General features: G+C 44.3%; 1 protein-coding gene across 1 annotated transcript; it reads right to left on the reverse strand.

The window, feature by feature from the left end:
* Positions 1-8124: 8124 nt before the first annotated feature.
* On the reverse strand, positions 8125-115359 carry LOC144828425 (alanine aminotransferase 2-like). The gene is made up of 10 exons (XM_078686558.1): positions 115252-115359; positions 75875-75983; positions 52299-52432; positions 40875-41118; positions 34431-34510; positions 33385-33521; positions 15018-15189; positions 11603-11758; positions 9814-9926; positions 8125-8479 (listed from the first exon to the last, which is right to left on the reverse strand). The coding sequence occupies exons 3-10, from the start codon at positions 52407-52409 to the stop codon at positions 8389-8391; spliced, it is 1104 nt and encodes a 367-aa protein (XP_078542684.1). The 5' UTR covers positions 52410-52432; positions 75875-75983; positions 115252-115359; the 3' UTR covers positions 8125-8388.
* Between the last annotated feature and the right edge of the window lie 28820 nt (positions 115360-144179).

The raw sequence follows: 144179 nt of genomic DNA on the forward strand, positions 1-144179 counted from the left end.
TATTATTCTAAATCCTGTTGGAGAGGAGATGTTCTCTCCCCTGAACATCTCTCACCCCAACAGTTCAAAATGGTTCCCACAGGATCATGTTTCTAAATTTGTTACTCGCTGGTTGAGAAACCTTTTAGATAGAAACACCAGGAATACTATGAGATCTGAATCCCCCAGACCTATCATCGATGAGAGGGTCTGTCAAACCCCCAACCTGGATCCTAGTCTTATCAAATTCTTATTTAAACTAGGGCGAGCCCCCAGAAAAGGATTGGAGAGAGCCCTTAAAGGCTGCCAAGACCGCCTCTTGGACGTCTTGGGACCCCTTGTTAGGATCCTCGATATGGCCGAACAATCCCATCTCTCCTCCACACCCTTGAATATTGATCTCGTCCGAGGATGGAGCCAAAGGGCCATCGTTCTCCTTGGCAACGCTAACTCGAGCTTAAATATTGAACGGAGGAGATCCATTTTAAATAAGATCGACCCTAAATTAGGTGATATGGCGGAGAAAGAACCCTCCCAGAACCCCAAGGGCCTTCTCTTTGGAGAGGACATAATCAAAGAAATTGGCAAATACGTATCCACCTTTACTGCCCTTGATAGAGCCCAAAATAACCTGAGACGGGTATTCAACAACAACCTTTTTGGCCAGGCCGGTAGAAGGGGTCGCTCTTCCGGCCGAGGCAACCAACGACCCTATTCATCCTTCAGAGGAACAGCAAGGGGCTTCTACCCCCCGAGACAACCCTTCTTTCCCCATAGAGGAAGAGGTCCGAGAAACCGTGGTTCAAGAGGTCGAGGTACTCCCAACACCTCCAACTCCACAAGTAAGTACTACTCCTCCTTCTTCTTTCCCTCCCATAGTGGGGGGCAGATTAAAACAGTTCTATCATGTTTGGGACTCAATTACCCAAGACCCATGGGTTCTGGAAACCGTCTTGGGCTTCAGGATAGATTTCTTTCAGATTCCCTTCCAATCACATTTACCCAGACCCTTTGCCCTTCCGGAAGACCAACAAATGATCGTGGAGGAAGAAATCATCTCCATGCTCAAAAAAGACGCAATTGTGGAAGTCCCCTGGTCCGATGCAAGGTTCATGAGCACACTATTTCTTGTTCAGAAAAAGGACAAGGGTTGGAGACCCGTTATAAACCTCCGAGAAGTCAACAAATTTCTAGTTTACCGTCACTTCAAAATGGAGGGTATCCACCTCCTGAGGGATCTCCTTCTCGAAGGAGACTGGCTGGTCAAGTTAGACCTAAAAGACGCCTACTTCACCATCCCTATGTACAAGGAACATCAACCTTTCCTTCAATTTGCTTGGAAAGAACGTCTTTACCAGTTCCACGCTCTTCCCTTCGGCCTCTCTTCTGCCCATTGGTGTTTTACCAAGATCATGAAGTGTGTCGTTACAATCCTAAGAGAGAGGGGTATCCGCCTCATCATTTACCTGGACGATATTCTTATCATGTCCCAATCCCACTCAGACCTCCTAAGAGATCTAGAAACTTCCATGAACTTAATAGAGAGCCTGGGATTCATCATCAACAGAGAGAAATCCATTCTCTCTCCCTGCAAAATTATAGAGTTCCTCGGTTTCACCCTAGACACCCTGAAATGCCTTCTCTTTCTCCCTGCCAAGAAGATTGCCAAGATACGGAAGGAGATCAGATCCGTGTTGAAACAAGACTCCTTAACTCTCCGCGAACTAGCCAGACTTCTTGGGCTCCTTTCTCTTCCATCCAGGCTATTTTTCCTGGTCCCCTAAACTACCGCGCGCTTCAGAGAATAAAGAGGAAAGCCCTCAATTCGGGTCTGTGGTATGGGGACCTTGTATCTCTAGACCCAGATGCCAGGGCAGAGCTCTTTTGGTGGCTGGAGAACTTAGACGCCCGGAACGGCAAAGCTATCTTCGGCTCATCCCCGGATTTCGTCCTAGAATCAGATGCCAGCCTTCATGGCTGGGGTGCTCGCTTGGGAGACCAGAACACCGGTGGGGTTTGGACCCTGTCGGAATCCTCTCAACACATAAATTTTCTGGAATTGACGGCCGGTTTATACGCCCTTATGAGCTTCAAACATTCCATCCAAGGGAGATCCGTTGTTCTGAAAATGGACAACATTTCCGCCGTGGCCTATATCAATCGCCTTGGAGGGACAAGGTCCGCAGATCTCTCCGACCTTGCCAGGAAACTTTGGATGTTCTGTATGGAACACAAGATTTCCCTCAGGGCGGAGTATCTTCCCGGGAAATCGAATATTTCTGCAGACTGGAATTCAAGATTCCTCATAGACTTCTCGGACTGGAAACTCGATCTGAACGTATTCAATTCCCTCTTCCACTTTTGGGGCCCCATGGACGTGGACTTATTTGCCAGCAGACTTACCTTCCAACTTCCCAACTATTTCAGTTGGATGCCGGACCCGGGCGCTCTTGCCGTGAACGCGTTTCTCCAACCTTGGTCCCACTTCCTGGGTTATGCCTTCCCTCCTTTCGCCATGATTCAGAGGGTTCTTCAGAAGGTCAGATTGGAACAATGCCTTCTGATCCTAATAACTCCCTTTTGGCCGTCCCAGGCATGGTTCCCGACAGCCCTGGAACTAGCATGCGACATTCCCTTTCTGATCCCAGCCTCCCCAGGTCTGATCTCAAACGCAGACGGCGAAGATCATCACCTTATTCTCGAGGGGAATTTGAACCTTCTTGACTGGAAGGTGTCAGGCAATCTAACGAGCTGTCTGGACTTTCGTCGACAGCTCTCTCTCTCCTCGGAGAATCCTGGGCCCCTGGAACACACCTTAGATACAACAACATTTGGAAGAAATGGTTTCATTGGTGCCTGGAAAGGAGTTTGGATCCCGTGGAGACTCCTGTCGTGAATATCGTAAATTTCCTGGTCGAACAATTCGACAGAGGCCTCTCCTATCGCTCTATTAATTGCTTCAGATCCGCAATTTCTGCTGGTCATTCTCCTATCAACGGTAAGTCGGTAGGTAAAAATCCTATTATTTGCAGGGTCCTCAAGAGTATAAGACTAAGAAGACCCCCTAGACCGAAATACCAGACCCTTTGGGATGTCAAGTCTATTTTAGACCTTTTTTGTTCTTGGCCTGATAATTCTTCCCTTATAAGAAAGTTTCTCTCCTTTAAGCTCGCCACGCTCTTATGTTTAATCTCTTGTAGGAGAGTATCCGACATCAGAAGTTTAGACATCTCAAATAGGTGTTATGATATGTTTGGGGTCAAGTTTGAATTGCTAAGAAGAACTAAAACCATGTCAGATTTTATCTTTTATCCTCGTTTTGACAGTTTTCCTAAACTGTGTGTGGTTGCTTGTATGAAAGAATACGACGCTAGGATGTCTCCCCTACGCCCTCATGATGCAAATCAACTTTTAGTTTCTTTTGTGAAACCTTTCAAACCTGTTTCTTCCACCTCCATTGCTAGATGGGTTAAATCTACCATGAAACTCGCTGGTATAGACCTCTCCAGGTTCCAAGCACATTCTATCAGAGGAGCTATGGCCAGTAAGTCCTTTTGGTCAGGTGGTAAGTTGGATGATATCCTGAAAGCTGCTGACTGGTCAAATGCCAATACCTTTGCTCGTCATTACTGCAAGCCTATCGAGCATATGTCTGAAGTGGTCCTTCGGGGCTACGAACATGCATAATGTAGCCTCCGGTCTTGTAATGAAATTGCGATTCTCCTATTAACATGACCAGAGAATCTGGATTTCATTAAAGACACGGAGGCTGACATTATCCCTCCCTCCTCCCTTTTACAACCTTTGGGAGGTCCTTTATGATCTTATTACATCTTTGTTATATTGTTCATGATCTTATTGATTGCTGCTATTGTTTTTTATCTATTATTATGCCTATGTGACAAGATAGCTCTTTAGGCTCTTGGTTCTTATTCATTTCTTTTTTTCAGGCAATTCCGTTTGACCGGCTGACCTTGGACATGCTGAAATTTCTTCCATGATGTTCTTCAAGCTTCCTGTTCTCTCAACCTATGAAGTTCGCTCCTTTCCCGGATCTCTCAGTTTAAGAAGTTCTTCCTGCTGCGATTCTTTTAAAAGAGGCAGATCATCTCCTGGTTACATCCTTTGTTGTTAACTCTAGAACGTTATCCTTTATGATGTAGTGCAGCTGTGTGAGTTGCTATTAAAGGATAATGCATAATGTCAGCCTCCGTGTCTTTAATGAAATCCAGATTCTCTGGTCATGTTAATAGGAGAATCGCAATTCCCATTCACCTTCTTTTGAGCCAGAATTTCTCTATGTAGTAATTCACTCATATTTACAAACTTACCATTGTTGATTCAGCCAAGTGAACCCCAAATGCATAGTAAGTGATGATCCCTTTTATGTCCCGTTCCAGTTATTTCCCCCTTCCCGGCCTTGTCAAATCCTTATCCTTCTGCCCTTTCCTGCTAACTTCACAGTTACCCATCTTACTTCGGTACATGAAGGATGCACACCCAGTGCCCCAGTCAACCTTCAAGGCGTTTCGTAACAATTTGCTCTGCACAGTATATTTCTATCAGCATTCTGCTCTTAAATGTAAATGTAAATGTAGGTATACTTGTAAAGCGCACTGCCGCCCCATCTCGGGGCATCCTGGCACTGTATACCGCTGTGGGACCCTTCCTGGCTTTCCCTGTGAGATGCTCCCTACTGTGCACCCCCAAGGTGAAGCCAGGCATCCCAGCGCTATTGGGGCCGTTGCAGAGATTAAGCAAGCTATTGCCCAGAGTTGCAGCGTGGGGCCCATGATTAGAGTAGGCACTGAGGCGAGAATTATCGAGTGCGCAGACATTGAGCCCAAGACACTGCCGCGTCGGGAATTAAACCCTGGTCCCGGGCCAGACCTCGCATCAGGGTCTGCCGCTCTAAACATTGAGCCACACTTCTTCACTTCTTCTTACAAACCCACAGCCTCTGTTCTGACTGGCCTCGTCTCCCTCACAAGGCTCAACCACCTGCCCTAGCCTGCTTTCTGGAAGCAAAAACACCAATACTGCCACATCACTACCTGCTTCCCTTCTCGGTCTAGACCAATCTCCAACATTATCTGAAACGAAAGCTACTTCTGATCAGTGAAAATTGCAGTGAGCTACTGAACGCCAAGTAACGTCCGCATTGTTACCAGACAACCCTTCGCCCTGTTTATTGACTTTAAACGTTAAATCCATGGAGCCCAATACTGTGGTTTGAACAAAATAGTGTGACTTTGGGCACTACGATAGGGCTGCCCTGTGAGTCAGTGAGTGCATGATCTGTTGAGATGTATGAACGTGTGTGTAAATGAATGGGATATCTGTGTATGGGTGGCTGAGAGCCTGTGTCATATGTACTTGTGCCACAGGACAAGCCTTTCACCATATGTGGCACCAATACATGTACAACACAAACATACAACCACTTCTTTTTCACATGGGATAAATTTAAAGTGTAAACGAATATGCTGCGAAAATGCTCATAATAAGCAACATTTTTCTGGATTTGATGGAACATTTTTCTGCACTTTAAATTGCTCCCATTTTTAAAAAAAATGCCTATATTTTTCAGTTCAAATATGGCAGCATGTCAACCAGTCACAGGGAATAAGATACCTGCTGTGTGTAAATGCAACACTTTGAAATGGGAGAAAATTAAACTGAAGAGTTAACTTTATGTTTATATGCATTACATAAAAGTCATCATTTCATTTTCTCCCATGTCAAAGTGTCTTTACACACAGCAGGCATATTACCCACAGTGGCTTGCAGACACTCTGCCATATTTATGGCAGAAATATGCAGTCATTTGTTTAAATGTGAGGAATTTGAAGTGAAGGAACATGCTTCATAAAACATTAGGACTTAATTGACTTAATTAAAAGTAGAAAAAAACATTGACAATATTTGCTAGAAATTTTTTTCTTCACTTTCTCACATTTAAAAGAAAATTACTGCATTTTTCAGTTATAAATATGGCACTGTGTCTACCGGCCACTATGAGTGAGATGTCTGCTGTTTGTAAATGTTAAGGGAGAAAAATAAAATAAAGAGTTAACTTAGTCATTAAGTTAAGTCATCAAATTAACTTTCTCTCACTTAAAAGCATTCAGGAATATCATGTTGTTCTCCAGCTCCAATATTGAGAAGATAACGACTTTTTTAAAGAGTTAAATACCTCTGTGCTTGAGTTTTGAACCTCTGTGAGTCACATGGGTCATAAATCAGAGTGAAGCACTGCTCATCATCAGGCTTTACTACCTGCAGCCAGATAATAATGTAACATAAACATAGCCTTTCCTGAACTTCAAAAGGAAAATGCAAATATTGCAGTTTTTAGTGCAAAATGGACTCACGGCTGGGAGCTACTCTAAAGGTTTCTGTAAGCTCCTGGTAGCTCGGGATCGATTGGTTGGAGACACCTATGATAGAATGTCGGTGCTACATGAACAACACCGACTAAAATAAATACAATTCATTATCCACACATCACTCTTTGGTAAAGAATCAAACACAGTACATGGAATTCTTTATTAAACCCACAAGAAGTTGAACTAACCCATAAATAAGCACCAGCAGCCAATCATATGTGGGGTCTCTAACCAGAACCCTCACTTAAGAGTCCCTCACCAGAACTCTCAGTCGCGAGTTCCTCACCAGAACCCTCACTCGAGAGCCCCTCACCAGGACCCTCACTTGAGAGTCCCTCACCTGAACCCTCACTCGAGAGTCCCTCACCAGAACACTCACTCGAGAGTCCCTCACCAGAACACTCACTCGAGAGTCCCTCACCAGAACATTCACTTGAGGGCCCCTCACCAGGACCCTCACTCGAGAGCCCCTCACCAGGACCCTCACTTGAGAGTCCCTCACCAGAACCCTCACTCGAGAGTCCCTCACCAGAACACTCACTCGAGAGTCCCTCACCAGAACATTCACTCAAGGGCCCCTCACCAGGACCCTCACTCGAGAGCCCCTCACAGGACCCTCACTTGAGAGTCCCTCACCAGAACCCTCACTTGAGAGTCCCTCACCAGAACACTCACTCGAGAGTCCCTCACCAGAACCCTCACTCGAGAGTCCCTCAACAGAACCCTCACTCGAGAGTCCCTCACCAGAACCCTCACTCGAGTCCCTCACCAGAACCCTCACTTGAGAGTCCCTCACCAGAACCCTCACTTGAGAGTCCCTCACCAGAACCCTCACTCGAGAGTCCCTCACCAGGACCCTCACTTGAGAATCCCTCACCAGGACCCTCACTTGAGAGTCCCTCACCAGGACCCTCACTTGAGAGTCCCTCACCAGGACCCTCACTTGAGAGTCCCTCACCAGAACCCTCACTCGAGAGTCCCTCACTGGAACCCTCACTCAAGAGTCCCTCACCAGACCCTCACCGGAACCCTCACTCAAGAGTCCCTCACCAGAACCCTCACTCGAGTCCCTCACCAGAACCCTCACTCGAGTCTCTCACCGGAACCCTCACTCGAGTCCCTCACCAGAACCCTCACTCGAGTCTCTCACCGGAACCCTCACTTGAGAGTCCCTCACCAGAACCCTCACTTGAGAGTCCCTCACCAGAACACTCACTCGAGAGTCCCTCACCAGAACCCTCACTCGAGAGTCCCTCACCAGAACCCTCACTCGAGAGTCCCTCACCAGAACCCTCACTCGAGAGTCCCTCACCAGAACCCTCACTCGAGTCCCTCACCAGGACCCTCACTTGAGAATCCCTCACCAGGACCCTCACTTAAGAGTCCCTCACCAGGACCCTCACTTGAGAATCCCTCACCAGGACCCTCACTTGAGAGTCCCTCACCAGGACCCTCACTTGAGAGTCCCTCACCAGGACCCTCACTTGAGAGTCCCTCACCAGAACCCTCACTCGAGAGTCCCTCACTGGAACCCTCACTCAAGAGTCCCTCACCAGACCCTCACTTGAGAGTCTCTCACCGGAACCCTCACTCAAGAGTCCCTCACCAGAACCCTCACTCGAGTCCCTCACCAGAACCCTCACTCGAGTCTCTCACCGGAACCCTCACTCAAGAGTCCTTCACCAGACCCCTCACTCAAGTCGTTGGGTGATGGAAGAAGTAGAACTGTGAAGCACATATAGACACACATCACACAGACAGGGATCCTTGCTTTATTAGGCTACTGCAATATGATTGTTACAATCCTTCTGTGTCTTCTTTCGATTTCAAACATATGTGCTTATCCTCTACTAATGCCTTTTTCAATCTGGACCAATGCAAAGCCTTCAAAATCTACATGTATAGTTCAGTTCATGAGCTTGAAATACAGTGAGTTCTGATTTTCATTACAATAATGAATTGATGGACATCTGGGCGTGGAGTGGGGCATGACTGCAGTGGCATCCTGTGCACTGTGCGTTTAGGAATACTCCTGCAGGAACGTCTTGTGAAAGTCCTTGATGGCAGTCAGAACCGTCTTCAGCTTCTCCAGGGGCTCAAAGAGTGTTATCCTAGGAAGAGGGACAGAGGATATTATGATGTATGATTCACAATACCATTCTTGGTGCAGAGAGAAGGTAGGACTCTGGTGCTGTTAACCAGATTACTTTAATAATGTAAGTTTCAGGCAAATAACAACGAAAAGTAACCCCACAATGGTGCACGGATGTGTGCATGACACAAGCCAGACTAAAGAGCAGCAATGCGAGGGATGAGAGGCGCACCTCCATAACTTAGCAGGTACATTGCTGTCCTACTGCCACCTTTCACACAACACTGCACAGCAACTTTGGTTCTTGCTTTGCACTGGGTCACAACATAGTGCATTAGGCCCCTAGGCCAGAAATCCCACTGGATGAAAGAAAATATTATCTATTTGAATGAAGAAAAGCATGGAGTGGGGAAAACCAGGACATGCTTATTTTGAATGAATTAAAAGCCTGGGTCCCCTACTATCACCTCACTGAAAAAAAGGAGTTTGTTTGCTCTACAAATAATACCCTAGTCAGAAGTGTTAGCCTACAATTGTCTATGCGTCCGAAAAATGCCTGCCTCCTACAAACAATCCAGGTGAATCTGACAAGGTGATTAGTGAAAGACTACTGCAAAGTATTCAATTCTGGGCTCCTAAAAACCTCATTACAGCCCTGTTCACATCATGTGATTGCCCAACATGCACCTTATCAATGGAGCTTTAAACACTGTAAACATGGAAAGCAGACCTCTCATCCTCCTGGCCAAGACTCCATTGCCTTAAACCACAGTCTGAGAGCAGAATCTAGACTTTCTCTGGTTCAGAAAAACCCTAAATCCAGAACGGTTAGATTGGCTTTCTGCTGCCTTTTTATGTGCTTGTATTTTCCACTGTTTTTCGATTGATTTGATCTGTAATCGCCACAAGGTGACATGTTTCTACTCTAGAAGTATTCACTTAAGGACTGGGCATTATAGTGTTTCTTAAGAAATTGTTAAATTCTTAAGAAATTGTTACATTTTCTAAAGAATTGGCATCAAATCTGCCCTGTACCTGTGTCTGTTAAAGTGTCATAATAGCTACATTATTATGGCACAGAATATCCCACAAAATCCATCTCAATTTAATTATATAATATGTTACATAATTTGCCTTTTATTGCACATAATTCAGTGGAGTCTGACACATGATTTGGTCTTGCATTACCAAATAATTCCAGTCACCCAGCATGTGTTGCTGGGAGTGGGTGGCTGGTTGCTCCAATGGGGGTGTTTCAGAGTGAGCATCTATTTCATTTCAAAAATAGATTCTTGTAAGTATGAGCAGAATAGCAGGAAAGGATCACAGGGAATAGAGGCAAATCTTTCTTACCTGATGTGGTGCGTCCCCTCTGCCTGTCCAAAGTCACTTCCAGGCGCTACAATGATTCCTGTCTTGTCAAGCAGCTGCCTGCAGAAGAACACATCAGGCTCCAGGCCCTGAGTCTAGAGGAGAGGAGGAAGGTGAAAAAAGAGTAGCCTCGTGAATGGTGGTAAAGACACAGGAGAAACAATTCTAAAATAGAAGAGGTCCAATACCATTGCAGCACGATGTGGCCACCTTCCACCATCAATCATATGACACCATGACATGGTACTGTACAAACATATACATGCTTGGCAAAGCCTCACTATCAGATCAAAACAAAACATATTGCATCGCCTGTGCAGTATTGACTTATTTTCTTGGGTACTCCCCAGGACATCATTCCAGTTCTGACACAATGAAAAGCCCAAGTTCCTGTCCTGACTTGCAGCATTATTAGAAGTGTGTTCTCATGAACACCAAGATCTGTGTGCACGACTGGTTTATGTGTCTCATCAGTTTCTTGAACTGTGCGTCCACCTGATTCTTCGGGTCCAGGGACCCAACACTGGTTTCCATACCGTGCCCTAAATGAAGACAGCAGAAAGTGAGCCATACTGCTGTCTTTAGTCACAAATTGCAGAAAAGATCCCTGACACAGGCGGGGCTCATAAGCTATTTCATATGCTTTGTACTTTTTTGATATACCAATCATATCCCATATAGCAAATCCTCCTTGTCTGAACACCTTGCCAAGCCTCTCACAATCCCTCAGAGGAATCCCTTCTGTAAGGTTTCCTTCAACCATTTAGGATCCTTCCCCTGATTTCCTGGTCTAGTGTTCTCCTGCAGTGCCTCCTCTGCCTTTCCTCGGGCGAGGAAGTGTAGTTATCTTCTCTCGGGCAAAGCCTGTCATTTATCCTGAATTGAGGGTCCCACCACATGAGCAGTGTCCACTCGTTCACCGCTACCCATTGGTTTCCCCAATAGTAGCCCCATTAGTTGAGAAATGAGATGCTGCCTTTGTAAACAATACTACAGAGGGTCAACATCCCAGTCTATGCGGCACCCTCATCCCAAAGCTGATCTCCAAGAGTCAAATCAGCATTTGTCAAATAAGTAACAGGGATCCAATAGGCAATACATACACATGTTCCTATTCAATAGGGTGACCCAGCCCCAGATTAATAAAGGTAGTTTAGTTCAATGTTGTAGGTCATTTTTAAACATGTAAAGAGAATCATCAGCAGTAGTTTGATGCCTTTTACTAATGGGTTACAGAATAATACCCACAAGAAACAGAGTTTTTTTGTGTTCCCTCATACCTTTGAGCCCATCTATTGCTCCTTGTACAAAGTATGTGTTGCAATTCTACCTAAGAATATCTTTACTGAAAATCTGTAAATTATTTATCAAAAAGTAGTGGACCCTAAACTGCACCCTGTGGAATTCACATTAAATTAAACATTCATGTTACCTTTAATAGCTACCCTTTGGGTAGGTCTGCTGACTCATTGCTCATCCATTTCCACAATTATTAACAATTGCATTTAAAGTAACTTGAACATTAAGAGTTTGCATCACTCTGTCAAAAGCCTTTTCCCCCTCTGATGGACAAACACACCTGCTATTTCCTGAATTCACTCTTCTGTGAACATTTCAAGATGCTCAGGAGGTTAGCGTGGCAAGACACGTTAGCAATGCATGTATGTAGAACATTCCTTCGATGGCCTTTGCATCGTAATAAAAAGCATATCATATGTCACAAATGCCCTAAATGAACAGGATCAGTCTATCCACCATGCATTAAACCTACCTGTGCCATCTTCTCAGCTTTATCTGGGATCTCAATCCTGGGGAAAGCATGCATGGCACCTTGGATGGGGTTACAGTGGATGCCTGAACCTTGGTTTAATACCTCCTCTGCCAGCCGCGCTTGCATGGCCAGCTTGTGCAGCACCGCCTTCTTCTCCTGAAATCACAAATGGTCAAACAGTGAACTCATTAAGATATCCCCCCATCATCACATAAACTTGCTGAAATTGAAATATCTTCTCCCCATTACCCATTGCATGGAGAGTGGTACAGCGGAATGCCACCTTACTCGTGTGTAATCGCAGCTTCCCTTGTCCAACCCTACCTGACTTTGAAGCTTGTAGTGACAATTCAGCTTGCAATGCTTTCAGGGCTGGAGTCACTTTGGCCGAAAAACACTCTGGGGCAGATTTAATAGCCCCTTGCACCACCGGTTTTTGTGTTGTGCCAGTGGCGCATTTTACTGCTCCATATTTACAAGGACAGAAAAAGCCACTCTGCGTGACTTTTACCTGTCCTTGTAAATATGGCCCCTTTGCCCACAGTGCATTGTGTGAAAGGGGTGTTCCATGGGTGTTGCTGTGGGTGTTCCCATACAACACCCACAGCAACACCCATGGAACCCGACACATTTCCAGATTTACGAGGAATCGTAAATCTGAAAATGCGTGTGAATGCTACGCCTCCCCAGGGGAGGCGTAGGGAGGCGCAATTTCTGTGCATGCTGCTTTCTGCAGCACACATAGAAAGAGGGAATCGCCTCTAATGATTGTTCATGTACAGGAAGTGTTCCCTTCCTGCACATAAACAACCATTGAAACTTTGACGTTTTTCACCTTCTATGTGTGCTCATGCAGTACACATAGAAGTTGAAAAACGGCATTTCAGATTGTTTTTGTGCAGAAAGGGAACCCTTCCTGAAAAAAACAATGTCTTCAATATGCAGACATCCTTGCACCATGGTGCAAGGGTGCCTGCGCCAGGGCATGACAGCAGTTTGTGCGCCTGCGCAGGGGGAAGCACAGAGATGCAACATATTGTTGTAAATATGTCTCATCCCTGTGCTTTGAAAGTGACTCAGTGGGGCACAGCGAAATGGCTTGTTTTCCGCACTGAAGGGGATATGTACAATGAAGTGGGGGAGCGTGTTGTTAGCCCCCTGGGCTTAACGACATGCTCTGCCCCTTCTGAAACACAAGGCTGCACCATATTTACAAGAATGTGATGCAGCCTTGCGTTTCTCCCTGCGATGGCGCTAAGTTTAACAACTTAGCGCCATTGCAGGCACCCTTGCACCAGAGTGCAAGGGTATCTGTGTGCAGCGGAGTATTGGTTATGTGTAGATAGGTGTCCCTTCCTGCACATAAACTACCCTAAAATGCCATTTTGTAACTTTTATGTGTGATGCTTCTTGCAGAACACATGAAAGTTACAAATTGGCTTTTTTTTTAAAAAGGTTTGTTTATGTACAGGAAGAAACATCTTCCTGAACATAAACAAACCATGGCATTTTGCTTTTTCAATGTGTGCTGCACAAGGCAGCACGCATGGAAAAAGCAAAAATTTCTCGTTGTTTCCCCTGGTCTTAATTTTGGCTCTGCCTCCTATGTATGCCACCCTTGTGCATAGGCGGCAGCGTAGGGGGAACCCCCGCCGCAACACCCACTGCACGCCCCGTTCACGCTAAACATAGCGTGAAAGGGTGCCTTACGTACAAGGCAGCGTTAAGCCATGTTAAGTGGCTTAACACTGCCTTGTACATAAGGCAAGGCCCCTATAACCACGGGAAAGTCACAAAAAGTGACGTTCCCTTGGCGATAGGGGCTTGTAGATATGCCCCGTGTCACTTTCTTGTAAATCTGCACTTGAAGGTTTGCAAACTTTGGCTGTGCTGGATGGCTGCGAGTGTGTTGTCAGAGGCATTGTGTCTTCCACCACAGCCATAGAGCGGCAGCCCCTCAGATTTGTGAATCAAGCCCTGAGTCTACCAGTATCTGTTAACAGTGCAAAGACTCCTTCTATATTTACATCCAGTACATGGCTTTAATCTCTACAACAAACAGCAAAGTGATGCCAGGAATGCTTGAATTAATCCTAGTCACTGGCAATCTCTAGGGCCATATTCAAGTTGGTTGCATTTAGCCTACTGTGTCATTCTAGACAGAGACAGATGATATGAAAATCAGTCTTGATCCAGCTCAAATACGAACAATCTAGCCTAAACTGCCATGGTAGTACGCCTACAGAGTGGATCCCAAGCGACCCCTCCACCCTTTACCAATGAGCTTTGGTTCTATACTCCCCAGAAGCGTTTAATCCTCTTGGGAGAAGATTCCATGACACAGTGAGCAATTGAACATAATATATTATGCTTTCAATCCTTTATGCTGTACAGCCTTGTGAGTCTGGCTTTAGCCTGACTACTTTTTTAAATTGAAATTAGGGCTCAGTCAGCCCCAATTGACTCTTCATACTATGCAGGTATCATTTGCCTCTCCAAAGTAAAGCCATGAGTAGCAGCTGTCTGTGAGAGGCTGACCAAATGTTAAGTTTTCACTCTACTGCAGTCACTAAAAGTTGAGATTATCTGCCAGCCTAGGAAATTATTTCATGGTACAATCATGTCTAAAGTCTTCAATCGGGATCATTTGACACACAAACATTTACAAGCACCGCGAAGCAGCAATAAGGCAAAAAGCCCAAAGTCTTAAAATCACCTAATTGATAATAAAAAAATAAACATATTTATTATATAGACACCCGAGGAGAAAATATTGGAGCAGCTCACACTGCAGATTTTTTCATGTCTTTCTCTGTATCAGAACAAAGGGACTGTTTGCTGCTCAAAATCTATTGAGGTAGGTTGAAATTACTATGTTAAATAACTTGTCAATTTGTATTTGGTGACAAAGAAAGGCTGAGTACAAGCCTCACACTGGTCAGAAACATATACAGATATTACACCCATAGCATGGGCACCTCCTTATTTAATATTGCAACTACCTGGATACTTATCTTGCCATTTGTGCATATATAAAGCAACTAATTAATGCATATGTTGAACTCAGACCACCCCTCCATCGTATTGTACAGCACCCATTCTCTGCATAAAAATATACTGTTTATCAGAAGAAAAAAGAACAGCATAAAAATTGAGTTTTCATTTAGTTGGTTAGAGTCAGTGTCACTCTGAATAATTCATAGAGATAGTGACACATCTTTTTAGATATATAGACATTTATTGTCACTACTCTTGAAAATATCTCAGCTGATCTCCCCTAGACCTAGCAATTAACTTCAATTAACCTGTACCATGAGAACGTACAGAATGTCAACTCCATGCTCCTCACTGAGCACTGTACCTCATTCCCTGCATCCAGCCACCTCCCGCCATATTGGAGAAAGTAGCTACTTACTGCCACAAATGTGTCGTGAGATGGGTCTCCTGGCATCGGTGGGTGCAGCATCAAATCCAACAAAATCATGCCCAAGACTGGTGGATGCCCAAAAAAGACATTTACGTACATGCATTCCATCACATCTTCATCTATGTTTATAAATTCGAAATATGCACCGCGCAGGCCACCCCTTAAAGAAATAAAGCAATCAGAGTTCTGTTAGAAATCTAGAGCATAAACGAGCAGGCCATTATTTACCATAAACCCATGTTTCAAATATTACTTACTGTAAATCAGCACATGCCTGTTTTGTGTGACATCTCAGTTAGGACTGCTTCTAATGAGGATAGTGTGATGCCCTTGTCTCGACTGTGAGATATTGGAGAAGATCCTCCTGGAAAAGGATCATGTCTCAGCTCTTAATGAAAGCTTGAATGTTGTGTAGAAAACGTGAAATAATTTGCTTGGGATAAGCGACAGCCATTTTGGCTGTGGTGTCCATTTAGGTTTCCTTCATAATTCTTTGGTCTTTATACTCTCTTTCTCCTATCTATTTTAGTTGACTTCTTGACTCAGCTAAAAGCAATGTACATGCTGAGAGTTTGTAGGTGCCAGTACACCTGTTAACTGTCAATCGTTTACTGCTGCCATAAGCATTTCTGCTCCCCCTCCCACTTTGCTGACCATGTAGTTTTTATCTGACCTTGTTTGCTGATAACTATTTCTAAAATTGGTTCTTCCTATTTCTGTTCAGGTGCTTCACTGCACAAAACCTGTATAAAAAGCACACTGATTTGTGAAGCCAGTTTACTACCTCAGGCAGCACTTGAGAGTGCTGTGTGGATGTGGTCCCACTTATGAATGATTAATAAGCTTGTTATTTATTCCAAATCCAGTGCTGATCTCTATTTTGTTGATCTTTGAACCCGTGGACAAAAGAGTGACCCTGCACCAGTGTACCCCTAAAAAGGTAAATTTCCACAGTTTGGCGCCCGACTCGTGGGACCCCATTGAAGACGCGGCCGCCCGAAGGAGTGGTCTTGACGGAAGATCGAGATTTTGCTGAGGAAGGGCACTGCACAAGGAGACCTTTGTCTTTGCAGGCCGATGTGACTTTTCCGGTTTTCCCGATTTGACCCTCCAGGTGGCGGCCTGTCTCAACCGGGGTTTTCTTTGGCGCAATTTTGAAGTGACCATTAAGTCGACCAGAGATCGTCAGGTGGGAGTTGAAGACTTCTGTTTGGTATGGTCGCTAAAGCGGCACTCTTGATTTGTTAAGCCTGGGCTTTTTGTTTGAATTTGCTATTCATTCTTTGCAAAGTTTGAAGGCAGGTAATGTGGAAATGTTTCTCCTTTTGAAATATTTTGAAGTAGTAATATTTTACACATATTTTTGAAGCATGCCTGCTCTCAGCACACTCGGTAGGTGGTGTTGCTGTTCTGGTGGTACCAAACAAAGTTTAGAGAAAAGTCAGCCGGCTCCCCAGAGGGGGCACCTAATAGAGACATGTTTGTCATATATGGTATTTCTTCCATAATGTACGGTCCACCTTGGAACAAATACACATAAAAAGATTCTGATCTACAATGGCCAGTGAATGGGTCATTTGATTTTAAAAAGGTTCAATATGTAGAGCAGTGTTTATTTAAAAGAAAAAGTAGACAGGATATATTTGATTGTGTACGTATGTGGGAGAAAGAAGTGCGAGAGAGAGCGAAAAGAGCAGAAGCAATAGCAGAAAAAGAACAACGTAAAATGATATATCAAAAAGCGCTAGAATTAAAAAATAAAGAAGGGAAAAATAGAATAAGAAGATAGGGAACGTTGATTAGAGGTAAATGGCCAGTATCCTATTAGTCGCCCTATTTATCCCATACTTAATACACCACAGGATGATTGCATTCTATTAGAAGGACCCCCACCCTCGTATAAATATCCTATTCCAAGTGCCCCTGAGGATGAGGTTTCTGACGAGTAGCATTTGTCTTCAGACGACAAAGAACAAGATAAACAAGATGGGCAACAGATTTGCGCTACTTTGACTAGAGCAGAAAAAGGGAAATTAAAAACTGCTGCTAGGGAGGAGGCTCGTTGATCTCATGCGGCATTGCTCATTGTAACTATAGTTCAACAGTGGAATAGTGCATAGTAATTTTATATTGTAGGAAAATGTATTTGGGAGGTGATATTTGCATATAGACAAATTTCTCCGAAACTAGAGCCAGCTGATATAAATACTGATTACAAACGATTAACAGAGGGGACTTTTCCTTTTCAAACCTATCTGATATGATTAGACGAGTGGTTAAAATACGAGACGCAACATTGCGTTTACGAAAGGAGCAAGAATTAGCTAGACAACAGAGAGGTATGGAAGCAGTTTAATCTCAAGCACAGAATGTAGATGCTCTGGTGGGAGAGGCTACACCCAGTTGTACTACAGTTACTGTAAAACCTATGTGTGAAGCTGCACCCATGTATGTTCCTTCTAAGGGTGCTGGAACAAATAATGATAAAACTTCAAATGATGCAAAGGGATATTTTATATATAATTGGGTTTATACTCCTTGGAGTAGAGCTGATAGGATGGATCTTAAAGATGCTTTGCCTGACCCCTGGAAAAATCCTGCCGCCTTCTATGAGGAGGTGGAAGGAGCCATTAGCTCCTGCACTATGACCTTGTCAGATATTGATATATTCTTTGGGCTTATTTTGCCTCCTGATATATGGAGAACAATACGTAAAATAGATGACAATGTAGCATATGGTGATATCTGGGAACATTTAGAAGAAATATGTGCGGAATGGGAGCCTGCGCAGTAACCTCAATAAAAGGTATTAGATCTTCCTAAAGCTATTCTGACTAAGTTAAAGAATCTCATACCCCCTAAGAAAATAGATTGGTCTATATTAGCATCCTGTAAACAGGAAAAGGATGAGTCAGTGTCTGACTTCTTTTCAAGGTTTGGGGAAACATTCCATGATTTTAGTGGTCAGTCAGTAGCCGATGATATGGGTAAGCAGTTGTTTGTTGATAAATTTGTCGTTAATATGTTACCGGAAATAGCTAGTCTCACAAAAGGGCAGCGAGAGTTCTTGAACCACGTCTTCCCCAGTTTCCCTTTTGACTATGGTCAAATATTATGAGCAACAGGAAGCAAAAGGTAAGGAGGATAAGTAGGTTAAGGAGTTAAAGACAAAAGTTATGTTGGCTCAAATATATGGTCCAAGGTTTAGGGGAGGTGTAAGAGGCAGAAGTGCAATGTATACACCTGGAGCACCCCCTCTCCCTCGAGCAAATTTGTCCCCTGATCACTGTGCTTATTGTAAAAAGACTGGGCATTGGCGTTCTGAGTGCCCTCTTTTGCGAGGTCAGCAGTATCAGTGGGGAAGGGGTAGTATGAGAGGACGCCCAGGGAATTCCGGAAACAGGGGGGTATGGGAGCTCGTCCCAGGTTTGAGGCAGTTGAACAATGACCAAATTTCTCTAATACTTTTGATAGACGAAATCAATATCAAACGTCTGATTATTCTGATGAAGTCCTTGCAGATTCTGATTACGCATAGGGATGCTTAGGACAGGGTAAGGAACCGGTTAAGGTGCCAGTAGATCAAATGGGTCCTTGTATTGACGCAAATGTCTTGGGATCTACTGGTCAGTTTCTGGTTGATACAGGGGCTACTCGTAGTGCTCTGTCTAAAAAACTGGTCTGTAGGACATCCCTGTCTGGCACAATGATAATGTCGATAGGATTCGATTAGACACCTACACATAGCCCACTTTCACAGCCACTTGAATTCAGACTTGATAGATTTGCTGTAGCATGTCCATTTTTGCTTTCACCTACTACACCGGACAACATCGTGGGTATCGATATGCTTAAATATTTTTGTGTCACAATACGTTGTTCTCCGGAAGGTGTGTGTGTTATTTTGAATGACAGTTATCCAATGGTTGAGAGGTCTTGTCTTATCAATGAGGATGTCGCTCTGGCATCCTTACCCAGTACTTTGTGGGCTAAATCAGATACTAAGGTGGGTCAAATGACTATTTCACCTGTACGTAATCAAGTAAAGTAGGGTGTTTCATTGCCTCACCTGCCCCTTCACAAAATATCCAGAGAAGGTGAAAAAGCATTGGCACACATTGTTCAGGATTTGATTAAAGTGGGGGTAGTGGAAGAGGTCGCCTATAACACTTGCAATAGCCCTATCCTTCCTATATTGAAAAAAGACACTGACACTAAAATTTACAGATTCATTATTGATTTGTGAGAAGTTAATACAATTGTGGTGCACAAATATCCAGTAGTTTCTGACATCACTACACTACTCACTATGGACCCTCCTACTGCCACTAAATTTTCGGTGATCGATTAGAAGAATACTTTCTTCTCGATACCCATTCACCCTGACAGCCGTTATTTGTTCAGGCTCATCCTGAAAAATAGATCATATCAGTTCTGTAGAGCTCAACAGGGCTATAAAGAGAGTCCCAGCATTTACAGTCAGGCCTTAAAAAGGCAACTTGATTCCTTTCCTGTACCCAAAGGGGTGGCTCTTATTCATTACGTCAATGACATCTTGTTAGCTGCAGATACCACTGAGCAGTGTGAAGTAGCAACACTGTTATTGTTATCATTTCTTGCCTTTCACAATCACAAAGTCTTGCAAAATAAATTGCAATTTTTCGGCAACAGGTTACCTATTTAGGTCACCTCCTGTCTAAGGAGACAGCATTCAGACTATTTCAGGTACTCCTGTGCCCCGTACTCAGAAGGATGTTCATGCACTGATTGGCCTCACTTCTTTTTGTAGGCAGTGGATCCCTAGTTTTCACACATTATTAAACCTTTGCTGGCCCTTTTGACTAAAAACACTCCGATGCCCCTCCCATGGACTACTGAATTTCAGAATGCCCCCCAACAGTTACGCTAAGCTCTTTGCTCTGTACCAGTATTAGGAGCTCCAGACTACACTAAGACTTTCACACTCTATGTCCACAAGAGGGAAGGTTGTGCCCTCTCGGTTTTAACACAAACACACACTAATAAGCAATGTTCTTGTGCCTATTTCTCAGCTGTTCTTGGCCCAGTCGCCCGTGCACTGCCTGAATGTTTTCGAGCGTTGCCAGCAAAGGCTGTATCAATACGTCAGAGTGAAGGAATAGTGATGTCACATAAACTGCTTGTGTTAGTACCCCATTCTGTTGATGCTTTGCTAAATCAAATGAAAATACAGCATTTGACTAGTGCTCGCTTGACAGGATATGAATTGACACTTTTGGCCCCCAATATTACACTGAAAAGAGGTTTGACACTAAACCATGCCACATTGTTGCCATTACCATCTACTCAGCCACAGTAACAAGAGAGGAAACAAAAGGCCGTATTGACCTACAAGATACACCTCTCTCTAGTGTTGATGGGGACTTATAGATTGACGGCTCCTGTCTAAAATTGCCTGAGGGTACCACATCTGCTGCCTATGTGATTACAACACTTCAGACAGTAGTTGAAACGGATGTATGACGTTACAACGCATACTTTTACATCGCATGCCTTTACAACGCGGTATTTACAACGAATACCATTACAACGCATAGTGCTTTTAGGCGCTGGATAGTGATTTATTTAATTTACTATTCCAACTCCAGTCCCCATGGATAGTAGGGAAGGTGTGGGATAGTAAATTAAATATATTCCCTATCCTAGAGCGCCCCCCAGCGCAATGCGTTGTAATGGTTTGCGTTGTAAAAGTTGCATCGTAAAGGCACTGCGTGGTAAAAGTTGCATTGTAAAGGTTGAACACCGTTGAAACAGCTCGCATCCCATAGAAGTCAGCCCAAGCGGCCAAATTGATTGCACTAACGAGAGCGTGTGAGCTTAGTACAGACTTACTTGTTAACATTTTTACCAACAGCCAGTACGCTTTCGGGGTGGCACTCAATTTTGGCCACTTTTGGAAAGAAAGGGGCTTTCTCACCTCACATGGGACACAGATTGTGCATGGAGAATTAGTACATAATCTCCTTCCTGCCCTAACCTATCCTAAGAAAGCGGCAATTGTTAAGTGTAGTGCATGCAAGAAAGTGACTGATAAAATAGTAGCAGTTAATGCCTTTGCAGGTCGCACAGCACTTGAAACCGAAAGTTCTCCTAAAAGAGTTCTTCTCTCGATTCGGCATTTGTCGGGTCTTATGGAGTGACAACGGACCTCATTTAATTGGACTAGTTGTCAAAAATGTCATGAAGGGATTAGGGATTAAGCAGAAATGTCATGCCGCTTTTCACCCACAATCAGCAGGCTTGATGGAGCGTTACAACTCCACCCTGAAATTGTAATTGCCTAAAATACAGGCATCCACGTCTTTGAAATGGCCTGATGCCCTGCCCCTAGCACTACTTTCTATCAGATCAATACCACATACACGATCTGGCCTTACGCCATATAAGGTTGTGTTTGGCAGGCCTATGAATATTTGGGGAATTCCTTAGCCTCGCCCTATACATGATGTACCCCATGTGTTGATGAGGGACTATTTGTCCCAGTTAACTGACAGCTTGTCTTCTATTTATCAGCAGGTACGGGAAGCCCTTCCAGACAGGTCACAGAGTGAAGGCCATGATCTGCAGCCTGGCGATTTAGTGCTGACAAAGTCCTTCCAGTGGACCAGTTCCTTGGCACCTCATTGGCATGGACCGGAACAAGTCCTCCTGGCTACCAGAACTGCAGTGCGAGTGACCAAACGGAAAAATTGGGTGCATGCTACCCACTGTCGTAAAGTTCTGCATGCCCTTGTGAGCCCAGCTACATTGACATATCATTCGACATCCTGGTCACTGAGGAAGGACAAGCTGTACTACCTGAAAGACCTGAGGAAGTCTTCCCAGACCACTTGATCCCTGGTACATCTAGATATCTGCTTCGATCCAGGACGAAAGACATTTCAACACAGAAAGAGACAGTTTGAGCCACTGTTCTGGGTGAGTAAAGACTGACTACAAAGGGGGGTAGCGTATTAGTGATTACTCATCTCAATGTTAGTGAAGAAACCAACGCCTGCCCAGGGTCTTTGGGCACCATCTGTTTTGTTGTTTACCGACGAAATGAACATACCCGAGGAGAAGAAATTGAATGCTGCAAAAGTCTGTAGTAAAAACATGATGTTCGCTATTGGACTAATTTTGACTGTTGTCAACATTGCTGTCATAATGTGGGTTGTAGAGGAATTAGCTCCAGCTCAAAACTTACTGACTGCTACTACTCATGTCCCCACCAAACATTATTATTTTACCCTTCCCAACCATGAAAGAATGCACCATATGTCGTACCTCAATACCACTTTCATACAAATGTTCCGTTATACTCATAGTGCTACGAACACTACCAACTGCTGGGTATGTGGAATGATGCCAGCACATCAGAAGAAGGGAGGAACACCTTTCATTCCCTTGCCATTCTTGCATAATGGCTCCTTTAGAGCCTGGTTCGGACTGTTGTGGGCCTCTGAAATTGCTAATATCACTCCAGCTGATGTAGGAGGACTTAATGCAAAGCTTAATAAAGTTTCTTACCCCGATGAGGAAGGGGACCCACAAGCCAAAGGAACTGTATGGGAAACGGAGGAGTATCGCAGAGGAAATTCCTCCACACGTTATGTTTTCCCCAACACACATGGCCAAGGGTAACGGGCATTTTGTCATCGCTGTTACTAGAGCCCGGACAAATCTTTGTATGAGCAGTTTTGGTAGTATCCCAGTGGGAAAAAGTGACTGTACCACAGTATTGAACATTACTGGAACAAACAATAGCAGTTTTCTTTCCTCGCACAACACTTATTTCATTTGTGGGAGTAAAGGCTACTATCATCTACCAATAGGATGGTCCGGAACATGCTACATGTCCTTCTTGCTTCCTCCTGTGTTCCTAGCACCTGCATCTTATCATAAAGATAAAAAACTATTGAACATTACTGGAACAAACAATAGCAGTTTTCTATTCTCGCAAAATACTTATTTCATTTGTGGGGGTAAAGGCTACTATCATCTACCAATAGGATGGTCCGGAACATGCTACGTGTCCTTCTTGCTTCCTCCTGTGTTCCTAGCACCTGCATTTTATCATGAAGATCAAAAACTATTTAATTACATTTCCTTGAACCGATTTAAAAAAACTATAAATGATGATGAAGTGGATCAAACCGATCCTGAAATACAGAAATATGTTGACTTTAATTTGGAACTCTTTTTCTTTGTTGGTGCAGCTCTGAATATCAGGAAAATCAGGCGCTTAACGCGTGTATTAGAAACTGTGACTAATCATACAGCAATGGTGCTAGGAAATATTACAGAAGAACTCTAAATTATGAGAATTGTGACTTTGCAAAACCGAATGGTGCTAGATGTGGTTCTAGCTGATCGTGGTGGAGCATGTTGCATTATCGGTAGTAGTTGTTGTGTCTTTATCCCTAACTACCCCCCTTCTGTTCATGATGCCATTTCCAAAATGCATAAAATAGCCACTGAGATACATCAAGATTCAGGAACATGGACCTGGGCTGGATGGTTCTGGAGCGTAATTTCTGAATGGGGCTTAAAACTATTATCAGCCTTGTTCATAATTATTGCAATTCTCATCTCTTGTTGTTTATGTATCCAATGCAGGCCAATGCTTTGTTCCCTCTGTATTTCCACTTGTACTACTTGTCTACCATCTAAAACAAATGTCCAAAATGTAATTGCCCGTTTAGCAATAGATCGAGAAGTCAGCGATATGATGCTGATTGATATACATGATATTTATTGTACCCCTTTTAAATATAAGAACATGTCTTAGCTGATGCCAAAAGGACTGTCTGTGGAAAACGTGTAATATTTTAGTTGGCATAAGCAACAGCCATTTTGGCTGTGGTGTCCATTTAAGTTTCCTTCGTAATTCTTTCGTCTTTTCACTCTGCTTGTGCTGTCTATTTTAGTTGACTTCCTGAATCAGCTAAAAGCAATGTACGTGCTGAGAGTTTGTAGCTGCCAGTATACCTGTTAACTGTCAATCATTTACTGCTGCCATAAGCATTTCTGCTCCCGCTCCGACTTTGCTGACCATGTCGTTTTCATCTGCCCTTGTTTGCTGATAACTATTTCTAAAACTTGTTCTTCCTATTTCTGTTCACGTGCTTACACTGCACAAAACCTGTATAAAAAGGGCACTGGTTTGTGAAGCCAGTGTACTACTTCAGGCAACACTTGAGAGTGCTGTGTGTATGTGGTCCTGCTCATGAGTGATTAATAAATTTGTTTTTTATTTCCAACTCCAGTCCTAATCTCTATTTTGTTGGTGTTTAAACCCATGGACAAAAGGATGACCCTGCACCAGTGTACCCCTAAAAAGGTACATTTCCACAGTTGGAAAACTGGATCAGTCCTGGGTTCAATTCCTTCCAATGATTGGCTCCGAACAACCTTGAGGTTTTTCAACGTTGCTTGTTTCTCTTAAATCCAGTAGCAGCTGGCAATACGAAAATATAGGGGGGACGCCATGTGCCCAACTCACCATAGTGATGCCCCCGCCAGGTGCAGCACTCCAGGCGATGGTAGTTTGACGTCCATGAGCAGAAGAGGGAAGGACTTCCCTTCCTGCCTAGTTGAGTGCTACTTCTGACCAATCCGGGAGCTGCTCTCACCATGAGAGCAGCACCAGGATTGGTGGGGTGGGGGGCAGGCTAACCTAGCACTCATATTGAGGCTGGGGGCCTGTGCCAGCAATCGCCCGACTGTTTCACAGTCCGGGGATTGCTAGGTGGGAAGTGTGCATGTCAGGCTGGCTGTAGGTAGGCAGACAGCCAACCTGACATGGGCAGCAGTAATCCTGCAATTGGAGCATTCAACCCCTCCCCTCTGCCTCACAGTTGCACTGTACACAGCGTGAGTTGGTGGAAAATAAATAATATGCCATTTTATTTATTAGTGTTTGCCTGCTGCGTTCACAGCAGGTGGTGCGTCCCTCCTCCACCATTTAGGAGGAGCCGCCCCGCTTAAATCTTTGCTGTCAGATGGCTCTTGGGCCTGTCTGGTGTTGAAGACTTAACTGGCAAGTAACGGGGCTGATTGTATATGAGGAGTTGGCCTAACGGCTAGGGCGCTCAACTTCGGACCTGGGGATCTGGGTTCGAGTCTCGGTAACAACGCCAAAAAAACCTCCTGTGATTCTGGGCAAATCACTTAATCTCCCCGTGCCTAAAATGAATGTGTGTCCTCATGTAACGTAACTGGTGCTATGTAAAGCGCTCTAATACCTGATTCGGTTCGGGTCTAGTTTGCGCTATATAAAACTCTGCAAAAAAAAAAACTTGGGAAAGGTCCCTAATAGGCTCTGTATAGTGTGCAGAGTATCTGGTGGTTAAATCTCTCTTTTAAGTGGACCCTTGTGGTGACTACAAGGCAAATGTAATGTTATTTGAGTTTCCTATATTGAGACATAGATTCTAAAAATTTCTAATGAAAACCCAACCTGAATAAAATAGTTTTAACAAATCACATTTGGTGAACTTGTTATGACACATGTTTCACCAGGCTGTTGAAACCAACCTGGTAAATACTTCCTGGGTGAAAAATGCCCCAGTTCAGGTTGTTGTTTCTTTGTTTTAAAACAATTGCCCTCCCTTAAATTCACAATTATTTCCTTGCTTTTCTTTTTCTCCCTCTGTTTACAAGTGGATTTCCCTGTTAGGCTCTCTTATTTCTTACCCCCAATATTTTCTTACAGGGTGTTTCCTCCCTCTCCTCTTTAAATTCTCTGGGCCTCATTTACAATATTTTGTGCAAGGCAGCGCAGCAAGCCTTCCTGCAGCACTGCTGTGTGTCAAAAGAAAAGGGCAGCAATGCACCGTATCTTCAAGTAATGGTTCATTCCTCTTCTTTTCCCCAGTGCTGGCGCACAATGGGCTGCCTTGCGCCAACGCAGACACCCTTGTGCCATGGTGCAATGGTGTCTGCGTTGTAGGGGTGATTGTTTTTTTTGACAACTATTTTTATTTTGTCAAGAGACAAGCTGCCACATATAACACAAAACATGTTGCGTTGACGTTTAACATAAACATTATACAGAAACAGAAATAATAAGGAAACAAACCCCCCGCACTGTCTTTGCACACCATCAATATTAGCACACAGTTGCCCAGACATGAAGAGCACTATTTGCTGGACCCAAGAAGCCCAGAACCACAACTCCTGCCCAGCTTATCCCTCGAGTGCCACATCCCTCACAACAGCGGGCTCTAGGTCCAAGCCCCGATATACCTCCCACCTCTTCCAGATCTTATATTGCTTCATCGGGAATCCACGTGCCTAAAAAATGGGAACCTCCAAACCCATATTAAAGTCCTACCGATTTTTCCATGCCGAAAAGCGGAGGTGGAGCTCCAGCCTTCCACTTACGTGCAATGTCCCGTTTAGCCAGTGTAATGCCCAGCATCATTAAATGGCACTTATAAATATTCCCCCCGCCCCCTTCGTTATATGTAACATCACCAGTTTTGGGGAGTAAGGGAGCCCCAACTCCAAGACCTCAGCAAGGCAGGCCAAAACTCCATCCTCGCCCGAAACTTTCTAACACCGTGCACTGCCAAATTGTGTGAAATAGAGTACCATCCTCTGAGCCGCACCGCAGGCACACGGGGGTCTCTAACAAGCCTGCCCTCCACAACCGGACACAAGTATGGAGATAGTTAAATTGGATCAACCAGAGACGCATGGCTATCTCTGCTCCTCGAGGGGGCGCAAGGTCTTACGTCCAGTCCTTCTCGTCCAAGGGACCCAGGTCCTCTTTGCACCTCCCCCTAAGTTTATCCAGCATGGTGGGACTATTGGTCACCAGGGTTTGGTATATTTGAGATATCTTGTTGTCTTGCAGGTCACACGTAAATACTTTGGCTTCAACGGGACTAAACTTGGGAAGAGACTCCAACTCCGCAACACTGGGGAGAATGGCATGTCTGAGCTGCAAGTATTTGCAAAATTGTATTTTCGGCATCTGATATTCCCGCTGCAGATCCTGAAAAGATTTGAGAACTGTGCACGCATAACATCCCCTAGGGTAGAGATCCCAATATTATCCCAGTCACGGAAGCCCCCCCAGGCCCGCAAGTTGTAGCAACCAGCCATTAGCCCACAGGGGAGTCTCCCGTGTCATCCTGCCCCACCACCCCACCCTAAGCAGGGCCTGCCTCCACAACTGGAAAACTACACTCGTTGCGGACGGCAGTGACCTGCGAATAGGGGCCGAGTACAGGACCGTGTGTAGGGAATAGGATCCCATCCAAGCGGTCCTCATACCACCATTCATTCAATATCAGTAGTTGCAAGGCCACATAATAGGACTGAACTTCCGAGTTGGCCAATACGCCACAGTACGTGGACTGAAAACTTGTTTGGAGCGCCATCCTAGGTGTTTTCCCAGCCCAAAGGAACTGTCCCAGAACCGAATTAACCTGACGAACCAAGAAGGCTTAACAGGCAATGGATAATTTTGCAGCTGATACAGCAACCGTGGCAACAAGACCATTTTCAAGATGGCCGACCAACCTGGAAGAGAAAGGGGCATTCAAGACCAGGTTTGCAATTTGTTGCGCACCCTTATCCCGATCTGTGGCACATTGCAGTCGCAAGACTCGCCTGCTGAGCTGGATAAAAAGACACCCAAATATTTCATACCAAAAGCCCAGGAACCCAATTCCACCGGACACCTCAGTGTCCACAACATGGACTTACCCGCCTTCATAAACAGGCCGGGAGTCTCCCTGAACATATTTCGATGATACGCAGCAATCTGGGGCCCGTCCTGTTAGCGTTAGTCAAAAAGAAAAGAACATCGTCCGCATAGAGAGCGATATGGTCCGATAGTCCCGGCCCCATTCAAAGCCAGCCACTTGTGTGTTTCATCCGCACCCAAGCTGCCAATGGCTCCATTGCAAGGGCGAACAAAAAGGGCGACAGTGGGCCCCCCTGCTGGTTGCCCCGCCCAATCAGAAAAGTAAAGGATACAGCTCCTGCAACCCGGACCGACGCCGTAAGCTGCGTATAAAGAAGTTTTAAATATGCCAAAAAGCATGGGCCCAGATTCAAACTATCCAGGAGAGCAAAAAGATATGACCAACTAAGGGAATCGAAAGCCCTATCCATATCCTCCAACAGAAGCGCTGATGGGACATCCAGCCTCCGAATCATGTCAATGGCAATGTGCGCCTGCCGAATGTTGTGCCACGTTGCCTGTTGAGGCATGAAGCCCGCCTGGACGACATGGACCAGCGAAGTGATATGGGAGCGAAGGCGAGTGGCCAACGCCTTGGCAAAGAACTTGGCCTCGATATTCAGCTGCGAGATAGGGCAGTATGAAGAATGTTGGTCCGGAGGTCGACCCGGCTTTTGAAAAACGACCACCTTGGCGTGTCTCTAGTCCTGTGGAAGGCACCCATGCTCATGCGCCTCCTCCACCACCTGTAGGAGAAGGGGTCCCAGTTGCGAGAAGTATCTCTTAAAGAACTCGCTGGGGAATCCGTTGGGCCCTAGGGCCTTCCCGGAGTTCAGGTCACCTAACGCAGTACCCAGTTCCTCTACCGTAATTGGGAGATTCAAGGCCGTTCGAGCCTCATCAGAGAGAGACCGTAGTAGAAGATCCGAGCAAAAGACTGACAGGGACTCCCGTGGGGCATACAAATCGGCATAGTAATGCACAAAACTCTCAGAAAGAACTAAGGGATCACTGAATGTCCTCCGATCCAGCCACAGAATCCCCAGGAGATCAAGAGAACTCACCACCCCCTGACATAGTCAATGGAGCAGTTAACTGGACTTATCGCCCCACTGATAGATCCTACTGAGGGACACCAGCCACGCCAATCGGGCCTCATCCAGCAACAAGTCCGTGTGCGATTGCCTCACCACTAGCAGTTGTCGACGCGCCAGTGACCCCCTCCTCTCTACCTGCGTGTTCGAATTCGAACAGGTGGGCCTCCGAGCGCACCAAGGACTCTTTCGTGGAGCGCCGTGGAGCAATACGAAATGTCCACACCCCGAATGGTCGATTTTATTGCTTCCCACAGTGGCGCAGTGGTCGTCACCGAGCCCACATTGATATCTAGATAGTGTTTGATGGCCTGCCACAAATGAACCCTAGCTCTTAGGGACAGCCGCTTTGGTTACTCTAAAGGCGGGCTGTCAATTTACATATCAGACTCTATAAAAGGTTCAAATACACGTATACCCATCGAGGAGGACTGGCTACTCGGGGTAAAAATCAACACATGTCGGAAAAACCGCCCACTTCTTATTCTAAACGTGTACATTAATCCTAGTACATGCACAAAAAAAGCCCACTTGGCACGTCTAACGGAAATCATGAACGAGTTAGTTGTGAATTATCCTAACTCAGATTGTATCGTCACGGGGGATTTTAACACCAACCTATTCCAAGGGGACCCAGCAGAACTAGATGGGCCTTTCTTATTTCCTATTACTGAGTTCAGGACTCAATCCGTTCCACCCAACCAAGTCCAATGTGGGCTGGGCGAACTCTGTGCGATGAGATTCTACAGCGCAGGATTTCTTGTTATTAATGGTAGGTCGGCAGATGACACTCCACCAAACTGGACCTGGACAAATGGTAGAAAACAATCTTATTTGGACTATTCCATCTGCAACGCCACTCTGCTTAAATGTTTAGCCAATTTTCACATTAGTCCACGAACTGAAAGTGACCATAGGCCCCAGGTCATATCCCTTAATATAAAGCCAGCTACTCATAAACCTGCTCCCCCAACCTGCCGGGGTATACACATGGAAAATCTAAAGCGCCTCAAGTGGAGCGAAGCCATCAGCCCGGACATCCTCCACGTAAGCATGGGCATTATAAGTGAAGGAATCAAGCAAGAGGCTTCTCCTACCGCAACATGGTCGACGCTCTGCTCGCACTTGACCAACCTCTTTCTGGCAAAATCACATCCTCAAAGGGCAACCCATGCCCGTCAGTTTTCAATTTCACCTCTAACCAAGTCACTCAAGAAGCACAGAAATAATGCCCTACGTGCATTGGCAAAATCCCAGGGGAATAGTGACGGTTTAATGCTCTATCAAATGGCCCAAAAATCGTTCAAATCGGCTATAAGAAAAGATAAACGATTACACGACAACCAATTCTGGTGTACGTTGGTATGGGAGAGTAAGAGCAGAAACTCCAGAAAATTCTGGGCCCTAATCAATTGGTCTAATGGCAGTACATCCATGTTGGGATCTGCAAACATCCAGGAATCAGATTGGGTCTTATTTCTAACGGACCACTTTAAGTCTCCTGTACATCCTGGGCTCATTGGTAGTAACATCCCAAACGATATTGATACGGGCCCTTGTACTAAGCGGAGTAAACTAACCAAGTCCACTCACCCCGCTTACGAGGACCCAGAAGCGAAACAAGAAGGGGTTGCCAAAGCAATAACAAAAGCAAGAGCCGATGGTGCGCCAGGCCCAAATGGACTGCCACAGAGCCTGTTCAAATCGGACATTCCCTTCTGGTCAAGTACCCTAACAAACCTCTTCAACTACGCTCTGCGAACATCCACAATTCCTGATTCATGGCGGGGCGCCATTATCCACCCAATTTATAAATCAGGAGCACGTGCCTCACCCAACAACTATAGACTCATCGCCCTTTTGGATAATGAGCAAAGCATTACGCAGGCCTACTCTTGGAACACTTGAGACTATGGGTAAAAGACCAGAACCTAATGCCGATGACCCAAACAGGGTTCACTGCCAACTCAGGGACTAGGACGAATCTGCTAGTACTATCAACCATTGTCGACAAAGCTTTTTTAACATCCAGGTCAGTGTTTAGCTGCTTTGTCGACTTCAAAGCAGCATTTGATAGTGTCCCCAGGGCTGCCTTATGGGTAAAATTGAGGAAGTGGCGGATTCCAGAGCCTTTGTTAGAGGCCATTATCCAATTACACTCCCGTACCTGGGTTCGGGTGAAGTTGGGGTCCGGCACACATCTCTCGCGGAAAATAATGACTACTAGGGGCGTGAAGCAGGGATGTGTTCTGGCCCCCCTTCTCTTCAACCTGTTTATAGCTGACCTCCCGACAACCTTGGACGAGACAAATAGCCACCCCCCCAAAGGTGGGAGGCCAATCGCTAAGCAACCTACTGTATGCGGACGACTTGGTTCTCCTCAGCCTTACGAGGGTTGGGCTACAAAGGCTCCTGGACAAACTGCTCAGTTATACGAAAACGAACCAGCTAGAGGTAAATTTAAAGAAGACGCAAGTTGTCCCCTTTGGCAAAAAACGTTACACCGGCGGCGGGTGGTCATTTAACAACGTACCCCTTGTCATCGGCCAATCGTACAAATATCTAGGTGTCCATCTGGACTCCAGACGCAATCTCTTAAAGCAGCGTCGAGAGATCTTAGTCAAAGCCACGTCCTTAGCAGTGTCACTAGGCAAGCTCTCTAAAAAACTCTCAGGTCCAACTCTAATGCCCTTGTTAGAAGTAATGAGAGCTAAAATCGGCCCCACCTTATCATACGGCATGGAAACATTCAGGGGTAAACTGAACACCGCCTTGAACAGCCACACGACCAAAATTTATAAAAAGGTCCTCCAGTTGCCAAGGTCCGCTTCTGCCGCTCAGATAAGACTAGAGTTGGGTCTACTAAATTACGATGCCTCAGACAATGGGGTATACCTGAACCTCTGCCATAAACTGAGACAGGCGGATCCAGGCACCCTGGAATCCTTAGTCTGGTTAGAAATCTCCCGGAATAACTCAGGTGGAACGTTCGGTCGCCTCTTCAAAGACGCAATTCAGCAATTTTCAGCGAGTGAACTATGGGCGCTTAACCCCGGTCAGACAGCTTTTAAAACGGGTATTAAAAAATGTGTGAAAATGAAATCTCTTAGTATGGATAAAGCACATTTTTTAAAACGTAGCCACGCTTGGGCCCTGTTAAACTCATACAGCCGGTTAGTCCCTGCCTCTTACTTGGCCTGCACATACTCGTTATATCTTAAACGCAGTTTTACCGCTATTAGAATGGGTAATTGGCGATTCCTGCAAGACTTACCTGCATGGCGACGCACGTCAGAGGTTGTAACTTGCAGAGGATGTGGAAAAGTAGCTGAAACTCTGATGCACGTGGTCTGCCTCTGCCCAGCCTTTAACTCCGAGCGCAGGTCCAAACTTAAAGCCGATTGGAACAACCTGGTCGTCCGATCCTGCAGGCAAGCGATCATAGTGGCCTTGAACCCCGAAAATACCTCTTTAAACATAAAACTCACAAAATTCATTCAGCTGGCCTACCGCAACCTTAACCAAATCGGGTCCAGCTAACGCTCCCCCCCCCCTATTTTTTAATCCTGATATTCTTAACAATAGCTTTTAACTTTGAGGGGGGATAAAATGTAATCCTATCATTGAAATAGGACTGATGGCGGTTCTGCATGCACGGCATCATGGGCAACGGGTATTTTATAAAAGGGTTGACGGGAAAAGCATTTTCGCCTTGTGTATTTATATTTCTTTTAAACAGTTCTGAATTAAGGAGGCCCAAGATTGGATTACCTCTTATTTTATACTGTCGTATATTAACTGCTACATGCTTTCTTCTTGTTTTTAACAGTCGCTGTACATTGTGAACTATGTAACTTATTTTAAAGATATATGTTTATATCTAAATAAAGATTTTTTTTTTTTTAAATGAACCCTATACTGGTCATCTTGCAGATGCCAGGGGGAGAACTGCCAGTGAAAGGGCGGCCGTGCATGGCCGAGCCGTAACCTAAGCGTGACCGGGAAGTGGTCCGACAGACCCCTGAGGAGGATCTCCGCTTCCGACACTTTCCCAACTGTTGCAGCCAGTACGGAGACATAGCCCAGCTCTGAAAACGATTCATGCACTTTTGAGAAATAAGTGTAGCCCTGCTCCTCCGCATGCTGTCGTCGCCAGGAGTCCACCCAGCCCAGACTTGACACCAAAGAGCATAATTTAGTTGGTTGGCACGAAGGGTGATTGTTCTATGACTGCCTTCCCTGCACCACATTTAAACGTTGGTGGCTGTATCCAGGCAACAAGTCCCCCTTCAGAATTCTTGAAATCTCTGCTTCCTCCCGTAAATTTTGACTTCTTTGTAAGTTCTTTATATAAAATGTATTTTTGCACTCCACAAAAGGGAATTGTTGATCAGAAACACTGGGTAATGGTCATCTCCCCGATACCTTTTGGGTGATGCACACCTTTACACCAATTGCACAGGATAGTTTTTTCTTTTTAATTAGGTGAACCGTGGAATAAAGGTGGACCATGAAAACTCAATCCCCTTCCTGATCTACTCACTCTCCGAAAACTGCATTGGAGATGGAATGGAATGATATTAGCTGCACCTCCTCTGAGTACGGCGGGCCCATCTCAAACAGGACCTTCTTAAAAGAATGGAACTGGAATCCTGGGGCGAACACCGCATCCTGGTTCATCTGAGGAAACAGAACAGAACATTAGTAGTGCTGAAGTCCGAGGGAAATTTTAATTACACTCCTGAAATTTTCAAATTTCATATTAAGGGAAATTCACAAAAGCCCTTGACATTTTGCATTGTGGGATTTAGCATGATTTTACACCAGTGGAAACTATGTGGACTATAATATCAGGACATGTTCTTGAAGGGGTGTGCTTCAAGGGTTCTAGAAGGTCAGAGTCCACCAGAATTTTAGAAAACCTACCAAAGGTATGTGAAAGATAAACAAACAATGTGACAGTGCCCATGATGAGAAAATCCATATGATCAGATCTAAGCTTGTGAATTGTGACCCCCTGAGTAGTGCTCCTCTCACCAACACCAAACATATCTGTGCAGGTCAACTGTCCCCCTGTGTTGACCCTGAAAAAGCAAGCTAACTCTTTCTTCATTTAGACATCTGCTGCACCTCACATTGGTTGCTATATATATCCATGTACAATGAAATGTTACTAATTGCAGGAAGCCTTGATTGAATGGTGTTGCTCACCTCTTCAGCCATAAAATGCTATGAGCCAGATTTACACAGCCATTGAGCTGCCGGTGTGTCACTTTTTTTGGCGCACCCACGGCGCATTGTGCCTGTCCATATTTACAAGGCCACTTAAAGTCACCCTGCATGACTTTCCATGGCCTTGTAAATATGGGCCGCTTTCATGCATTACTCTGCATCAAAGGGGCGTTCCATGAGTGTTGCTTTGGGTGCTCCCAGGCAACATCCATGGAGCCTGACATATGCACAGATTTACACCATTTTGTAAACTTGGGAATGTTTTTGTGCAAGAAGGTGTCCCTGAGATTGTTATCTCTACAGTTAAGAGCAGGATGGGAGACTGGAAGATCATTGACCATACACCACCGAACGTACCTCATCAATGAAAAGAAGAAGGTTTTCTTCTGCGGCCAGCTGAATCACCTCCTCAATGCACTTGCGACTCTGCACATGGCCTGCACAGTGAGGAAGATTGAGTGGTGTAAGTGATGGAGCAAGGTGGAGAAACAACATTTTGTGTACCCCTTGTAAAATGACACTTCCATAACCGTAATTTGAATTAATGGAATGATGTGTGAAATTAATCAACCTAGAATAAAATTGCACCTACACAAGTACACGTGGGAACTAATTTTGCTTATGTTGCAATCATAATTAACTAACTATGTGATTCTGTCATGTCCTAAACTAATAAGCAGCTTTGAAATAATGAAATGAGGCATAAATGTGCTTTTTGTTTACGTATTTGTGGCAGAAACTGAAGGATATGTGAGTATATTGCGCCTAAATGTTGCTTATTTTGCTAGATAACTACTAACAGGGAAAACCTTAGTAAAGGGGGAGGTAAACTGAAGGGCTAGATTTCTAAAATTAACGTTTGTTTGTGTTTGTTTCTATGATAGTTCCCATTCTGGCCTGTGAGGCCTAGTAGGAAAATGGCTGTCCTGTTAAACTGCGAAAAGAAACTGAACTTGGCATGCGCAAGCCAAAGTCTGAGTTCGAATGCGAGCTGCTTGTGCCTGGAGTGAATGCGGTTCAAGGACAGAGTGGCCTGGAAATCCAGATGGCTGCCAAAAAGGATGAGCACAATGGTTCTGAAGGTGAGAAGATCTCGAATTAGAAGTTGAAAATTACTTTTTTAGATGGCTAGAGCTAGTGAAAAAGGTATAAAAAGTGTTGGTTTTACTGAGGAAAAATCTTCTTTTCGATTTCCACTAGAGATGCTGCCGGAATGCTGATTTTCCTGAGATGTAAGACTTTGAATAATTTTCTATTTCTTTTTGAATGAGGACTGAGCTTTCGATGAGGTTGTTGGTCAGGGAAGTCAGGGAGAAATAAAATGGATTTGGGAACTATCTGTCTTTTGCAAATACTTGCAATTCTGAATTCTAAATAAAATGTCTTTCTGAATTTTCTAAAATAAATGAAATTAACTGTTTGAGATAAAATTCTTATTCTTTTAAAATGTTGTTTTGAATAAAGAAATAAATAAAGTGAAAAAACTTTTAGACATGTTAAATTTGCTTTTATTAGTTAATTAGGCTGGTCTTGAGTTTTCCTACGCCTAATTTTTTACTAGCAGATCCGTCAACCTTAAAGGTGGCGTGTCTAAATAAATGTTTTGTCAATGAAAACCATGGTAAATTCATTTAAACTGCTGGTGTAAATAGTATAAATCTCCGGTTTTAGTTTTAGACACTCCACTATGATACAGCAGCTTTCCTTTGAATTTCACCGATATATGGAGTAGGAATAAGTGTTTTATGAGTGACTCGCGATGTTATGGGCCCAACTGTCGAGTAAATGTATGATTTAGTACTTCAGGGAAAGGTGACATGATTTTAGAAATTATTTCCGGAGTAGCGCTGCATCATAACCGATGATGTCACATAGAATCAGTAGGTCAATTTTTGTAATAGAGAGAAATTCAGGAGGAATAGTAGGGGAGGCTGTAACATAAAGATAAAGACCCCCAAAGGCCCACCTAGAAACCACTATAAAGCCACTATGTGGACGGATTATTGTTGTGATCTTTTCAAATGTACTCATATGCTGTACACAGATGACCATATTAAACTCTTGTAGAATAATATTTTACTCTGTAAGAATTTTGTAGAGCGGATTGGACTATAGTGCGACTTCTCATCTGTTGTATAACTGACTTGATTATACTCTCGCAAAATTATACAGCGCAACGAACTAGAATACTGATGCTCCTAAACAAATTTGCAGTTATGAAGTAAATCTATATAGGTCGCAATGGGCTTCAGTCAGATGCAGTCATTTCCCATTCTTCTAATAAATATCTGGGGCAAAAGTCCCTGTAGGGGTGGGTCTGATGTGCCAATCCATTGAACATGTTTTTGGGCTTGGGTCATTAAAACCTCAACGATGGCGCAAAGGTTCTTTGTATCTTTGGCTGTACCAATATCATTAAAACATGATGCGCAGACTCTCAGGACTTCTGCTATCTCAGGGTTTGTCATCCTGTTAGGGGTGATATTCAATTGCGAGCCAACTTCAGGCATTGTCTGATGAGTGTTGCACTACTTCCCCACCATCAGTTCCAGTAATTGTATTTTAAGGCAACTCGCTGCTCCCTCTTACCCATAACCACACCTCCAAAGAGCTATGAAGTGATCTTAGGATAGGAACCTGAGATTTACAGAAGATTTAGAAGGAAATAAATAGACACACATGGATTTAAAGGAAATTCAGTTTTATATAACCCATCTAATCTGGACTGTAAGGAAGAATAAATGATTTTTGTGAAAATATTTTGCGGGACTACATGGAAGGGGGCTGGGCCTTCCTTGGTCCTCCAGTAATGAAATTGTAATACTGAGCAGCTCGCCTGAGACGTTTCAGGATTTCATCAATCTTCAATAGGATCGAGGTGACGAAATTCTAGCACCTTAGAATATAAGGCTTCAGGGGCTGAATTTCACCATGTGCTGCAGGGGCGCATAGGACATGTGTGCCTACTTTCTGAAAAGACAGGGCGCTTTAGGATTTCAGGAGGGACTGGAGACACTTGGGCATCCCTGTCTGTAAGAGATCACCCTGGTTCCATTGTGGGATCTCAAGATGATGATAATGATGATTACACACTTGTATAGCGCACGACTACCCGTAGGCATCTCGGCACTTGCACGAATACCGCTGAGGAACCCTTCCTGGCCTTTCCCTGTGAGGAGCCCACTCCTGGGCACCCCCAAGGTGAAGTCAGGCATCCTCAGCGTTGTTGGGGCCGTTGTAGAGATTAAGGAAGCTATTGCCCAGAGGTGCAGAGTGGGACTCATGATTAGAATAGGCACCGAGGCGAGAATTATCAGGTCCGAGGAAATTCGCCCGAGACCCGCCGAGGCGGGAATTGAACCCTGGTCCCGGCCAGACTACTGCATCAGGGTCTGCCGCTCTAACCACTGAGCCACACTTCTCACACTTCTCAAGGGGGTGCTACCTCAGTTCTAATGGGTGTGGTCCAATTAATTGTTTTGGATGTTTTACATAGGGTGGTCTTGAATCTAAGGTATTGGAGGGCTTTACATTAGCATAAGTTATATTGTACAAGGTCACCTCTCTGCTTTAGGCACGGGGAGTTTAAGTGACTTGCTCAGAATCACAAGATGTTGAGTGACACCAAGGATCAAACCAGGCAGCTGCGGCCGTGGAGGGAGTTGCAATGGGGCAGAGAGGCAGGGCGGGGGAGTGGCATGGTGGGGGGAGGGGGTGATAAAAACCGGCACATGGATATTTGGAGGTAAGTAAACAATTTAATTAATAAAATGAATTTCGTAGCGCTCGCTGCATCGCATTTTGCGATGCAGGTCTAGAAAGAACTGTGTGCTGGGTCTGTTTAATTAAGGAGAGGGGGCCCCACTGCCCCCTTCCCCATGCTTTATTCGACCCCAGGTACCTCATCCCCCAGGGCCCAATTCACTAAATATGGTGAAGGGGGCACCTCAACTCTTAAAAATGTGTCTTTGATTTATTGAAACGCAATCTCTTCTGTAGTGAGTGTCCAAGACTAGTGGTCTGAGAGCCGAGTCCATGGTTCTCCCAAACAGTGGTTGCTAGGGGACCCAATTATTGCACAATTATGTGCAGCTATAATATTCAAAGACTCTATCAAGTTCACAGTTGCCCACCTCAAAAAATGGTTCACCACCAGCCAGAACCACAAATAATTAAGCAACAGCCAAAAAGATCTGAGAGGTAACAAGAACAACTTACAATTGAGTAAAGGCAAAATTGCCAGGCATGAACAGATGAAACGAGAGGTTATCTTTATAAGTTAGATCCTTTATGTCATGTTGTTTGTTGAATTGTCAATTTTGCTCGTATCCGGGCTTCTTCAGGGCATCCAAGAAGTTAAACTCCTTAGTATCAGTGTTAGTTTCAGTTTGGTAAACCATTTAAAAGACCCAGAAGGTATGTTGGTATATTTTCTTCTGCATTCAGGTGTTCAAAAAGATCAGACACTGAAGAGTCTTCAATGAAGAGCTGTGTAATGAGAGTATTTCGTATAAACACTAATGATGCAGAGCCATAATCAGCATCTTTAGAATTAAACCGTGTCCTGTTCCGGCATCGATGCCTGGCAATTTTTTCCTTTACTCAATTATAAGTTGTTCTTGTTCCTTTTCAGATCTTTTTGTCTGGTCCATTGTTCTCCCTTTTACTTGTTTCTGAGAATGCTGAGAATGCAAAATCCCCAAATCACCTACAAGCTACATCCGTTTGACCCCGCCCCCTTCCATGTTAGTAGTAAGTAACGGTGCTGGTGCTGGCTCTGGATAGATTGGCCAGCCTGTGGTCAACCCCCTGCTCTGCACAACAAAGGCCATATGTTGATTAGCGTTGGCTGCCGGGTGGAAAACACCCCGCTGCGCACAACCTCTGTCTGTGCACCGCAGGGGTTTGGATTTAAATATGGTGATACATTATTACTTTATGTTAAAACAAAACCTGAAAATTCACTGAAAGAAACAAAAGTTAAAGTAACATTTTAGTTAGGTGTGATAAAAAAGCTGTTTTGTTTTTTAAAAACTTAGAGATTCGCTGAAAACAAAACAAAGGTTAAAGTAACGAAGAATATGTCAGTGACAACATTAACGTTTTGAAGAAAAAAAAAGAAATTCACAAGTTATAGTTAGCAGAACTAACTATGACTTGCGCCCCCGCCATGCTCTTCTTATGACCTCACATATTGCATCACTTAGGACATGTTCTATGACATAATTTATGATATCACAGGATTACATCATCCAATGAAAGTGTTAGTCTAGAGAGACAGCTCTCCAGGTTAATCAATGTGAGAAGCAATAAAAATGTTATGGGAGACATTAATTCTGTAAAAAATAGCCTGTCTCTAATTTTCTCATGACATTTTAGTCGTGACATCACTAGTCATCAGTAATAAGAAAATGATGTAGCTTCTCAACTGTAATACGGTATTAAAGTTGAATTGTGACATATCAGTGCATGCACCCTTTCAGGGTAGAGTGAACGGTAACTGAAACAGCAAGAATTCCAACTGATATTTACCAGTGTGTGCAAAATTCATGTAATTTGCTGTCATGTAAATTTAAAAAAAATTCAAGTAAATTAGAGAAAACTACGGCCAATTAAGCAAAATGTAAATTCACTTTAAATTTGGGGGCAAAATGTGTCCTTGCGTCCATTTTTTATATGAGGTCGCATCTCGCTCTAAAAAAAAAATGTGCAAAATAGCATTGGAATGTAAGTCCCACTTTGCATCGGGTTTGCATTAAAAAAGTAACGAAAAACCTGTTGCACAGTGTTTGTAAGTCTGGGCCAAAAAATGTAGACTTCTTTCAGGAATGGTTTTAGTGTGAGCATGCATTGTAAAGAATAAAATACCATATAAAGGAACTCAGACTTGACCCTTATTCCTTTATATGGTCGTGGAGCTTCTCGGCAACCAAATGAATACATTGATTCAATATAAACAAAATATAGTAGTGTAATATATGTTTCAATGTTACATATAAACATTAGTTGACTAAGTGTCACATTTGATATTTATCAAATACTTCAAATCTTGGGCTGAGTGCCCTCATTATGTCTGGCAACCTCTTGGATAATTCACAACAGAAACAGAAGATACCATTGCCTTGGCACTTTCTATGATAAATAAATAATATTACAACATATTACATCACGGATGGTGGCAGTTCAAATTGGAGAAGAGTGTTTGTTTTTCCTTCTTCAAATGTTTTCAGTTTTTGGGCGATTATAATGTCAACTAAAATCTGTCATAGTTCTCAGTAGCACATCATTCAAGATGAGAAATATTTACATGATATTAACAACATGTCCATAGATGCATGTACATTTCCTCATCCCCATTGAGCTCAAATGGAACCTTTGTTCGGAAACGTATAATTAATTTGGATTCCAGATGTCTCAGCTTCAAGACACGATTACCTCCTCTTTCATGTATCGGTACCATTGCGAGTCCTGAATACTTCATGTCCATCCAAGTGGGACCGGGATGTGTTCTCATATGTTTAGCCATTGCATAGGTGATCTCATCATTTTGCACAGCTCTTATGTGTTCCAGCATTCTCTTTTTTAGGGGACGTATTGTGCTTCCAATATATCTTTTGCCACAGAAGCTCTCCAGCATATATACAACATGACTGGTTTCCCAATTGATGTTATAATTGACTTCAAACACTCGTTCCTTAGGATCTTTGATGGAGTTTAGATTCCTCCCAATTTTACACTACCAATAGAGTGGGGAAAGCAGCATTAAGGATGTTGGTCACAATGTTGCTGTTTGTTCCTCACCTGTTGGATTCCAGGGGTTTGCGATGCAGAGCACTTTAGGGGTGCAGTGAGTTCGGGCTTTGTAGAGGGACCTCCTTATCTCACACAAGTCCAGAGCCCATCCGTTCTCTTCGTCTAGGGGGCACTCCAGCTTGACAGCGCCACACTGCACAATAGCATCTGTAAAGACTGGGTGTAGGGGCACACAGATCATCACACCAGTTCTTCTGGGATCCTCTTCTGTGACGATGAAAGACATGAGACTCTAGATAAAAAGACACACAAGATCTAAAGCTGGAACATCAGGTGACTACAAGGCGGGATTAGTAAGCATCTCCCCACAACCACAGCCTTCTCATCACCAGTGGAGAATGTAATGTGAAAGACTTTGAAGTCTTCTATCTCATCTTTGACTCTGCGCTTTTTACAGCATCAACTTTTCCTCACCTGGTGTATCTGCGCTTATCAGTGTTTTTTCTTATCTTTCCATTTTTAGATGTCAGCATATTGTTTGAAAATGCAACAGAGAGCACCAACCCTTCCTACAGGTATTACCTTTGCCTCCATCTTTTACAGACCTACCCAGGGCTGGACGAGAGAAACACAAGCAGGCCTGCCAACAATGCTCAAACCAACCCAGCTCCCTTCGTGTCCTCGCACAATCTCTCTTTCCATCCACCATTGCTCTCTCCCCATCTCTTCTCTCTCTCTTTTCTCCCTTTCTGATTGCTTTCTCTCTACCTTCCACCACACTCCTTCTCGTTATCTCCCTCTTGAAGCCTCCCGTGCCTCAGCAAATAACCTCAGAGAACTAGAAAAAGGTGACAGAGGCACCAGGAACGACCTTGGACTTTTCAAAACTGACCTCCTTGGGCTCCAGCCCACTGGGAATTGCCCAGTGGAATAAAAGACCCGTCCAACCCTGGATCTACCAACACAATATAAGAATGTGACCAAAATTTCCAAAAGAGAACCTTTCCTTCTTTAAATATGTATACATTCTACCTTCAGCTTTATGTAGCCTGCTAGCCCAGCTCCGTGGCTTGAGACTTGGTTTTGTTACATAGCACTGTTTGTGAAGACATAATGAATAAGGTGGAGGCAGAAGTGCCTGCAGGACGACAAACAAATAATTCCCCTAGAGCAATTCTGAGTTTGAATATTATAGCTGGTGGCCAATTTTAAAAAATATTTCTGAGTACTTGGAGTACTGCAAGAGTACTCTTTTGTGTAGTGTACTGCTGCATGTCCCAAAATGTCCAGCACTCTAAGAGAACAAGCATTGCATTCGATCTGGTTTGGTTGCAGCCTTATGGCTCTGTTAATGCCTGTTTTATTTTGTCACACGTCTTACAGAAGTTCATTTCGTCAATATGAAAAAACATTAGATAAAAGCAAAAACTTGTTTTTGGTCTCAAAAAGACCATTGCAATAGTAGTCCCTGCCACTGAAGTGAAGTACATTGCATGTTGATGTGCTCCTTAGGAAGAGACAAAATGCTGTCACTCACATTGAAGTTAGCCACTGATTGATATGGGCTGACCCATTTCCCAAGGTTGTATGCTCTGGTGGGCGGAAGAAGGTATGAATGGTATAATAACAGACCAACGGATGAAAGGGACTTAAAGCACTTAGAGGTACATATTTTATGCATGTAATATTTGTAACATCAAAGGTTCTTGTCTAATGATTGACCTAAATAGTATGAAGAAGAAACACTCTTTCTATTTACACTTAGACCTCGATTACGAGTCTGGCGATCCATGGACGGCCAGACTCACGGGGCACACCAATGGCAGTCTCCCGACCACCCTATTACGATTTGGGCAGTCGTACCACCACAGCCTAGCTGCAGCTGCCAGGGAAATGTCGTCCCTGGTGGGGTTGTGGGGGTCAGGAGGCCGCAATATGCTTGCCACAATATTACGAGTTTCCTCTCCGTCAGCGATGTTATGGAAGTTTCTCCTCCATGAACACCATGGCGGAAGGAAAGAAAGGGGGCCCTCCAGGACTCCTGTGCCTCCTCCGCATGGGGATGCATGTAGGGGTGCACACATGTGCTCTTCTGTATGCAAGCTCCCCAGTTCCTGCAAGGCATGGTCTGTTTTGGCATTCCCATTGCGGTGCCAAAAACCAATTCATCAAGGAATATTAGAGTATTTAAAAGAGACGTACACCTCTGTGATGTTTTTTCCAACAAAAGCCAATCGTGTACCCAATGGGTGCTGATTGCATTCAGCTGCAGTAACTGTTATTTAATGTGTTGGTACTGAAATTAGTGTATGTCTTTTGAGAGCCCACCTATTAGCACTAACATCTGGCTACCAGGTAATAGAAGCCCATGGGCATGCTTTATATTTCCAAGTATCAACAGAACACATTCAAAATCAACAAAACAGCCAATCCCAGTTCGGCTAAACTCATTACAAATAATATACCAGCACATTGAACCAGTGACAGAGGAATCAATACTACTTCTCCCCCGAATAATGTAGATCTGGGTTTAGGGATGGTTCATAATTTGTCTGAAACAATCAAATCATCTGAATTTAGATTAGTGGCTATTTAGGGGATCCAGCCTGTCTAGCGGAATTTGAATCCATTGGCATGAACCAGTATTTTGGTACAAATATTAGCCATTGCTCATCCCAGAAGGGCAGGGACTGGTGCTTGCTACCTGCGGCTGCAGGCCATAATCCAAATAATATCTAAAAAATGTATTAAGAAAATATAACTGATTAGGTAAAGTATAATGTAAATAGTACTATAAAAAACGCTATCTATTATAATATAGTACTATTTATATTATATACTAAAAAAGTATATTAAACCTGTAAAAATAAAAACATGTATGTTTAGCACGTCTATGAGAAAAACGTATTATGTACCTTTTTATAAAAAGGTTTACACATATAAATATGTTAAAAACTGTTAAAGGAATACACGTGTTGATTTTATGATGTAAGAAATGTACCTCTATAATATTTTTTCTTTACTTTTATGGTAAACAATGTGTATATGTTGTATTAAATATAAACATATACGTTAAATAAATTATGAAAAACTAAAAAATATATATAAAAACCATCAATATACTATTGATTGTAGTAAAAACAAATAGGAAAAAAAATAGTGTCTGTAAAATGTTGAATACTAAAAGCTTCACATTTGATAATTACACTGCAATGTAACCTATTAGGGCAAAACAAAGAAGAAAAAGAAACTTACCTTGCTCCTCGCCGCTTCTTCGTCGTGTGTCTTCTCCGTCATACCTCATCTGGCTGGAACATGAAGCACACCTAGGCTCCCCTAAGCCAGTCTCAATGCTGCAAAGCAGCGTTGTGATTGGTCTGAGCGCTGTGGCTCGGCGCTCAGATGGGCAGTTGGAGCCTGGGCATGTTCTCCACCTAGGCTTCAATACAGTCTGGGTGGAGAACATGCAACGTGTGCATGAATGTTTAGCCTGCCCAAGACAGCTGGCCAAACATTCACGCAAACTTACAGAGTGTGCTCACAACTCCCCCTGATCCTCTGTCATTAGAGCAACCTGTCCTGGCCCTGCAAAGCTGCTGCAGCAGGACAAGATAAAATTATACTAACGTGAAGATATTATCATTTTATTTTCCTTTAACGAAGGAGCCGCCACTGGTTCCATCTACAATACAAACTATTTTGGAAAGTTTGAACACAAAATAGGTCACATTTACTATTCCAACCCTAATCTAAGCAAATTTGGGGACATGTTTGACAATAAAGATAGCAGATTTTATATTTATCACTCCAATTTTAACAAATAGTTTATCATATTATCAAAATGTAATAAAAATAATTTTATTTATATTAAATAAATATGTTAAAAACTGTTAAAGGAATACACGTGTTGATTTTATGATGTAAGAAATGTACCTCTATAATATTTTTTCTTTACTTTTATGGTAAACAATGTGTATATGTTGTATTAAATATAAACATATACGTTAAATAAATTATGAAAAACTAAAAAATATATATAAAAACCATCAATATACTATTGATTGTAGTAAAAACAAATAGGAAAAAAAATAGTGTCTGTAAAATGTTGAATACTAAAAGCTTCACATTTGATAATTACACTGCAATGTAACCTATTAGGGCAAAACAAAGAAGAAAAAGAAACTTACCTTGCTCCTCGCCGCTTCTTCGTCGTGTGTCTTCTCCGTCATACCTCATCTGGCTGGAACATGAAGCACACCTAGGCTCCCCTAAGCCAGTCTCAATGCTGCAAAGCAGCGTTGTGATTGGTCTGAGCGCTGTGGCTCGGCGCTCAGATGGGCAGTTGGAGCCTGGGCATGTTCTCCACCTAGGCTTCAATACAGTCTGGGTGGAGAACATGCAACGTGTGCATGAATGTTTAGCCTGCCCAAGACAGCTGGCCAAACATTCACGCAAACTTACAGAGTGTGCTCACAACTCCCCCTGATCCTCTGTCATTAGAGCAACCTGTCCTGGCCCTGCAAAGCTGCTGCAGCAGGACAAGATAAAATTATACTAACGTGAAGATATTATCATTTTATTTTCCTTTAACGAAGGAGCCGCCACTGGTTCCATCTACAATACAAACTATTTTGGAAAGTTTGAACACAAAATAGGTCACATTTACTATTCCAACCCTAATCTAAGCAAATTTGGGAACATGTTTGACAATAAAGATAGCAGATTTTATATTTATCACTCCAATTTTAACAAATAGTTTATCATATTATCAAAATGTAATAAAAATAATTTTATTTATATTAAATAAATATTGTGTATACAATAAAAAGACATTAATGCAATTAACTAATATAACTTACAAATCTACATTAAGAAATCATGTAATAAAATAAATAATATAATTAGCACTAAAATATCAAATTAAACAGTACAACATGAAAAAACTATTTATATACAAAACTATAGTCAACAGCACAATAAAAATATAAAATGTACAAAAGTATTATAAAACAAATTATGCAACATAATCAAATAAAATACAATTATATCACAGCACTACATAAAAATAAATCAATATAGCCTTAATTTCTAATATTTAACTACACACCTAAAAACAAATGTATTGAATTAAGCATATATAATGAATAATTTTATTCCAAACATGAAACTTTTTTTTTCAAAACAATATTTTTAATGTGATTATGTTTCAAACATGAAATTTTAAAATTAAATATTTCAAAATACTATGCACATTATTTATAATTCTAAGAAAATATTACAATATTCTGAAAACAATTGATTTAAAACATTTATTAAAAATGAATTTACATTAAAAAACCCTAAACTATATGAACACGACAATGAATAATTGAACATAATTATTTTTCATGTTCCATTAAAAACCAATAAAAAACTGACTACACAAAAAATGTTTACAACATGAATCAATAATTAATATAAGACATTTTTAAATATTAATAGATTATAAATAAAATAGATAAAAAATATAAAGCATATAACATAACAAAACATCATTTTTTGAATAATACATAATCAAATTTCATAATAGAACAATTTATAAAACATAATTCTGCAAATAAAATTCTCATGCAATTTAAAATAAAAAATATTCAATTACAAATTAAGCAATCATTCTATTACATATAATAAATTCCTTAAATATACACAGAAAAATAAAACTACCAAAAGCATACTTTTAAAATGTCCCAACACCCCCTTTTAAATATTAAAAAAAGGTGAATTAATTAAAAATAAGAATGTAAATATAACTTGTCACAATAATAATATAAAAATGAAATTTTAACATTAAATATTGACATAAAACATTTTCTATATACAACATAAAACCTGAAAACATTCTAAATAAAATGATATTGTGCACAATGATATTTTTGGTAATTATAATTTTAACAGCAATATTAAACACAAGACAACCCTTAAAAAGATATTCTTACCTTCAATATTTATGTCCAGGATACGTTGGACATCTTGATATTCTTGCAACAATATTTTTGTTTGATATTTTGTCCAAACACAGCTGGCCGATCACTCACCTACCATTCATCAGAAAGATCATTGAGAAAAAATAGTCTATGTTAAACTTCAAGATTACATTAATGCTAATCATCTCCTGTGTGACTACAGTCTGGTTTCAGATCATGCTGCAGCATGGAGACCACTACCTTACACATTGTAAATGATACCCTTTTGACCACAGATTAAGATGAACCCTGCGTGCTGGACCTTTGAGCTGCCTACGACACCCATCTCACTTTCATGCGCAGTCTGGAGTCTCAAATGAGATTCACTGGCAATATCCTGCACTAATTCTCCTCCTACCTTTCCAACCAACAGCAGTATGTTCTTCACATAGGTGCTTTATAGTCACAAAGGATCCCTATCACCTGTGGAGTTCCTGAGGGTTCCATACTGTCTTCTGTGGTCCTCAAACTATACTCACAGAAAACAGCATCAATATTAGATGTGTGTGAAATTCGCTTCCACATAATTAAGCAAAATTATACAAAATGATACTTAGGCCTAATTAGGATATCCGTCAGTAAGCCTCTGACTGCTCGTCGGAGGCTTACTGACCAAAATCCTTGGTTTGAATCCCGAACGCCGTATTATGATTACGGCTGTCAGAATTCAAACTGCCTCTAAACCCTGGTTCTCCCATGCTCTCAGGGAACTCAAATCTGGCTGCAAAAAACTGGAGGGAGCCTGGCGTCTTGAGTTCCGTCCTGAACTAAAGAGCAATTTGCGGAGGGCTCAGAAGGTTTACTATGCCGAAATTAAGGCTGCCAAAAGTAGGTACTACTCAGGAAGGATTGAGAAGGCGGACAACAATGGCAAAGAAGTCTTTGCCATCGTTCAGAGTTTTCTTTCTCCCTGTGCTGCCTCGCCAGCTCTTCCGGCATCCGATCTTTGGTGTGAGGAACTGTCTTGCTTTTTTGACAATAAAATCGCTAAAATCCAAGAGGAGCTCCAAAATTCCTGTGGTCTCCTTCAGCCTTTACCACCCATCATTAGTTCTGGGGGGAAGCAACACGTTAGCCAACTTTCCACCTTTGAGCCAGTCTTGCAAGCTGATGTGCTGGCTATCTTGGAGACATTAAAGTCAGGCTCTCCTTCCGACCCGTGCCCTGCTAGGGTTCTGGGGGGAGCGGCGAGCCTGGTGTACCAAGAGGCCACCCAGGTTGTCAATTTGTCTTTGGTCTCGGCTTCTGTTCCCCTTTGCTGGAAACAGGCGAAACTTCTTCCCTTGCTAAAGAAGCCTGGTCTGGATCCCCTAGTTACTTCCAGTTATCGCCCGATATCGCTGCTGCCGGCACTGGCGAAGGTTTGCGAAAAGATTGTTTTTAGGCAACTGAATAACTTTATTGAGTCCTCTCAGGCTTTGCACCCGGCTCAATCGGGTTTCAGGGCGACCTTTAGCACTGAGACGGCGCTGGTGGAAGTCTCAGAGGCCATTAGGAGGTGTCTGGACGGAGGCGGCAGAGCGGTCCTGGTTTTGCTGGACTTATCTGCCGCTTTTGATACGGTACCCCATGCTCAGCTGCTGACAAGGCTGGCAGAGGTGGGGCTGTCGGGTGCGGTTTTGGACTGGCTGTCTTCGTTTCTGTCAGAGCGGATGCAGCAAGTGTGGATGCCTCCATATGCCTCGTCACCTAAAAAGCTCACTACAGGGGTTCCGCAGGGCTCGACGTTAAGCCCTCTGCTGTTCAACGTCTATATGACCCCGTTGATTCATCTGGCAGAGCAGTGGGGAGCCAAAATAATGGCGTACGCCGACGACACGCAGTTGCTGTTTACATGGCCTAAGAACTGCTTAGACGCCAGTGTCGTCTGCTCTTGTTTGTCCAATGTCTTCCGGTGGCTCGTCTCAGCCCAGCTCAAATGCAACGAGGACAAGTCAGAGCTGTTATTTTATGGCAATTTTCCGGCCAATTTTAAGGACCTTATTTGGCCGACTGACTTTGCATGTCCCAGCTCTCTTGGAGGCCCGGTAAAAAACCTGGGGGTTTGGTTTGGACAGGATCTTAAGTTTGAAGCTCACTTAAAAAAACTTACTGCGACCTGTTTTGCGACCCTCAAGTCACTCAAAAGGTTCCTTCCGCTGCTTCACAGGGAAGCAAAAGAGACGGTTCTGCGCGCTTTGATTTTATCAAGGCTGGATTATGCCAATGCCCTCTTCAGCGGTCTTCCTAAATATCTCATTAATCGAATGCAGATCATACAGAACGCGGCGGTCCGACTTCTGTTCCATCTCCCGAGAAGAACTAGTGCACATACCCATCTTCGAAAGCTTCACTGGCTCCCGGTGGCCCATCGCATTGTGTTCAAATCATTGGTCCTGGCCTTTCGAGCCCTGCACCAACAAGGACCACAATATCTGCACAAGAGGTTTACTTTTTATACTCCTCGCCGTGCTCTTCGATCTGCCAATCTCCTTCTGATGTTTACGCCCAAAGTCACATATGTGAGACTGGGGGGTCAGTCTATTTCTGTCCAAGCAGCGCGGTCCTGGAATGCCCTGCCGTTTTTTTTGCGATCTTCAGCCACACTGTCGGAATTCAAGAAAGGGCTAAAAACCCACCTCTTTAATCTCAGTATTTTGCTTTTTTCTTTTCCTTCTGGATTGGCTCTGTTTATTGTTACATATCGCGCCAGGATACTCTGTAGTAGCAGAGCGCGTAATAAAATACTTTATAACATAACATAACATAGTCAATCTGTCTGGATTCCGATGGTCAAAAGGAGCCCATCGGCCAGTAGTTGGCTGCAAATAATCCTTTTAGGACTGGGTTTACCCCATTGGGATTATGGTGGCGGTTTCGGACAGGCTTTCCATGTCGGGCTCTAAAAACATGGAAAGACTGCCAGAAAGTGACTTAGGGGGCCCCTATCCCTCAGTGGCCTCCAGTTGGGGGCCTGGTGCCCCTCTGTAAATTCCTGCACTGTTTGGCAGACACCAGAAGGTGCCTGCCACGCGTTGCAGGGATTCACAGAAATTCCCATTTCTCTGTGGGGAGCTTGAGCTGCGGCCGGTTTCCGACCGCAGCACAAGCTCCCATAGAGAAATGGGAATATGTGAACGCACTATGCACCATCTTAATAGGGGGTGCGGAACTGCTGACCTATAGTCGATCGGTTCTCACACCAAGGTAGTGTTGGGCGGACGCAAGTCTGCCCAACATGGTAGTAGGCCCCTCAAATAATGCGAATCTGTCATTTAGTGCTATATTTTAGCTCAATTTTTGGTGCAAGGACACATTTAAACAAAGCACAGAGAACAACAGCTGCTTGTGTTCTATTTTTCCTGTGCATTTGTGGAACATTTTTACTGCAAATGGCACAATTTTCTTTCAGTTTTTATTGAGAATCTTGCATAACAAGCGCTACACCAAATTCCAAAAATTACACAAATTACGTCGGCATAATATAAATGTCAACCAAGCTTAATCAAGATTCAAGCAATCTGCCTATGATACACAACTCTACTGGAAAGTCTCCTCTATGTCATACATTCAATACCTTAAATATTACTTGCACAACATTTAGTCATGGATGTCTAGCACCTACCAGAAGCACAACCCAACCAAAAAACACAAACATGATACAGTACAAACCTGGCTGAATGACATAAACCATGACAGCTTTGAACCCCCCAACTTTCACCGAATACCAAGTCACCTGGATTCACCTTGGACATCAACCTCACCCTCAAGAAACACATTGCAAAAGACAGTCTAGTACCAGCTCTCTCCTCCAGGAAATCTAATCATTTCTTCAAGAAAGCAACTTTAGAACTGCTGTTCAAGCTCACGTACGCTCAAATATGGATGTAGCAATGCTCTGCTCCATGGGCCCCCGCGACTCTACACTGGCATCGCTTAAGGATATCTTACACGCCAAAGCGCGTCTCATCAATCACCTTAAGAAATATGATCATATCACCCCCATGCTGGTGGAACTCTGTTTGCTCCGCCTGTAGGCCTGACCTGTGTCATCTTCAAAACCAGTTACATCATTATAAAGCCATCACAACCAGAATCCCCACTTATCTCGCATACAAGCTCACCATCTCTGCACATTAACAACCAAGACAACATTAGACTGCAGAGTAGGAAGTGTAAAAATAAAACCAATGCAGCAGTCCTTTTCCATCTATGCACGCAGGGTCAGTAACAACATCCCTGTATCAATCAAACCCACCCGAGTGTAGCTCAAATTTGGGAAAGAGTTGGAAATACACGGTTTAAAGAATATTACATCACAGTGCATTATTCCTCCACACCCCAGCTTCCCTCTCCTATTACTCATTTAATTTAAGCTTTTCTATGATCATGTACAGAGGTTCCTTGCCTTTTGTTTGGCTAGGTTCGCGGTATAGAAATACTATAAACATACATGCATAAATACATACATACATACATATGTTGCACACACATTCTAAAGCACAAAAGTACCTTTAAAACCGATTTACACCAAACTGGTTAGAAGTATGTGTGTGCAAGGAATGACTGGTTGATTCTTGTTCTGTGTGTATATTCACAGAACCAAATCAAGTTTTATTATATGCTGTCTGCAAACAGAAAATGTATTTGATGAGGAGGAGTAAGAGACCAAAGATTTAAAATGGGAGCTGTGAAGCAAGTTTGTGTGACTATATATTATAAAAAACTAAACTATCACCAGCCAAATTTAAAAGGATATCACAATCTACCTCATATTTCTGTCACTTTATCAAGGAACATCTCAGACATGTGTCATACCTTTGTCACAAAAGATAGGGAGTGATGTGTCCCATTTATTAAAGGGTGCACATTGCAACCATTCCAACTGCACAGCTTATTCACTCAGATTTCTGTGCAGCTTTTCTTACGCCAGTGATGTTTTATCTCTCTTTAGTACTTACACTCATAACATGCACTCACACTTTTATCCTTTGGCACTTATGCCCAACCTCAAACCTTTATTCATTAATCCCAAGCCCTGAATAAAGGAGGCTCTTGACAATCTTAGTGGCAGTCAAAGTCCATTTCTTTTCTTCTTTTGATTTGATCTAAGACTTTGTAAACTTTGTGAGAGAAGTGTCCCTGGCTGTGAAATTAAGTGTACCAGTCTGTCTTTATTTATAATCATTGCAATTTTTTCATTGAATTTTGGACTTTCAAACAGCTTCATGTACTAATATGGAACTTCTTTGAAGATCCCGCAACCAGCGACCAATGATTCAAGTTAGATCTTTCAAGAACAGAAACCTTCAATTATCTCTTGCTCTCTCTCAGAGCTGGTGTCTCTTTGCGTCATTGCTCTATACTCTTTTGCTTATACCTGGGGATGCAAGATTAGCAATACATCAAATTTGCTATGCTGCCCCCATAAGTCTATCATTCCTTATCCACCACCACATATTTCTGGGTGGGGGGTGCGAGGTCTACTTACCAGAATAGCCCGGGTAGATCCCCATGAGATGATAACATTGTTGGGATTAGCAGGGACTCCACCATCTCGCCTTTCAATGTACTGTGCCACCTTGTTAGGTATGTTCCTCATCGCGTACCCAACATTATATGCACCTGAAAACGCAATCAACAGAGATAACAGATCTGAATCCCAATTCCATTCAAGTCTAAATTTGTGCCGCAAAGAAGTACAACGTAATGTACACAACAAAGTTTTAGCAGCTGAGAAAAAATGAAATCTTTCCTCCTTTGGTACTTCAATTCTCTAACAATAGAGTCATTTGTGGGCCTTTTTTTGTGAACTGGTGCCCTCAGGTGACCATTTGCATTGGCAGCATAAGGCAGATATCTGTGATGCCTTAACGTAGCATCAGCCATGAGAAACAATTAAAAAACAGTTTTTAGCCTTTAAAATATTTTTGTTCAAAATGTTCCTGATTACAACGTGCAAAATGCATAAGAAGATAAGACCATCGTGCTCTTCCGGTGTAAAATATGATGTCAATATTGGACTAGTTAGTGAGGATCTCAGAGGGATTAATTGTGAGCTCTTGCAGGACATACATGCAGTAGAGAAGAGCAGCATATTCCAGATGATGTGTGGGTCTAGAATGAGGATGTGCGAGATAGTGATCTCTTGGGGTCAGAAGTAAGGAGAAAAAATTGTTCTGTAGAGAAAGTAGAAACATGCAGATTGAGGTATCTGGCCTTATTTAGAGGAATTAGCTGTGTTATCTCTCTCTCCATTAATAAAGAAGGCAGGTTTGCTTTGAAATCTTATAAATAATGATGGCTGCAGTAGCATAGGACTCTCAAAAAGCATGGGTCCAAGGAAGGAATAACATCTCTCACCTCCTCCCCTCAACCTTTTGAGAGGCAGGTTTAGCTACTGCCCCTTGGTTCAAAGAAGAATTCGACCATTGAACGTCCACCAATGAACTTCTGACATGAGGACAGTGCTTTTTCTAGGATTGGCTATAGAAGATGCAGTTGATGTCCAAATGAGGGCAAACAGTTTATTAAGCTGAGTCAATGATGAGAGTAGACAAAGAGAATCTGAGGTTAGAGGGTCCATTTGACTTGGCGCTACTGACGTCATAATGTACTAAAAGGGAAGTGTCCGAGGTTTCATTTCTTATGTTTTGGATTTCTGATGAAAACAACCTATAATTTTAGTACATCAATCTTCTGCCATAAAAGGGCTGTTCTGGTGTTAGATGTCTGTGCTTTTATGATGTGAAACAGTTGATTATGGTTGTTTTTAGTGGCGTATTCTGTTTTCAAGAAATTTCGATGTAGTTTTAAAGATATTGACTCCATGCAAAGCTTTAGGTTATCTTTACAAGAATGGGAGAAGTGTAGTGGTCCTAATGGTAATTGAACTCATTGACAAAGTGGTGGCTGTCCTGAATATCTGGTACAGGTCATGTGCTCTCGGGAGTGATATTGAATGCAGATGGTGCGCATATCAAGCTTGCATTGGCTGTGTCATGTGGGACCTAGATCCATGTTACAGAGAGCAGGCACTTCCTTAAGGATCCAGGTCCAAGGTGCCCAAAGTGAGGACAGTCGGGACTGATCAAGGAAGATAACAAAATTTAACTGATGAATTGGAACTTATTTAATTTTTGAACTGAGGTCTCCAAGGAGATCTAACACTAAATCTTACATAGAAAGGCAATCATACTGGTTAATTTATTGATCAGAGATTGTAAACTAGGTGGACACTGTTGACATCAGGCGTGGTCTGCAGATGATAGATTGTGGGGCCAGAAATAGCATTCATCCTTCTGCTGTTGATACTTTAACCACCTTTAAATGGGTGATTGTAACATCTGGTATTTAGGAATGATGACCCCCCCCCAGTCTAATATGTTATTTTAAAGAAAAGTATTATTCTTTTTATTATAATAGCTATAATACAAATTATTGTTATTATTTGTCCAGTTGTGAAAAGGTCCAAAAACTTCAAATTGTAAATGGTGAAGGACCCCATTGAAAGTTGGCTTGACCTCTTTTTGTCATGCTCAAAAGGTTGAGAAGACTATTGCAGTAAGAGGAAACAGGACCTACAGAGAATTTCAACAGTAAGTATTACGCCTAAACGAAATGGATGAGAACGGTGCAAATAAAATGTATTGAAAGCAGTGATAATTCCATTAGATAGTGTATTTTTAAATTTCTGATAGATCGTGTATTTGTAAACTTTGAATGTGAAGGAAAGTTTGCATCATATTGGGCAAATGTATAAAAATTACAATGCTGACTTCGGTCTTTCATTCATAAGTTGGATGCTGAATTTCTGTCAACTAAGTAATTTGAGGAAACAAAAGATTAGGAAATTCTCTCAAACAATTATGACATAATGAGAATTAGAAAAATTTCATTAAAGGGTTTAGGAAACTCCTACAAAGAAACCATAGAGTGTAAAACTTTGCACAAAGACCACTCACTTTGGACAGAAAATTACATTACAATGTCCCTGAATACTCAAAAGTAAACGCTTAGGGGCATATTCTCAAGGACTCACCACCAATTTAGCGGCACTTTTCTGCCACGAAAGTGGCGATAGATTTATCGCCCTATTCACAAGCCTGACCTAACAGCTGACATCACCAGTTTACCTGCAATAGCTGCCGCTACAAACATCTCCAGGGTTGACAGCGACAACTAACCTTAATAATAGTGTAGGCGTTCCTGTAAAAAAAAACTCACGATAACACCACTTCACGATATTCTCAACAACCAGCCAGATCGGCGATGTGGGCCAAAAACAGGCGATAGGGCACATTAGCAGCAGGGACTTAAAACCTGCTTTTTTCTGGTCTTAAGTAGGACGAAAACCTGCAGTATAAAGGGAGCCCTGCCCAGAGCCACATCTGAAGACCAACAGATGCCATGGAGCTAATAATCATGCAGCTCGGATACCCAAGAGGGTCACATCACCCACCACCACCACCCTCAGAACCGCCCCCACCCCCATGACCACCCCTCTGGACTACTACACTAAGACAGCGGACCTTCTCAAAACGCACCAGCCTCACAGACTTAACGCCAGAGGATGTCATTACCCACTACAGGCTGAAAAGGACAACCACCCTCTGCATCCTGACCCACATTGCCCACAGGCTGACGGTACAAACACAGCGGACAACCAACATCCCTCCGCAGACAAAGCTGCTGGCTGTGCTGCACTTGTTGGCCTCCGGTACCTTCCAACCAACAACTGCCAGAGTCGTAGGAGTCTCACAGCCAGCCCTATCAAAGTTCCTCACTGTCTTGGATGCCATCATCAGCTTGATATCCCAGCACCTTCACTTCCCCCACACTGCGCATGAACAGCTGAAGACCAAGCAAGGATTCTACGCAATTGCTGGCTTCCCGCATGTGTTGGGGGAAATTAACTGCACACATGTCCTAATTGTGCCCCCTGCTGACACTGCACACAATTCCTGCAACAGAAAGCACACGCATTCCATCAATGTGCAGGCCACTGGGGACTGTTCACCAATGTCTTCGCCAACTTCCCAGGCAGTGTACATGATTCCTACATCTTCCGACAGTCTATCATAAACCAACGCTTCCAGGATGGCAACTGTGGAAATAAACTGCTTGTTGGTAAGTACCAACAAGCAGTCCATTTCCTTACCTCACCTCCAAAATCATACAACTCACAACTGTGGGAAGGCACACGTGACAAAATTAAATACATCATGCCAAACAATGCCCACCCACCAGACACGACAACACAAGTAACTGTGGTAACAGGGGTCAGACTTGTAGACAAACCATCCACAAAGGCATAGCCCCTCTGCCAAACAATTGCAGAATGTGGGAAGAGGTGGGAACCAAGAATGTGCGAAGGAGGCAAGTGACCCATGAATAAGAAAGTACACAATGCCAAGTGTTGCGGTGATGTGCTGGACAGTCTTGAGTATGCAGAGCACAGATATGCCCATGTGGACATATACTGCTGGTGATTGTTGTGTTGTGGACAGTTGATGCAACCATGTTACCTCAGGCAGTCGGGAAGACCTCGGACATGTAGCTACGTGCCCCCCCCCTGTAAGCATAACAGTAGTTGTCTGGTCTGTCGTACACCAGTCCAGTGTAGGAGTGTGAATAAATAGCTCAGGGCTCTGGGCGTGGTTAACTTCTGAGATGGCCACCAAAGTAACTATTGCATGTGTCTCTGTGTCCGCCATATCCTGACCATAGACCTACACACACGTGGCCGACCACCTTCAATGGACAAATCTACACTGGCGATAAGGTGGCTACATCACACACCACCCGGCGCACATCTCGTCATCGCCTGCAGGGGATGTGTCTGCCAGGGCAGCACCCCTCACCCTGCCACGAGACCGCCACCGTGACCGGTGGTGCCTGCATGATCCTGTACACCTGCCACACCCCAGCCTGCTGCCCCCCAGACCTGTCGGGTGCCCAGCGATGATTTCCCACCCAAGCGCACCCTGGCCTCACTGCTCACTTGCCACCAGCGGCGTGTCTCCAAGAGGGCCCAACACATGCAGGTGCAATCTTCAAGCCCGAGGTCCACGAGCTTGGAAGCCTCCTCAGCTGATCGCTGGCTTCCACGCAACAGGCCCCCCAGTGCACCCAGCTGCACAACTGCGTGGAGCTCTGTGTGTGCTGACTGCTCCCTTCGGCCTACATTGCGGTCAAGCAGATCTCACACAAATCAAATCAAGCCCGGACCTCCAAGCCTACTGCATCATCGCAGGCTGCACACCCGCTCAGCTCTTCCGGTGCCATTACCTCAGTGCACCGCAAGTCATCGTCCCGTTTGACTACCCCACAAGTAAGCCTCCAGCAGCCAACAGCATGTCATCTGTAACACCACTGGAGCCCTTCACAGTTGCGAGGCCACCCACGTCCCAGGCAGGCCGCTGGAAAGCTTGGGTGGAACGTCTGGAGATGTACTCCGAAGCGCACGACATCCCAGCACTGCAGGGGCGGCCCATGCGTAGGCGTGTGAAGAAATGGACCGGGGCTCTGGGGATGGTTCAGTTCTGGGTTCAGGGCGTGGTTCAGTTCCGGACTCAGGGCGTGGCTCAGTTCTGGGCTGGCCATAAAAGTAACTATGGCGTGTGTCTCCGTCGTAGTGTCAGCGCCACCTAGCCCTTAATTGAAAATGTTGCACTGTAGCATGCACCCGGAGGGCGGGCTCACCCGAATGGATAAATAAAGGAGCGCAAGACTGCTCGGGGTCTTGGCTCATACTTGCCATCTGTTTTTGTGTATCTTCATCCGCAGCATAAGCCAAAGGCCTAGACTCAATTGCAGCGCGAGTTCAACCAGGTCTGAACTCGACATATGTGTCCGCCCTATCCTTACCATAGGCCTACACACATGTGGCCGCCCATCTTCAATGGCTAACATTACAGTGTTGTTGTCAGGCTTGTGGACATGCGCAGAAAGGCATGACAATGGTGTGCCGTAGGAGTGCAAGTGATACAACTGCGCAGCGCACACAAGTAAATAGGCTCAGGGAGGGAGGAGCACCTGTGAGGCTACGTAGTACATGTTGATCCCGCATATTTGCCAGAAGCAATTCATGGCAAACATGAACCCCACAGTTGCACAAATCACACGCCACAAAACTTGTAAGTCTGCCAACACAGCATGTGGACCCACCAATTAACACAAATCTCACTTACCTCTCACAGGTGATCAAGGATATTCACTCTGCCCGTGGATGATGACACCCCTCTGAGCCCCGAACACCCTGGCCCGGAAGCAGTACAATGTGCCCCACAAACGCACCAAGGGCATTGTTGAGTGCACATTTAGCGTGTTAAAGTCATGTTTCAGGTGCCTAGACATCACAGGTGGAAGACTCCTGTACAGCAAAGAAATAGTGTGCAAGATGATCATTGCACACACACCAATGCCCCATGGATCCAGGTGCCAGATGCACCGGGCGATCATGAGGAAGATGTAGCAAGTGGACTACAACCCCCTGCAGCTGCAGCAGGAATAGCCCGAAGAGGCACAATCATTAACAATTTCTTCGCATGGGCACTTCACATTGTGACTGTCCTTAGCAATCATGGAACAGTGCAATATGACCACATGAACAGCATGTACAAATAAATTCATTGCAACACACATTCCCTGTGTGCATGTCAGTCCTCCGCATTAGCACATCACTCTGACAAGTGTAAGTGCAACATTAAGTGCTAACAATCTCACGAATAGCAAATATATGGTGGGTATGTCACCTCTGTACAGAGAGTCTATTTAGGGTGTCACGCCATTTCATGGTGTCAAATGTAGTATATAATCCCGCTCATCAGTGTATCACATGTGTACAAAAACATGACATGTAGGCTGTCGTTGGTGTCCAAAGAAAGACAACAGGGTGTCATTTTGGGTGTCCATTGGGGTCAGATATGAACCACCCTGATGCAGAGATGCACCCTGTGACTCAAGTCCTACAACATGAGCAACATGAACGTAAGGGGGATGACGTCAGGGGTTGTTTGTGCACGTGGATGTGTCAGAGTGTGACCTGCTCCTTTACGGGTGTGGTCCACACTCAGTCACCTCAGTGTCGTGACGTGCACCATGTCATGATAATTGGACTGCAGCCATGCTAATAGTCATGCAGTGTCACTTGCATTGTCAGTGTGGCTCATGGACCCGCAGCTTTGCTGGGTTCAGCACATGTGCATGGGTTTGTTGTGAGATTAGTGATGTGTGGGCACATTGTCAACGGGGGTCTAATTGCTGTTTCTATGTGTGCTGCAGTATGCCCAAGAGATCAGAGACATGACGCAGAGTCATTGTGGGTGTGCACAGTGCTATACTTAATAGTGCATGTGTGCCATTGTGCTCATCTCCCCTTGTCTCCCCATCTCTGAGGGCATATTATTAAGGGGGGCGATAGGCAATTTTCACTGCTTTAGCGGCCGTTTTCGCCCGCTAAGCGGCGATAATACTATCGCCCTATTAGCAAGCTGTCGCTAACAGCAGTTAGCGACAGCTTGTAGGCGATAGCGAGCGGTGTGGGGCCCGCTTTGCATGTCAGCGATATTTATCGCTAATGACATGCAAAGTGGGCGTACCCAACCTGTTAGCGACTGAAAGCAGTCGCTAACATCGCTATCGCCTATTACCAACACAGGCGTAGCAATGGAAATATTTGCGCTAAGCGCGAATATCTCCAAAAACTAATACCTGCTCAGACCAGTTCTTAGCCATTATATCCAATGGGAGGTAGATATAATGGCTAAGACCCTGTTAGCGATAATGCGTGAATATCGCAGTATTCTCAGCGATATTCACGGATTTTGCCTCTATCGCCTGGAATTTTATCACTTTTGAGATAAACGTTGCTAATAGCACGTTATCTCAGCGATAAAATCCTGTGATGCACGGCGATAAGAAAAATTGCCGCTACCCCTACTTAGCGATAAATATCGCTATTTATTGATATTATGCCCCCTGGTTCTTTACTCACCCTGTTGCTGTTGGGTCAGGTCATGTTGAGCAGTGTCCCATCCCCCAACTCCTGCCACAGTCTCCCCACTGATGACTATGGACACCAATTCCTCCATCTCATCCATCTCTTGCTATGGCGCTAGACTCTCACCTCCAGTCTGCACTGCTGCTTTCCAGTTGTTAGCGAGTTTCAGCTTGGTTTTGTGCTTCACATCATTCCTGCGCTTCTTGGCCCTTCACTCAGACAGCATTCAGCTTGGCCAAGATGGACTGCCATATTGCATTCTTAGTTGCCAATGACAAAGTAGAGGTAATCAGGATCTGGTTCTCCTGTGGACTGAATCGTGGGTTCCTCTTCTTCTTCTCCTTATCCTTGCCTTCTCCTTCCCCGAGATCCCTGGCTTGTCCTCTGGGGGGGGAGGGGTTGTGGGGTTCTGGCTGGCCTCTGTAGTTGCTCCAGCTTCCTCCATTGTGCTTGTCAGTAGTTGTTTTTTTGGGGGGGTTTTGTAGCTTTTGTGGTAATTTTTCCCGCCTGACTTTGGAATAGCAAGCCTGGTGCTGCTTATCGCTGACGTTTTTGGCGCTGTTGGGCCCATCGCAACTTTTTTCGTGTTCGGGTTTCCTTCTTTATCATCATCCCAGTAATTTTAATGCGGACATTTGGCATGTCATTAGGAAACTATCGCCTGTTGCCGTCGTGTTGAGAATACGCCGTTAACATGGCATTAGTTTTCCACGATAGACAGCGTTATGTAAAATTAACCTAGGTTGGTGAAGATTGTTATTGTCCAATTAATAATACTTCCATACTTTCTATTTTTCATATGCCCAACACAGTTCCTTTATGTCATTCTGAATTTACACTTGGCCTGATCGACTGTGATGCTGTTTTCTTAGGGCTAGATCAACTCTACTCCCCACTAGCCACACTTAACTTGTAATAATAACATTCCAAAATGATATCCCATATACTCCCTCAAAACCTTAGACTTTTAGCTCACCAGAGGTACCACTGCCACATAGTCATCACCAAACCCAGACTGTCAATATTCTTTTGTACTGATGTGCTCATTCAGAAGATGTGAATGTTGTTGATGGTCTGGGTTTGGGGAGGAAATACATCTTATGTAATGCCTGTGAAAGTCAATTATGTCAAATGTATTGGAACCCTTTTTTTGATTCTCCCATTTCGTGCAGGGAAGAGGATTAATATCATCCAAATGTTTTGAGTAAGGTATCTCATAATCTCACCTTGCTATTAGGCTTTATGGTTACTACTCGAGGTGATAACCATAATGAGGACTCAGTGAGTAATATGATGTTTGCTTTTCCTAATTTTCCAGCTCTTTACACACTCTCATCTTATTGGATACAGGTACCTTCCCGGTCTTCCCCAATGTAGCAGCCTTATGTTTACTGTAGTGTTGTAAAACACTGGTACAAAAGCATGCACTTTCTTGTTCATACTCTTATCATTACTTAACCTGATCAACCAAACCTTATGACTGGGACCTGAAACTATGCTCACTTATCCTTGGGACATTAATCTTATTTTACGTGGCCAGTGTACTTAAATCAGCCTAACTGCCATCAAACTCAAATCTTTCCTTCTGAAACCCAAAAGAGTCCTATAGTGTCACAATTGTAGCCATCAGGGTTAATGTCAGTAATACAGAATCTCTACAGATTTTTTTATAGACAGCTAATCCATAGTTTCTCTTAAGTTATTGAATAATGAATCTCCAACTAAAGGGTTTAAAATGACATTTTATGATGTCTAGCTTTCTTTCCTAATAACAAATACATCTTTATGCTTCTCATCACTCTCTCCAATTACAGTTACTTTGAACTTCTTTTTTATGTCAAATTATACTGAAATGCGAATTTATAACATACTTGTGACATAATTGGTGAATTGTCAGGCTTCTTTTATTTAACTAAAATGGACAAACTACCAGATAGGTATAATTTTTATAATTTACTTTCCTGTTTTTCTTCTCTTTTGCATTCTTATGAAGTTCCTAACTGTGGGCTCAGTACTTGCTTGACCGGAGTGGATTTTTTGAGCTAGGCAATTATATATTGGTCATCACAGGTGTCTAAGGAAGCCCGTTGGTTAAATTTGATGCAAATTTTATATTTAACCAAAAAAGAATACTTCGAAAGGACCTCAAATACCTAGTCTTACTTTACTCCAAGGATCTTCTGAATAACTCAATAACAAAAACTGCAATAAATCCCACAAGTTAGCTGAGAACTGTACTCATTGAGTCAAATGATGTAAATTCATGTATGTATGTATGTATGTATAGGCGTTCTTATATAGCGCTAAATCTGTCACCCGACGGGCATCCTGGCGCTTAGACTATAATGACACATACATGATGTTTCCAGCATCCGGTCCATTTACATTGTACTGGGGAACAGATAGGTTTTAAGGCTGTTTTAAAAGAGTGGAGATCTTCCAGACCCCTCAGGCCCAGCGGAAGGGAGTTCCACAGTCTCGCTGCGGTGAACCTGAAAGACCGTCCGCCCATCCGGGACCTCGGAATCTTAGGTACTACCACCAAGTGGGCCGAGGCTGATCGGAGAGGTCTAGGCGGGGTGTACCAGGAAAAAAGATCCTGCAGAGGGGACGGACCCTGTCCGTGTAGAGCCCTGAATACCAGGCACAGTGCTTTAAAATCAGTCCGTTGGGAGACCGGCAGCCAATGGAGGTCCCTAAGTGCCTTGGCAGAAGAGTCCAGGCGTCGGCGTGAGAGGGCCAATTTGGCGGCGAAATTCTGTACCCGTTGTAATTTCCCAACCAGAGTAACAGGTGCCCCCAGAAGCAGTGTGTTACAATAGTCGATTCGACTTAAGATTATGCTCCGCACTACCTCTGGTCTAGCCTGTGCCGGGAGCAGGGGTAAGATCTTACGCAGCGAGCAGAGCAGTGCCATGCAAGTGGCCACCGTTCTATTCACTGATACATCAAGCTGCAGGCTGGAACTGAACATCACCCCCAGATTGCGAACGGATTCAGCAGCCAGGCTGGTGCCTTGAAAATCAAGAGGCCAGAAATCATGTGGGAGCGGTCTGGGGGTACGATCCAAGGAGCAATGCAGCACCTTGGTTTTCGAGCTGTTAAACTGCAGGGAGTCATTAGCCAGCCATTCAGCCGTAGTGTTCATACAGCGATGGAAGACATCCTGAGACACCCCATCCTTACCCTCAAACGAGAAGATAAGTTGGGTGTCATCGGCGTAATTGGTGACTGTTATGCCAAAAGATTTGATCAGCGTGATCAGGGGGCGGAGGTAAAGATTGAAAAGAATGGGGCTGATGGCTGACCCCTGGGGTACTCCCTGACCAACCCTCCTGATATTAGATTTAAAGGGTGGCAGGGCCACTACCTGGTGCCTATGATCACGATACGACACCAGCCACTCAAGGGCCAAGCCAGATACTCCAACCTCTGCCAATCTCCTGATCAGGATTGCATGGCTGACCGTATCGAACGCGGCCGACATATCAAGCAGCACTAAAAAGGCTGCTCGACCCTGGTCGGCCCGCGTCCGAAGTTCATCAAGAACAGTCACCAATGCTGATTCTGTCCCATGTGCTGGTCTGAAGCCAAACTGGGCCACATCCAAACAGTCGGTGATCTCAAGAAAGTTGGAGAGATGTTTTGTGGCCAGTTTCTCAAGAATTTTAATAGGAAATGGCAGCAGAGAGATGGGTCTGTAGTTAGCTGGGCAGGCGGGATCTAAATTTTCCTTTTTAAGTAGTGGGGAAACAACCGCCAGTTTCCAGCTGTCTGGGACCCGTGCCGATCTGAGGGACTGACAGCAGATGGAGAAAAGTGGGGGAAAAAGCTCTTCCCGAAACAGTTTCCAAAATTTTGGTGGAAGAGGATCAGATGGTGAAACTGAAGATATGCCGTCAGCCAAAGCACAGAAATCCTTGAAAGATGTTAAAGGCAAGTTGTTCAATTCAGCTGGCTTAGCACCCTCCTCCAAGTTCTCAGTGGGGATGGATTCGTGCACAGCCTGACCAGATGACGAGGCAAGATTATTTAAGATGGTAGCAATCTTGTCCTCAAAGGCTTGTGCCAACAAGTCACAGAGAACTTGGGAGGCCGGGATGTTGTTTTTGGTGCAAGCTGGATGGGCCAGTTCTTTTACGATCTTAAATAGGGCCTGGGACTTATTTGCAGCTGCCAGCAGTAATTCTTCAAGGTATCTAGCCTTGGCCAGCTTGATCTGGACTTTATAGGTCGCCAGCGCTTGTTTAAAGAGGACTCTGTGTGATTCCAGATACTGTTTTCTCCAGGCACGCTCAGCCTGTTTACACTGAAGCTTAAGTTGCCGGAGTTCCTCCGAGTACCATGGCATAGCCAGATTAGTCCTAACTCTAATTTTACGCATCGGGGCCAAAGAGTCCAGAGAAGCCGAGATTCGCTGACAGAGAATCTCGTAGCTTACGTCCACAGTGGCTCCCAGTGTAAAGCCGTCTGGAAGCAAAGTAGGCAGGGTAGATTGTTTAAGAAGTCTAGACCATTGTCTACCCATTCTAGTACCACCCACACTACCTTTTTTTGCTCATCCAGAGTTTCAAAACATATTTCCTCCACAATGTGTGTGTGTGTATTATGTTTTGGGATTAGGTGTATGTAGAGCCTGTTCATTGATAAATTGCCTTCCTTCCTGGTCTCTGAATAAACAAATCTCCTATTCACCTTTTATTGGTTACAAACAGAAGGGTTTGATATCAGCCACTTTATTGTGACTGCCCTTGGGTTGTGCAAATCAATGCACTAGCTTGATCTTCAGGTATCAGTTTCCTCTTCCGAACAACCCTTTAACTTTTGCTTCTTAACATTCTTAACTTTTTTCAATAATCTTCAACTCATATTAATAGTGAGTTGGTATGACCTCTTTCTTGACTCACATCTTAGCTTGCTCTATATACTGAAATGTGCTAGCTGGCAATACTTTATTGCAATTGGTTCAAAAGCCCACTATTTTAAGTATTATAAATGCAAAGACCCTTTTTAGATAACCACTGAAAACATTTTTAGATGTAATAAAAGCCACAGGGTTATAAAATGCAGAAACCAAAACCAGAGGTTAGTCACCATGGTTTACGAATGATTTTAACACAAATTACCCTTAATAATTTTAAAAAGAGATACATGGTGCTTTCAAAAACTTTACAATTTACAGGCAGATTTCATTTGTTGCACTTTCTAAACAAAAGTTCATAGCATCATTCACAGTTTGCATATTGTATGATTTAAAAACAGTTTCAGGTGAGCAACTGAAGCAGAATATCGACAATTACATCAGAATGTAGAGCTTCATTATAGTGACGGCTGGACTGCCACCGAAAGGCATTTTGATCCGACCGCTACATTTTAATGCTGGCGGTTAGACCCACAACAGGCGGAGTCTAGACTACTATCTCGGACAGGATCTCAGAGGTCGGAGTCGTGGCCAAGAATGGTGGCGGTGCCGAACCAGGCACCGCTGTCGGGAATGGATATCCCTTTCCGACAGCCTGTTCATGGCGGATGCGGGTGCCGTCCACGGGGCTCAACCTTTAAAACTACCCACACCGAGGGACTGCGAGGACCTGCAGGCTTTTCCACGCACAGCTGCTGCCTCTTCCCTCGGTGTCCACGCCCCTGCCTGGACCCTTAAATAACTTTTCGCGCCCCCCGCTCCGCGGGACCCGCTCACTGTGCTAGCCCTTGCCATCATCTGCCGTGCCTGAATTGGAGGACACCGGAGGAACTTTGTTGGTGACTGTTCACGGCCCCCGCTCCGCGGGAGCCGTTCACGGGGCTCAACCTTTAAAACTACCCACACCGAGGGACTGCGAGGACCAGCAGGCTTTTCCACTCACAGCTGCTGCCTCTTCCCTCGGTGTCCACGCCCCCTGCCTGGAAGGGTTATAATCGCCTCATTCATCCCGCGACGCGGGACACGCGCGGGCGGGCGCCGGGCAAAGGGCGGGCCGTCTCAGGCCGTCAGAGGTCGATTGAGGTCGGGCTGGCCCCCCCCCCAATCACTGGTCTGAGTTGAGTATAACTATTATTATCAAGGCTTAATTATACTTAATTAGTTGTTGTCTGCACCAAAGTATTGGGTCATTAGCCACTATGGCACTACGTTCTGGGAAAGACAGAACTGTTCAAGTTTCAACTAAGAGTGGGGTGGTATCTGGGACTTTCGATAACTTTTTGAAATGGGCAACCGGTATCTTAGAAAAAGAAATAGCCTTTGTTGAGAAGCGCTTATCCGTGGATCTTATAACGGGTAAACGCTCGTCCCTAGGTCATATTGGGTCAGTGGTATCTCCCGTTACAACAAGCCATCGAGCCCCCATAGTTAATCAAGGTCCATGTCCCGACCGTATGTCGGCAGTACCACACAATGAGGCGGACTGTTCCATACTAAACACAACTATAACCAGTACGCCCTCGAGTAGTTCAACCCACAGAGATGGTGATTGCTCTGCGCAATGTAGTCCTGCTCAAAGTGCACAAAATATGTGTGTATTAAAAAATTCAAATACCAGCAAAAGGAAAAGAGGGGGTGGAACTCAGAAAGGGGACACTGCTAAAATTCCCCAAAAAAATAGCTCAACACAGCCCTCACAGGCTTCAATCAGCCCCCTCAATCCTACAATGGACCCCATTGACTCTGTTGATCAATGTGCCACTCGTAGTTCAGATGATGGACTTCTGGGCAAGATGGAAATTCTTGTTAAATCTTTGATGTTACCCTTACTGGAACAAACGAGGTTGATAAATTCTAAACTTGATCAGCTGGAGAACATAGTTACAGCTAATACTAACATACTGGACAAACTAGTAAAAGTTTTGAAAAATCCTAAAGATCCTTCCATTGATCCCCAGGTAAAAGGGACCAGTGATGTATCAAAGGCGGCTCCTCCAGTCCCCATTGGCTTATTGAATACACAGTTGGGACGACCACGTTTGGAGAAACTTCCCGTTCGTAATAATCCTTTGGCTAATACCAGGGGTAGGGTCTTGAAGGAGGGTGCGGTGCCTAGTACACAGCCCGTTCCTAGTGTACCAGATACTGGTAGACAGCCAAAAGGGTACAGTCGATCGGGGAAGGAGGATACCAAACAGTGTCTCCCATGTTTTAATCTACCCCCCGAGTCTGCCTCCTATACTATCATACTGACGGGCGTTCCAGCTATTGGGGAGGATAAAACAGAATCATATAGGGAGTTGAAAAATAAAGCCACATTTTGGCTAAATAAGAACAGAACTCTCCCTCCCTCCTCTAAAACGGAGATTCTAAACGTTAGAAGAGTAAGCTGGGCGGGACATTGTCTGAAGGATCTAGAGGGAGATTGTGTTATAATTAATTTTAGGGACCCTTGGGTGGTGGATTTCGTTCGTAGAGAAACAAGATTTGGTAGGGTGGGCGAAGTACAATCATTAGTCCTACACTACTTTTATCCCAAAGGAAACTATGATCCTCCTTACCACTCACCCAAACTCCGAAGGAGAAGTCCTATTGGAAGGTTTCCCTTTGATCGGGTAACATACATCCCATATTTTCCACATGTATTTAACTGTTTTGAACCCCTCTCAGGCTTGGAGGGAGTCGATTGACTCTTGACTAAGCCTGGGAGTAACACCCAGCTTGAAAGTTCTGGAAGGGATCCTGGGGGAACAGGTGTATTAGAGGTTGGGGTGGCGGATAGTAGTGAACCTGTACACCATAGGCCCATAGAGGTGGCCAAGGTGGGACAGAATGTCGGTCATGGTGTGGAATGGTCTCCCCGGGGTTCCCCTGATAGCGTACTCTCAGTCAGAGAAATGCCGTTAGAGGGAGTGAGGATACCTGGATCTAACTTGGGGGCCCTTGAACAAAGTGAATTGACCACACAGGATTCTTTGCTTAAAATAGTCTCGTGGAACATAGCAGGGCTTAAGGGAAAATTAGATTTAGGAGAATGGTCAGACTTTGTAGATAAGCATGATATTTTAATTTTTCAAGAAAGCTGGTCCTCTGACCCCATTTTTCGTTTGGGGTATCTCAATTTTTTTAAACCTGCCATTCGGGGAAACGAAGGCAGAGCGTCTGGTGGCTTAGCCATTTGGGTGAGCCAGCCCCTCAGCTATAGGCCCACAGGAGTGTTAGTGCATAATTCTGATATCCTTGGGATTAAGCTTAGTAAGGGAAATCACCAGGAAATTTTTATTATTAACATTTACGCACATGGCTTACCTGGAGGGCGGCGTACAGTAATTATGGAAGAGTTAGACTTGTTCCTCTTTTTAATTGGGAGGGACAAGTTTATAGTTGTGGCTGGGGACCTAAATTGTACCTTTGAACCTCTTCTATGTGAGAGAGAGTACATTCATGCTTAAAACGATGAGTTATGGAATGTCCCACAACTTGCTTTAACTCCAATTAAGAAGGGAACTGAGTCAGCACTTCATTGGCTGGGATTGTGCCTTGAGTGGGGATTGAGAGCGGTTAATGGCCACTCACACTCCGATAAAATAGGCCGGGCAACTTTTGATAATGGTACCAGCACTAGTAGAATCGATTATATTTTAATTAAAATTGAGTACTGGTCACTACTAGATGATATGTTATTATCTGCTCGTCTTGAGAGTGACCACAACCCGTTGAATTTTAAGTCTGAAACTTGAGGATAGCCCCGGGTGTATTAGTGCTACCAGATGTGTCACATCAGGGGCTATCCTAATCAAATGATAGATGCAGGGTCCGATGGAGTAGGGTATTAGAAGATTCCGTTATTTTAGATAGGATCTCTTATGAAGTCTCATCTACCCGGTGTGCCATTCAGGCACTGATTAACTCCCCAGGGTTCCTCGAGCATATAAGTGCATACCATGAGCAGCTTTTTGATCATCTGAAAGCTCTCTGTACCACTACCATATCAAGGCTGTCAGAAAGGGATATTCAGGGCCTCAAACAGGGCCCATTCACTCGTGGCCCACTGCAAAGTGGCCCTGGGGCACATGTAGTGTCCCCACTCACCTCCAGCACCGTGGCATTGCACCAAATGAAATTTGGCACACGGTCCATGGACGTGCAGGAGGTGCTCCTTATCACGGTGGCTTATGATACAGCCCTTTTCCTTGTCCGCAGCACATGCTGTTGTGATTAGGAGCACTTTGCAGTGTCAGACCACCCCCTGCTTTTCGGGCGGTCCCTTGACTGCTGTGATAGCAGTTGGCAGTCCGACAGACCGCTAAGAAAATGAGGCACATAGTCTGACATGAATATTATGTCCTAAATATTGCAAAAATTGGGCCCCACTTGAGTTAATAATTCAAAATCAACACCCAGTGGGATAATATTTTGGTAAATGCAAAGAGGATACAATATTTCTATCAGACATAATTTTTCCATAAGAAATTCTGGCATACAATTAACAATTTACATGCCTGTTAATATTGGACAGTTGTAAATGAAGTGCAATAAATGCTGATCATCATGACCACATTGCGCTCAAATAGTTATTGCAAAACTTGTGCGCCACTTTTCAATAAAGTCAGTGCATTACAACCTGAAACAAAGACATTTGTTTTAGACCACTAGTAGCAAGAAGTCTTTGAGATAGCATTGTTGAGCTTGTGTAGTGTAATTAAATAATAGGTTGGTGAATTAATATTTGCTATCTCAATTAATTTATTAACATATTTTAAAGCATTTTTAAGAGGTGAGAGTTATCCGACAACTTTCACTTTGAAAAAACTTCAATATAGTTTAAAGATGGAGCTCTAAACGTATGCAAAATGATTTGACCCCAAAGTACTAATTTTATAGTAGTCAATTTAACTTCAATGACAGAAAAATAGTTTAAAGCTGTTAAAAAGTTTTGCAAGTGGCAGAACAGCCTAATTGTAAATGAACAACAACCTGTATAATGTTCCCTGTGCCCAAAAAATTCTGCAAAAATTATTAGGCCAAGATCTGCGATACGTTTCAACTGACACTCGTGTGAAGTGGCATTGATCAACTTTCATATGTAGAAAAGTTTTTGTTTGGCAGAAGACACAGTTGCAGTGCCAACATTGCTAGGCCTGGGAGGTGTACTTCGTTTCGTTTGTGTAGTTTGTGGAGTTTTCTGCACTCCGCACTCCGCGGGGATCACGGACTGCAGACAACTCCACTTTGTGATGTGCAGCGGAGTTTTTTCCCCTCTCATGATCGCAAACAGTAAGTTCGTAATTGCAAATGGTAAGTTTGCGAGCACGAGCTGCCGTTCGGGTAGGATTTCTACCCAAGCGGCAGAAATACCAGCACAAACTGCAGTTCGCACTGCACTCGGCCACTCGCGGAACCTCACTGAGTTTTTTTTGTACCTTCGTGGAGTTCCGCTTAGCAAAACTCCACGAACTACGCCCAGGCCTGAACATAATATTGTGCCATGGAGAACAAACCCTCACATTACTATGCATGAGGGACCTAATGGAACCTGTAGCCAAATATGGTGCTGCACAGTTTCTTCTCCTTTTTGTGAAATGCAGTACTGTTAATTTTCCATCAGCGCTATTGTGCTTGAAGGATTATAAATCTAGTTTGAAGTAAATGAGACCTTGATGCTTACTCTTTCAATGGCAATAGCAGCGAGGAAAAACAGAGAAGAAAGGATTGGCTGAGAAAACAATGGAGCTATGTGATGGAGCACCATAAAAGGGGTACAACTTGTAAATGCTGGCTGGTGGTTGGTCAGTGAATCAAGGTGCAAGGACCAATACATTTTAGAGTTTGATTTACACCCTAAGTAATCATAAGGCATAACAGGTTCAGTTCTGCTCACATTTACTGACCAAGAAACATTTATCATCATCTTTACCAAAGAAGATGATTTGAGTCTTCTTTAGATGGGTATTCTGTAACTCAGCATTGATGCAAGAAGTTGCTGCTTGCCAAAAAGAGTGTTTTCAACCAACACCAAATTATCTGCATAAGCAAGCATTGGAACATCTACCCTTCCTATCTGAAGAAGAAAACATGTTATAGCTTTCAAACATTCAGAAAGATTAGATTGTATGACTGAAGCAGATTTCTATAGTGCCAGGCTGGCTCTTTGTTTTTTTCCTGTAAGGAAGGAGCAGATCCAGTTTAGGATAGTGTGTTTACTGTTGTGTGTTTCCTGGTCTCTGGGTATGTTCCAGTAGTAATGGAGGAGTTCGGAATAGAAGTGAGAGCTTCCCTGATAGGGGAGCTGCCCATTTTTAAGACGTGGCGGAGGCATGGATCTGTCCAGGCCACCGGAGAGGGTGGATCCCATGATGTTGGCTGCCTCTTCAATGGTGACTGTTTTGTAAGATGCCAGGGTGTTTCCAAGTTTTTGCAAGCTGGCAGCAAGTTTGGTGGGTTCCTACTGTGGGTTGAAATTATTGTAGATGGTTTAAATTTTGTTGCTGAAGTATTCTGATCAGTCGGTGCATAAGTCTTGCGAGTGTGTGATGCTGCTAGCGGTGGAAGCTGGTGCAGCAAGTTCTTTCATGATGGTGAAGCTCCCTTTGCATCTTTTGGTGCTCCTTTCTATGCATTCTGCTAGGGCCTCATTTTTTGGTTTTTCTGATCTGCTGGTGGTAGCGTCGCATGGTCAATTTGAAGGTGTCTTTGTGGGCCTCTTTGCAATATAGTCTCCACTTTCTCTCCAGCTGCTTGCAATGTTGTTTTGCTGCTCCTAGTTTGACTGTGTACAACTTGCTTGCTTCCTGATTCTCTTATGCCTGTTATACCAACTGGCGTATAGGGCATCAACGATGGACCTCTACTTTTGTCTATCTTGGGCAGGTTTCTTTACATTACCTCAGCTGCAGTTCAGGATCTTCGTTTTTGCTTCCACAGTTTGCCTCCAGGTGTTCTTTGATCTGCCTCTCTTTTTTTTTACCTTCTGGGGTCCAGTGGAGAGTTGTTGTAGGGATGGAGTCTTGTTCTCTTCTGATGCTGTGTCCTGTCCATCTCCATCTTTTTCTTATAATTATAACGCCCATGCTCTTTTACTTGCATCCTGGTTGGAAAAAGTTTGCAGCCAGAAAATGTGCAAGATTCTTCGCACGTTACTGGTGTGAAAGGCTGACAGAATATATGTCGATACAACACAAAGCAAAACAACGCATGCTTTTACAACAATGTTTTTAGTTCTCAAGTACTATTACAACGCAATTTATTAGTATGCATACCATTAGTTCGCAAGTGTATTAAATGCATTTAAAATAACATTACAACGGATCCAAATACCCTGCATACTTTTACAACACATTTTTTTAATTAAAAAACCCCGCCAACACTATGCTAAATCCTAAATCCAAATACACTACCCTACCCAACACAAACTCCACAACACTACCCTAAACCCTCTAACACTACCCCAAGCATGAGACTCCCCTTCCCCCATCTCGGTCCCTAAACTCTAACACTACCATGCACGACCCTAACACTACCCTAAACCCTACAACACTACCCGACACTACACAACTACCACAACAATACCCAAAACCCTAAAACGCTACCCCCGCACAACCCTCCACCTACCCCCAGTCCAATCCCTACACTCAAACACTACCCTGCACAACCCCGACTCTACCCTAAACCCTAAAACACTACCCCCAGCACGACCCTCCCCTTCCCTCAGTCTGGTCCCTACACTCAAACACTACCCTGCACGACCCTTGACACTACCGTAAATCCTAAAACACTACCTACACTACACAAACACCACAACACTACCTTAAACCCTAAAACACTACCCCCAGCACGACCCTCCCCATTCCCTCAGTCTGGTCGCCACACTCGAACACTAGCCTGCACGACCCCCCACCACTACCCTAAATCCTAAAAAACGACTCTACACTACACAAACATTATAACACTACTTCCACACTACCCTAAACCCTACAAAAGTAACTCCATCACAGGCTCAATCCCCCTTACCTCTCTCTCCTCGTGGTTCCTCTCTCCTGGATCCAGCGTCGACTGAGGGGTGGTGCACGTCGTTGTGAGGAAACGGATCAGCCTCAGTTTCCTCACACCGATGTCGATAGCCAGTACATCGCATGCGTTGTAAAAGTGCATGCGATGTAATGGTATGCGTAGTAATGGCTATGCGTTGTTACATTGCATGCTTTGTAACGCATGCGATGTAAAGATTTGCGTAGTAACAGCCTTGTTGTAATGGCTGTTTACCAGGCTGACAGTTTGGCGATGTTGCTCTTCGTCATCCACCCTTATTCCGATCCAAACAAGAGTGTGGTTGGAAGACAGCTCTTGTAAAGCCTCAGATTGGAGTTGGTGCTGTACTGAGATGACCTCCACACAGTACTCAGCATCCAGAAGGCAGTCCCACTCTAGTTTAGACTGCTCTTGATGTCACTGCCCTCATCTCAGATACTACAGCTTAGGTAAGAGAACTCTTCAGTCATGACTTGGTCCTCTCCATCCACTGTGATTGATAAAGGGTTTGGGATGTTCATTGTCATGACTTCTGATTTCTTCGAGCTGATCTTTAGCCCTCTTGCTGTGCTTAGGGATTGAGTTGAGACGCCTTTTCCTGCATATGCTGGTGTGTGTATGAGAGAGCAAGACTAGGGCATGCGCATAGTTAAGGTCCACCAGTGTGGAGAATAAGGTCCATTGGATGTGTCTGGCTTGGTCTTCAGTTGTGCATCGCATCACCGATTCCATGACTAGGTTGAAGAGCAATGCTGACATCACGCATCCCTGTCACACACCAGTTCCAGCTTCAAAGATATACTCAGTATCGCGCCCTTACAAGTAAAATGATCATAGAAGCTGTTGATGAGGAGAACTATCTGCTGTGGTATACCGTGGGTTCTCAGTATACACCGGAGTACGTCATGGTGAATACTGTCAAAGGCTTTCTCAGAATCAATGAAGTTGACTTATAGTTTCCTCTGCCTCTCCGTGCACTATTGTAAGATGTTGCGTAGAGTAAGGATCTGATCAACACACCCTCAAACAGCCCAGCTTGTTCTTTTCTTAATTGCTTTTGCGCAGCATCAGATATGTGCTGCATGAGGATTCCCGGCAGGATTTTACTCAGGGGTCGACAGAAGGGCGATTCCACGCAAGTTGTTATAGTTGGTTAATGCTACCTTCTTTGGAAACCTAATGATGATGCTTTGGTTCCAGTCATCTGGTACTTTTTTCCCTCCCAAATCGATGTAAACAGTGGTTGGAGATTCCTGGCTGACGTTTCAGGGTCTGACTTGAACCTTTCTACATTCAGGTTTTCTGTGTTAGGAGCTTTTCTATTCTTAAGAGGCAGTGATGATTTCCTCTTTCTGAGCAGTGGCAGTGTTCACATCCAAGTATTTCTCTGCATCAGCGATGCGCACCTTAATTGTTGGTAATGATCTGTTCATGCCTTCTATTAAGTGCTTGTGCTTCCTTCTCTTTTTCTGTTGTGAGTAGTCTGTCCTGTCCATGATATGGGTGATGTACATTGTACGAGAATTACCACTAACCATCTTCATGATCTTGAAGACCCTATCCCATTCTCCTGTACTAGCTGCCTACTCTGCTCGTCTGGCAACGTTATCCTTGTGCACCCGCTTGTCTGCTCCTGTCATTCTTTTGATTGATTTGTTTGCTTTTATGTACTGTTACTTGTACTTCTCCTGCAGCTTCTCAGATTTGACCCCCATGAGTTTCTTTTTTACTGCCCACCTGTCTTTTGTGGCTTGTCATGTGTCTTGTCTTATTCATTCTCTCATGCTCCTTGTCTTGCTTCCCAGGTATGTTTCACTGTTCTCACATATTGAAGCAATATGTTCCCATTTCCTGTTGACTGCACCTGCAGCTGGATCAATAAATCAATTAGGGATTTGTGAAGCGCACTACTCACCCGTGAGGGTCTCAAGGTACTAGGGAGCGGGGAAGTGTGGGGTCATTCGAAGAGCCAGGTTTTGAGGTCCTTCCTGAATTGGTGCAGTGCCTGGCTCCATCTGGGGTGAAGGGGGAGTTTGTTCCAGTTCTTGGCTGCGAGTTAAGAGAAGGATCTTCCACCTGCTCTGGTCCTGTAGAAGCGTGGGGCGGTTGCTAGGGAGAGGCCGGCTGAGCTGAGGTTTCTCTTGGGGGTGTGGAAGGAGATTCAGTCATTGAGGTATTGGAGTCCAGTGTTGTGGAGGGCCTTGTAGGCATGCGTGAGCAGCTGAAAAGTTATTCTTCTTTCGATGGAGAGCTAGTGGAGTTTGCGGAGGTGTTGGGTGATGTGGTTGTGCCATTGGATATCGAGGATTAGTCTGGCTGTGGTATTCTGGATGGCCTGGAGTTTGCGGAGGAGTTTTTTGTTAATTTTGGCATAGAGGGCAATGCTGTAGTCTAGTCTGCTGGTGATAAGTACATGAGGGGCAGTTTTCCTGGAGTCGAGGCGGATCCACTTGAATGTCTTGCGTAGTATGCAGAGGGTGTTGAAGAATGCAGAGGAGACAGCGTTGATCTGGCGATTCACAGTGAGTGATGAGTCCAGTATGATGCAGAGGTTGCGTGCATGGTCAGTTGGGTTGGGTGGGTTTCCAAGGGTGGGGGGCCACCAGGTATCATCCAATGGAGAGGTTGTGGAGCCGAGGATGAGGACTTCTGTTTTCTCTGATCTGGATCACACTTATCTTCCATGTCTGTCAGGAGTTGGAACCTATTTTTGATTTGAAGGACAAATGCATCCTCGCTCTTGGGGTCTTGTAATTTTGCCACATCCTAGAACTGGCAATCGGTTTTTAGTATGTCTGCTGGAGTCCCATTAGAGCCAAGTGCCTCAGAGTGCTCTACAATGGAGATCAATTTACCAATCATTTCACACAATAATATAAATGGTCCTGAGTATGAGCTGATCAATTTGCCTTGTCAATCCTTGCCATGTCACTGATAAGTTGATAAACTAATAGCCAGATCAAGGATAACATGCCCTGCTATCCATGACCACATACAGGTACAATAATTGAATATGATTTTTATTTTTCTTATTACAATTACAAGTGCCTTACCTTTTTAGATGAAAAACAAGTTGCATGTTCAACAAGAAACATAAAGGATATTCTGAACATACCAATGGTGCCGCCATCTAACTCTTCGAGGAAACTCCGGGCCCTCTGCTTGACATCCTCTGGCAGACTGGTGCTATTGAGCAGTTCTGGGAAGGCACAGACAGCAGCTACCTGCAGAGCGCACAAAACACGAGTCAATGTGTATCCATGGTGACAGATCCAGGTCCTCCCCAGATGCAATTTGACATACAAGACAGAAAAGGCCACACATCACATCTATCTTAAATAATATAGTTGAATGGAACGGAAATCATCAAATGTTCACATCACTTCACCACAGAGTAATTGTTTTACTCGATGTTATATAGATCTCAGAGGACCTGCAGGAATGTCAACAATACTACTGTCTTGTAGCATTTCTCTTCAAATGGAAAATCTTTTTATCCTGAAAATCCACTGGGATTTTTATGGAAATTCAGTGTTTTCTTTGGTGGAAATGTGCAAATTTTCTAATAATTTCAGAGTCTTTGAATATTCTCATGGAATGGTAATATTTACCCTAAATTTCAAGGGAAATATATCCTAGTTATTTTACTCAGATTGTAACACGATAACAGTCCACTGTGTTACAGATACTAAGAATCTGAACATGGGAGATATTTAAAAATACCTTTTTACATAGCGCAGTATCTCTGCAGTCCCTCATTGAAACAAGCCCACAAAAGTCCTGAAAAACTTTTTTCGCAAGCTTACCCAGGCAATGCAATTCTTACCACTTACCTGACTTTGTTCCCTAGAAATGTCAAGGTCATTTGGGATCCTCCTGATCACCATTTTTATTCACCGTCAGCGCACTTGATCTCAATGGGCCTGAGTCACAAACTGCATGTTGTAGGATGTAAAGTAGTACTGATGAAGCAAAGCTTCGCATATTTTGCGGCTTGCCGAAGTCAAGAACCTCGTTTATGTGTAATAAGGTAACAAATGTATGTTTTACTAACGTTTATGTTAAGTTTGAACATAGATAGTGAAGCTTGCACATGTGTTTTACTAAAATAATTTACCCAAGTCACCTAAAATGGCCGCCGCTTGTATTTAGTTACTGCGCATGCGTCAGCCACACTCACGTGTCCTGACGCGTCTGCAGAAGTGGAGGGAAAGTTATGCGCATGCGTAATTCATAGCTGTGCTTATCATGTGGTACTGCTCGTGCCACTGCTCTTGTGACTGTGTCAATGTAGCTAACATTTTAATGCAATAGTTTTATTTCTTGATGATGAGTCAAAAGTACAAATCCTGTGATGTATTTTCATAATGACATTATTATGTATTAATTTGTTTTTCGCTTACTTTTTATGTACCGCGGGGAATGGGGTTTGTCTGTGCCGAGAACCATTTTGGAGGTCCTTCTGCGCCTGCGCGACCTGCCAAGCCAGAGCAGACCTTGAATGATGGAACTCAGCCAGTTGGCAGTGATGAGCAAGATGCTCCTGAGAACGACCCGAAAACTCGGCTGAACCAATCACATGTGCTCACAGAGCAACAATGTTAAAGTTGCCATTGTATTTCTGCACCAGTTCTCATGAGAACCCCAATCTAGTTAGGCGGTACCCTATTATGCAAATGAAGGCTTGAGACTCTATGTCGTGATTGGTGTGCTACCCAAATCCTACCTTAGGACCAATCCAAATTGAAGGATTCTGACACTTTGCAACATTGGGGGGTGGTACACTGACCCCAAACTGTATATCTACCCTGGGTTCACCTAGTGAACCGTCCGACTTGTCTGGTTTAGCTGACCTGTCACTGACCCAACGCACTCAATAGGTGACTGAAGATACAGAGCGCTGCGAAGCACTCTGTCCGAATTTGACCATAGACTAAGGTTCTACTGAACCTTAAAGTGCTGGCAAAGCACTTAGCTGGGAGTTCGCTGACCCAATCGGGGTCTTGATCGATAGCTGCAGAGCGGGTGGAGCGCAGGCGTTGCTTCCGAACTGTGGGTTCCGGTCCTGTCCTGAAGAGGGTCCTGACCTGAGGGTTTGCTGTCCTGTCCTGAGGGTCCTGTCCTGATTCCTATTCCGAGGGTATCCTGTCCTGTCCTGGGTGTCCATTCTGCACCTGCTGTCCTTTGAGGGGTATCCTTCCTTGAGGGTTTCCTGTCCTTAACTGACCCGTGGCCAGGGTTTGGTTTCCACACCTTTCTAGGTAAATATTGCTCTGAAAACTCTTTAAATCTTGCACCTTCTGAATTTCTGACTTTTGCTTTAATAAAGTTCATCATTGCATATGTTATATTTTCCATGCCTTTCCGCAACTATTGAAAGTCAATTACATACTTTTCCATAAGGTTTTGTTCCTATGTCTACTCACTGGTTAGAAATTATATTTTGCATTGCAGTCTGTAATTTTATGATATGGTCTAGAACTTCATTGCCTAGATTGTTCAAAGGCCCATTCACCTTAAGTGAAGCGTGTTACTCTTTATAGGCCCTCCCATAGTTATTCATGCATAAACTGTCCATGCTTAAACATTTCTGAGATTTTATAGTATTTTCCATCTGCATTTCATATTACATTTGAATGATTACCCTGTCATTATTTCTTTATGCCTATATAATTTACGTTACCTTGGTTATTGATTGCCTTATTTTACTGTACCTCATGCAAGAAAATATTGAATTTAGATAAACATTTTAAAACTTCCAGTTGTCCGTGGTCATTTAAACAGTATTTGAATGTTATTGTTTGGGTTTGCATTTTGCTGCCTTTCTTTTACAGCTAGCTCCCTGATTCATTGTGGTCATTAGATACCCGCATCGGTGGATGGTAAGTCGGGTGCACTGAAAATTATTAGCAGGGAACACACACACATCAACTTGGTAGAGCTCGTGAAGTCACCCGATCGATGTATATGGTGATTTGAAAGTATATGGGCCCTGAAGCCGGAAACGGCGAAAACTATTGGTCGGGTGGCCTCGCGCGCTCTATCAGTACTACTTAGTACAAAATGCAATTCACAAACCTACAGGTCTAAATCTCCACCTCTACCTCTCATATTTATTTGTAGGGAATTCTCCACACATGTAAGTTTGCTATTTAGGGGCCCATTCGGGTCGGAAATCGGCCCGACCGACTCGTACCCGGAACCGAGTCCGACCAACACCTACCGGCACCCTACAACCCGTGCAGTACGATGCAAAGCCTGTGATTTACAACCGAGCCGTACGGAAACCAAGCCGTCTGACCGAGCCGTACAAAATTGATTCATTCGGCCGGAAAATGGACACGAGCCGCACCGACTGAACTGAACCCGGAATGATTCCGACCGACACGTACCCGCGACGTCCGAGCCGCACAGTACGATGCCAAATGCATTAAATCAGACAGAATCGCACGGAGCCCAAGCCGCGCGACCGACACGGATCGAAAACGTACCTGAAGCGAGAGAGACCACCGAAATAGACTCGCATGCAACACAGAACACAATCAGCGTGAAAGACACGGAGCAGCCCGCCCAAGCCAACATGAGAGTCCGACTTGGTCAGAAGAACGTCTCCTACATGCCCACCAAAAACAATGCCAAAACATAAAAAAAGGACCAGTCAAGCCATGACAAAGTCAATAAATACTAAAAAAAAAACACAAAGACACACCCACAACTCCACCTATAAAAAGGCAAAACTACACTACCATGATCCTTTGCAAATACAACAGAGCAACCAACACAAAAGAGCTTGAGACACCAACCACAGACACACACACAACTCACCCATCACACAAACCACACACCATCAGCACTCCTCCATAAGCTCTCACACATACACCTAACAAAACAGACAACCACCCACCCTCACTTGCACCCACCCACATCACTCCTCACCACCACCCATCACCATGCCCCCTAAGAAGAATCCACAGTTCACAGACACTGAGTTAGAAATATTGGTAGATGAGATCCTCAGAGTGGAGCCGCATTTGTTTGGCACATTGGTACAAAGGACCCCTATGTCACAGAAAACCAAGATGTGGGACAGAATCGTGGACAAGGTGAACGCACAATATCCAGAACAGGTGGTATGACGTGCGCAGGAGGGTCAAGAAGCCCCTCCAGAAGGAACACGCCTTGAGCCAGGTCACCGGCAGTGGCCCTCCTGCCAAACCAGTCTACTTCAGGTCCTGGGAGGAGAAGGTGTGGGACATCCTACCACCAGAGGGCATCCATGGCCTACCTCACATACCAGAGCCTGGTGAGTACACAACCAATATGCCCCATATTGTGTCACAACACACACACAGCACCGTTAAGGGGACTGTGAAAACATGCACTGAGAGCAAAGGCATGGGAAACAAATGTCAATAAGCCCAAGAAGTCTATGTGAGTCAAACAAACACAATAATGGCCACATCTTAGTGAATTGTAACTGTGTCATGACATGTACAAACCTACAAACAAATAGAGCAAGGCAGTGGCACCAATCTGAGTTAACACTGTCAGACATCCCTGCCACCACAACCAATACCTCACAGTGAAGCTGACTGACAGGAAGTAATAGTGGATATGCTCGCGAAGTGAGTGTATACCAAAGCATGCTGGTGTTGTTGTCACAGATAACGCACCCCCTCACAATTGCACCATTAATACCTTCCAGAACAATGCTCACCTCACAGTGGGTGGAAATGGGCTGGCAGGTACCCTGGGAGTGGGCTCCGTTGTGGGGAGCACAAGGCCCTGCTGGGACTTGGCCACCTCCAAACACCGGAACTCCACTGTCAGCCATCTTGTCAGCACAGGCACACACCCTCACAGGGAAGCAGAGTCGGAAGGAGGGAAGTGAGGGCATGCTGGGAAGGGGGCTGTAGCCCAGAGCATGCTGGGACTTGCAGTCACTCACAGACCTCAGCCACCTACATGGCCCAGCAAGCCCATACTGCACCATGCTCACCTCACAAGGAGTAGAAATGGACTGACAAGGTGTCTGACACTGGGTCCTGTTGTGGGGAGCACAATGCCCTGCTGGTAACTCTGCACCAACAAACACCAGGACTGCACTGTCAGCCTTCTTGTCAGCACAGACACACACCCTCACAGGGAAGCAGAGTCAGAAGGAGGGAAGTGAGGGCATGCTGGGGAGGGGGGTGTAGCCCAGCGCATGCTGGGACTTGCAGTCATTCACAGACCTCAGCCACCTACATGGCCCAGCAAGCCCACACTGCACCATGCACACCTCACAGGGAGTGGAAATGGACTGCCAAGAGGTCTGACACTGGGTCCTGTTGTGGGGAGCACAAGGCCTTGCTGGGAACTGTGCACCAACAAACACCAGGACTGCACTTTCAGCCATCTTGTCAGCACAGGCACACACCCTCACAGGGAAGCAGACTCAAATGTGAACAGGGATCACATTCTGTATCAGCCACCTGATGGCCCTTGAGTAATAATTTCCATGTACATGGAAATCCATATATGAGCTGGGTATGTGCACCCATCAACATGCACATTGAACGCCACCATGTTGGCAGGACAATGTGCTACCACAGCATCAGACTCTGTCTGTGACAACTGAAGACAATGCAATGTACAGTCATGCATCCTGACGTCACGTTGCAAATCTCATGTATATAAAACATTGTTACAATGCTCAAGGAGGGGTGAATGTCATACTCCTCCTGTGCAACCTGGTTCATAACTGATTGGGTTGCCTCCATTGAAAGCCATGCATATGTACACATGCCATTGTGTTTTTCTACATCAATGTACTGTAGCAGCAGCAGCATTGGTTCCCCCTTGTTGCAAATATGCTGTGCCTCCACCTGGAGGTAACTTGGCTGGTTCCCCAGTTGTGCCCACAGGAGAAAACTGAGGGTGTGTGTTTGTGCACATGTGCAGTGAGTCGAAAACACACACAACACCCAAAGTCAAAGGAAAAATGTTGAACATTGTGACGTATGAAGTTACAAACAAAGGTGTTGTGTGTGGATCCAGCTACTCGTCCACCACACCAGGGTTGGTCACTGTTGGTCAACAAGTAGCAGCCCTATGTGATCCTAGACCGAATATCCCCTCAGGACACCACTGGGAAAGCAGCCAGTCTACCTCCAGGTGGAGGCACATCATATTTGCAGTAAAGGTGAACCAATGTAAATGCAACTACAGTACACTGAGGCGGCAATCCAAGTAGCACCGCCCCATTTATGTATACTTATATGAAGGAATTTACTAAGGAAAGAAATCATGTACATATCATGGCTGCACAGGATTTGTGATCCACTGCCCTCTCCTTTATTGTTAGTACTCCCATTTCAAGATGAAGATATCAGTACCCCTTCCCCCCTCTCTGTTGCAATATACATAGTTCAACTATTGATGTCTGTAGTAACATAACTTACAATGTCTGTCTCTTCCACACTCAGGTGCCACTGGGGATTCTGCACCAAGTGAAGATGAGTCCCTGGCCCAGACTGGTGGAGGAGCAGCTCTCTGGTGTCGATCTGGCTCTGTCCTCTTCGGATGATGACAATCAACCTGGAACCTCTGGTGTGAGTCATCAGGCAGCCCCACCATCTGAAACACCTGCACCCCCTGCAGCCATGTCAACACCATCTTCCCACAGACCTAAAACCCCTGCCAACATGGACCGACCTAGGAGCCCAAGTTCAAGCAGCACAGGGGCCCCGGCCACCCAGGATGCTACCAACAATAACACCAGTGGCAACAGCCAAGGGGCCCGGGGTCAACTGTGCCTGTCACCACAGGTACAGGCCGTGTGTCTAGAGGTGGTGGGGGTGGTGTTAGGCCAAGGGCACGGTCTGCAGAGGGGCTTGGACTGCCTGATGACCCCAAACTGGGACGCATCATAGATGCTTACCAGGAGAGCAATGGAGGATTCAGCCAGGTAGTGGGGGTCCTTAAGGACATGCAGCAGGAGCAGGCTACCCATCATGCCCGCATGGAGGCCAAGTGGGACAAACTCACGGCGGTGCATATGGACATATTGACCTGTCTCCGCCAGATCAGCACAAGTATACCCACACCTCCCTGTGTGCCCACAACATCTCAAGCAACAACATCTGCTAATACCACAGGGAGGGAGGATGAATCTGGTGGAGACTCCGATGCACTGTCGGTGACTGCTCCTGATGATCTCCCACCGAAGAAGAGGAGGGGTCGTCCGAAGAAGGACACGTGAGCCACAGTTGTCCCTGCACATCCCCCAAGAACCCTGAACCTGTTTTGGATGTTGGTCTTTGGGTGCAAAGCGTTCACCTTGTTGCACATGACACAGGTCCCCATCATGACATGGAGGATCCATGTTGTACCAATGTAGAAGATGAATGTGGACTTCACTATGGACATTTCATCTACCAATACTTCAAACTCATCTGTGAACTGTGGATTCTAAAACTCATGTACAGCACTATCTCCACACATGTCTGAAAATAAAATCATCATTACACTATACTTGCCTATGTTGTGATTCCAACTTGGTATGTTTCATGGAGATGATGAAATGCTGAAGCACACAGTGCATGCCGACTACTACAACAATGGTATTACCGTTATGTGACTCATGTTAATGTGACACATATGAGGGACATACACATATTGTGCTCCACAACACATACTCACCATGGACATGTGACACATTGCCTACAAAGATGGTTGCCAGATATATGGTGGAATGCACAGACACCACACCTTTCCACAGTCACTGCCAACAAGCCCACAGGTGAAGTAACCATATGTCAGACAGATGTGTGAAGACAGACAACACACATTACTAAGTGAAACACAGGTACATTACAGATCATGAACAAGTTTATTACACAACAATATCAAAGTGAATCCACATGACAGTGGGCACAGGGTCACCAAGTGTTCTCAAATTGTGCTTTAAGGGTGCAATCTGGATGTCGCTGTCAGACATGCACCTGGAACTGGCAAAGTACCTTGGGAAGGACAGAAATGAGACGCAGTCAGAAGCACACCAGAACAGGATGGAAATGCAATAGACATGTGACACGAGACCTACACACTAACAACTTAGCATGTCAATACCATTGTGGACTACATGGAACATATGACAGGACACATCACTTCACGCTTCGAGTCAAGTACCACACTGACAAACACACACAGCAACTGAGCTGCACAAACACATCACAGGCTCACTCAGGACATTGACATGACAACCCTGTGAACTCACCTTCAGCTGAAGAAGTTGTTGATGAGCTGTGTGCAGACGTCACCCTCATCATCATCATCATCACTGGCCTCGTGGCCCAGGCCAGGATCCTCCACAGGTGCTGGTTGTTGGTCGTCATCGTCCTGTATGAGAGGCACTTCTTCCGCACTGCCATGTTGTGGAGCATGCAGCAGACGATGATGATCTTGCACACCTTTGCAGGCTTATATGGGAGGGCCCCTCCGGTCTTGTCCAGGCAGCGGAAGCGGCTTTTCAGGAGACCAAAGTTACACTCGATGACTCGCCTAGTTCTGCCATGTGCCTGATTGTAGCGCATCTGGGATGCTGTCACAGGGTTCCTCAGGGGTGTCAGCAACCATGGCATGTTGGGGGATCCAGAGTCACCTGCATACAAAGAATCACACATAAGTTGAGTATTGTAAGGGAGTGGGAGACAACATTGCAAAACACATGCAATAGTAAACCATACACACCAACAAGCCAAGCGCGCTGGTTTGGCATCTGTGACATCATCAATGGTATGCGACTCCTTCTCATGATGTAGGCATCGTGGGCTGAACCAGGGAAACATACACACATGTGTAATCACCATGCCCTCCAGGCATACCACAAGGGCATTAATAGAGTGGTAATGTTTGTGGTTGCTGTATGTCTGTTCATGTGCCCGTGGTGGTATCAAGGACACATGTGTGCCATCGATTGAGTCAATCACGTTTGGCATCCCACCCAGTACATAGAAGGCATCCTTGACCTCTGCAAGTTCACCCGTTGTGGGAAAATTGATGTAGGAGTCCAGGTGAATCATCATCCCCTCCAAGACATCTCGTAGCACACGGCTGAACATAGTTTGTGACATACCACCAACACTAGCCACAGTGTATTGGAAGGTACCGGTGGCAAAGAAGTGCAGGGCTGCCATCACCTTCACCTTTGCTGTGAGTGCTGTTGGGTATGTCCGGCCAGGTAGGAGATTTGGTGTCAACTGCTCCGCCAAGTCAACAATCATGCTCCTGGTGAAGCGGTAACATCGAATGCTGTCTCGTTCCACCATGGTCTCGAGGTCAGGGAACGGTCTATGGACTGCTGGGGCCCTGCAGTACAGAGATTGTCAAAGTAATATTATACATTCAGCTACCCATGTAGCACTAACCTTGTAAAACAGTCCCATTATACATCATAGCTGTTCACAATTGAATAAGGTGTGTGGTTGGTTATGGACAGATATGTCACTTTCATGGACATCATCTCACATATCTTTGACACATGTGTGCATGAGTTCCTTGTGGTGCAATCTCAAATGATTGGGCTGTGGCACAGTACCCATGGCTTGCAGTCACATTACAAACACACAACACAGTGACAAATGAGGACTTATGTTTCACAGGCATGACAACTCCATGTCAGGGAGATAGTCATGGTCCCTGTATTTCCACATCTGCACTGGATACACATGTTGTATCATGGACATCCCACAACCAATCATGAGTCCCACAGAAAGTGGCCCCTGTGGACCCTGCAGGCCATACATGGACATCCCTGACATACACACAGCATAAATGTGGATGCACAAGGCACATGGTGGACCCTGTCTCACATTGGGCACATGGAACAACAAACATCAGAGACACAACATCCACACAGACTGTGTGTGTAGGTCATGATTGTAGCCATGGGTCTGGCTGTGGCGTACATGACATGCAACCATGTGCGCATGTTGTATGTGACAGTTCATGCACATCTGCTAACTGGTACCATGTCCATGACTCATGCCCATAAGTCAAACCTTTGAAAATACTTTTGTGAGGTGCACCACACCAAAACTAATCTGTCCCCATCAACTCCTGGCCAGCCTGGGAGTGGGTACACCTAAGGGCCATTGAAGTACAGAAATGTTGCCCCCCCTGCACACACAGGTGATACAGCCCTACATGCCATGGGATACAGTGTGGGACATACTGTGGTGTTGAAGGTGTGGCCATTGTGTGAAAACCGTCTGCAAGTCACACCAATGTGATCCGACGCGGCTGACTTGTATGCAGACGCGCCGTACATGCATGGACCGAGTTGTGCACACACCTTGTCCATTGACTGTACGATGCGTATGCATTACAGTCCCCCGCATCGGAACACAATGATGCCAATGGGCAATGCGTGCGCACGGCTTGGTTCATGCATGTTGGATGCGTATGCAATCTGACCCGAAGTGGGTGATATCTAAGCGGACGTGTCGTACAGGCATGGACCAAGCTGTGCGGATGCATAGCCCATAGAATCGTATCAAGAACGATGCGTCTTTTTAAAAAAATACACGTCGGATACTCAGTTTACTGAGCCGTGCGCACTCATTGGCAATGGGCTGTCATGGAGACGGACGCGATTTCAAAAAACGCTCGAGTCGTATGCTGGAAATACAGTTGGATGCGTACAACAATGTTGCAATCCTAGGGCATCCTGAAGGTGAGTGATTTGAACGATGCGTTAGACGTGTAGGAGTCTTTTTTTTTATTTATTTTTTATAAGTCCTCATTTCACCACTAGCGAATGCAAATTATCCCCTACAGTCCATTTTTGACCTGAGAGCCCCGGGCCAGGGTTCTTGCTTTCGCCTGGGGCCAACCCGGCCTGCCTTTTTATACCGAGGCATGGTGTAATCATAGGACCTTTCAGGGTTTTAAGCCAGCCTCATTGCTATTCCCCATTCTAAAAAAGGTTCCCAAACCATGATATTTACATTATGTGCCATTACAGACTCTAACCTTGCAATTCTCAATGTTGCACGAAGCCAGTTTTCGTAGAGTGGAGGGCTGGCATCCTTCCAGATCTTACAGATTTCTCTTCGAGCAATTAGGATAAAACAAAAAAGTAAAGCAACTTGTGTCCCCCCTTAATCCACTGATAAGGTCCGCATCCAGGCCAAACATAACTCTAGCTATGTTCAGGCTTAATTTTACTTTAAAGATACTCTCCATAGCCTGCTCCACTTTACCCCAGAAAGGGCCCACTACAGGACAATCATAGAAAATATGAATATCATCTGAAACAACAAGTCCACATCTTGGACAAAGAGGAGACAGACTTACGAACTTTGCTACTTGTTTTGTGTATAATATAACCTGTTTATGGTATAGAAATGATTTTTTTTAAGAGAAGCAGACCTAACATATTTATAAAGAAATTGAAGAGATGTATCATATAAAATAGGTGAAACTGCCTCGAGCCTAGAAGAGCTCCAGACACAATATAGTGGGGGAGACTGTAGTTCCTCTGCCTCCAGCATTTTCCTGTACCAGAATCCAACTTCCCTCTTCCTAGGCCTAGGCCCTGGGGATAGGAGAGCAGACTCAATTTCCCAGTTACCGCCGATGTTCTCTTTCTCTGCGGAGAACCAGGAACAGAGTTGGATGTATTTAAATCTGGAGAAGGAGTCCCCGATCTTAGATCTCAAAGCCTCCCAAGGGAGGACCCCTTCTGATGTTACTAGGTCCGACCAAATTAATATTCCTGCTCTCCTGATGGGAAGGGACAGGCTGTCCCTGAGGCATGAGGGCAGGCCCGGAGATTCCCGAATTGGGGCAAAATCAGAATAATATTTTATACCCCACTTTCCTTTGACTCTGTTCTATATAGAAAGAGCTAGTTTTAATACCTTGAGGCATACCTTTTTGTAGAACTTTGCTGCTCTGAATTTATACAGAAACCCAGACCCACCTCCCTCTTGATCCACCATTATATTCAAGACCCGACCCCCGTTAGAATCATCAGGGCTTGAAAGAAGACTTCGGATGTTTTTCAGCTGAAAAGATAGAGCATACCAATGTACATCTGGAAGAGCGAGTCCCCCTTTTAACAGCCTTCTTTTCAACTTTTTCCATGATAACCTAGAGTTCTTATTAGGCCAAATAAAACTGATGATTTTTCCCTGAATACACGGCAAAATTGTATCAGGAAAAATCAGGGGTATCGAATTAAACAAGTAGGTTAGTTTGGCGAGAATTACCATCTTGACCAGGTTAACTCGGCCATAGATTGTCAGGGGGAGGTTCTGCCATCTAGAGAAGAGGTGATCTATATCCTTGCCTACCTTCTTTGTATTGGTTTGGACTATACCATTAATATCTGGTGTTATAATTACGCCCAGATATCTAAACTGGCTGCTTCGAGCGCCTTCCCAGTTATCGACCGCCCAGCACATTATTTCCGTTTTCAAGTTGTTAATTTGGTATCTTCAGTGGAGGCCGAAATCAGCCATTATCTCCTCAACTCTAGGGAGCACCTCTGCCGGATTGCTGGTATAGACCAGGAGATCGTCAGCATATAGAGCCAGCTTACAGCTATATTCTTTGACTCTAAAAGGTGTAATTGACTCATCCATCCGCAATGCCTGTGCCAAGGGCTCGATGTAAAGGTCAAACAGGAGGGGCGGGATGGGGCACCCCTGCCTGGTACCCCTCTATATACTAAAGCTAGATGTCAGAAGGCCATTCAATATTATTACGGCAGAGGCGCCCTCATAACATCCTCTCAGTTTGAGTTGAGTTGAGTTTAAAACATTTATTGAGCGCGCGTACACCTGGCGGTTTCATGGCGCTATGAGGTGCTGAGCCCTAGAGGGTAGGGAAGTCGGGGAAGATGAGGAGGGGTGGATTATGAAGGGAAGGCTTGTGAAAAAAGAAAGGTTTTTAGGGCCTTTCGGAATTGGGAGTATCTCAGTTTGAATGAAGGTCCTACCAAAGCCCATAACTTTGAGTACATTCCACAAGAATCTCCAGTTGACACGGTCGAAGGCCTTCACCGCATCATATGCAGCAACCGCCAAGGGCTCCGACCGTGCCACCGCTAAATCTATACTGCCAATCAACTGCAGGATCAGCTCATGAATGTACCTTCCAGGTACAAAACCTTTCTGGTCAGGGCTAATAAGTTGTGGTGCCAGTTTTGCCAATCTCCCTGCCAAAACACTGGTAAAGATTTTATAGTCAGCGTTTAGCAGGGAGATAGGCGTGTAAGAATCTGCCTTAAGGGGATCTTTCCCTGGCTTTAATATGAGTACAATAATGGACTCCTTCCACGATGCTGGTGCCCTACCCTCCGAACTATAGACATAGTTGAACAACTCACATAGCCTTGGCACCAAGCTATCTTGGAAGACTTTATACACTTCGCCGGGAAGAGCATCCGGCTCGGCCGCTTTGTTGGTTTTTATTTTTTTAATATGATCCCTGATTTCTTCCTCCGTAAAGGGGCTATGGAGCATGGTGCGACTATCGTTGGTCAGGCTAGGCAGGGCCTTACTCTCCAGCCACCGTAGAGTGTTCTCAGGGCTTGGAGACGGTTCTTCCTCATAAAGGTTAGAGAACATGGAGAGCAAATGCTCTTCCATGTCCTTCTGATGGCAGGATATATTTCCCTGATCATCGAGCACTAGCCTATCTATGTTGTTCCTCACCCGGTCCGCTCTGATCTTACTTGCCAGGATTGCCCCGGCTCTTTCTCCATACTCATAATTTTCCATGGCATGTACATCCCATTGGGCCTTTATTTTTAAATCTAAGAGCCCTCTATATTCTGATTGGAGGAGTTCCCATAAGACCAGTGATAGATTGTGTGGGTGAGCTCCCAATCTTGCATTCTCTAGCGAGGCTATTTTGTCTTCCAAAATCTTAAATTTCCTCGCCTCCTCCCTATTTTTCGAACTGATCCGACTATGGAGGAGGACTCTAGTATGAGCTTTCCAGGCAATTTTTGTTGTATATGCATGAATTGCATTGGATCATACACAAGGGGGGGGCTATTGTCTAAGAGGTTATGCTCAGGAAGAAAGGGAGGGTTCTCCAGGGAAGGAAGTGGCTCCAGGGGTCACGGGAGGATTGGGGAGGGGGAAGGGGGGTCACGATGGGGGGGTTTGGGGAGAAAAAGGAAAACTGAGTTCTCATCTCTCACTAGCTCACTAGCTTGCATGAGGTCCCTATCGACTATACGGGGTTCTGGGTGTGGGGTAAGGAGTGGGGAGTGGAGATTATTCAATGACTAGTAGTAAGATATCCTATATCTCCTGGAACGTTAATGGGCTTCGCTGACCCAGGAGACGAAGGTTGATGCTGAAGTATTTAGAACAATCCCAGGCCAAAATAGTTTTTCTCCAAGAAACCCATTTAAGTCTCAGTGAGGGAAATGAGATTTTTGGGAAACTCAGATGGATAGGGGTTTTTGCTGCTCTTGGCAGTCGGTTGCAAATAAGAGGGTTGCAATTTTGATATAGACAGGGGTAGGAGGTTCCATTAAGTCAATATCAACTGACCAATCAGGAAGGTGGGTTATGGCGCAGGTCGATCTTGGCGGAAATGTGCAGAAAATTGTTTCTTACTATGGGCCGAATATAGATGACCCCACCCACCTACTTAAAGTACAGTCCAACCTGGTGGAGGTCACTTCACCTATTATTATAGGGGGGGACTTTAATGTCCTGCTTGATCCCCGGCAAGATTGTACTAACTACTCTTAGCATGTTGCTGTACGGCAATCTCGGCGTGCCATGGTCAATATGATGCACGAGCTTGGCTTAACAGATGCCTGGAAGGTTAAGGGGGGGTCTGGACCTGGCTTTACATATTTCAGCAAAAAAAATGGCCACGCGTCAAGACTGGACTATATTCTGGTGTATAGTTCATGTCTAGAGGGCCTGGAGGATATAAAAATACTCCCTACCATCATATCTGACCACGCACCTGTCATGTTCTCGGTCCTAATTGGAAGCACTAGAACCACAACATCACCCAGGTGGACTCTAAAAAGGGCGGCACTAAATAACTAAGAGATAGTCACTACTGCCAGAATATCTATAGATAATTATTTTTCCGATAATATCGGTTTTACTCTCCCCGAATTTGTTTGGGATGCCTGGAAAGCTCATACTAGAGTCCTCCTCCATAGTCTGATCAGTTCGAAAAATAGGGAGGAGGCGAGGAAATTTAAGATTTTGGAAGACAAAATAGCCTCGCTAGAGAATGCAAGATTGGGAGCTCACCCACACAATCTATCACTGGTCTTATGGGAACTCCTCCAATTAGAATATAGAGGGCTCTTAGATTTAAAAATAAAGGCCCAATGGGATGTACATGCCATGGAAAATTATGAGTATGGAGAAAGAGCCGGGGCAATCCTGGCAAGTAAGATCAGAGTGGACCTGGTGAGGAACAACATAGATAGGCTAGTGCTCGATGATCAGGGAAATATATCCTGCCATCAGAAGGACATGGAAGAGCATTTGCTCTCCATGATCTCTAACCTTTATGAGGAAGAACCGTCTCCAAGCCCTGAGAACACTCTACAGTGGCTGGAGAGTAAGGCCCTGCCTAGCCTGACCAACGATAGTCGCACCATGCTCAATAGCCCCTTTACGGAGGAAGAAATCAGGGATCATATTAAAAAAATAAAAACCAACAAAGCGGCCGAGCCGGATGCTCTTCCCGGCGAAGTGTATAAAGTCTTCCAAGATAGCTTGGTGCCAAGGCTATGTGAGTTGTTCAACTATGTCTATAGTTCGGAGGGTAGGGCACCAGCATCGTGGAAGGAGTCCATTATTGTACTCATATTAAAGCCAGGGAAAGATCCCCTTAAGGCAGATTCTTACACGCCTATCTCCCTGCTAAACGCTGACTATAAAATCTTTACCAGTGTTTTGGCAGGGAGATTGGCAAAACTGGCCCCACAACTTATTAGCCCTGACCAGAAAGGTTTTGTACCTGGAAGGTACATTCATGAGCTGATCCTGCAGTTGATTGGCAGTATAGATTTAGCGGTGGCACGGTCGGAGCCCTTGGCGGTTGCTGCATATGATGCGGTGAAGGCCTTCGACCGTGTCAACTGGAGATTCTTGTGGAATGTACTCAAAGTTATGGGCTTTGGTAGGACCCTCATTCAAACTGAGATACTCCCAATTCCGAAAGGCCCTAAAAACCTTTCTTTTTTCACAAGCCTTCCCTTCATAATCCACCCCTCCTCATCTTCCCCGACTTCCCTACCCTCTAGGGCTCAGCACCTCATAGCGCCATGAAACCGCCAGGTGTACGCGCGCTCAATAAATGTTTTAAACTCAACTCAACTCAAACTGAGAGGATGTTATGAGGGCACCTCTGCCGTAATATTATTGAATGGCCTTCTGACATCTAGCTTTAGTATATAGAGGGGTACCAGGCAGGGGTGCCCCATCCCGCCCCTCCTGTTTGACCTTTACATCGAGCCCTTGGCACAGGCATTGCGGATGGATGAGTCAATTACACCTTTTAGAGTCAAAGAATATAGCTGTAAGCTGGCTCTATATGCTGACGATCTCCTGGTCTATACCAGCAATCCGGCAGAGGTGCTCCCTAGAGTTGAGGAGATAATGGCTGATTTCGGCCTCCACTGAAGAAACCAAATTAACAACTTGAAAACAGAAATAATGTGCTGGGCGGTCGATAACTGGGAAGGCGCTCGAAGCAGACAGTTTAGATATCTGGGCGTAATTATAACACCAGATATTAATAGTATAGTCCAAACCAATACAAAGAAGGTAGGCAAAAATATAGATCACCTCTTCTCTAGATGGCAGAACCTCCCCCTGACAATCTATGGCTGAGTTAACCTGGTCAAGATGGTAATTCTCGCCAAACTAACCTACTTGTTTAATTCGATACCCCTGATTTTTCCTGATGCAATTTTGGCGTGTATTCAGGGAAAAATCGGCAGTTTTATTTGGCCTAATAAGAACTCTAGGTTATCATGGAAAAAGTTGAAAAGAAGGCTGTTAAAAGGGGGACTCGCTCTTCCAGATGTACATTGGTATGCTCTATCTTTTCAGCTGGAAAACATCCGAAGTCTTCTTTCAAGCCCTGATGACGTCTGTGGAGGTGCCTAGGGCCTCCTTAATTTTTGGCAGCTCCACTTCCAACGCATCCGTCCTTGATGCAACCACCTCAACCTTCCGGGCCAGTGCCTCGCAGGAGGCCTGAATGGCATTCTGATTCGCCTCCGATATAGTGAACCATTTTCCAATATCCTCCTTTAGCCCCAATAATATATCAGCCAACGTTCCAGGAGCTGACATTGTAGGAATGTTATCTATAGGTATACCATTGGCTGTAGGAGGACCTTCCTCTCCCAGTTTGCAAGCTCCATCTCTCAAGCTACCCTGCTCAGCCTCATCTTCCTGCGCAATATCTTGAATAGCCAAAGCAGAGAAACTATTCGACAGTTCGACCGTTGGGTGTACTATATCCTGTACAGGGGATGAAGAAAGCTGAGGTGATGAACTGGATGGACTGGGTGGACTGGATACAGAAGGCATGAATATGCTGGTTATTGGAACCCCTGCAGAGGCCGCAACCGCTGTATTACTTGTGGGCACATTGGATGTGGTGCTTGTGTTGCTTATAGTGCTAGTTGCTGCTGCCATCTTTTTGCCTTTGTCTACGATGCCGGAGGACAAGACCTTGTAGTAGGATTTCAACTATGGTGTAACTTTAGGTGGGGCAGATGCACCACCAGATATACCACCTCTTGCTTTCTTCTTACTTTTCCCTTTACCCGGGGGTGTGTCCACCCCACTGTAATTTCCCCTACCTTTCCTAGAAATAGCCTTAAGTTGTTTCACAGGCGGGGAAATAGATGTTTTTAGGGGGGTTGGTCCGATATTCGCGATCCGGTTTCGCAGGGTGTAGAGTGTAATGCCCGACCGAGAGGTGGAAGTATCAAAAGTGCTGCCACGACTGCCTGGGTGGATCTTGGGCTGTAAACTGACAGCACTATGTTCACTATCCTCCATACAGGACACCCAGTCCCAGTCCCTATACTTGCTGGCGATGTCCTGTATCTTACAAAATAGGGCAATCTTAGGAATATCTACAGCATCCGAAATGTCCCCGTAGTTTTCAGGCCCCGCACCCCAGCTGTCTAGTAGGAAAAAGATATTTACTGTAGCCTCTGACCTCTTGCTTATTCCTGTAGAACAAAAGAAACTTGCTACTTCTGAGGTCTTACCGGGGATAGAGGTGAGCCTTACCGCACCGGCACCGGCAGCCAAGTATGCCTTCCGTCCTACAGAACTGTTATATCCACCAGATCCCGAAATCAGCCTTCCGGGACTCCGCCGCCAGGGCCTGGCGGCGCCGAGCTCACGGAACCACGGCGGCTCTGCCGATGCACCATCGTCTTCCCCTCGGACCATCCGCTCCGCTCCACAAGTGCCGATGAGACTCCACGGGGTCAAAGGGGACCGATAGATCGCAAAACAAACTTTCCGCCTCAAGGCAACACTCTCCCCCGCTCTCCGCCGCCCTCCGGCGCTCTCCGCCGGCAGACCTGAACAGAGTCATAGGAACCACAGATTCACCTCAGAAAGTGAGCTGTGCACTAGCTCAGCGCGACCGCCATACACGGGGGGAGGAGCTCCGTCACGGCCGTTAGCTTCCAGCCTTCATGTTCTCCCTCCGACACTGTTTTCTTAGAGGAATTGCCTCGTGCGAATTGCCAATTTCCTGGTTACTATGGTGCCGGACTGACGTGTAGGAGTCTTACATTTCCATGGATTGGACAGATTCATAGAATGCAACCGTGTCTGCCCTATCAGTGAGGGGCAATGTCACAGAATCTGCCTCTGCAGCACTGATTTAAGGCTGGCAGGCCCCCAGGGAGCTCCCCTGCCTGTACTACATGCTACAGGACAACTTTCCACAATCCACTGCTGCTGCTGTCTGTGCTTCCTCTGGATCCTGCAATGGCACGTACTTTGGAGTGGGCCCCAGCATTCACTGAGGAGGAGAACCAGGCCCTGCTGGATGGGCACCTCCAAGAGTACAGCAACCTGTATGGGACACCAGGGGAGCAGGTGAGTGTGCAGTCCACTGCCAATCATTTCATGCAAGTTCTCTGACTAAAGGTAATGGAAGTGTGCACAGCAGTGTGAGGTATATGCACTGAGTACTTTCAGCTACCTATTCATGTGGGTACATGTGTTGAACAGGTGTCCTGCTGCAGTAGTGCAGTAGTGCTGGCCTTGCAGTTCTGGCCAAATTTACCATGTCAGACCTGAAGCAAAAATGCACATGTCTATGGGTGCACTACTTGTGTAACTCTTTTGGCTTTGTGATGACTGCATGTATTTTCAACTGTATGCAGCACAATTATGTGGCATGTGTGGTAATGTCATCTTCACTTTGTCATCCTCACAGGTTGATGCCCACCAGAAGCAGGAAATCTTTTTGACCATCGCCAGGGCAGTTAGATCAGTGGGGGTCCACAAGCAACGGATCAGCAACTGCCAGAAGAGGTGGCAGGACATACGTGGCTGGACCCGGCGGATCGCTAGGGTCCAGCTGAAGCTGTCTCCTCCGGGCCGTAGGGGCGGACACCAGACCCTGATCCCCCCACATGCTGCGGATCCTGCCGGTGGTCTTCCCGGACCTGGATGGGCACCTGAAGGCCAGACAGCAGCAAGGAGGGGGTAAGCCCATGCCTGATCTGTGAAAATGCCTGACATGCTATGTGCAGTGTTTTTACCTGGTCATACTCCCACATTAAGTTGGTCTTGGAGTCCAGGACTCGTGCCCCTCTATTGTGTAAGTCAAACTCCTCACCTGATCCACAGTTGTGGCCCCTACAGTCTGTGACTATGTTCAACTTGGGGGGCACTGTGTCCCTTAAATGAGCTATGCTGATGGTCGTGCACAGCGTAAGTTACTGTGACTCTGATGTGTGCATCGTGGGTGGGTCTCTTCTTTACACTATGCTTGGTCTCTGACATGTGTTCTGTGTGTGCCTTTCACATGTGTTAAAATTGCTGGGCTGGGTCACAACATGTGTGTGGGGTTCTTAAGACATACCCATGCAGCAGGTGGGTCCATGTAGTGTCCTCAGGGCTATGTAGAGGGAGTATGTCACACTGACCTAGACACCTGCCCACTGCCAATGCCAATACCAATACACTGTATTTGTTTTACCTGCTCTGTCATGCCCACTCCACGGCATTGTGAGTCTCTGTACTCGCACTCACATGTATGGACCTACTGGCTGTGGTTCCAGAAATGTGCCATCAGGTGTCTGACACAATATCATTGTAGTGTGGTTTCCTATTTTGTGACAACTGGTGTGTTGAGAATTTTAGTGTGGGCAGGAGATCTGAGTTGCGACAATGGGGATGACACCTGTGTAACATATAGGGGTGTGGACAGTTAATGAGCACAATGCTGCATGCAAGAGTGACTTTCACACAGCTGTGTCATAGGCAGCAGACAGTGTGTTTTTCATGTTCAGGTAGTTGTGTTTGCAGGCACTCATATGTCAGTTTTAAGTGATGTAGAATCATCATAGTCCAAGAACAGTGTGTGGCAGGGGACAGACTTGTGCACTTGTCAGCTGCAGAGATTGGTATGGGAATGAGGTATGAATGTGACTCAGTGCAGAGTGATGTTGTGTGGATGCATTGCCCCATGACATGTGACAGTGAAGGCTGACTTACCGTGCATGTGTGCCAGGGCATTGACTTGCTAAGAGGGATCCTACATGTGAGTCTGAGGTGCTCCATGCAGCTGATTGTGTCATTTACTATCAAGAGGATAGGACATCATTGTGTGTTGTGCTGTTAGGCATCACAAGATTGTAATATGTGAGTGTGGCCATACATTCATCCAGAAACCTGTACTGAGTGATTGGCATTTGATGTGATGTATGTTAATAGTGTTGTACTTGACAATGGTCATTTGCATGTACAACAACTGGGTATGTGGTGCATGTGTGCACTTTGGGGTATTAACAGCCAGCATGCAACAGACATATGGGTACCTGTCCAGGAGGGATATGGGTTCCATGTTTGATGTTCAGCCTGGGTATAGACAGTGTTGTGTGCATTTAAGTGCAGGTAACTAATGTGGTCCTTCTTTTCCTACTTATATGCAGATACATCCACGGGCACAGGACCCAGCGCCACGGACCAGGAGGAGCCACAGAGCCAGCCTGGGCCAGCAACTGAGGAGTCGGAGGGACCCAGTGGCACAGAGGGTGAGGGGAGCCACACCGAGGAGTCCTCAGCACCATCCACCTCAGCTGAGGACCACAACAGCACGGAGGATGACTCCCTTGTGGGGGCGGGTGTCAGCAGCCAGGATACAACGGAGGTTGATGCTGTCACCGCCACTGCCACCACCACCACCACCACCCTCCCCTCGCCTCCCATCCCAGAGGTCCATGGCAGCTCCCGTGTTCGGGAGCATGTCTCCTTCCTGCCAGGTACCGCATCCCTTGCCCCGGTGTCCCCTGCTACCCTTAGTGTGGAGTCTGTGGACCTACTTAAACAGATCCATGTAAGGCAGACATCAATGCTGAGTGTCCTCCATGCACACACCGATCTGTTGACACAACTGGTGTCATTCATGGAGGGCATCTCATCTGGCATGTCTGCCCTACAGAGGACCAATCAGTCCATGGCCTCCTCACTGACGGCAGAAGTATCCCTCCTACAGCAGTTCCTCACCCCTGCAGCCTCAGCCCAAACAACTCCTCCTAGCACCCTACCTGTCCCCAGCACACGCACACCAGCATGGTCACCCAAATAGACAGACACAGGCAGCACACAATCACCCACACATAAGTCTAAACGTGCACGCAAGCAAAGTCAAGGGACTGATACCAAACACACAGGGGATGTGGCTCAGACACACACACAGGCATCCACAAGCACTCCGCAGTCCTCCAATCCCTCTCCCTCCAAGAGCCCTTTCCTTGCCTCACCTGCAACCCCATCTCCTAAGAAGCTCTTCCTGTGTGACCTAGTCCTCTTCCCCTCAGATCCAGCAGATCCAGAATACAGGGGGAAGGGGAAGTCCCCCCACACAGAGAAGAGTGCCCCTCACACCCGGACACCCTCCCCCAGGTACAGGCAGACTGAGCCCCCACCCGCAAGTCACCCCATAGCGGAAGAGCAAGACCCCACCACCACCACCCAGCTCCACTGCACAGTCTCCTTCCTCCATCCCCCAGGTCAGCAGACCACAGGTACCCCGCCACACCCTGTCCCAGGTTCCCCCACCCACAGATACGTTATACCCAAAATGCTCAGGCCCCGCCCCCCTGCCACTTGCTCTTCCACTGACACCACCATCAGTCTGGCTGTAGCTGCAACTACTGTGGGGAGCGTGTCACCCCCAGCTGTCCTGCCAACCCCACCTGCACCCCTTTCCACTCCCATGGGGTTAGGCACCGCAGTGGAGTCAACGCCCACCTAGTCTGACATGGGCACTGCAGTGGGGACCATGTCCACCACACCTGACCTGCCCACTGCAGTGGTTCCAGTACCCACCCCATCAGACATGTGCCCCAAAGTTGTGACGGCACAACCCATGTCAGACCCCTCCACTGCAGTTGCCACTGACTCTCCTGCACCCAGCACCCCTTCCCAACATCCTTCTGAGCCCTGATCCTGCCTGTCCCTGAGGTGCCTGGCCTGCCCAATGTATGCCCCTCAGAGTGGATGTCCCCCAGTCCTTATCAGAGCAGGCAAGCAATGGGTGACAGGTGTCACTCACACCATCATTGGACTTTTGATTTAAAAATGGACATTGGACTACATTTCATTATTTATTTTCCATTCCAGATGGCATATTGCTGAATAAAGCATTCTTTGTTCTCCTTGTGCATTTGATTTAGCTGTAGATTGTGTTGCTGCTGTTTATCCTGACCTTGGTGTGAAGATGCAGGATTTACAAAGTCTGTTACTGAGGTATTCCTTCCTTCATTATACAGTTAATTAAAACCATAATATACAAACATATCAGTACGTAATGACATATAAAATTTAAAATATAAAAGTTTTTTAAAAAAAGAAAAAAAAGAGAAAGTCCTAATCAGTTTCTTAATGCTAAGCATTATGCAGTGCAGTTAAGATAATATTGACAAACTTCCCAGCTCTTGCTAGAGCCTGGGCTGAGTTATTGCTAAAACACAAATCCGATGCTTCCCTGCAGTGTCTCAATGTCTTTTCCCGAAAAACTGGAGCCAGTATGCGGCGACGGTCTATGGCAAAATGCGGACAGCAACATAGCAGGTGAAGCCAGGACTCATGTGGATAATTGCAGAGCCTGAGGTGTTGATGTGGTATACTCCATGTGGCCCATGAGATGAGTTTTATGTTCATGTTGGTATCCATGTCATCCTTTGCAGCTGAGTGGGGGTCTAATGATTTACTAATTTGCACAGGGATGGTATCATTTCATTGGCATGGCCAAATCAGTGGCTTGCACTCATGCACATATGATGTGCTTCACAATGTCCAACTTGACACTTACACTGACTGTTGTGCCATCTGAACTGTACATGCAGGTGTGGACATCATTGGTGTATAGTCAACTGTGTCCTCTGTGCAACTTGGTAGACATATGTATTGTCTATGTGCAGGTGACTTAAGGGGCAATACCGTACCCAGACGTATGTCACAAGTGCCTACATTGGGTGGTAGATGAAGGTTGACTGTACAGGTGTTGTGCTCACATGCCCGGGAATCATACACACTGTTTGGCATGTGCTGCTATTTCCATGATGACACCTACCTTGTGGTCACTGTGATGACGGGTAATTTTCACCCTTTGCAACAATGCTCATCTTTAGCTGCACTTTGTGTCCACACATTTTACATTAGTGATAGGCAACATGCCCCTATGGGTGGGGTGGCATCAGTGATAGGCAACATGCCCCTATGGGTTGGGTGGCATCAGTGATAGGCTACATGACACATATGGGTGGGGTGGCATCAGTGATAGGCAACATAACACATATGGGTGGGGTGGCATCAGTGATAGGCAACATACCCCTATGGGTGGGGTGGCATCAGTGATAGGCAACATGCCCCTATGGGTGAGGTGGCATCAGTGATAGGCAACATAACACATATGGGTGGGTTGGCATCAGTGATAGGCAACATGCCCCTATGGGTGGGGTGGCATCAGTGATAGGCAACATAACACATATGGGTGGGGTGGCATCAGTGATAGGCAACATGCCCCTATGGGTGGGGTGGCATCAGTGATAGGCAACATGCCCCTATGGGTGGGGTCGCAGTGGGGGTGGGTAACATGCCCCTATGGGTGTGGTGGCATTTGTGGTGGCCATGGGTTCCTTAAGGAGGCGTGGTACTGGTGGAGAGGGTCTGCACCCCCTGGATTTGTTTGTGGGGTGGGTGTCTTACTTACTGTCTGTGCCGTCCGCGTCTGTTCCTGATCCGGTCATATATGTACAGGACTGGTATGACCTGGGCGATTGGATTCATGCTCCGTCTCGATCCGTTGCTTGCTGCTCTGGTTCGGATCCGTGGAATGGGTTACTGGTGCGAATCGGAGTTGATATGCTGCTCTTCCGGGTGCTGTGATGTACCGTACGTGGCTACCCTTCCGGAACGTAGGAACTGCGCATCGTACTTGACCAGCCAGAAGTAGCAGTGTTTAGGTTGCCGTGCGACGCGAATTGAGTCAGGCTCGGACGGAGATTGATGATGGAGTCGGAGCGTGCGGATCGGTCGTGATTTTGGTGCTTTTCCGCATCGTACTTCCTCGCCTGGACAGTCTCGCTCCTGATACGGTTCAGCCGTAAGGTAAGGGCTACTGACACGTCTCGGAGGGCTTACCAACCGAGATCGAAATTGACCCCTTAGTAGTAAATGTGGGAAGGACCAGGGGATTGGTGGGAAAATGGGGAGTACCTACTTCAAACTCGGAAGAGCTTTGAGAGGAATACGGTAGAGTTTAGGGAGGGATATGGTAATACAAACACCTACCCACAAAAGAGTAAAACCATTGCTATTAAAAAACTAAATGTTTTAAGTCACTAGAGCCCAAAATGCAACAGTAAAAATGTGAATGTACTCCAGCTTAGCAATGGAGGAAATCCAGCACCACACATGGCCATTCAGAAGTACTTCAACAGCCACCCATGGAAATGAAAGGAGACAGTGACTTAAAATAGAACTCAGTAGGAAATAAAGGGGCATAATATAAAGGGCCGGTGATAAATAACGCATAGCGCGCTTAGCGCTTGCATATTTATCACCGGCTATCTCTGGAATTTATCGCTCGGTTAGCGCATTATCAACAACGCACATCGCCGAGGCGATAACAATTCCAGAGATAGTGGGGATATCGCTGTTTTCCATGGTGGAAAATGGCGATATCCTAGATGATAGGGCCTGTGTTCTTAGCCACACAATCCACCCCCCTTGTTAGGTATGCCTTAATCAGGAATTTAACAGACGTTAAATTCCTGCGTTAAGGCATACTTAACGTGATTTTAAATAGCGCTAACCCTCGTTGTCCATTTGATGAAGCTGGGTTAGCGATTTTTTCCCAAGGGAGTCTTGTCAGGCATGCCTCCTTTGCATCTCATTAGCGATGCGATGGGAGGCGTGCTGACAAGGGGCGCTATTGCAAGGAAACGCGCTAGAGTGTCCTTGTTGAATATGCAATAATATTATCACCGCTTTTCGCCCGAAAACGGGCTCTAATCTGGCGATAATATTATCGCCACCCCTTGTTGATATGCCCCAAAGTCAATATAAAATAATATATTTTCACTTAAAAAAAAAATATATATATATATATATATATATTCACTGAAAAAACCATAGGTTATAGAACATATATAGTTAGGGATTAGCATTTAAAAAACCTTATTTTACTCACACAAAACCATTGAAATTCCATATATAGTTAGTTGCACTAACTATATATCGCGCACCCGCAATCCACTGCTGATGATGTCACATATTACATCATTCATGACATGGTCAGTGACATCACTGATGACATCACTGATGACATCTCAAATGACATCACTGATGACATCATCCAGTGACTGTGTGTTTCTGTAAAGTTTAAATATGTTTTACATATTGAAGAATGAGTAGATGTAGAAGTGTCTGGATGAAGGATTTAGTAGGTGCGTGACTGACTGTATGAGTGAGTGATTAAATGTGTCTCACTGAGTGCATGGGTTAGTGACTAAACTGTCTTAATTTGTGCATCATTATGTCTGTTGTTCTGTAAACTGCTGCATGTGTTGATCAGTAGCTATATGAGTAACTATATGGGTTATTGATTGATTGCCCAAGTATTTGTATGGGAGACTGAGTGTGTGTGTGGCTGGCTGGGAGGTGTGTGACTCTGTGCAGATCAATGTGTACTTGTATCAATGATTGTATAAGAGAGTAAGTATGTGTTAGTATATGTTTCAAAATGTAAGGTGCTCTATGTTTAACTGTATAGATTAGAAAATGGAAGTGTGATTGATTCTTTACAGGACTGACTAGGTGTGTGAGTAACTCCATGGATGAGTGACAGAGTGTGAGAGTCTGTATAGGTGTATGAGTGCATATGATAGTGTTGTAAAGATGAGTGATTGTATGTATGAATGATTGTATGGGTAAATGAGTGAATGTGTGTGTAAACATAGGAATCACTGAGTGCGTATGTAGTAACTAGTATTGGTGTGTCAATGGTTTCAAAAATTATACTCTGTATTTAACACTGGGTGTAACAGAGGTTATATTAAAGTGTGAGGAGATGCATTGTATTGTCACATGAATGATATCATCAGTGATGTGGTCATTGATGTCAAATGAGATGTCATCAGTGATGTCATCAGTGATGTAATTTGAGATGTCATCAGTGATGTCATTTGAGATGTTATCAGTGATGTCATTTGAGATGTCATCAGTGATGTCATTTGAGATGTCATCAGTGATGTCACTGACCATGTCATGAATGATGTAATATGTGACATCATCAGCAGTGGATTGCGGGTGCGCGATATATAGTTAGTGCAACTAACTATATATGGAATTTCAATGGTTTTGTGTGAGTAAAATAAGGTTTTTTAAATGCTAATCCCTAACTATATATGGTCTATAACCTATGGTTTTTTCAGTGAATTTTCAAGGTTTTGAAAATGCTAATTGCTAACTATATATGGTCTATAACCTATGGTTTTTTCAGTGAATTTCAATGGTTTTTTAATAGCAAATATCATAAGCTGTCGAATGTCAAGTACGTGGTAAGTAAAAACATTTTCGTGTTTATGCACACTGATCTGCTTTGAATGCTGCCCCCCCTCCCCCTCATTTCTATTAGGAGTACTCTCTCTTTGCAGATAGTGAAGGGTAGTTAACGCAGGCCTTTGCCCCCGTTGTAATCCGTCGTGCCTGCTTCTCTCTCCATTTGATTGATTGTTATCCAAGCATTTACTGTTTTAGAATTGTTTCTCCTTGGTTCATTCTCTATTTACAAACAAGCACAGAGTCGCAATACTCTGTTTAGTCTTTGCAGATAGTGAAAAATCGTGTTAAAAAACAAAAGGAATCGAGCAAAATCAGTAGGCCACTAATGGGATCTCTTTTTGACCTCGCTAAAATAGAAACATTAGGAACAACCCCTCATGAGAAATACGAAACTAGTGAGATGAACTGAGCTCCACACCATGATGGCTGCAAGACAGCTCGGCTCCGCCACCCACCCCGCCCAAAATAACGATAAACTCTATGCAAATATTACAAATATATACAACACACCAGCAAAGTAACAGGGTAAAACATTTTATTAAATAACTATTTACATAACTATTTTATACTTTTTGTTGCCCGATCCGGCTAGCTCAATCGATCGAGCATGAAACTCATGCACTCTGATAATTCAAAGTTTTGAGGAGTGCTTGTAACACTGTCTGAAGCCTATTTGCACTTGCTACAGCTTCACTATTCTCAATGTAAGTGGGGGCTGTTTGAGGACGTGACTGCATTTGAAAACAATGTGATGCGGTGCCACCCTGAACCGCTTGACGGAGGCCCCCGAGGGACGGTGTCATGGCGCGGACTCGGAGGGGGCGCTTGGCTCCGGCCCCCTCCGCAAGTCGTGTTGCCCTGGTGTGGCCTGAGATCGCCCCCGACATAGGTGGCCGGCTCCCGGGGTCAAGCGGAACTTTTTGCCTTTTGGTGACTCTTCCATTCTTGACCTTGTCCCACAATCCGTTTCACCTAAAGACACGCTGTAGTGGGGCGCCCCTTTACCGTTTCAGTTGCCATTCCGCCCGCTTTTGCTACACTGTGCCTCTTCCGCTATTCAGCTGTTTACCGCCTGCTCTTTTGACTACAGCGTCTCGCTCACCATGTACTTGAGTTGTTCCCGCTCTTGCGGTGCAGCGATAGGCGGCTGCCACAGGACTCTCAAAATGGCGGCCGGCTCTTCAGATTTGGGCGTGGTCCACTAAAATGGGCCTGCAACACCTTGGAACTCGGACGCTTGTCTGCTAGAGCTTGGGCTCCATTCTCGAAAGCGTCCCCTCAGCCTTGAAGATTCTACAAAAGTCTTGGGGGCCCCCGACTCCCGCAGGCTTCTGGTGGGGAGCGGCTAGCATGATTGCTCGTGGAATGGCCACGACGGAGCTACGAAATGGTGGTGCTCTCATGCTAACGCCAGCTTCAGTCTGAAACATCCAGAAACACTGTAGACTACCAATTCGATCAGTTCCGGTAGCGCCCCAACGTGACCCGGTAGAGAAGAACTTGCCCTCCCCTCTTTGACTGATGGTTCTTGTTGCCCGTCCCTTCTGTTGTCATTTAACAGAACTATTTAGCCTGCTGAAAGGGGTTGTGTTCCGACCGCTGGTTGGTGGAGACATTTTGACTATATTCTGGACCTGCGTTGTCGCGTAATGCGTCATATGACGCGCCGCGTTAGCGCATCCGGAAGTGCTCCGGTGCGCGAAGCGCAGCTTCCCGGAAGCGATCTGGGGCGCGGCGCGCAGCGCGTAACGTAAGCATAACAGGTCATGTGACTTGTTAATAAAATTTTTCATTGGTTCATTTTACTTTTCTTATTCTAATGATGAAAGGCTTGGTCATATGACCTAAAAATTACGCTTTTTATTACTTTCGAACATTATTTTTTCTTAAACATATGTTATAATGTTCCAGGCTAATGTACTTTCCCGGAAAATTTACAACTGTCCTGCAAGTAAAATATATTCCTTTTTCGAGAAAAAGGGCGTTTCTTCGTCCCATGACGGAGCCGTTGAGCAAAAGAGGCTCGGCCTGCTGTCTTAGTCGCCGATACGCCTGAATATCAGATTCTTATCGATCACTTTATGTTGCAGAAGTAGAAACACAACAGCCCTTGACCATTTATCTTTACTGCGTTCCTGCGTATTATACCTTTTACCCTTCATGTAATTGGACTGCTTTATTTCACTTGCCTTTTACTGATTCTAAAACAGTGACTATTATTAAAAACTTTACCAATGTAAATACTACTACCATGTTTTCTTTTAAAAACCTTTATTGTGAAAATGTCAGTATACAAATACGGGCCTATAACCACGTGGGCCGGCCACGGAGCAAACTGTAATCATATATGATGAGTAGACATTTACACTGTAGAGGAACGTAACGGGCGGGCCATTAGGTTGCAAGAACTAAGGTGTCTAACAGTTGCGGAATCGGTGGACGTACATTTTATAATTAAAATACGACAGAGCCAGTTACAATAAAATTATCTAGATATACATTTGCGGGCAAGTACCATGGGTGACGTTAATTCGAACTTTCAATAGTACAGTAATCAATAACACATCAGAACTTAATATCAATAGGGATGTCGAAATATTCAATCAATTCTCGTCCCCGCCCGCCATGTGCTTCAAAACTGCATACGTATCTCGTGATTTCAAGGTTCAGCAACCAGTACACAACAAGGAGTTACGAGTCCCATTTATTCCGGCGCCATTTTGGGCGAGGACGGGCAGGTCCAGGATATAGTCAAAATGTCTCTACCAACCATCGACTATGATGATGTTCATATGCTGTATTTATTAGAGTAACACTCATCTGTCCACATGAAATTAATTTGCCACAATCTAAACATGTCATTTTAATCTTTCCAAAGTTCTTCTAAATATTTGGGACCGTTTCCCTTGCCTCTGATGCTGTCAGTGTCACTTCTTTGGTGAATGTACTGGCAGGTCGGGGGTTCTCCTCCAAATCTCTCTTTTGTGCAGCACTATAATTAATCGGTGCCACCTCTCCATATGACGATGCATGGTATAGTTACCATAACTATATTTTTTTTCGGTTCCTCTGGAGAGTACATCGTGGCAGATGAGGCAGGTAACGTACCGGGCATTTACCTCTTTTTGCATGTAGAGGAAAGGAAAAAAAATTCGAGCGTCCGAGTTCTAAGGTGTCCCAGGGCCATTTTAGTGGACCAGGCCCAAATCCAAAGAACAGGCCGCCATTTTGAGAGTCCTGTTGCAGCCGCCTGTCGCTGTAGCATCAAGAGCGGCCGAAACTCAGCTGAATGGCAACTGAAACGGTAAAGGGGCGCCCCACTACAGCAGACGAGCCTCCACCTGGGAAGGCCCGTTCACGCCGCCTCCCCCCCCCCTTCGGGCACCCCACGCCGTTATTCGGAGCAGGATTGTAGGATGGCCACACCAGTGCGGCAACTTGCTAGACACCACCTCGGTGCCAACCGAATCTCAGCGCCTTGTGGTGTCTTCTATTCAGAAAATATTGTTGTGCTGCCTTCGGCCTATTCGCCGCAAGTGCGCACGCAACTCAGCTGCATAGCGAGTGAAACACCAAGGGGCGCCCCACTGCAGCCGAGGAACCTTCATCTTGGGGGCGACGCACAGCATCACATTGCTTTCCAATGCAGTCAGATCCTCAAACAACCCCCACTGACTGACGCGAACTCACAGGCCAACGGAGCGCCCCACGCCGACTTTCGGCGCAGCATTGTAGGATGGCCACACCAGTGCGGCAACTTGCTAGACACCACCTCGTTGCCATCCGGATCTTAGCGCGTTGCGCTGCCTTTGGCCCTATTTGCACATCGGTCCGCTACTGACGCCATCTCACAGGCCAACGGGGCGCCCCACGCCGACTTTCAGCATTGTAGGATGGCCACACCAGTGCGGCAACTTGCTAGACACCACCTCGGTACCATCCGGATCTTGGCGCGTTGTGCTGCCTTCGGCCTATTCGCACATCGGTCCGCTACTGACGCCATCTCACAGGCCAACGGGGGGCCCCATGCCGACTTTCAGCATTGTAGGATGGCCACACCAGTGCGGCAACTTGCTAGACACCACCTCGGTGCCATCCGGATCTTGGCGCGTTGTGCTGCCTTCGGCCTATTCGCACATCGGTCCGCTACTGACGCCATCTCACAGGCCAACGAGGCGCCCCACGCCAACTTTCAGCATTGTAGGATGGCCACACCAGTGCGGCAACTTGCTAGACACCTCCTCGGTGCCATCCGGATCTTGGCGCGTTGTGCTGCCTTCGGCCTATTCGCACATCGGTCCGCTACTGACGCGAACTCACAGGCCAACGGGGCGCCCCACGCCGACTTTCAGCATTGTAGGATGGCCACACCAGTGCGGCAACTTGCTAGACACCACCTCGGTGCCATCCGGATCTTGGCGCGTTGTGCTGCCTTCGGCCTATTCGCACATCGGTCCGCTACTGACGCCGCCTCACGTGCCAACGGATTTTCTACGCTTTTTATACCCTATGCCGCATAACAGGTCATGTGACTTGTTTATAAAACTTTTCATTGGTTCATTTTACTTTTGGTTTCCTAATGATGGAAGGCTTGATCATATGACCTAAAAATAACACTTTTCATTGGATGAAAACTTTTTTTTTTCCCAAACGATGAAAGCCCCACCTTGTTTCTGGATGTTTCAGACTGAAGCTGGCGTCAGCATGAGAGCACCACCATCTCGTGGCTCCGTCGTGGTCATTCCGCGAGCAATCATGGCAGCCGCTCCCCACCGGAAGCCTGCAGGAGTCGGGGGCCCCCAAGACTTTTGTAGAATCCTCAAGGCTGAGGGGACGCTTTCGAGAATGGGGTCCAAGACCTAGCAGACAAGCGTCCGATTTCCAAGGTGTCCCAGGGCCATTTCAGTGGACCAGGCCCAAAAAGGAAACAGCCTGCCGCCATTTTGAGAGTCCTGTGGCAGCCGCCTATCGCTGCACCGCAAGAGTGGGCGCAACTCAGCTGAATGGCGGATTTTGACACAGTGTACCAAAAGCGGGCGGAATGGCAACTGAAACGGTAAAGGGGCGCCCCACTACAGCAGACGAGCCTCCACCTGGGGAGGCCCGTTCACGCCGCCTCACCCCCCCCCCCCCCCGGGGCGCCCCACGCCGTTATTCGGAGCAGCATTGTGGGATACCAAAACCAGTGCGGCAACTTACTTGACATCACCTGGGTGCCATCCACATCTCAGCGCGTTCTGCTGCCTTGGGACTATTCGCACAACAGACCGCTACTGACGAGCCACCCCCCGGGACGCCCCACGCCGTTATTCGGAGCAGCATTGTAGGATACCCAAAACCAGTGCGGCACCCAGGCAACATCACCTGGGTGCCGTCCAGAACTCAGGACGTTGTGCTGCCTTGGGACTATTCGCACAACCGACCGCTACTGACCATTGTTCCTTCTTTTTTCCTAAAAATGTTTAAATGTTTTTACTGTTTTTGTTGCGTTGTTTATATTTATAAGTTATTAAAGTTTTATAATCCTACTACTTTGTTGGAGTGCTATATATTTTTAATGTGACACATAATTGTAAAAACTTTGATGTACAAAGAGGCATCCCTGGAATCTTCCGCTTCAGGCTCGGTCCCCTCCCCAATCACAATACAGGATGGTTTTCAGATAGTAGGAACGCGTGTGGTGTGACGGATCTCATCGGGTGGGTGCCTTGATCTACTGTAACTCCTTTGAAGAGGGGTGATTCTTTACAGCTGGGGCCATAAAGTACATCTGCAGGGCTACCTGATAGCCTGGGACCGGCCTGGACAATCGGACACAGAGGAAGAGGAGTGTCAGAGGGTGCGGTAGTGAATAGGGCGAAAGGGAGGTGTCGGGCGGGCACAGAGTGTGATTCTCAGGGAAGAGCAGCGCAGATGGGGGGAGGTTTATTGCCCATGCATAAGACAGAGAGCGGGGGTGACCAGTGCCTGGGGGAGATGCTTGCGAGGGTGGGGAGCCATGCTAAGGATCGACAGCGTGCAGAGAGTGGGTCTGGTCAAGGCATCTAAAATGGCTGCCGTGCACGACAAAAGTGTGGCATTTGAAAAAAGGCAAGATGGCGCAGACAATGTTTTTCAACACTTCCTGATTTCCTTCGAATCGAACGTTAACAGACGTTATCTCTCCCACACTACCGGTCCCCCTGGGCTTAAACGCCGAGATGGTAGGGACTGCATCCCGTGGAGATAGGCCGAGACGTCACTCAGCAGAAAAAAAAGTAAAAAAAAGTCTATAAACATACAAGAAGTTAAAAGTCAATCATTCTTGTTTCCTTGTAGTACGCTCCCCAGTCCGCTTCCCGTTACGCTAACCGGGCGCACCCCACCAAAGAAAAATTATTATTTTTTTTTTTTTTGCCCCGCGGAGCCCTTTTAAAGCCTCCACATCAAACCTATGGGGTCAGGGAGGATCTACTATGCCCCCTTATGGTAATTTGCCCCTTCGCTTTGGCCTCCTCTTGTCTCTCGATCCTACCGAGAGACAAGATGGCGGCCGCTCCGTACTGTTTGGAATGTTTACAGACACCGGAGAGCCAATCAGCTTCGCTTCGCAAAGCTCCGTAACGCGAAATGTACGCGAAACGGAGCGCTACCCGGGACGCTGTCACAGATATATATCTTTTTTTGAACGTTAATTTCTCAAAATCCACTGCAGCACATATATTGAGACCCAGCAAAGGCACATCGGGCTACCGGTCCCTACAATTTTGCCAAGTTTCATGCAAATCCATTCACCCGTTCGATTTTTTTTTTTTTTTTTTTTTTTGCCCCGCGGGGCCCTTTTAAAACCTCCACATCAAACCTAGGGGGTCAGGTAGGATCTACTATGCCCCCTTATGGTCATTTGCCCCTTCGCTTTGGCCTCCTCTTGTCTCTCGATCCTACCGAGAGACAAGATGGCGGCCGCTACGGACTGTTTGGAATGTTTACAGACGCCGGAGAACCAATCAGCTTCGCTTCGCAAAGCTCCGTAACGCGAAAAGTACGCGAAGCGGAGCGCTGTCAAAGATATATATCTTTTTTTGAACGTTAATTTCTCAAAATCCACTGGAGCACATGTAGTGAGACCTAGCAAAGGCACATCGGGCTACCAGTCCCTACAATTTTGCCAAGTTTCGTGCAAATCCATTCAGCCGTTTGAGCTAAAAGTGAGTCCAACCGCCCTATGGAAATTAACATGGGAAAAATGCGTTTTGGGACCCCCTTTTTTCTCGGCCCCCCCTTGACGAACCCCCCCCAAATTTTCAGGGGCTGCTCAGAAACAAAATGTTCCATTTTCCTGAAAATTTCAGCCAATTCCGTCCACAAATGCCAAAGTTATTAGACATAGAATTTTCAAAAATCCCATAGAGAAAAAATCCTAACTATATATACCTACTGGCGACCGCCAGTAGGTAATATATATATATATATGTGTAATTTAATAACAAAAAGCGTGTATATATAGATAAAAATCAATAATATTTGATGTAATATATGTTAATACCTTTTTGAATTTACACAATAAATAAAAATTTAATTTTTTGCAATAATTATATGATTACATACATAACTTATAGTAATTTTAATGCATAACAACACAATAAACATTTTATTTTAAATGGGATTTTTTAAAATAAATCATTAAAACAATAATTCAAATAATTTTACATTTATTATTTAAATTTAAATTTAGGTTAATAGTGGCATGGCGTTTTTATTTTGTTATACATTTAACATAAATTAGTACATTAAATGTACTTTAATATTTTACATAAAATATTTTACTAATTTTGTGTAAGTTTAATAAATATTTCAAATGTTTCCTATACTTTACAACAGGAAGAGCTATGCTCTGTTAGTAATAACTTTACAATTGTAAATGCAGCTCCATTCCATTGTTTCAGATGTATTTAACATAAAATATTTTCATATTTATTAAAGTTTAATAAATATTTCCAACTTTAGTTTACCATAGGAAGATCTCAGCTCTGATGGGAGTAACTTTACATTTGTAAATTCGGCTCGACCTCATGGTTTCAGATTGTGGGGAAATGTAAGTCTACGCTTCTGAGTAAATTTACACTCCGAAATGGCGAATAGCTGATAGTAGTAAATTTACTCCAGAGTGCAAGAGTAAATTTATACATGCAGTTATACTCTCCAACATTTACCTTTGTGAAGAATTCCCAATGTGTCTTATTGAGAGAAAGATGTGCAGGACTTGTGATGGCACAGGATTGTTGAACATTTTAAGGTTTTCAGGCTTATACTTATTTCTTCTGATCCCAATTCCACTGGATTGTCAGTCAGAAGATACATGGCTTAATTTGAGCCTGTGGTTGCCAGTGGGGATTTAGTGTAAAGTTTAGTTTTAGTGTGTCAATTGACATGTTTTTACTCAGTTTTTATCTATGTGAAAAACATTCAGTTCATACTTTGTGACTGCTCCAAAGTTTCACAATGGCCACCTCGAGGTACCGCCCCTTCTAACTCACGTTTTCAAACCTCTTTCTTAAATATGTAACTGCAAAATGTGCCTATCTGAGCAAATGTGAACAGCTACACTTTTGCATCTATGTCTGAAAATAGCAAAGGATTTTGATTTTGTGAATCAAGACGTATCATTTGCAGGGACAGGTGAGATTTTATTTCATGTTCTGTAAATAGGAAAATTATATTTAACACTTATAGTAATGAGAATTAAACCAAACTATGTTTAAATGCAACACCTAACCCATCCTCAAACCAATTTTGGCTTAATTTACATCAGAGAGGTCACCTTGTCAAGAGACATGCCACAGAGCTAGAGACAATAGCAGTAGAGGGACAGAATTAATGATTATACCAGTGCATATCATTGTGTAAGAAACCTAGGATGACCTCTGAGCTGACACTTGCAACTCAGAATAATGCTCATGATTTCCATGATCCAGTCTCACCGGGACCCCAAACAACACATTCTATGGACACCACCTCTTGCTCACGAAGCTTGTGAGGCGAATCGTGTTCTGTGCTTTACTGCTTCTTGGAGCTGAAACAATGGTACATCAAATTTCTGAGTTTAGCAAATGGCCATCATGGCCAGGATGCCTCAATATTTTACCACAGAAACTCAGGTTATATCTAAAATATTAATTACAGAGAGAACAGTAGTCAGTCAGTCAAATATCTTTATTCGATTATTTAAAATCATAAAAGAGCAAGCAATACACGGGAACATTTCATCATGACACATAATAATATAGATCAGAATTTTGTTTAAAAAACCCTAAAAACACGTTATACAAAATAAAATACAATAATGTTTAAAAAGAGTAAAATCAATAAAATATAGGAGGTACACATTAATCAGGGACAAGGTGCCTAGTACTAAAACAATGCTTATTTATACGTGCACCAGCAACCAAAAAACTGGCAACATGAAATGACACTTTTAAGTTCGATAGACGTTGCAGGAACAGCATAGCTGGTTTTACCTGTGTAAAACCCATATTGCACAATATAGGCAGCAAGTATTTTTTCCTACTCTCTTTATAATGACCGCAGAACAGGATAAAATGAGTCGTGTCTTGAATAGAAAAATAATCGCAGTCACATGGATCAGCATTTTCAGGTCTAGTCCACTTTTTAAAATTACCCAGAATAAAAGGAATCAGATCAAGACGAAATCTTGTTGGAAGGAAACGATGGTATGGTTTATGTACCAAAAAGAGATATGGTTCCATACCTGGGACAGATGTTAACATGCAATGTTTCCTAACCGTAGATTTGTTTAACTCTGTGGCTTCCCTCTCCAAGGCATAACAGTCAGTCAAAAGGTTTTTGACTATCTTTATGTCTTCCTGATTTATCAAATGTGGGGAAGAAAAAAGTTCAGGTCGGCCAACTAGAGTTAACTGCGTCTTAACATATTTTAACCATGGAATGTTGTATAGTTTATCCAGGGCTAAGCAATCTTTAAGGATGTGATGGTTTAGAGTAAGCTCCTGGTTGAGCCACACTTTCAACCATCCAATCACTGGGGCTGACTTTAAAATGTCGGTAATGTAGCCCAGTCCAAGCTCTGTGTGTATTATGTATGTAGAAATCGATTGGGGGACAGAAAGCAGGGTTCTCAGGAATTTATTTTCTACTTTCTGAATTTTGCCATGTTCATGATTAGTGTGCCCCCAAATAACAGAGCCGTATTGAGCAACCGACAAACATTTGGCTTTGTAGACCTTTATAATGCTTTCCATGGGGCGGGCTCCGAGTTTTTTAGCAAAACCAAGCAACCCAGCGGCCGCTCTTGCTACTGCGTTACTTTTAGCCAAAAGCTGGGGGCCCCACTTGCCCTTTTCGTCAAAGATCACGCCTAGGTAAGGGAAGGATGGGACTCTCCTAACCTCTTTCCCAGCACAAAAAAAAGTTTTAGTCTTTCTTTTCCTGCCTGCGGCTCCTGCTATCATTACGTGGGATTTTTCTACATTAGTTTTCATGTCCAAAGAGGACATGAAATCCCCAAAGGATAAGAGGAGTTTATTCAATGCCACTCCAGAGCGTGCTAAGAGGACAGCATCATCCGCGTACAGGAGGCAGGTATCTTTATCTCTCCTGCACGCGGGATGTCAATGTGGGACTCTGCCAAGGCTGCCTCAAGGCCATTTATATAAAGAGTGAAGAGGAGGGGGGGCAAGGATACATCCTTGCCTAACCCCCCTTTCTGAGTCAAAGTGACAGGTGCATCTTCCTTCCCTAGTCACTCTGACCGAGGTCTTGAGGTCTCTGTGTAGCTCTGCCAGATACCCTACCAGGGGTGCATCGATGCCCATGGACAAGAGGACCCCCCACAGCTTAGCCCTGTTAACCAGGTCAAAAGCAGGTCAAAAGCATAGTAATGAGAATTAAACCAAACTATGTTTAAATGCAACACCTAACCCATCCTCAACCCAATTTTGGCTTAATTTACATCAGAGAGGTCACCTTGTCAAGAGACATGCAACAGAGCTAGAGACAATAGCAGTAGAGGGACAGAATTAATGATTATACCAGTGCATATCATTGTGTAAGAAACCTAGGATGACCTCTGAGCTGACACTTGCAACTCAGAATAATGCTCATGATTTCCATGATCCAGTCTCACCGGGACCCCAAACAGCACATTCTATGGACACCACCTCTTGCTCACGAAGCTTGTGAGGCGAATCGTGTTCTGTGCTTTACTGCTTCTTGGAGCTAGATCAATGGTACATCAAATTTCTGAGTTTAGCAAATGGCCATCATGGCCAGGATGCCTCAATATTTTACCACAGAAACTCAGGTTATATCTAAAATATTAATTACAGAGAGAACAGTATGCTGTTGCATGTCTGGCAACATGGTCAAATAGATGCTTATTGGCTCAGATCTTGAAGAGTTCTACTACTGACACAAAGATAGGTTGATTAATCTCTATATCAAATTAGACCACACTTCTGAGCGTATGGTGTCAACATTGTATTCCTCTAAGCATCTTACATGAAGACATTCCAAGAGTCTAAGGGGGTTTGTAGCAGTAAGTGTGTGGGTTCCCTTTCAGCTGAAGATACATTTCGAGTTGTTGTTCTTGTTGTTTTGACTTCTGGATCTAGATTATAAAAGGTGAAGGTTCTTCAGAATCAGTTTCTGTACTTCAGCCCATAACTTGTTGTTCCCAATAGTGTATGTAACAAATGCAGGAATTCTTTACAAACAATACCTCTTGGGAAGAACGATTTAGGGCTCAAATCACCTAGAGTTTGTGAAATCAAAAAACTTCAAATCAGCCAAAAATGCTTGATATTTGAGTCTCTTCGGGTTCACTCAGGATAACTGCAATGTATGCATGAATGTTTTTACTTGTCTACATCCTAGAGTTGTTATTTGTATCTGACAGTGTTCTTTGCTCGCCATATTAATGAAGCTGTCCTGCTACAGTGCATCTTCTGAGACATACTACGCTTAATGACTGGGCCCAACATCTCATCAAAGAGGGAAGAGGAGGGAGGACAGAGAAGGAGGTTAAGGATGAAGAAGATAGTATGAAGAAGGGGAAGGGAGCAATGATGTTCATTGGGTGAAAGGACGACTATGAAGGATGTGAGGGTATCAGCTGGTCACAGAGTGGGTCCTCTCATGGTGTTACCTGCCGTATGAAGGTGATTGGCTTCTGTCCCACTGTATGATGGTCTTCAGAGTAGCAGGGTATGAGCTCCTGGAATGGTTTCTCTACACCCTAATGGAAAAGAGAAAACATGTTTAAATGATCACTAATTCCCCCTTTCGTTTGCCATTTTTCACCATCTCAATGTGACTTTTGTCATAATTTAGAGTTCGGCAATCGGACACTCTGTCAAAACATGGTAGATATCCGAATCATGGTCTTACAAGTGCCATAGACTATAATACACCGCTCATATGGTGGATGGGCCATCCGGCATGTTTATGATGGAGTTTCTTGTCCGCTAAACTGTAATTTAGGCCCTGTTGGACTACACCGTCTTTGCAGCATCCTTCTCAATCCTTTTACTTCCTCCCTCCTGTTTTTGATGGCTTTAAGGACTCTGCACCCTTTATCACTGCAAATCAGTGCTAAAGTGCTTGTGCTCTCTCCCTTAAACATGGTAAAATTGGCTCACGCCCAATTGGCACATTTAATTTACTTGAAAGTGCCTAGTAAAGTGGTACTACATGTGCCCAGCGCCTGTAAATTAAATGCTAAGATTGGGCCTTTAGCACTAGGTGTGCCTCTCACTTAAGTTTAAACATGTTTCTGGCCTGTGTGTGCAGTTTTAAACTGCCATTTCGACAGGGATAATAAACCTTTTTTCAGGCCTAAAACTGCCCTGTTAATACAAATAAGTCACTCCTCACGTAGGCGCTAAATTGTGCAACAAGCAGAGCGCAGTATACTTTTAACTTTTGCATTTCCTGGTAGTGGAAAACTCTCAAATACATTTTTCACTACTGTAAGGCCTATCTCTCCCATAGGAAAACATTGAGTTACCTTATTACATTTAATAAGTGATATCTTTCAATTGGGAGCAGATTAGAATTTCGAGTTTGGTGTCTAAAGAAACTTAATATTAAACCCTCTTTAATGGTAAAGTTGAATTTTAAGGCATAATTCTGAAGATGACACTTTTAGAAAGCTGACATTTTCCTGTCCCAATCAATTGGTGGCTCACATGATTAGGTGTAGCTGGAAGTTGGTCTTAGAGTATTGCTCCTAGACAGCGAGATACGGGGGAATAGATGTTGGCAGTACTTGCCCTCTCTGACTTGATAGGGGGCAGAGATGTTACCTACAACACTTGCACATCACGAAAGCCTCGGCCTGGGTACACACACAAAGGATTTGACAATAGTCTTTTGTCTCACCAGACAAGCTGGGGCCAGGGCAGGGAGGCAGGAAATTCCAAGCATCTCTGAGGATGGGAACCACCAGAACTTTCTCCTACTTCAATGCTAGCACCAGGGATAAATAGTGGACTCTCAGACCCAACTCTTCAACACAACGCTTGACCTGCGGAAGATTTAGAAGGACTGCTGTGCTGCTTTGCACAAAGGACTGCTAATATGCAGCCCTACTGTCTTGATGCCTGAATGAGAAGGACTGGGCCTCATCTTGCACTTAGCACCACAACAGTGACTCTACGGGTTATTTCTGTGGCTTTCTGATCAGAGCCTCAGGGACAGAAAAGGCTCAAACCACCTTCAACCCAACACCTGAACTATGCCTGCTGTGAGTCTTGCCCCAGGTGGTGCCACCCCACCCCGGAACACTTGGAAGCGGGCCTGGATGTGCTCTGCCAGAACAACTGTGGTCTCTTGGTTAGAACCGATGCAGCAAGATGCATCACCTCGCAGTCTCACATGGGAACCACCACAGCAAGAAACATCCCCAATGCAGGACCGCGCATCTCCTCAGAACTGCCACTGCATGATGCATCCTCGAAGCAGGAACTCACGTCCTGATCTGGCGTAACCAGATAGCCACAGTTGACTCTTTGGCTTTCTAAGCACTGTTTTCACATAAATCTTTAAAATTACATATTTCTGGTTCTACTAATTGGATTTTTGTTGTTCTGGTCCTAAATAATTGATTCCGTTTTACTGTATTTTTCAAGATTTTCTGTGTTGTGTTTTTCCGTTATTACTGATTGAAGTGCTGTATAGATACTTCACACATTGCCTCTAAGTTAATCCAGACTGCTTTTGTGCTAAGCTACAAGAGGGCTAAGCACAGGTTAATTTAGGGTTTGTTATTGTTTCACTCTGACAAGAAAAGAGGTTGCTGCTTCAGTCGGGTTTCACCTGTCCCAGCCCTAAACCAATTTCCTACAGGCCTTTAAGTGTTTAGAACTAAGAGGTGTGTTGGAAAGTAAATTTTCCTCAATCTTGGACTTACTAAAGGACATGGAGTTTTTGTCGTTCTCCCTAAATTTGTAAGTGAGTGATGAACACAGATTGTTAAAGATGCTGTGTCTTTTCAGGATAGTTAACCTTGAGTTACTAAGGGGCAAGGAATGATAAGTAGACCAGTAGCTACAGAAAATATACGAGTAGCAGTAGGAAATATCAGATAACACATCCCAATGTTTGCTTTACAGGGTGATAGAGAAGGTAGCAAAGACACACTGGGGCACGGTTCTTCTAAATGTTATTTTAAATTCCCAATACATGATGTGGTGGTAGGCTAGACTCACTTGAGCAGGATTACATCAAATCCCTAATTTCTGAGATATCTAAGTTTTCAAGTAGTAAAATGTCAGACATGTGAAGCTCACTGACTCCTTTGCATTCGGGTACATGTAGATGTGCCTGTTGAATTTCCCTTGACTACTAGTACAAGTGTGCAAAGAATAGAGCTACTCATCACTACAATGAGACATCCCACTCTGTGGTCTTGTTTATTTATTTATTTATTCATTCATTTTTTTCTTTTTTTTGTAAAGCGTATAAATTACATAGAAAAGTGTCCTGACGCTAAGAGGAAAACTGGGAAATGCAGCCAAGATGAAGGGCATCATTTATGAGGCCCTTTGCACCGCCGGAACGTCACTTTTTGTGACTTTCTGCGGCGCAGAAGCCTGCATGATATTTATCAGGCAGCACTAAGCAACTTTTTTTGGCTTATTGCTACCCGATAAATAGTGGCCACTTTAACGCAGTTTTCTGGATGAAAGGGGCGTGCAATGAGTGTTGCTGGGGGTGTTCTCAGCAACATCCATGGCATTTTGACACTGTCCCATATTTACGAGAAATCGTAAATCTGAGGCAGCGCAAAAATCTTACTTTGGGGAGGCGTAAGGGAGGCACAGCGAGGAGAAATATTATTATTTCTCCTCGTTTTTCCTTTTTCTATGTGTGATGCATTCTGCAGCACACATAGAAAGAGGAAAAAGCCTCTTGTGATTATTTTTGTACAGGAAGGTTTCCCTTCCTCTGAAAAAATAATCATCCTCGCAACGCAGGCACCCTTGCACCATTGTGCAAAGGTGCCTGAGTTGGCGAACGGCAGCTCATTGTGCCCCGGCACAGGAGAAAAGGACAGGAATGCGCTGTATCTAATAGATACAGCACATTCCTTCCCTTTTCTTTTGCTGTAGGACAGCGCAGCAGGAAGGCCTGCTGCGCTGCACTATAGCAAAACTTCATTTAATGAGACCCAAAATGTACTAAGTAAAAAGTAAGGGTGGGCTGGACTGATAGAATTCCACTCCACACAATTACATGAAGTTACATAGCGAGATTCCGCTGAGTTGGGCCAATGGGCAGAATATATGCACGTTGCACTGCTCACACTGCAATCAAGACCAAGTAGCACTGAAAATCAGCAGGAATGGCACAATGTGCTGCGTAAGAGTGCGAGACGAGTTGATTTTGCTGCCAATCGAGAAGAAAATCTACTTGAGGGGCATCAAATCTACTCGAGAGGCAGCCCTCTGACGCTTGTGACTGCCAGCGAAAATAAATCCTGCTTGGGGTGCCAGAATCTCGCTCGCACATTTCTGAAGCCTCACGGGAGAAAGAATCTTCCATGCAGCGATTGGTGGAATTTGCCCGGACCTCCACGTTGCAAGAGTAATATGAAGTTGCCAAATTCACATAATTTACTCCCGCCTCTAGTGAAAACCCAGATCTTCGGAGGTGGTGTGAATTGTAAATGACTACCCATAGATCGCATATAAATCGGAAGAGAATTGAAACCTGAAGATGGATGCCTGGTTACTCACCGGTAATATTCATTGCTCCGAGTCCTGGTCTCCCCGTCCCATTCCTGAACAGTGAGCAGCTAGTCTGCTCCACAGAAACCTATTACCTAGCTGAGATTTTGCACTTCCCCCAACATGGCGTCACTATCACGTGACAAAGGGGAAAGTGCCGGAGAGCAATATCCTGAGAATACCAAAGAAAACAATCCCAGAAAGCGAAACAATCACCCCAAAGAAACAATGCAACCCAGGGAGGGAGGGAAGGGCTCAGGAATGGGACGGGGAGACCAGGAGTCGGAGTAATGAATATTACCGACAAGTAACCGGGCATTACCTCCTCGTCCTGTCTCCCCGTCCCATTCCTGAACAGTGAGCCCATACCCAAGCACACGGTGATTGTAAGGAAAAACAGACCAAAAAGTGCGAGAAAAACAGGTCCATTTAATCAACAGAAAACAGTACATATTACAAACCATGTACCGCAGACAGGACATGAGCACCAAAAGCAGCAGAGGCCGCCATCCCCAACTGAAGAAGATAATGTGAAACAAACGTATGGGAGCAGCCCAAGTGGCAGCATTACAAATGTCCCTCAAGCAGGCCCTTTGAACATGGCCTAGGAGGAGGAAATGCCCCTGGTTGACCCACCCTGAACACAAGAAGGGAGAGGACAGTGGGCAGAATCATCAGCAGAACCACATCACAGCTAGGCACCAAGGACTGCAACGCAGAAAAAAAGGATGTTTCTCTCCGGCACTTCCCCCTTTATTGTCACGTGATAGTGACGCCATGTTGGGGGACGTGCAAAAGCTCAGCTAGGTAATAGGTTTCTGTGGAGCAGACTAGCTGCTCACTGTTCAGGAATGGGACGGAGATCCAGGATGAGGAGGTAATGATAAGCAAAAGAACCTCTTCGTTGACTTACTATCCTTATTTTAGGAATGAAAAAGAATTAGCAGAACACAGCATACAGAAAAGTTGAATAAAAAATAACAAGCACGGTTAAGAATTCCGGGCAAGTATTTCATCATATTGTGTGGCCTCATGTGATGTCACTTGAGCCGGATATGTCTTTTTAGGCAGCAGCACTTTGCATGATGGGGAACTTAAGTCAATGCCTCTATGTTAAACATAAACTAGCCATTTGAGAAACCAACTGTAGTTGCCTGAACAAACTGGACTTGCCAAAAGTGATGCACAAGACAAGTAGGGCCTCACTTTTTGTGACGCATCGGCAGCGTAAAACATGCCTCCGGTTGCGCACTATTTACAAAGTGACGCATCTAAGCAGATGCGTCACTTTGGTAAACCCCTGCGTTACATTATAGCTGCGTCAGGTATAATGTATGCAGGGGGGGGCGTTCCCCCGCAAAAAGCCTCGTAAAAGTGGCGCATTGAAATCTATGAGATTTCAATGTGTCACTTCTAGGACGCCGTTGCGTCAAAATCTTGCGCCTGCCTCACAGAAGGCGTAAGACTGATGCAGGCCCTTTCACATGGGGCGTGCCCAATGTGAAAGGACGCATTGCTGGTGTTGCGTCACTTTTGTGACACACTCCAGCAATGCATCACTTTTGTGCTTACAGATACGTCAGGAATACTGACGTATCTGAAACTCCTTGTGACATGATGCGTCATACATTAAATATGATGCATCAGGTATGTCGCAAGGAGTGTGCACTGAGAAGTGACGCAGCACTGCTGCTTTCACGCAGAGATGCGTCATTTCTCATAAATGAGGCCCGTAGTACTTGGCAGCCAACATCATCAAGAAAGAAAATTGAAAAACCTGAAACAGGATGGGAAAGTGCGGTAATAAACCTATAAATGCCAATGCACCAGCTCTTGGTGCAGAGAGTTGATGCCCTTGTTGTATTTATAGTGCCTTATCTACGCAACCATGTTTCCTTGTCTCTCCTCTCCAGCCCTGCTTGTAGCATCATGGTGATAAAGGAAGATAAATTGTAATTGTAATTACACTTGTATAGCTCTTACTACCCCTGACGAGACGTTGCAGTGCTTTACACCAATGGTCAGCACACCAGTGGTGGCTGGTGCGAGGGTAGAGAGCAGGGGGAGGAAGGGATGACGGACAAAAGAGGATGACAAAAATAAAAAAATGAATAAATACAAATAAGAACCTCCATGCCAAACAGCTGCTCTTCCGATCATCAGGCTCCACTGCATGGCTTGGCAATTCGGGCTGGACTGTTCCCATGAGGCACAGGGTCAGACTGATTTGCATATGGCCATGTCTGAACTGGGGTGGCATAGTGGGCTTAAGAACGGTGATGGATTCAACCCAGATCTGTTGACTGGGTGTGAGTGTTTGATTGGTTCAGATGCTCCTTCTATCACCACCCCCTTTTGTACCACTTTGTTCGCCATAAGTTGGCAGGGTATGCTCAGACGTGAGTCCCTTGCTCACTTTGCCACTGGATTCAATCAAGCCGGGCTGAAGACGGCTGAAATTCCAGAAACCCATCCTCGGAAGCTTGTTTCCGGTCCAGGGAAGGCATGGCTTGGCAGTTCGGGTTGGACTGTTCCCATGAGGCACAGGGTCAGACTGATTTGCATATGGCCATGTCCGAACTGGGGTGGCAGAGTGGGCTAAAGAACGGTGATGGATTAAACCCAGATCTGTTGACTGGGTGTGAGTGTTTGATTGGTTCAGATGCTCCGTCCATCACCACCCCCTTTTGTTACACTGCAGGCAGCACAGGCTCCCAGACTTCCCTGTGGCCAAACCTGATACTGCTCTCATGTCATCAGAGCAGAGTCAGGATAGGCCTGTGAGCTCTCTATTTGTGCTTCCATGGAGACTGGGAGCTTGTGCCTGCACTCTCCAACCCAGAAACGAAGCTCGAGTTGGAGACAGCGTTAGTGCGCATGATGGTTTGGCCGGCCTGGGTTGGCCATCCAGATCGTCATGCACACTGATAACAGCGCCCACAATTCCCCCTGTGACTGCCCCCCCATGATGGCTCCGCCCCCAAGCCTCGACTCCGAGGACAATAATAAAACAACAATAACTTATTGAGGCTGCTGACTGGGGGTGACGTTCCTCCACAATAGCCAAAGAGCCCATCCTGCAGAGCGCTGCTCCAGAATCCCAGGTTAGTGGTTAGTACATTGCAATTGGTTATTGTTAGTTATTGAAATTAGTCTTGTGCCCTCATCAAACTACTCCATGCGTTCATTCCAGATTCTTTTTGATTACCTTAGTATGAGTTAGGTGTGTTCATTAGTAGGGGGTTATGTGAGTTCATGCACATGGTTGGTGGGGTTAGTAGAAGCATTTAGACAGATTAGGTATTAGGTTGCAGGGGTATGACTCAAGCAAGGAAAGGTTGTGATCTTTCTTACAAGTTGAAACAGTTTTCAAGAATGACAGTCATAGGAGCAGATTTACAAGCCCCTTGCAACACTTTTGCACCGCTGTTGCATCACTTTTGTGATGAAGCGGCTGTGTAAACAATGCGGCCAATTTACAACATGAGTCATCTAGGGAGATGTGTCACAATGTAAATCCCTAGGTCACATTATACCTGTGTCAGTTATAATGTATGCAGGGTGGATGTTCCCACGCAGGAAAGCCTCATAGAAGTGACACTGTGAAATCTACAAGATTTCACTGTACCATTTCTAGGATGCCACTGCGTCAAAACCTTACAGGCGTAAGGAGTGATGCAGCACAATGAGGATAGGTCTCCCCATGCATTACTGGAGTTGCATCGTGGTTGAGACACGACTCCAGCAATGCGTGACTTTTGCACCAACCGATACGTCAGAATATCTGACGAATCCTTCAATCCTTGCGCCATGGTGTGCTGTATGGTAAATTTGGCTAATCCATGGTGGCGCCAGGGTTTCTCAGGGTGGCGCAGGGAAAGAGGCACATCTCCAGAGATGCCTCACTTTATTGCAAATCTGCCTCGTAGAGATTAAGCAGATACTTATGTGACTTTGAGGAGACTGTGCTGAGAGAGAGGAGACATACAGAGGTTGGAAGAGAAGGGTGGCTATTTAAGGGAAAAGAGGAGAGGCGACAATCACACATTCTATGTAAAGGTCAGTTTACATGCCGGATTGAGACATTTTGAGGTTGATTTTGAGACAGCATGCAATTAAATGGGGTTTTCTACAACAAAATTTCAATGATTGGAAGCCTGAGTTTCGGCTATGTGACATCCAGTGCATCTGTATGTCATTATGGACGAAGTGACTGACTGAAACTACCTAGGACACGATTACTTTTCATTCAACGCTATGCTTAATGAACAGAATTATTTAGCTTTGTCTCCATCCAATAGGGAAGCGGCATCGGGCTGATGCTGTCATTGACCTCTCAGTACACGAAGACCAGTGGACCATTCCATGCCGCCATCCTCACCTTTCAGATATGAAGAGATGCTCCCACCACTTCCATCTTTTGAAACCCAGAACTCTAGCCTTCTTCAACTACAATACATTAATAAAAACTGCCTAAACCTTATGTCACTTCTGAGTTTGAGGCCCAGATTGAATGACACATCGGCTTCCTGTCCGGATGGGAGGAGGGATGGGGGTATAGCCATCCTCAAGAATGTGACATCATTTCATGGTTACAAGACTGCCTACTATTGTTCCTCTGAATCAGTGGCCCCAGGGGTACCACAGGCTCCTACTGACCCCAGGGGTACCACAGGCTCCTACTGACCCCAGGGGTACCACAGGCTCCTACCGGGTTCAGCCCTCAACAGTTACTGCAAGTTCCTCCTAATTCCCTGCCCCTGGGGGTACTGCAGACTCTCACTTTCCTGCCCCCCCGACATGCTGCATGCTGTAGCTGAATCTGGGCCTCCTAGGGCAACACCGACCCCCACTGATTTCCTGCCTTTGGGGGTAAAGGAGGCTCCCACTCACACTGGACCTGCTGAGGGTACCGCATGCTGGTACCCACACTAGACACCACTTAATCTGTCCCAGCGGTGCTACAGGCTCCCACTCAACGGCCCGAGGGTATCGCAGGCTGCAACTAATTCTGCACCTCTACCTTGTTATCCTGGTGTTACAGCCCCCCACTAGATTTTGTCCAGCGACGTTACACAGCCTCCCATTGACTCCGGCCTCCCATGGGGCTTTGAGCTCCCACTGAAACTGGGCTCCCTGAGGCTGCCACTGACTCCGGGACCCCAGGGGTACCAGAGGCTCCTACAGTTCCCTCTACCCTAGGGGTACCACAGGTTCCTACTGACCCCAGGGGTACCAAAGGCTCTTACTGACCCCATCCCCCCCAGGCTCCTACTGACTACGGAGCCCAAGGGGTACCACAGGCTCCTACATACTGCAGCTGTACCAGAGGCTCCTATCTGACTGCTGGGGTGCTGCTGCCTCCCACAGACTCTGGGCCTCCAGGGATACTGCAGGCTCCCATTGACTCCGGCCTCCCATGATGTTTCAGGTTCCCACTGAATCTGTACTCAAAGAGGGTGCCACAGGCTCCTACTGACCCCAGGACCCCAGCAGTACCACAGGCTCCTACTGACCCCAGGGTTACCATAGGCTTCCATCTTACTGCAGGGGTGCCGCTGCCTCCCACTGCCTTGTCCAGCCGCCATCTTCAAGGGCTTTTTGTGAAATGTCACAGCAGGGATTGCTCTCTCGCATGTGGATGCAAACTTTATTTGTGGACTTTGGGAGAAGTCTGTGACCTCTAACAGAAGGCAGACTTACAAATCATTAATCCAGCCTGAATTTGCAGCATCTTCAGTTTATTGAAACAGTAAATATTAACTTGTCCACTTCACACAGACAGACCTGACACAGCAGTCAACTCGCCCTTGTGTCTGTGGCTTACGTAGCACAAATCTAGCTTCAAAGGAAGGGAGCACAGTCCATACAAGAGACCATTCGCAGCTTTATATGTCTCTCCGGGATTCATCCTCAGCCATTTCGCTCCAGGTTGGAGGTCAACATCTTCTGTTCATCATCACACACAGTACAATTTTAGTTCTGGCTTGACAGTGCAGCTGTCACTTGACAATATGTGGTCACCAGAACAATAGCTCTAAGACGCACTACTAAGATGGATGTAGGCTCTGCATACATGCACATCTTCACTTCTCCAAGCTTGTGATTAGGCAGGTGTGTGCATTTACGAAACCTTTGCTTGTGTTGCAGTTTTTGCTTGTGGTAAAGCATATCTCCAGGGCAGCAAGCCGGATTGGTTATGTTGGCATGCCCATGAGCGAGGCTGATCTGTTCTTTCTGAGGTATATAACATATGCTGCAGACCTGACGTATATAATATGAGCAGCATTTGTTAAAGCCAATTAGCTTTTATAAGTTTATTACTACACCATATCAATGCAAATAGACTGGTATTTTAAACTTGGAATCTTACCGTTTACAATGCTAGAGCGGGTTTTGACATCCAGTGATAATCCCTGTTAAGCTACTTTAGAAGAGAATGCGGGTTGGGAGAACACTGCCTCACAGCCTCATGCAGTACACAGTTCAAACTTACTTCAAAATTAGCTGGAGTGTTTCACCAAAGTTGGTGCAGACATTGCTGTATATCTCTAGACACGTGTTTCTGGGTTGAGCCCGTCTTCAGTAGAGAACAGCAGTATTAAAGAGCAAAGAAAAATCATCTGGGGTTGCTGGAAATGCTGCCAAGTTTCTCTCAGGTCACAGTACCACTCACAGGCACACAGGTGCATCTCCAAAGCTCGTCAGCTTGTTGGCTCAAGGTAGCATTTTGAACAGAATGCGGGTTGAGAGCACACTGCCTCACAGTCCCAGCACAGTTCGCCCCTTTGCATCCTGGTAAATGCAGTACACAGTTCAAACTTACTTCAAAATTAGCTGGAGTTTTTCACCAAAGTTGGTGCAGACATTGCTGTATATCTCTAGACACGTGTTTCTGGGTTGAGCCTGTCTTCAGTAGAGAACAGCAGTATTAGAGAGCAAAGAAAAATCATCTGGGGTTGCTGGAAATGCTGCCAAGTTTCTCTCAGGTCACAGTACCACTCACAGGCACACAGGTGCATCTCCAAAGCTCGTCAGCTTGTTGGCTCAAGGGAGCCTTTTGAACAGAATGCAGGTTGGGAGCACAATGCCTCACAGTCCCAGCACAGTTCTCCCCTTTGCATCCTGGTAAATGCAGTACCCAGTTTAAACTTACTTCAAAATTAGCTGGAGTGTTTCACCAACGTTGGTGCAGACATTACTGTATATCTCTGAGCCACTGAGCTGACGAGCTCTTGCAGATGCACCTGTGCGCCAGGGAGAGGTACAGAGACCTGAGAGGATTGTGACAGCTTTCTCAGCAAACCCCAGATGAATTGCGTTTTATCTCTACTGATGAAGGATAAAATCCAGAAACACATGTGTCTAGAGATTGAACGCACTAACCTGCACAAACTTTGGTGAAACACTCTGCAAAATTTCAAGTAAGCATTTAAATTAAACTGCATTTACCAGGATACAAAGGGGCAAACTGTGCTGGGAGGTGAAGCAGTGTGCTCCCATCCCCCTTCTGTTTAAAAAGGCTCCCTTGAGCCACTGAGCTGACGAGCTCTTGGAGATGCACCTGTGCGCCAGGGAGAGGTACAGAGACCTGAGAGGATTGTGGCAGCTTTCTCAGCAAACCCCTGATGAATTTCGTTTTATCTCTACTGATGAAGGATGAAAACCAGAAACACATGTGTCTAGAGATTGACAGCACTAACCTGCACAAACTTTGGTGAAACACTCTGCATAATTTCAAGTAAGCATTTAAATTGAACTGCATTTACCAGGATGCAAAAGGGCGAACTGTGCTGGGAGGTGAAGCAGTGTGCTCCCATCCCCCTTCTACTTTAGAAGAGATTAATTATGCATTGATTTGGAAACAATAATGCTGTACATATTTGTATTTTTTTACTCTATTCCTGATGTTTGCCTTAAGAGAAAGATTATGCTCAATACAGTAGGCCTAAGTAAGTGATGATAACAAGACAATAACAAAGACAATGAAAGGTTCATTAGGGAAAAGGTTTGTCCGATGCAGTAGGACTGGTCTGTGTTATATTGAAAGCTGAAACAAACACAATAGTCCTGACTTGTTTATTGTGAAACCGTATATTAAATGTGTTAGGCTTTTAACAGTGGATTATTTTTACTACTTTACTTTATATGTGCTTAGAGAGTTTGTGTGTGTATTTATAGTGGATGGATGCTAAACTGGGACAGTGGGTAGAGGAACTGATGCATTAGTGTAAGGGTGAATAACAGAGTTAATGTATGATGAGTTATTTAGTGCCTAAGCTCACCAGTGATAAAGAGGTACTTTCAGCTATAAACCACATATACTGCAGTTGCTAATGCTTCTTTAAAGTTGCCTTTAACAGTGAATAAATAACTTTCATATCGAAATCTGTTCGGCCTATTGGATCACACGCCTAGCGAAAGACTATAGCTAATTGGTCCCATCTCCTTCAGAATCATCTACCCTCCAAATCTCTCCAAAGATGCCTCATTAAAATTGAAACAGACTTCTTAAAGAACTGCCTGAAATGGTTGTATTACAGAGTCATGCATTGCTAAACCACGCGTGCCTTTACAATGCTGCCCGAACAATGAATGTGTCTTAACAACTCATTACTTTACCACGCATGCCTTTACCACGCAATTTCTTGGTAAAGGCATTACTGATAAATGGATATGAGTGGTAAAGATTACACCCCAGCCACCCCCACCCTGAGCCCTAAAAACAACCCCGACCACCCCTGAGCCCTACAACCTGACCCCCCATGAGCCCTAAAAACAACCCTTACCTGCCCGAGCGCTGAAAATAACCCCAATCCCCACTGAGTCCCTAAAACAGCCTGACCTCCCCAGAGCTGTACAAACAATCCCAATCCCTCCTGAGCTCTAAAAACCACCCCCACCCCTAAAAATAACCCCGTCCCCCAAAACCATACTCCAGTCCCACTTACCAGACAACATCCTGGAGCTCCCTCTCTCGAATCCTTTCTCTTCCTGTTCCCACCCATTCCCACATCTAGACCGCGCACTGCCTTAACCACGCATACACGTGTTTAAGGCATATGCGTGTTTAAGGCAAGTGTAGTTCCGCTTGCGGGGAAACGGCACACGTGGCTCAGCCTGCGTAATAAAGGCTGTTTCCCGCCAGAGATGTTTATATCAAATATTAACTACTGTACACAAAAAGCAGACAAAATGGACCTTATGCTTTACGCACAACAGCCCTTGAAATGGAAGGAACTCCTTACAAAAGATTTATGTGTATCCAACTCAGCGAGAAATCCATACAACCTTAAACTGGCTACATCACCCTCAAGCAACTTCAAAGGCGGAGTCTGGATACCTATCTACAAAAATGGCAACATCCCGATACAAGCAGTCGAACAAAACCTCCAAACATTTACTCTCAATTTCCCTAAACTGTAAAAACGTTTTAACCACCAATCAGGCTTACAGCCCACATCTCACGGAGCACTTACCCAGTCTACCTAGCAGAAACTCACAACTCTGATAGGTGACTGAACCCACTTCGCACCTCGCCCTATCAACTGATCCTCCCTCACCACCAAGCACCAACAACAGCACACAATTTCTTCCTGATATGAACACAACCCTTTCCATGGCAACATGCAGCCAACGAGAAAGACCAACACACCAACAGATCACTAATAACAACTTCCTGGCACAACATGTCCTCTTACCCACCAGAGCTACTGACATCCCCTTCTCTCCCCACAAGGCATAGGTGAGGAAGGATCCAGTCCCTCAATATGACAACCCTATCTCCACCCCAGCAAAACCCCCTACTGTGCCAAACCCCACCATACTACTAAACAGCAAGAGATTGGGTTACCCCTATTGAAACCACCTCACAACTATTTCTCAACCCAACAAATCTAGAAAGAATATAACAAACCAAATTCCCTCAGGATACCTCTCCCTTTACTCACCTAATTGCATTCCTAAACTTTCCGAAGTCAGTCCCTTTAGACAACTGTCCATAGCCCCAAGGCACCACACAAATCAACATACTCCTAACCCACACAAAGGCACAGTAATATACACAACTTACCAATTCCCCAGTGGTGCCTCTCCACACATTCAAAGCAATACACACCTAACCTACTGATAACGTTACCCATCCACGTAATCCAAACTTATTCCGACACTCTCATCCCTCTCCCAGTCATAAACCTGGAATCTCCCACACACTAACATTCGAAGCTCGACCCATACCCATTATCACAGAAACCGACCCCAGACCAACCTCCACCACATAACGTGACAACCAACACAGGCTATAGAATCTCAACTCCAACTATTCTCTCAAACTAAAACATGAGGCCACAACACAACCATTACCCCTAGCTCAACCACTGAACCAACTCCCAAAACAGCCTCCCCCAAATACCACTACCCCCTCTAACTCACACAGTTTCTGTCCTAGCTCCTCCAGAGCAACAGCATCCTCCCTCCCTCAGCACTGCTTACAATCCACCACAACAGAAAACAAGCTTGAAAAACCAACCACAGAAATGTATGTCGTCTCAAATTTCCTTACGACAATGTGAGGGCATGCAACAAACTGAATGCAACCTGCAAGACTCTACTATGTGACCTCAATCCCAAATGGACCCAACACAATTACCCTTGACTCAGTATCCCACTTCATAATAAAACACTCAGACTAGCACAAACCAACAGCAGGCTCTCACAAGAAGACACTTGATGCCCTTCTGAAATGCTACAATGCAACCACCATGAAGGCCTCACACTAAGGTAGATATAATGTACCTGCAGTCATGGGTTCAAACACGCATTGAGGGAAACAACATCTGTAGAAACCTTCAAAACATGTCATCAATGTTCTGGTATTGCATGGCTGAGTTAAAACGAGCTCCAAATCAAGCCCTAAAATCAACGCTTCATAATTGCAGGTCTACAGTCAAACAAATACAGAAATAGCAGAAGAGATATTCTCACACAAAATTGATATTACATTCTTCACGGAAACCTTGCTAAATGACTTTACTGCACCCGTTATGGGCCTTTTTGTATCTCCTGGCTTCATAAAATGCCTTGAAAGAGAGGGATGTTACGGAGGGAGAGTAGCAGTAATCCAAAGGAACTGCCTGGAAATCGATACTTTCGAGATGGAAAACCATTCTAGCTTTGAATGCCTAGGAGTAGACATCATCTAAACGTCATCCAAACCAACCAAATTCCACAATAAGTTATAATCCCTAGGGGAACTACAACTCTTCTTGAAGCAACTAATAGACATCATAGCACAACAGATCCCTCTTAAAACCAACAACATTATCCTAGGTGACTTCAACATGCACTAGAATAACACCAATAACACCGTGATAACACATCTGAAGCATTTTCTCAAAAACAGTGACCTTAAACAACAATGCAACAACTTGACGCACCCTTGACCTACTCTTTGCTAATTCTGGCTTCCTAATACCTGACTCCATCCAACCTGTAGAATGCTCAGACCACCACTACATACTCTCCCACCTAACTTCAGAGCACAATGAAGTCAAAGTCCAAATATGCAGACGTAAACAGTGGGTAAGGGACAACAAACAAATCAACGCTGGTGAACTAGCAGAAAGCTCACCTCTCACCCCTACCCTGCTGTGACCCACACTATGTAGTAGACCTGACTACATATGATAAAAAAGCAATGTCAGACATACTCACCAAGTAGCCCCACTAAAATGCAAGGAACTCAGGAGTAACCCATCATGCACGGAGTGCAAGGGGGTTGAACTACCCTCTGGCTCCGTGAGGCCATTTGTTCACAGCAACAGATGTGAATAAATATTGGAAAGTTGATGCTCGGGACTTCTTACAGCCATTAGAAGCCCGAGCACTCCATTGTCTTTAATGGCATGCTCAACATTCTAATGTTCTAATCAGTTTTCAGGGCGGGCTGCAGCACAGAAATAGCCTCTTCAATGTCATAGATGACATCTACAGAATGCGGGAGTGAGGCCACTCATGCCTGTTAATACTCCTAGACCTCTCCTCGGCTTTCGGCACGGTCATCCATGATACCCTTATAAACACCCCAAATCGGGGGGGCAGGTCGAAATTTGTTCACATCATACCTCAATAAACTATTGCGCATATCAAACTCATAGACAACTTGTCAAGCCCACCCCCTGTTAACCGTGGAGTCCCACAAGGCTCTGTTGGATCTCCATACACCTCAGCCTTTACATGGAACTCCTGTCTATGATCCTGAAAGAAGACAACCTTGGCTATCACCTTTATGAAGGTGATACTCAACTCTACTTAAAAATCACATCACTCAGCGATATCCTCCAGCTGAATAAACTCTAAAAGAAGTACAACACTGGCTATCTTTGAGTCACCTAAACCTCAACCACCAGAAGAGAGATTCCTTCTAATATCCCCTTAAGGCAACTGCCCTCCCTCACAATTCAAGAATGGATGACTCATCTTGACACTCTAAATTGCATCCCTCTGATCAGTGACTACACTAACTCACAGAAACTCAGGCTAGACAGGAGCCTGAACATGACTTCAACATGAACCCCACAACAAGTAGTGCCCTGTAGAAACGTAAACTCCCCAAAAAGGTCAAACCTTCCTCCAAGAGGAGGACCTTAAAAATGTGATACAAACCCTGCTGATATCCAGACTTGACTACGGCTATTGTTGTGGTTGGTTAGTTACGAGGAATGCTTGATCAAAAAGCATTCCTAGAATGTTTATATGTGAACTGTCTGCGAAGGTTGGAGCAGTTGTAAGAAGGACACCTACGGGACTGCTGGTGCCTTCATACGCTCTTCATTTATTAAAGAATTATACTACAAATCTACATCCAGTGTATTACTTAACACTGGCAACGAGTGCTGAAAAGACTGGGACCCTTACACGTGCAAGATTTCTGCTGGATTTTTATTTTTCTTCACGCCTGCTCTAATTTATGAGCGTATTCACGGCAGTTGTTTCCGGGAGCCTCTTTGACTTGACATCTTAATTCTACTCTGACTCAACAACCTCATCGGAACCACATCGGATCGCTTTTTTGTGTTTTTCTTTCATGTTTGGCTTATCGCGTCAAATCCCGACATGCAACTGACTTCGTATCTCACCGCCATTTCAAGCAGGTGAGGCATCCGCATTACCAAGTACCTTGCAGCGGGCGCCATCTCTCACCTCTTAGCAACTGGAGCTGCGTCCTCGTCGTCAGTTCTCACTAACTGTTTCTGCTGGCTGCTGCCCAAAAGAAAAGATTACTTCTACATGCCTTGGGCCCTGCAGAATTGAAAGTGCAGGATCAAATGACCAAAATTGCAGTTGCTGGAGATATTAATGTTTTTGATTCAGCCTTTTTCCATCTTGATAGTTATTTCATGCCTAAAATTTGCACTGGTATTACACAATATAAATTATTTCAAAGAAAACAAGGTAAATCTGAAACTATGGATGGTTACGTATCAGAACTTAAGAAGTTAGCCTTAGATTGTAAGTTTGGCACACTGAATGATGATTTTTATAAGAGATCAGGTAGTTATGCATGATTCCAATCCATCTATACAAGATAGGCTGTGGATTAACGGTGATGCACCTCTGGAAGAGCATTGTAGTAATTAATCCAAGATAAATAAAGAGAACTTCAAGAAATTAAATGTATAGTATTTATTTCTAAGCGGTAAAGAATAGATGCAGCTGGAAGGAAGGTTCATCCAAAGAATGAATCCCAACTCCAGTTTCAGTACACACAATAGAACATTCATTTGTAAGAAAACATTCCACAATACATAGAAAGAATTCCATTTAAAGGAACATGTAATCACTACACATCCCCCTTCTTTAATAAAAAACAAATAATAAAACCAATAAATCCAACAAATGTTAAACAATGAACCTTCAGTAAACAGACCACTTGGAGACTCCAAAGAAACAGTAACCTCTGAACCATCCTGAGCTTCAGAATCTTCACCCCATAACACCATCTCCCTTTTCAAACTGAGAGAGATTTTTTTTTTTTTTAACCACCAACAATCCCTTTCCAAATTACTACAGAGATTCCCTTTAAAACCAGTCTTGCTTGCTAACGCAAACCGACTCATATGATGAATCGTGCCAGCATCCAATTGGACCGTATTCTTCATAACCCTTACAACAGTTTTGGGTACAAAAAAAAAAACTTACCTATAAAGGAGTCTAAACTTTCACAAACCTGCTAACAAAGAAATAGGATTTTGTGTAGAACTATCAGAGCTGTTGTGTCCAAACTGTGTTTGTGTCCTCACTATCCTCCTTTTTGAAATGAGATAAAACTTCTAACTACCCATAAACTATTTTAAAATTAGTAGTATCTTACTCTTTCACAAAGAAGTTCCTTGCTAGAGCAACTCTATTCTATTCACTCTTCCAACATAGAATATCATCTGAGACAGTGCAAAACAGTAAATTCTTGTTTAAAACTTGTACTAGTTACGAAACTCTCCATCAAATCTGATTTAAACTGGACACTATTGTTCGTCAAACTAAAAGCCGGAACACCCTCTTTTTAAAAAAAAAAAAAAATCTCTAAGAAACTAAACACATACTATGTATCCAACTTATTTACGACCTTCATTTCAAACCATCTTGAAAATAAATCCACGAACACTACAATGTACCTAATCACACAGTCCAGTTAAATCATGAGTCCTATAATATCCATAGTAAAACTTTGCTATGGCAAACTAGTACAATCTAACGAAGATGACGGTGAATTAAGTATTTTCTGTGCTTAGCCCGAAGTTTCACATTAAAAACAAATATGAACAAGTCTATCTATGCTCACATCAATACATTTTAATACGTCTTTTGGTCCAAAAGATTCCTGGATAACCTTAAAATTTTGGAACCAAGTTTAACATTCTTACACTATCCCTGAATAACCCTACCTCAATAAATCTACTAGAAACTGCACGTAACATATCGTCTTCTTGATATTCCTCTTCCCACATAAGCTTCAGACAGAGTATCTTGAAATACTGCTGCAACACACCAAAGCAGTGAGGAATACCTACTGAGATGCCTGGAACAAATTGTACACTATAACTGAAATCTCTGAGTCATATGGACATCCTGGTTACTCTACCTGATGTTGTGGATAAATCTTCCATAGCTAGTATTCTAAGTAAATTTTGTGGTGTGACCTTAAAAAAAACATTGCCTGCCCTAAATGAGTGCATAAGTCGTTCGTCTTAAGAAAGTTATATTTTTTCCAGAACGCTTACAATTGTTGCTTTGAACACCCAAGAAATTTGTTTCTGAGAATGGACAAAACTTCCCTTAAAGTGGCATTTTTGCTGAATCTTATCCTTGCCCAAAATCCGAATATTGCTTTGGAAGACAACAACCTCAGAAAAGTTCGACATCAACCTCTGAAACAGTGCAGTAGCTGATGCCCAGTGACTTTTGGTCTTTCCACCCTAATACCGGTGGACCATTATTTGCAATATATATATATTTCCCATAGCATGCTTTCCTTCAAAACGAAACATGAGGGTTCTACACCCTAGCATATCAATTTTTCTCGCCTGTAAAACGTTCGGCAGTAACATCATTGGATTCTAACCACCATCTTATTTTGTCCACAAAATGATTTTTTCACATTGTTTTGTGGCATTACAGTGAATGGTGAATTCGAATCTGCTGTACTGTAATTCCACCCAAAGAAATATCACAAAAAGGATTAAATGATGAGTCATTAGAGGTATTTAAAACAACTTTTTTTTTGTACTAAATTTCCTTGACCAACATTATTGTCCAAATTTGATGAAGAAGAATTACCCTCATGTTGGACATACATCATTTTTTTTTTTAAAACACTTTCTTGTTCTTCCTGTTGCACACTCGCAAAAAGTGTCCCATCAATCCGCACTCCCAGCACTTGGTAGATCTAGCAGGGCTTTTTTTAACGAGAACAGCATGTGAATAACCACCACATCCAAAACAAACTAAGTTGCTACACACCTTTTGTTCAATACCTTTAAATTTCCATCTAACATGGAAATCAGTTTTCATTTTCTGAAACTTGTTGGTTTCAAAATTTTTATATCCTCTTGCCTCTTCTACCACCTTCCCCACAGTTACTTTTGGCATCCTGTTACCCTGCGATGATGTAGTTTTAGCACAACGATCAGACATTTCAGTCTTATTAACTAAGCCAATTATATCTTTAAGACATTTATTATCCTCGACCCTTAACTTGTCCTGCAAGGATTTGTTTTTGGTATACCTTATTACCAGGTCAAGGATTATATCATTGTGTAATTGAACAAATTCATATTTCCTCGTTAACCTTTCCAAAACTGAAATAAATTCCTTCAGAAATTCAGCAATAGCTACTGAGGAAGAAAAAAAATCATTCAAATCTAATAATGCATTTTTTAAAAAATTCAAATCTCCTACTGTTCTTTCATGTGTATGCATTTTTTCAAGAATGTGCAAACCATCTGGACTAAATGAATATAACATCATTTGTTTCTTCTTTTCAGGAGAGAATGTACCGTTGACATCCTCTGAGTTAGCTATGTCATTTAAGAAAAATGCATTCCAATCCACCCTGGATAAAACAGGTTCTCCACAAAATGACAACATTTCTTTAGGTGAATTAATTTGTAAATTCAATGGATATTTGTTACTGGTTGCAACTGTTCTTGATGCGCTCGCTGTCAGTGACATGATTGAATGCATAAAAGAAAACAAACACCTGAAACAAAATTGGTTATTTATCGGAAACGACCCCTTCGTGAATGATGTCTTTGTGAACAAGAAATACCTAACACAATAACTAGTTAGTTATTTGAAACAACCACTTCATGAATGATGTCTTCGTGAAAAAGGAAATACTTAACACAATAACTAGTTAGTTATTTGAAACAACCACTTCATGAACTTTGTTTTCGTGAACCAACAAATGAATATTGAATGAACCACTTTGTGAATGATGTCTTCATGTAAAGAAATACCAAAAACACAGTTTGTTAGTTATAGTACTCATTGAAAGTAACCACTTCGTGAATGATGTCTTACAATATGTAAAATATTGTACTTATAGAATTATGAATATGACCACTTCGTGAATTATTTCGCAATCATTTCATTAATAACGGCAGTTTGAGATGCACCAGGTTAAAAATAATCTTTTAAGTAAAACCTGCAAAATAAATTGGGTTAGTGAAAAATAAATCATATATGATGAATAGAAACTCCAAATCGTGAAATAACCACTTCGTGAAAAGGTGTCCTCCAGTACTGTTCTAGACTTCCAGCTGCATTAAAATAGTAGAAAATCCTTGTGAGTTACACTGCTAAACAATATATAAAAGTACCACTAAGATTCTTTTCCGAAAATTGCTTCTTCCGTTATATCTACGACGCAAGTGGTTGTCACAGAAACCCGAAATAACACTTTCTCAAAATGGCCGTCAAACACTAGGCTGATGCGTGATGATGCTATCACGCTGGATGGCGTGATGCGTGATGATGCTATCACGTTAGGTGGCGTGCGTCCTAACGCGTCGTGATGACGTGGTGATTCCTAGATGGAGATGAGATGCTGTGCACCACTCCCTCGAGAACCACGTCAGAGACGTTCCAAAGTAGGACGTTATTGCCAGGGATCCGTTGCAGTGCCGAATTCAAAGATAAACAGCAGGTAGAAACCTCACTGTTTGAAGTTGAGAAAGTACAAAAAATTTGCCATCCAAACCGGATAATTTCCTTTCACAAGCCTTTTCCCAAATGAGTACCCTGTACTGTCGAGTTGAGCCAGTTAATCATTGGGTTCCCTTCAGCTGCTCACAGTCGCGCTGTTCAACTTTTAGCTGAATACAACTGTCAAAGTACAGAGCTTGTCGAAAATTAATCACTGTATTCCTTCATGTTTAACTGCTCTGTGAAAATCACACAGTTGTGCCCCAAATTACATAGGCAAACTTTGAATCTTCGCTTTAAATAACACAGTCACATACCAAATGTACTCACGAGCGGAATCAGGTTAATCTTCCCAATGATACCACGTTGTTTCAGCTTGTACACTTGTGACTGAGGATGTCAATGACCCGGTTTCTTTCAGGATAGGAAATCCAATTAGTTACTTAACTCCTTAAAGTCGCGATGAACTGTAGAATTAGGAATCTGGTTCTTTTTCTTTCAAAAACCATCCATGTCGCCAAAATTGTAGTAATTAATCCAAGATAAATAAAGAGAACTTCAAGAAATTAAATGTATAGTATGATGCAGCTGGAAGGAAGGTTCATGAAAAGAATGAATCCCAACTCCAGTTTCAGTACACACAATAGAACATTCATTTGTAAGAAAACATTCCACAATACATAGAAAGAATTCCATTTAAAGGAACATGTAATCACTACAAGCATCTTGCTTTGGTCCGCAACACGGAGATGTTTTCAAAGATGATGCGCAAAACTCCGATGTGGGAAAAATCTATTTTAATACTAATGAAAAATTGGACAAGGGAATGCTTCTACTCCACTCAGAAAAGATGATGTAAGATCCTTCCTAGGAATGGCTGAGTTTTGTGCTAAATATGTACCTAATCTTGCAGACAAATGTTACAACATTCGTAAGTTATTCAAAAAAGATTGTAAATTCTTTTTGTCTCCAGAATGTGAGAATGATTTCAAGAGTATCAAATCATCCATCGCGAAATCTACTGCCTTATGCAGTTTTGATTATTTTGTGTTCATTTTCTTTTCTTTGTTTTTAGTTATTTTATTAAGGAGGGGGGGTGTTGTGGTTGCTTAGTTAGGAGGAATGTTTGATCAGCAAGCATTCCTAGGATGTTTATATGTGTACTGCGAAGTTTGGAGCAGTTGTAAAGATACCTACGGGATTGCTGGTGCCTTCATACGCTCTTCAGCTATTAAAGGATTATACTACAAATCTGAATTCAGTGTATTACTTAACAGCTATGTGACCCTAACTGGCACACATGAACACACTTAATGCAGCAGCCAGACTCATCTCAGGAGAATAATAATAATAATAATAATAATAATAGGGAATCTTGTAGAGCGCAATGGTGACGCACAACGGCGTGTCCCCGCGCTGAGATGCGAGCGTGTTCAGAGAGTGTGCTGAGGGGAAGGCCAGCTATCACATAATAATGACACATAAGGAATGACACTCCTACCACATAATCCCCGCACCCGAGGCTCACCATGCAGTAAGACTGTAGCCAATGGAAGTATGTGGTGCTGGAGGACTGCAAAGCTTACTGAAGAATGCAGTAAGAACAACCAAATTATGCAGCATATTGCATTCTGCTTATTTTTCATGTAAACGTTTCACTAATTTGAAGCGCTTACTATCTGATTGCAAGATGAGCACTTAACCTATGCAAATGGCTGCCTACTGTGACACTGCCCACCTCACACTACCCATTATGGCGCCTTACACCCAGGGGCTGCCTACTGTGGCACTGCCCACCTCACACTACCCAGCCTGACGCTTACACCCAGAGGCTGCGAACGGTAAAACACTTGATACATCTGCCCCTTAATCCCCCCATCTGTAATAGAAAAAAAACACAAAATGAAAGTGTCAGAGTAATGTAAATGGTGCTCATGTAAAGCACTCCGTATACCTTTGGGAACATGAGTAAAGAGTGTGAGAGGAGACTAAAGCAGGAGGGGCGAGTAGAAGAACAGTGAGCAGGGAGGAGGATGTGGTGGGTTAAAAGCAGAGGGGGGTAATTAAAAACAACTGCGATGGGCTGGGGGTGGTGGGTTAACAAGCTGGGGAGAAGACAGTCTGCAGATGCACTCGTATGGAGTCAATAACAAATGAAATAAAAATATACCTTGAAAGAGTGCCTAGCCAGTGGAAGTACTCTGGGCAGTGGCCGGTGATAGGAAGCTGTACTTGTGCCAATCTCCATACCACGGAGGCCTGGAACGGGAAAGCAGATGAAGTGCTGACCAATCAGAAGCATGGAAAATAGAGCAATGTTGGAATCAATCAATGGTGAGTAAAGGTAAGTATTGGACCCCTTTTAAAATGTGCTTTTTAATTACAAGAGATTTTGCAAGCGCAAAACCTAAAAAGGGAAAATCAGGGAATGATTGAGGATGATTATCACCTGAATAAACAGTGTAGAAGTTATGAAATGATGTACAGGACACTGGAGAGTGTAAGGGAGTTTATTCCAAAGAAGAGAGCCACCGCAGCTGGCACAGCCCAGGTATCCACAGAACAACTGCCTTTCATGGAACACCAACCCAGAAACATTCTGTATGACATCAGTGAATGATGTCCTACAACACATCACCACACCTCCCCCCTCAATAACAAAAACAAACAAACAAAAACAATCTAACAAACCTTAAATTACAGTTGAAAACACAAAGAATGTATGCCTTCACTTTTAAATACTTTGATTAAACATAGTCTTTTAAATATTGTGGTCTATTACATATTCTTCTGCTCATTCTTGTGTTGTTACTACTTTCCACACCTTTGTTATTACTTCTAACAACTTCAGATGAGGAACTTGGAACAGAAGAAAAACGTGGATCTTTAGCAACACGAGTGGTACTCCACCAATTCCCATTTGACAATTTGAGAGCATTTTTACGAATATCAACAATTTGCTGAGAAACAGAAAATTTAGACAACCCTTTTCTAACGGACACAGGATTCTTAATTTTAACCCAATCCCCAATAGAAAGTCTGTGGGGTAACTCCATAGAAATGGTTTGACAATTTTTGGAAGAAATCTCAGTTGACTTTAAATTGGCAGAATCCCACATGTGTTTCATGTCACAATCTTGATAAAATGACTTCACCATCCAGAAAGGGTAAACTTGAGATGGAGCTTTTCTTCCCCTCATAAGTTCAAAAGGACTAAACTTAGTGCTAACGTGAGGTGAGGTGCGATAAGACCAAGTTAAATCTTTTTCAGCTTGAAACACACAGCACCCAGATCTAAAAGCTGCTTGCACACACTCAACCACAACTCTATTAAACCTTTCTGTGTTACCATTACTCTGTGGGTGGTAAAGGGGAGTTCTAGTGTGCTTAATACCACAGGCACGCAGAAAAGAATTAATTTCTTCAGAAACGAATTGCACACCGTTGTCAGTTAGAATTTCCTCAGGATAGCCCTCCCTGAGAAAAATAGAGTTTAAACAGTTAATCACACTTTTAGAATTTGGAATGTTAATGGGTTCAACCTCAACCCATCTAGATAAATGATCTATTAACCCCTTCAGTGCTAATGACAAGGGTAACTCGTCATGGAGTTTCCATTGATTTCAATGGAAATTACATTGAGGGGCAAGAGGGGCCTTAGCAGCCAAGTGGTTAAGACAAGAAAATACTTCAAATTTGAAGGTAAGACATGAAATGGTCCTAAAAAATCCATTCCTAATTTTTGCCAGGCTCTTTCAGGGGGAGAAACAGGAGAATTACTTGCTCCTTCAAGTACTAGTACTTTGTCACTAGCGTTACATCGTGAACACTGTTTCACTAAATCGTCTATCTGAGAATCCATTTTCGGCCACCAAAAGTCAGATCTAACTTTTCTCTTGGTAATGGTAGAACCAAGATGACCGGAATGTGCAGCCAACACAATCCTTTCACGATAGCACGAGGGAGGTACCAGTTTATTGCCTCTGACAACTTTTCCACCTTCCAGTGACAGTTCTTCATTCACCTTCCAAAACATTTGTAGAACTGGTGAAAGACATTTTTCTCTTGGCCATCCTTTTTTTATTAGACCAACAACCTCTTTAAGTATAGGATATTTATCAACTTCTAGTGCCCAGCAGTCTTCCTCAAAAGATAAACTATTCTGACTAATGTGAGCTACAAAACATTCTTCGATTTCATTCTCCCATTCTTGCTCCTCTGTATCTTCAATAGGCAGTCTAGATAAACAGTCAGCTCTTGTGTTTTTTTCACCAGGAATATACTCTACGCTGAACGTGTACTCTAAAAGTTTAGTGGAAAGTCTAGCTAAACGAGCTGTGGTGTGTTTTACATTTTTAGCAGACTAGAGGTCGATGATCAGTTTTAAGAATGAATGACCTGCCCCATAAATAAGGTTTACATTTTTCAATACTCCAAACACAGGCTAGTAGCTCCTTTTCTATAACAGAGTATTTTCGTTCAATAGGCCGAAGCGTTCGAGACGCAAAACCTATGGTATGTTCTTTTCCTTCAGAATACTGTGATAAAACAGCACCCAAGCCATATTCACAAGCGTCAACAGTGACTACAGTTTGTTTCCCTTCAACAAAAGCTTGTAACGCGGGAGCGTTGAGAATATGTTCCTTGATAGATCTAAAACCTTCCTCACACTTCTCCGACCATATGTACGCACTGCCCTTTTTAAGTAGTTCTCTAAAACATTCTGTGGTCTTTGCAAAATCTCGCATAAACTTAGCATAAAACTCGCAAAGACCAAGAAAGGACAAGAGCTGTTCTTTGTTTTGCGGAGGGGGCGCCTCTATAATGCTTTTAATGAAACCTGGCCTAGGTTTAATGCCATCTTTAGAAATAATATGACCAAGGTACTCGATTTTTTTAACTTTAAAAATGCATTTACTCTTCTGTAAGGTAACCCCTCTATTTTCTAAAGTGCTAAAAACTTGATCAATGGCAATATCATGGTCACTTTCAGTTTTTGTGAAGATAAGAATGTCGTCTTGAAAAACTACTACATTGGGATTATCACAAAACATTTAGGTCATAAGTCTCTGAAAAACGGCAGCTGCCGAAGCTAGCCCAAAAGGAAGTCTACAAAATTGGAAGACTCCATCAGGGGTGACAAAAGCAGTAAGATGTCTAGACTGGGGATGTAGTTCAACCTGATGATAGGCTGCTTTAAGGTCTAATTTTGTAAACCACGATGATGACCCAACTTTGGTAATGAGCTCTTCAATACGAGGAAGAGGAAAACCATCGACCCAGATACCTTCGTTGAGGCTTCTCAGGTCGACACACATCCTTAAATCCCCTGATCTCTTTTTGGCTAAAACAATGAGACTAAGCCAGAGGGTGGATTCTCCTTTTTCAATGATTCCTTGGTCACACATACTTTGTAAATGTTTAGTAAGATCACTCCTGATGCTCAAAGGAACATTGCGCAACTTATGTTTAACAGGACAAACATTTTTCTTCACCTTTATAAAGTGTTGGAAATTTGTTATTTTACCCAAACGATCCTCAAAAATCTTGCTATACTTATGTTCCCAAACACTCGCGATATGTGATACAAGATTGTTGCTGTTCTGATCAATCGTAACAGGGTTAGTTCTACCAGGTCTGATAGTTAAACCAAACTCAGCTTGGTGCAAAAGACCTAAAACATTTATGCCCCTTTTTGCCACATAAACTTTCCCTTTGATGGTTATTCCAAAAACAGTGATACTTTCCCAAAAATAGCCTAGTAATTCAATTTTGCTTCCTTCGAAGGCCACAGTGGGATATCTGGTGGTCGTAGACTATTGTTTCTCCAGAGTTTAAGAAACTTTTCTTGTGAGACAATAGTGATGCGTGCCCCTGTATCAACTAAGAGTTGAATGTGACTATTTCCAATGCAAACATCAACTTGAGGATCGGGCACATGGAATGTCTCTTCTTTGTTAGAGACATCATCATGTATATTATCTTGTTCATTGTTAACATGCTCGTCACTATCATTAATAAAACATCTAACATTGTTTTTCTTCCCACTCATACAAACGTTTGAAAAATGTCATTTTACCACAATTACCACATTGCTGATTGGATGCTGGACAATTTTTGAAAGATGAAACATGTTGATTCGAACCACATCTGTAGCAAAACATTCTTGAATTGAATTTTTGTCTATTTTGTACAAAATTTCTACCCCCTCTAAACTCGTATGGTCTTCTGACAAAACCTCTTGAGGTATTTTGGTTTAAAGGAGTTGGAAGTTTTTCGTTAGGTGGTTGTTGCTTAGAGGAGACAGTACCAGAAACAGTTGAATTAGATAGGGCAGATTCAAGTTGTTTGACATCATCAATAGAAGTCTCAATGCTTTTTGAAATATCCACAGCCTTATCCAGAGAAGGATCCTTACAAGTAAGGAGTCTTTGTTGCGTCTTCTTACAATGACAACGAGCAACAAGCTGATCTCTTATCAATTGAGATGTGAAATTTTCAAACTCAGATTTAGCTGCTAGAACCTTCAAAGCTGTAATAAAACTGTCAATATTTTAATCAGGTTTTTGGGTTCTGGTGAAGAATTTATATCTATGAACTACTAGGTTCTTAGTTTTGGTAAAGTATTTGTCTAATTGCGCAACAGCTTGCTCAAACTCATCCAGATTCCCACCTTCAGGTTGAACAAATGGGGGTAAATGATCAAAAATGTTTTGTCCTTCCACTCCTAAATGATAGTACATGAGATTCTTTTTTCTTTCAGCTCTATATCTAAGACCATCAATAGCTCCTAAATATGCATTAAAAGATCTGTACCACAATTTCTACTCCAAAGGTGGATCACCAGGGTCTTGTAGAAAAGGTGCTGGAGGTATAACACTCTGCATGTTAAATTAACAGAGAAAATGAGCTGAAAAGATAAGCAAGTTGTATTAAATTAATATTGAAAATACTAATTTTTTTTTGTGTGGAATACAAACTTGACCCATAAGATGGCCCTAAATAATTGCTAAACACCTTCCATTAAATCACTAACCTCAAAATACTGTGGAAGAGTATAACTCCAAGTGAAATGTGCACTTAAAATAGATAATAAATGACTTAAAATGAACACATGTTGAAGCTGTGTGTGTCAGCGTGG

The sequence above is a fragment of the Lissotriton helveticus genome, chromosome 4_1, assembly GCF_964261635.1.
Source record: "Lissotriton helveticus chromosome 4_1, aLisHel1.1, whole genome shotgun sequence".
NCBI classification, from domain to species: domain Eukaryota; kingdom Metazoa; phylum Chordata; class Amphibia; order Caudata; family Salamandridae; genus Lissotriton; species Lissotriton helveticus.

Coding starts and splice junctions, on each gene's coding strand:
- LOC144828425 (XM_078686558.1), bottom strand. CDS start 52,409: ATGAGGAACATACCTAACAAGGTGGCACAGTACATTGAAAGGCGAGAT. Junction 33,522..34,430: donor TTCTTCTTTTCATTGATGAG/GTACGTTCGGTG, acceptor CTGTTTCCTCAG/ATGAACCAGGATGCGGTGTT. Junction 9,927..11,602: donor AAGCTGAGAAGATGGCACAG/GTAGGTTTAATG, acceptor CCTCTCCTCTAG/ACTCAGGGCCTGGAGCCTGA.